The sequence below is a fragment of the Gasterosteus aculeatus genome, chromosome 11, assembly GCF_964276395.1.
Source record: "Gasterosteus aculeatus chromosome 11, fGasAcu3.hap1.1, whole genome shotgun sequence".
Taxonomy (NCBI): Eukaryota; Metazoa; Chordata; class Actinopteri; order Perciformes; family Gasterosteidae; genus Gasterosteus; species Gasterosteus aculeatus.
Genome location: NC_135699.1, coordinates 14378093 through 14515450, shown reverse-complemented (window position 1 = coordinate 14515450; position 137358 = coordinate 14378093). Strand labels below are relative to the sequence as shown.

Genomic DNA, 137358 nt, shown 5'->3' with positions numbered 1-137358 from the left:
CATCTGGCTCTCGCTCGCTCTCTCCCTCTCAGACGCAGACGCGTGCATTAATCTGTTGTGATGAAGCCGGCCTTTTTCAGCACTACTCCCTCGTCTGTGATGTCAGCTTGAGGTTCACGATATCGTTGGCGCCTCAGCTGCTGAACCGCGTAGCAGCGGTGTGCGGTGGGAGGAGACAGAGGCCGACAAACAACAAAGAGCGAGATGGGAACGCCTCAGAGCCGCAAAGTGGCCGGCCGGCGTCCCGTCGGCCTGCATTCAGAGATGGAGATTAGGCGCGATGGCGTGCACTTCTGCCACCAGACAGAGGCTCACATCAAAACTTTACCCCCACGTGCCCCGCGGTAAGACTGTCGAGGTCTGCCGTCTGCTTCCTCTCTGTTTGCTCCACAGATTGGCCAGTTGTGCTTTTTTAAAATCCCTAACGCAAGTGGTGACACAGCTCAATGCATTTCGAGCCCCGAGTTTCTGCTTCTCGCTGAGATTTAATTTTTTCATGTGACTAACTTGGTGCACGGATGTGATTTACTTCCTGCGCGGACTGTCAGCCAATGTGAGTTGTGATCCCCATATTGAAACGACGTGGTGCCCCTCCTCTGTGGAATCTGGCTGTTCTACACCTCGGAATGTGGCTGCTGGGAACAACTATAAAAACGGAATTCCCGAGTTGGCCGTCTCGACGGGGTCTTCAATTACTGGGAGTGATCTGCTTCAGGCCCTATGCCGGACTAACTGCTGACCCCCGTTAATGACACCGTGGCCGCCCTAAAGGGAGAGGTCATGAGCTGGAGGGCTCACATAGATTAAGCACAATCAGTAACTCTCCAGCACCAATCAGAGTCTCCATGACGAATGTTCTCTCGTTGACGTCTACTACAGCGCCTGCTTCCTCTTATGCAGATGACATCAGCGGGGCGTCTTGTCTCTTCTACCCCACATCATCATCTCATTGGCTCTATTTGGGACGTGTCGAAAATAAGCGTCAGTGTATTTGCTTTATTGTTTACTCTATTGAGATTGAGAGATAATAGTTTTTATTGATTTCTATCAATTTTTATCGACTTTTAATCGATTTAATCAAATTTTTTCAGTTTCATCGATTCGTTGTTACAGCCCTACTCTCGTTGTTCCTCCTGTATCGCTCTTTTCCGTCTTGTCTTGTTTTCCGTCATGTTGCAACAGAGTTACCTCTTGTTGTGAGCTGTACCCAGCATGCAGTTCAGCAGGGTCATTTTTATAAATTTACAATTATTAGTGTTACAAATTGTTTATGTGTCTGTTATTCATTGTTGTTATAAAGTTATAACCATGACTCAATCTCAACACACATAAGACAAGTAGCTCCAAACTCTTGGCGCTCCACGATGACGGGTAACAATTACGGCTGTCAACACGAATGCATTAATCTATGCGATTAATGTGGTCTAGATTAATGCAACAAAATATTTTAACGTCGGCAACGTTCGTTTGTTTACTTTCGTGAGTAAACCGGAAGCTCAGCGCGAAAAAGAAACGGCCGCTAGCTGCAGTCAGTTACATCAAGACGGAGAGAGCTTTTTGCATTGGAAGTAAAAGAAACAGTGGTGCGACATACAGCAGAGGATCATACAAAGGAATAACTCCACGTGTCAAACAGAAGGGGGGTGAGTGTCAAACGGACCGCTTAAAGTACTGCTATGTTAAGCTAGCTGCTAGGCTAAGTTAGCGGCTCTGCTACCTCCATCCCAACATTTAACGTTACCCTGCGCGGCACACAGTCTGCAGAGGACCAACACACTGTGTCCCTAAAAGACCCTGGTCTGAAAACGTCCTGGCTAAGTGTGGGGAGATTGTTGGCGCTTCAAACACAGCTGTTAAATTATGGAGAGTTGAGAGCAAAGTGCTCGAGGACAGCAGGAAGAGTCACTAGTTCCACCCGGTGGAATTCTGTCTCCAAGATGATCAAATGTGTGTAGTTTTGTATTTAAAATAACATGAAAAATTGAACAACAGTGTTTAAAATACACACTTAAGATTCAGTCTTTAGAAGAAAATTCATTATAAACAACAACAACATTCGTTAATCGCCATTAATCAAGACGAAAATGTGCGATTAATTAATATTTTTTTAATCTATTGACAGCCCTAGTAAAAATAAATTCTGCCGCCTGCTGAAGAGCAACGTACGTTGTTCGGTACCACCCAGCCCAAGTCAGAGCACCTCATTTACTGTACATGCTGTTGTATACTGTCCACTCAAACACCACTAACACGTTACATGGTGATCGTGCTCCAGGAGCAGGGATCCTCTCCAGTTACTTATCTTGCATCCCAAACTAGGGGTGGTGTTTAGCTGGGGATCCGGGGGAGGCTGGTGCAGTCGGACGTGGTGGGGAATTGGAATCGAGGGATTAGAAAGGGCTCTTTGCATTTGCCTACACAGAGACACACACACAAGCATTCAGATGGAAACTAGGCAAACCCCATTACGCTGCCAAGTTGTGTCCTCTGCCTTTTCTGGCCTTCCTCTCCAGAGCCTCTAAAGGTCATCAGAGAGCGATGGGAGGATTGAGGGGTTTAAGGCCCTCACCGTGAGATACGAGGGTAGGAGACCATTGTGAGGGAGAGCAAGGCGTGACCTCTGACAGATTAAAGTTGAAGGTCAGCATGGCTAAATTTTCTGCAACAAACTGCTCTGCGATGGCTAAGATATTTGAATCATTCGAGACAGTCTGAATTATCGGGATTCTAATACACTTCAAAGATTGATGTTTTCAGAAGAATTTAGTCTGAGTTTAAATGGTTCATGTTTCCCTGCTAGGTCATGCAACCATGCTTCAAAAAGGAATCAATGGCATTGATTTTGTGCTCCTCCTATGTTGAGATATTATAGTTTGACATATGGTGTTGATGCACTATATGTGTGTGTGTTTTATTTTCCTGTCTGTGTTTGCATGCTTACTTACATGTGTAACTTTGCAATAAACTTTATTAGCAGCTGCAGGCGGTCTACAATTGCATGCATAATGAATGTGACACACATGGATGCAGACACACACACACAGACATGCAGCACTGGCTCAGACTGAGCAGAGATAAGCCAGTAGATTAAAACAGCACAACATGTTTGATGTCGGAGACAGACAGTTGTGTAACACGGACAAATGCTGACCTGAAGGAGAGCAGCTTTCTGCGTGTGTTCTCCACCGTTTTTAATATTAAAACGCATATCGGTTCTTCTTATCAAGGTGATTTTTCCAAAACAAATCTGACTTTTTAAAGAAAAGATGGAACCCTTTAAAAGAACACAAGCAGAACTAAACTCTGGGTTATATTTGGATGTACCTTTCGCCTTTATGTACAGCTCTATGCGCATACAAATTTAATCAACCAGCCCTGCTCGCTTCTTTGCCGCCTGAATGCGCTGAATCCTTTACAGCAGTGTCATCTTTTAGCCCCCCCCTGCATTAGGATGTGCAGGAGGAACTCCACCCACGGGCTGCACGCGGAAAACAACAGCTCTTCTTCTCATTGCTATTCCGCTGCCGCAGCAGCACTGCTGGTTACTAGTTGCACGGTTATCGCAGTTTGACCTTGAGCTTCCAACTCCTCTCTGCGCGAAGATGTTTAGCTCGAAGACGGCAAAGTGTCCGTCCGTGGGGACGAGAGCGAGGCTCCTTTTCTGGTGGACTGCAGGGAGACGTGGGAGTAAAGAAAGCGACTTGAGAATGAGATGCAGAGGCAGAAATAAAGAAAAGATAAAGAAGACAAGAAGTGAGTCACGAGGATACGATTTGTTGGGAATCTAGATCTCTGAATGTGTTTGAGCATGACATAAACATTAATTCATGCTCAACTTTTCAAAGATATTTTAATCATATAAGTGTGATACCACCATCATTATGTATCTCAGGGACACTTTCCCCGTCTCCTTCCTCTTCGTTGTTACTAAGCAGCATCTTTTTCTGGGGCATTTATCACGCAAAGCTGCGTGAGCGAGCGTCTCTTCCTCCAGCTCTCCGCTCGAGTCAAAGGGAATTCCTGAGCGGCGCTCAACCCCGGCTCGCCCATCTCGTCTCCCACGCCGCCTCTCGGCCTCCCAGCTGCTCAGCGCTTTTTATTTGTTCAGTTTTCAGTTGGGGTTTTTCAAACAGGCATAGGAGTGTGTCTCTTTATTAAATCTGTGGCTATTAGAAGAGATTTGTTGAACGGCATCATGTCACACACGACTGGATTATCATGCGATGTCAGATCCTCTTCTTCAAATCTGCCGATTGGAGGTTTTTAAAACTACTGCAGTTTACACTGAAGCACACACACATCCAGCTACGGTCATCTTCTTTCAAGGAAAGGTTGGATATTTTGGGAAGTACAATTTCCATGTCCTTGAACAGGTCATATGGAAAGTATGACCTGCTGAATGTGGTTTTTGAAAATAACACTGAAAAAACGATGCTGTATAAATAACTTGATTTGAATTACGCTAAGCTAAGCTAAGCTCACCAGCTGCTACCTGGCAACGTGTCCACGTAGTTACACCACAATGAATGAATGAGATAAAGATATCGTCTAAATGTCTGCAAGAGAGTCCAGCTGTCGCATTTCAGCAAATGCAGCTCATGTTCTCCTTGAGGCATCTACTCTCCGTCTTGAGCTAACCAGGTGAATTGTAGTCACCCATAATCAATACTTAACTGAGCCGCGATGACAGCTTCCAAGTCAAAGGTCACTTTGATATTCATATCATGACATGTTTTGTTCTGTTAATATTTAAAATCTCCTTTGAACATGTGTAGCAGTAACACAGTTAATTTTACTCAGACACTCTGCAAGTCTAAATGCTAAATATTAGGATTCATCCTTTCCCTGCATACATTCTCTTGTGGTATATCAAAGCTGCAGAGACTCAGTCAAGCGATGACGCTCATAAAACCCTGACAGGTCGCGTGTGCAGCTGAGATAATGATCCTCTGGACGTTCACGTGGAGGCATTAACGCTAGAATATACAGCGTGCTCTGTATGTCTTACAGTAACCGTGTAACTCACAGGAGGCTCATCAGCGCTCGCGTTAGTTTATTCCTTTATTCTCATCGGGGTCACCATTTTCAGTAATGACACATAGAAATGTCCATTCCGCTAATGATCACTTTCTACATGGATTCCTTCATCTGCTCACTATATCCAGAGGTCCTCGTTGGCCTCCGGCGAGGTCGTTGCCTCTGGCTCGTTTACCAAGGACTCGTTCATCTTGTTGGGTAACAATCGGGAGGCATATAGATCATGTGAGAAGGCTCGCTAACCATCAGAGGCCGTAATGTTTGTGCGACTGTGGTCAATGTTGCAAATTAACAAACAGGGCCGCTCTGTCAGCCGATATCGGATTTTGCTTTTTTCACTTTTCTTTACGGTTAATCCGTTGTCACGGTAACTAATGCTGCATTTGACCTGACGCATTCACCTCGCCGGGGATTCAGGCCAGTGTCTCATATTCATCGGTTTAATACAACCTTCGTTCATTATCCGCCATCTGGGTCTCTGAAATGTGGCCGGTAGCGGATGACGGGTGGTCAAATATAACATAAGATGTAAATTACAGAAGTTAATTCTAGCATTTACATTCTTAGCAGCGCTCTGGTGTGCTGCGGAATAACACCTGAGGCTGCTTTCATTTTCTCAGGCACTTCTTTGACCCGAATGGAGCCACTGGTGACCGTCGGTTGTGAGCTCATCATTCTTGATGCCCGACTGTGTGTGGGCGCCGACACGGGGCAGAGCCGGCCTCCATAAGCGCCCAAACGCTGAAAAGGAATGACACATTTGCAGTCCTTTAGCAACGGAGGTTTAAGCGGCGCGGGCCTTTTCAGAGAGCGGCCCGAGTTCTTCTTCTGGTCCTCCACGAGGCCGCCCACCTGTTCACAAGCGCCCAACACGTATTAAAAATCAAAGCTCGCTGAGCGCTGCGCTGAACCGTGCAGGAATCCAGGGGCTGCTGTACTTCCTTGCTGTCGATACGTGCCTCGAATACGTTATGAGAGAGATGAATAAATAAGTGAACTTGGAGGTAAAAAAAAACACTGGAGCAGTTTTCATTCCATGTTCCTTGCATAAGGTTTGCTCATCCGTCTCCTCCCATGTACCACCTCTTCTCTCCGGCTGCCCCCGACCTCTTGTATGTATTTTTATAAAAATCGCCCCTTCGTTTCGAGTGCGTCAATGATTCACATGGAAGTTTTTAAAGAGCAGAAGATGATCTTTCAGCCTCGAGGAGCCAATGAAATGATCCCAGTTCTCGGATGCTTCCTCACACCAGCGTCAGGAAACGACACCTTGACTGGGAAGAGGCGACACACACACACGCACACACTCACACATTTGGATTCTGCAGCGGTTCGGTGAGTGAAACATGAACTATTCCTTACGGTGAAAGGAAACCTATCGGTTTGGGAACAAAGCTGCGGAGGCAGAACGTGCTCGGCACCGTGACGGGGAGATTCTGTGGCTCCTATCTGATACTTGCGCATCGTTCTCCTGCACTGTAAGCAGAGCCCGTTTCCCCCGAACCTTCTCGACGAATACATCAGTGTGGACAAGGACGGGCGTTTGTTCAAGCGTCCTTAGAGACAAAGGTTAATGAATCACCTGTCAAACACATCCAGGCGCCCAGTTCTATAAACTTCTGCTTCCTGTTCCTGGGATTGAAAAGGTCTTTGACCCGGATGGTCCTGGGGTGGGGGAGCTCAAGCAATGTTGATTATTTTTTTAAAGTGAACGTTTACCTCGCGATCACAATACAAAATGTGATCACGTTACAGTAATAAAACGGTGGCATTACGACCCACCAGCAGGCAGCGCTCGGACGTTTTGTGAGATACGGTGCATCTTTTCACTGCGTGTGTTTGCTGGTGTACTTCGTGCAGAGTTAGTCGTGGAGATCGATAGCACTCTCATACCTGTCTGTTAGATATAGAGCTGCAGGGATCATCGCCCCCAGAAGAAAACCACAGAACAAAATGTCAGTCGCATTTCAGGCCTCAAATCACAAACCCATAAACGGGTTATTTTCTTTTACTTGGAGACGAGGTGAGGGGGAAGTGCAACAATGCTGACTCATTGACTTTTCTTTTGGGACTCATTCCTGCGGCGCTCGCTCAGGCTAGCCTAGCGCTCGCCACAGAACTCGTAAGCACTTTGCCGCGTTGCATTTTGGGCGCTACGCAACTTCCTCAGCATCCGTTTTAGCAGCGGGCGGCCGCTCTACTGTCCGAGGCGCGCGACCGCGGCCGCGCTGCAGGCCTTCCTCGTGCGGCCGGTACGCGTGCGGCGGTGACGGGATGAGCGAGTAGAAGCGTGAGTACGACAACCCGGAAGGAACAGAAGGTGACGAACAACCATACAACAGTCTACTCTACGGCCGGCACGTTATCAATATTTATCCTCTTCCCACCCCCCCTCCCCCCTCCTGCGATGCTCCTCCTCCCGGTATGGAAATAAATGCCCCCGGTGTTACTGTATGTGTTCATGTATGAAATTGCTCGTACTGTAGGTTTGTACGCGCTGTGTTTCATAATAAGAGCCCTTGTATGTTCCTGTATTTCTAGTGTATATCAACTCCTGTCAAATTGACAAAAGGCACCTGCGGCTGATGTATCACATGAAAGCCTCAGGTTTTATTTCCTCGACAGAGAGAGAGCGAGGCGGAGGAGGAGGAGGAGGAGGAGGAGGAGGAGGAGGAGGGGTGAGAAATATGGAATTATAAATAAACTTCTCGGGTTCCACCACCCACCGTCTCCTCTGCCCTGCTCCTGCTTACACCCGCAATGAACCTGCGTATTTACCCTGTTGTTGTCCCATGCCCCCCCCCCCCCCCCCCCCACTCTCCTCTCCGGTCCTTCTGTTACACCGTCACCTCCGCCTCCTCCTCTCAGGACTCCTCTCTCCGTCCTCCTCCTCCTCCTGCTTCAGGGACGCTCAACGTCTGAATGATGCAGTTTAATTATGTCTCCTCACACCTGTCACTGCTTCTGTGACAGACGTTATCTGAACGTGCAGACTGCGGGGAAATGCGTTGGATCTTTTACGAGGGTCGAGGCAGATCGGATATTGTTGTTATCATGCATCGTTATTAATGCTGTGATCATTATTGTTGTAGGACGCTGTCCAAAAACCGCAGGTGCTCTGTTGGAAAGGCTCAGAATGTTAATTAGAACTTTTAATCAAATATTGCTGGAATATAAAATCTGAGGAGAATGATGCTTTTAAACCCTTTAGCATTGTGTAAAGGATTTAATGCTCCCTAATGCACTGAGGCCATTTCAACCCCTTTAGCACACAAAGCCTTCTTTAAATCAACTCTAATCCTAAAACTGCAACAACCGTCAGCTCAACAATAATGGTTTCCTTGGATACGGAAAAGTTGATCATCCGTTTGTTCCAATTTGAAGCCACCAATTTGTGAGTGTCTGCAGCTGCTAAATCCACATTTTCCTCTTTTCCTGTTTCACATGTTTAAAATGGAATGCATCATAATCTACGTGTTAACAAAGATGGAGGGTAACAAATCTAATTATCAAATCATTCTACTGGTCATGATTTTAAATAGGAGACTTCATTTTAACATTTGAGATTAACATTTGTACAATTGCTTGCTAATTATTCGGCAGCTTGTGATTGTGTTAAAGATATTACTGTGTTGCTTCCACTTTATATATATGAATCTGATTTGTAACATCACGTAGATGATTTGTAACCAACGTTAACCCAAGATAACGATAATGACTCTGTTATAATTCACATCAACAATCTTCATCAAAACATAATGAGTTTTTAGGATGGCTTGTACTTTACAGTAAAAAAAGAGGCCGCTCTGCTCTCTGTGTAATCCTAGAAACACCCTAATTATGGCTTTGAGTCCCGTCTCTTCGGGCTGTAGAGGATGTTGGCTGCTGAAGCAAACAGTATTCTTCATGCAGGAGGCTCAGACCGAAGCTCGGGACAATAATATAAGGAGTAAAATCTGAGTCCTGGACTCTCAGTCGGCTACGGTGAATTGAAGGAAGTGATGTGATGTGATGGAAGCTGTGAACTGGAGGCAGGGAACACAGCAGTTAGAAATAAACGCCAACAATATGCTTTTACCCTGCGGGGATAATATTGTTTTCAACATTCTAAGGGATCAAATTAAAACAACTCTGCATAAAACAATATAATTAAAGCATACAAATTATTGTAATTTGCAATTTGTAAGTGCTTTTGCCTTCAGCAAAATTCCAAAGTTCCAGTCATTATTTATCTATTTGAAGAGACACGTACACTAGTTTCCGTGGTCCCAAATTGAACAGGGTTAGTGAGTGTCGGTATTCTTGGCAGTGGCTGTGCACATGTGATGTGCCCAAACCAATAAGATATAGAATCTCACAGTAAGGAGCATTTCAACCAGGCGCACCTGTGTCATTACCTGAAGACTCACTCCTCAGTTTCTCCCTGTGCTGTAAGCTCCGTTTCCTGGAGGCCGAGGTGAGCTGTGCAGAAATATTGATACAGCTTTCTGTCGCGCTTACTTTTTAAATGACTGCTATCGATATATATGAAGAGGAAATAATCCTCTTTTAAATTGCATCCAGTCCCTGTTTGCACAACAACCTCTTCCTCTGCTCCTGTTGCAACATTAGGTTGCCTTACAAGCTGAGGCCAGTGACCTCCCGGTCACATTATCCGGCCCGAATCCCAGCGTGGAGTCCCACAAGCAAGCCTCCAAATACTACCTAAGAACTTCAATTCCCTTTACTTTACCTTACCAATGCTACACTATAATTAGCCGGTCTGAGTTTGGGGGCGGGACTTAGCGAAAGGTCATCTTAGCAACTGCTGTCCCTCTGCAAAGTGCTGCAGCTGTTGCACAATCCTGCGCCTTAAAGCTCCACCACTTGCTTTGGGAATGTGATGATTGCTATAAAATCAATGCCAATTCTTGGATTATGGTGTGTCCGAATACAAAGGCTCGCCGTAATGGTGCGGCACTAAAAGGCCATTATGCTTTTACACTGAGTGGCAATAATTTGTATCAACATTGTCTGCTGAATGTGATGCTTTCGGACTGTCGAGTTCGCTATATTATGCTATTTGTGTAAACGATGGGGTGCCATTAAACTACTGCAACCCTACTGCACGTCAAGTGTTTCAGGAACGCTGACATCGACATCCCCCTGATTATTTACCAGCTCCACGGCCGGAGCAAAGATGATCTCCAGCGCGCCGCTCTGGACTGATGGCTTTCTAATCTGCTTTCCGCCTGCCGTCAAGCCGGGTTCCAACATACAAACAGGGAAAAAAAAACCTATTTAGGGATTAATCCCTGTGTCATAAAACATATTTATGAGCCTGCCACGGTTGCCTGAACCATTTGGGACGTCCGGTCTGCCCGGGCTCTGCGAGCATTAGCCGATATTGCGCTCACACAGCAGTGCACATCCCATGCGCCACGTGACTTCGTCTCCTCCTCGCTTGGTCTGCTCACTAGAGCAGCCCGAGATCTCACAAACCTTCCACGTTAGACTTTTAAAGAGGAATTGTTATTGACTTACACCAATGCGTGGTTTATTTTATGTGTGCAGCCATGATCTGACTGAGTGAGGGAGCAAGGGAAAACTTTTTTTTTGCTCACTTAATTTGTTTTTCCTGCAAATGTATTCAGGACTTTTCTCCACCCGGAGCTGTTTACCCTGAAAAACTTTCATTAGTGGCAGTGGAGAGCTTTAGTGTCACACAATTACAGTTCTGGGGCAAAACCAGAATTGTATATTTATACATTTTTGGGCTTAAAATTAAAAAATGCACTTGTGTGTCATCTTTCAAAGCCCATATCAATTATCTTTATTCAATATTTAATGCTTCCCCTATCTCAACTCAAGCAGTCATCAGGATTCTCATTAGTTTTTTCTGCCTTTAGAAACTAATTCAGTGGGACTAATTGCTTTCTCTCTCGTTCTCCAGGACGTCTCTGAGCGACCGTTTCTCCGCTCGTGCTTTTTAATAACAAACCGATCTATAAGTAAAGATCGCAGGCGGCACGGCAGTGACCAATAAGCCTCGACAGCGTTATTGAGAGATATATTGTTTTCTGGGACGTTGGGACAATTTCATCCGGGGAGTCTTGTGAGTGGATCCCAGTGAGAACGCCATCGACACACAGAGTTATGAAGGCAACGTGCCGCTTTCTGAGGAGCACCTCTGGGTGTCCGAGGATATCGGAGGTCGACATGTGTCCCGATCCTTCTTTTTTTAATCTTCCTATCTTCTTCTTCTTTTTTTTGACTGTCGTCCACCATCGAAGGTTTGATTGACTCTGTATTCTGAGCACATCAACGTTTCTTTCGGGCCGGACTTGCTCTGGCATGACCAGGACTCCCGGGGGGGGGGGGGCGACGGTAGCAAACTATAAACAGATATTGCTGAGTAAGCGACATTACTGAGTCAGTTCTATGACTTGATGTCTCATCTCTGCAGTTTTGACTGTCCCGGGGTCCCGAGCATGCAAGAAGCATGTCTTATGTCAGTTAGGCCTGCTCGTCACAAACCTCCCAAACCAACTTTGGAAGAGTGTGGGCGCATTTATCGTCGTGTTTCAGGTCGGCTTGTTCAAGCATCTGCCTTTTCTCCTCTAAACGGCGCATTTTGAGTTGCACGTTATGAGCCTCTCTGCACCAGCAGAATATCTAAGCCCGGAGTCAGACACCATGACGCAGCGCGCTGGGTAGTTGCTGCATGATTGCCTGAAGTCTTTAAATATGGATTCTGATAGAATGAGTTTGGTTTTAATAATAAAATAAAGAATAGATGCAGTGGGGCTGATATGCATGGTGCAATACTGCATTAACACTAGAATGTGGCATTCGCTGGGGAAATAAAAAACAGCCCTTTCTGCATGTTTTATCTGTAATTTAACGGGAATCTATAAAAAATTCTGAAAATTTGCACCATCTCTCCGGTGGGCTGCGATAGCTGTGAATTAAGTTGATAATAGAAAAGTTAGACGGTGAAGTAAAAAGTTTCCAAAGCAAGACAGAAAGATAGTCTGAGCTCTGAATATGGAGGAAAACAGTGGTGCTGCCAGCTAATACATCAGGGCTGCTTTAGTTACAGTAAAACCACTCTGGCGTGTGATTATTTATCATTAATCATCAAAATATGCAGATGTGTTATGTGCTTCTGTGCAATCCCAAGTTAAAAGTCCTTAAAATGATGCATTAACTGCATTTAAATTAGCTGTAAGGAGATAAAGCTTTTAAAGTCTTTAATAATATATTATTATTTTCGTAATATTATTCCTCGAGCCGCAAATACAGATTCAGCATTTATAATGCCGATTTTCGTGGAACATTAAAGACTATTTGAGCAAAAGAAAAAATACTTTTCCCATTTCCTTTTTGCATCAAAAGAGTTTCATTGCTGTTGCATTTATTGAACCAGCGCTGCAGCCGAGTCCCATTTCGTACTTTGGACCCTCATTGGAGCTTTAGATCACACAGACAACAGGAGCAGTAAAAACGTCCTTTTTGAACAGCCGAGGGGAACAATTTCCCCTGATGCTTTTTCCAATTCACAGTGTTGCGGACGCCTGAAATAAATTTCCTCTTCCAGCTTTTTTACCTGAGCTGCATTTGTATTATTGAGACATTTTATCACTGTCATCTACAGACCACAAAGACATCACACCTTACACGGGGACACTCTCTGCTTGATAACATATCATTTTCCTCTTCTCTTCCTCACCTTTCCCACTTCGTTGATTCAGTCCTTGTGTGCAGGATCCGGCCTGCATGAGTATTTATAAGCAGCTGTCACACATTGGCTGCCTCATTAATTACTGTGTAAAGCCATTTGGGTCCTAATTCTGGGCGGGATCCAGCGTTGAGGTGACATGTGGCCACTTGCATGCCAATTATGTTGCCACACACTCATCTGCAGGGTTTGATGAATTCAGATGTTTAAACTGAAAATATTGATCTGAGCCATATTACTGTGATTACAGTAAACACTGGAATATTTATCTTATAACATATTATATATTACTTATCTGTATTTGAGTTCTTGCATTGATGCACTGAACTACATTTTTGTGAAAATTGCAATATTTAAGTGTCTTCCAGAAAGATGTTGTCACTCATACAAACAAGAACGTTGTGTCTTCTCATCATTTAGACCCTTTAGAACGCCCCCCCCCCCCACCGCCCCCCCTCACCCGCCCCCTTGAAACAGTGTTAACTGCTGTCATCTGTTATCATAAGCCTCTGCATCCCTTATTAATTATCTGATAATATTATAGTTGTTTGTGGCCTGACATTTAACACTTTACATTCGTATCCTTTGTCCTCTTGAGAGCAACACAAATGACTAGCTGTTTACTTGCCGTGAATAATTACAGTGGCCCTGTGAGCGTGTGCGTGCTTTATGTCATGTAGATTCACGCCTTTAGGTCTGCGTGCACAAACATGTGACGTGACGCGCAGCATCATTTCCTGTAGCACCATTTACCATTTTCAAAATGTACACATTTCTTCATCTCCGCACGCTGTAGAAGCTGTGAGTGTGTGTGTGTGTGTGTGTGTGTGTGTGTGTGAGTGTGTGTGCTGAGCATGATCCCTCATAAAACAAACCTAATAGGGCAAATTGTCATCAGCCGGCTGTAGACCTTTATGAGCTGCCACACACTCTCGAACCACAGCTCGCCGGTGCTTTATGAGAGCGCCACATACAAGACAGCAGAAAGGATTTGCAGGGGGGGGGGTAAAGCGGGGCGGGAGGTGGGGGGGGTTCCTGGCTAAGATTTAAGTTCTGGACTGTAGGCTGTCGTGAAGGTCCCGGGACGAGAGCTCTTGGCCCGTGAGACTCGTGTCCCCTGATGGAGAGGCAAGCCTGAGCTGGTCAAAGGGGAAACATGGAAACGGCATCGACTGACACTTCGCTAACGAGGCCGAGCAAACTGTGCGCCTGTGCACGTATGTAACGATGTGCAGTGGTTAGATGCTGAGGCTGCGCATTCGACCTCGGGTTCTACAATGGGGACTCTTCTGCTGGCTGGTAGTGATGCAGGTCGTCTGACCCGGATACCGTGCAGTCTGATTAATTATTTTGTCTCTGATCTTGGACTAATTCCAGCTGTACTGAGTGGAGTTGCAGCAGCAGCTAAAATGATGGCGTTATTTTCTGTGCTGGCCCCATCGGGGCTCGATGCCTTCTTCAGCTCGTGTGCTGCGCTGCGAGTTCATGTCCCCGCTGTCTGATATTTGGGAGATTAGAAATATTAGTTGCTCATGCACGTACACCTTTGTTATTTATCACCTGGGTACTTTTCATTGCTCTTTAGAGGGAGTTACTCATGCTAACATTTAAAACGCAGCTACATGCCTCCAATTTGCAGATCATTAGAGTGTTTGCTGCATATTGAATTGACTTTTCTTTTTTACTTCACTATACAGAAAAATAGGAGAAATTGAATAGAATTTTGCTGCACGTTGTTGTCTAATTACTTAGCTTTCTTCTACGTTATTGATCTAGTTCATTACGGTGAGATTCATCTATCGGCAAACCCCGTCTCCGAGGGTTACCGGTGCCGAGAGTTGTAGCGCTGCTGCCCCACCTCAGCAACGTGGATGCCAACATGTTGAGCTCCACCGCATCAGTAAGATGCCTGAAGGTTATTTAGCCCGGGCCGAGGCCACTCGAGCGAATGCTTTTGCGTGCCATAAAGAGGAAAACATAATGAGCGTATTTCTTTGTCTTCTTTCAAATACATAAATGCTCAATATTTCGTTTTTTGGGCCCAAAACTTTGAATCGCTCTCACTGCTCTCATCCACCTGGTTTACAGCCGCAGCAGACTGCTGTTTTCAATTAAAAAGCTGCTATAATCCAACTGTACTGTATCTGTCCTGCCCGGCACGAAATGGCACAGGGACAAAGTAAGAAGCCATCAGGTGAAGAAGGGAGCATTCAGCAGCTAAAGAGCCACATATTTCCCTCAGGGCTTAAACAGGATTAGAGATGAAAGGTGAGTGAATGCTGAATTTACACTCTTCAGATGGTCCAAAATCGGAAAAAAAAAGTACTGCATTTAGAAAAGGTCTCCCGCAGGAAAATGTCTCGGGCTTTACAGTAATAGACAGTTATAAAAGGGGGATGAAATGGAAATACTGTTAGCTGCTTGTCATGCACGGAGAGTCATTTCTGGATTTTCAGCGGTGGCGCACGTCGGAAAACCTTTGAAAGCGTCTAAAGGGCCCAAAGAACAGACCTGTGCCATTCATCAGCGCCTCCACGCGTGACGAGGAACGCTCCTCTTCAGGCGAGAATTCCACTCGCCCGTCGGCCGCTGTCACCTGACGCCGCCGTCTGCAGCTCCGTCTTGTCCGTGTCGACGGGACTCGCGGTGAACTCATTTTGAGCGGTGACCTTTATCCAGCTGACCGCTGTGCTCCCTCGCGACCGAGTCGTCCATCACAAAGAGCGGAGGTGCGGCTCGGGTGGATTTCTGCTTCGGTGGCGCTCATCAAATATCATTTAAGATGATAATCCCAGTGGTGGAGGCGTATCCGGGCTCTGAGGCCATTTGTCTCCTCATCCTGTGTGTGTGTGTGTGTGTGTGTGTGTGTGTGTGTGTGTGTGTGTGTGTGTGTGTGTGTGCGTGTGTCCGTGTCGTTGTCTCTTGACTCAGAGCAGCAGAGTTCATTCAGACACCCATTTGGTTGACGTTTATGACGTTTGACTTTTGCAACAGTTCAACTGATAATTCTCGCAGGATTAATTCAGGTTAGTTGAATACAATTAAAGTTTAACTGGGGTGCCTTTTACTTGTCATAGTTTTGCCCTTTGTGTTTTGTGTATTCAACACTTTTTCTTGCATTCTTGCCTGTAAGAGGATGATCAGTGAAGTATTTCATATTTTGAGTCACAAGTATTTCCCTGAATAGAATTTTTTTACTGATGAAAATAAAATATAATAATATAAGTTCATGAGCTATGACAGTTGTAAAAAGGACAAAATTGTAATGGCCAGATGCTCAACTACAGTCAAAAAACTACAGTCCACAAAGGACCATGTTGAAGCCTATTTACCAATAAAAGCATGAAATACACCTAAATGTAAGCATTTTCCTAGGAGGATTAAATTAATGTATTTTGAGCGCAAGACTAAAAGCTGCAGCAGGCTGGAAGGAATCCTGATGAACTGTGATATTTTACTTAATTCATCACACAATCATCGTGTTTTGTGGTCTTTTTATTGTCCGTACCGTTAGTCGCCACAGTCTCGCTAACTTCTTTAAGAGTTGAGGCGGCGTGAGAGACGCAGGAGGCCTCTGCAGCCGGGGGGGAGGGAGGGGGGGAGTGAAACCCGCAGGGAGTAAGACCTGGTAAGAGCAGCAGGTGAGCAGCAGCCAGACGGCCTGTAATCCACTGAGAGCAAGAGACGGGGATCGAAAAAGAACAAATCAGAGCCGGGGTGGACTTTTCCCATCGTGTCCCGTCTTCTCCCACCGATGGCCGTGTTGGGTGTGAGTTACTGCCTGCACCCCCCACCCCTCCCCCCCCGTCCCCCCCAGTGCACCGTACGTCAGCCGCAACACATGGCCGCAAGCACAGCGCCGAGTCCAGTAAACACTCATCAGCATGAAATGTGGCCCCCCCGTCTGTGAGCCCGGACAGGGGGGGGAAATCACTCACACGCGCGTCGGTTTTGTTCATGTGAATGAAATGAGAGGTTGCTGCTTGAGAGCAGAAGCCTCAAACTGGAGACGGACGTGTTGCAGCTGTGATTTCACGAGCTGCTTCCTGAAAAAAAAAGATGCCTTTGACAGGATGGAGTTCAGGTTCACGACTTGCTGCCATCAAACATGTTTGAGTTTTAGTTTTAGGAAAAAAAACGAGCAACGATCATCATCTCTGTCTGCTGTCAGGAACGCAGAGGCTCAACATTCTCTTCAAGGCTCAATAGATCTTCAATATCAACTGTGTTTCAAGCCAGAATTTGGAGGATTTGGAGGATAATCCTCGGCAGTGGGTACTGATTTGTGGCTTTTTAACCACATGGGGAAAGTTCACCTGGCAAACTAACATGCAGCCACTTTAAAAACGCATCACGTCGCAGTCTGACTTTAGCTGGCATCAATGTGAACCTCAATGCTGTCTTTCAGCCTTTTTATTAACATTTCACAGAGTGTCGTCATCCTCCGGCTGACGCTCACAAATCAGGTAACGCTTTGACCCCCAAAGCGATATGTAGCCAATTAAGATAAACACAACTTGTGTTTCCGAACAGAACAGAATACATTGATGCTTTGTGTGTACAGGCTTAAGAGGCGGAGATGATGGAGATTAACTTGAATTCCTGTATTTAACCGGCTCCTCTAATCCCCTGCCTGGTCATCAGCATCTGTCATCTAATCTCAGCCACCGCTGCCGCGCCCTCCCTCCCTTTATTACACGTTTCTCTGTGTCTTTCTCATTTTCAACCCCCCCATAAGTTGGCCTGCAGCAGACGCGGCCCGGTGGAGTATTTTAGACTGTGCAGCGAAAGCCGCTGGGGGGGGGAAGACAGAGTGCGCACACTTACCCCGGCATGGAGGGACTTGGGTAAATGTCAAACCCTCTGAGAGAAGTGCTGATCAGCCAACCAAGTAGCTCATTATTTCCCGCATTGGGTTTTAATTAACGAGGAACCGTATATATATATCACATCTGAAGTGGTAGATGATCGTCAAAGAAGCAGTTACTGTGATGCCGGAGTGATGATGTCGCATAAACGGATCTGACACCGGCTCTCTGTCACCTGCCCCGCGTGCAAGGGGGGGGGGGGGGAGACCTCAGCCTCGACTCCTCTCTTTTGCTCAAAGTGTACTCTTAATTTCTAACAATTAACTGCTCCCAAAGTGCAATAAATGTCTGAGCGTGTACTTCGACTGGAGGACCTGACAAATGTAAATGCAGTCAGACGCTTGTGTCGTCCATGCCTCATTTTATCTGCACCTCCGTGTAATGTGACGCTGCTTTGAGGCGGCTAAAACCAGAAAACACCCAAAACAACCGACCCGACGGGGGCCCCCGTGGCCGAGTGAATCCGGCCCGTCTGTGGCGCCTCTGCCGGTTGCCTGGTTACCACACGGTTGAGGCGCCTTCGCACAGCCGCGTTGAAGCTCTGCAAAGCCTGACGCTATCCGCCGATGTTCATGCAGCTACATTCAGCGGGTCGACTTCAGCCTTTCGTCACGTTTCTGACGTGCACCTTCACGCACACACACACACACACGTCGCCTGACGTTCGCCTGGAACAGCAGCTCAGGAATCTCTCGTTTGTTTTCTCGGCCGGCACCCGGCGGCTTTGAACTCGGCTCCTCTGGGATCTCCCTCGTCCTCCCGCTGAGGCGAGCGGACGCCTCGCCACTGTGAATTCACGCTGAATGACATTTCGGAGGCCCTCGGACGTATGAGATGGGATCTGACCGCCGTCTTGCCCGCGACCCTCCAGGACGGCGGAGGAACGCGCGGCTAAGAGGAGGAGAGGCAGCTGGGGCTGTGTGAAGATCAAAGGCGTCTGATCGGAGGAGCGGTGAATCCAGATCAGATGTTAGATGCAGGAGGTTGCCACTGCTGACTCTTCCGTTCCCGCAACCCATTCAGATGCCTCCCCACGCAACTGATTGTGAATATATTTGTGAACGTAGCCGAAGGCCACGGGGGGGGGTGTTTGCATAGCGACGGCACCGGGTGAAACTCTGAAGAGTCTGTTGTCAGCTGGCTCTGAAACACGCATCCATCATCTCCCCTGAGAGTGTCAAATTAGCGGCGAGCTAAACAGGGCACTTGCCAGCAGATGTCAAGGAGCCTGCAGGAGAGAGATTGAGGTCATGTTTGTTTAATCGCCTCTGGGGGTCAAGTACCAAGTGGATGTAAGTTGGTTTTCTTCTGGAGCCGGAGAAATAGTTAATTGGAGATTAAAGTTCTCTGCGAGGTTTCATAATACGGGGACTTTGAAACTGTACATCTGATTTGATTGGTCATTGGTTGCTTGGATTTTTGTGTGGCCATGTACTCAACATTTGCAAAACTGATAATACCCGTCATTTTCTGCAGGTTAATATTCACTGGGCCGCTTAGCATGCCGATGTTAGCATTCAGCTCCAGGCACCACTGAGCCTGTGAGAGCAGCGAGCTCTCCAGAGCCGTTCCCCCTGACGGAGAAGATGAGAAACAGACCACTGAAACGCAACACAAAGAGCTCATCCAGCCTCATCTTTCTCTAAAAAGAAAAAAAGTTATTCATTTCCCATCCGACAAAAGCTTCTGGGTATGTGAACCAAAGCTGTGGGTTGTAAATGTGCTCATAACATACTGTATATGTATGACGATGCTTCGTGTTGAAATCCTCTTCTTAGCATTAGTTTTATGCTAATAACTGAAGGAACTAAACCAGAATTTCCTGATCCATTATTGTACCACCATACAATATATCACATGCATATCAGATGTATTTCCTATCAAATGCCACTTTCCTGTGTTCTTGTAAAGGGCGGGATGGTTTTCCCTCGGCCCTACACGTGGTGCTGCGGTGGATGCAAACGCGGCGTCCAGAGGATATCGAGTAATGGCATTCTGCCGCTCCGAGGCTCATCTTTCCTGTTTGTCCCAGCGTGTAAATTGGATTCTGTAATCGCCTCAGTCAGCAAATGAGATGATTCAGGGAGTCATTTGTGGAAGACAACTTCGAGGTCAATTGCAGTTAGTTCTGTTTCTCTCTGGTGCCGAGTGAATATCTTCTTACATACCAGCTGACTTAAATACCTGCAGGGGCAACCGGTTCTCCCTCTGCTTCCCTTAAACTATGATTTTTCTTTTGATGTTAGACAGGTAACTTTTAGTACATCCACAGTTTCATCTTGCTTTTGTTACTTCAGCTCCAGAATATGTCACATCACAAAAATGCATCCCATACGCACACGTACAGTATCCCTCGTGGGAATGTTAAAGACGTAGTTTGACCCGTATTTGTTTTGGGTTTGATGAGAAGATTGATACCATTCTTCAACATGAAAGTGGTATTGATCTTCTTTTCCTAGTATCGGGTCGGAGTATCGATTTCCCAAAGCTCTAATCTGAGAAGGCTTTTATATAGATTATATTTCGTTTTAGTGTATATTTTTTAATATCTAGTTAGTTAGTGGTGAGATTGATTTCTATAAAACTGAAAACAACGAGCCAAATAACGTGATAATACATCAGCCAACGGACACGTCGTAACGCTGCTCAGTAGAATAAAAAGGTTATTTTCGACTTCGATCAGGAGGATCGGTTTCATTAGAGCGAGCGATGTTTGAGCTAGTTAACCAGGTCATCACACAATGACATCTTTCCAGCACGACTCCCTGCAGCCTTCTGCTCGCCATCGCAGACTGCAGACTATCACATTACATGTCCCTCAGGTTTATAGTCTTATGCTGAGTGATACTTACACTGAAGCCAAATCTGATCATTACAAACTAAGCTCGTAATTTGTATGATGAAAATGTATAAAACTATGTGAAAGCACATTTCTCCTCTTTTGAACTCTTCCTTCTTTCATGAACTAAAAGAGGTCAGATAAAGTATTTATAGTGAACTTCCAACGTGTGCTTTCCGTTGGCATCACTCAGCCGCGACGTTCCTCCTGACTCCCAAGGAAAAAAAGTGACTGGCTGTCATGACGCAATTTCAGCAGTTTGAGGCACCTTTTTTGTAATTGTCTTGTATCTGTTTGCACCACTTGGTTTGCCGCGTTGAGCTCCAGGCTTCCTCGCTTTCATCCACCCAGCATGCCTTGCACTTTCTGGAGAAACGCCGGTGGGACAAGTGGTGTCGTAAACAAGGATAATGTGAAAGTCGGTGCAGCAGAGCTCCTGCTTCAGCATCCCGCTCAACATAAAAAGCGATGTTTTCCGCGTCCTGTTTGATCAGTCCCACTACGGTTAATGACTGCGCTCCAAGATGAAATGCTGGACTTTATAGTTAAAGTGATTAAAGGATCTTTAAAACGTCACTGCTAGACTCTCTTATATACAGCGGTCATTACCAGAGAATGGGCCGGATGAAATAGCAAAACATTTACAACCATGTTCACCTTTCAGCCACGTAAGAATTGTGAATGTTTCTACTATTTTAATAATTCTGGCCGACCAATACCAGTTAATCTAACATGAGAGTCGAGCATTCGTTCAATGAGCTTCTAACTCTAGTTTCAATTCATTGATTTGGTTTCATTTCTAAAGAAATCTGTATATGTTTTTAACAACATATGAATTAGATAAAATATATTTTTTAAAGGCTGGTTTACGAGATAATATTAAGTTATGTGTGAAATTGCTCTAAAAGCTTCAGGATTGTTCATTTTGGCACAAATCCACTCCCATCGTAAGATAAAGTCTGATGTGAATCTGATTATGATGGTCGTCATTTTTTTAAGTGGTCTTCAGAGAACACTGAATACAGTATTCACATTTGATATTTGATCCTAAACGCAACACCGTTTCCTCTATTCACGATTCTTCGCATGTTGAATTAGAGCAGAAAGGTTCTTAAGGGCTCTCGGTGGGATTCAGACGTGAAGATACGAGCTGAGGATCCCTGATTGGGATTATCGAGCTGTCGGAGGTTTCCCCTCTGTTTTGTTGTGGAGAAGAAGAACAGAGCAGAGGTTTTTTCTGCTGGCGCGGCATTATTGGATGTGGGAAGCCATGATGAGTCAGATCCATCTCCCATCCCAAGGACACGTGCGCGTTCAAAGGCCCTCCGTTCACTCCCCCGGGCCCACGCGCTGTGTCCACGCTGCAGCCACGAGGTGCCTGTGCAGCCGCCGTCGGCTGTTGAAAGGAAGCCCGCGGGGGAAACTTCATTCTTTGAGCCTTGAAAACACAAGGAGGAGAAAGTGGAGAGAGTTTCCTGTGCCATCGATCCTTCGTGGATCCTTCCGACTTTGTTGTTATGAAACAAATGCATTCCTTGAGGAGTCTCCAAGCCGCCTACGTCCACGGTTACAGACGCCCGAAAACCGAAGGCAGGGCCTCGCGTGGCCTCGGATGAGTGTGGAAGAGACCAGAACAAACCGCATCTTGATTTAAATTTGTACATCGCCTGTAACAGCGCTTATTCATCTGAAAACGTTTATTGTTGAGCTCGGCGGGTTTGCAGCTGCTACTAACGGTGACTCATCTTATTCCAGGCGAGAGCGCCACCACATTATGTTGATGAGCAGCGGTTCGGCTTAATGTGTGATCAGCGTGTGAGTACATGCGTCGTTGTTATCTTTCCAGGGTGAACCATGTATGTTTATAAAGTGATGTTACAAAGACGACCTCATCACCGGACCTCCCTCCTGATCAGCACTACACACCATCTCAGGGTCAGGGGTCAGGGGTCAGGGTTAGGGTTCGGGTTCGGGGTTAACCCAGAGCGTTACTGGCAGATTACAATGAAGTAATGAGATAACTTGTCAATGCCGGCAAAATGAATTTTTTTAATTGATAGTTGGAACCTTCCACATTCAAGAAGATTTAACGGAAGCTCGACTTTCTCGTGCGAGGGTTGATTGTCCTGCGAGTCATCAAAATAGAATCCAATCTTCTAATTTCCCCGTCAGTTCCTGTTTGGTGGATTGCTGTCCTTTCACTGAGCTCCCTCAGGCCTCTGACCTCACACATGACCTCAGTGGATCAGAGCGAGTGGGGCAGGGAGGGGGGAAGAAGAGGGGAGATTGGGTCTTCCTCCAGGGTTTGCACTCCCATATCGCACCTGTGGGGGACGTCTCTGCCGCTTCCGAGTTGAAACGGCGAGAAAGGGAGCGAAGAGTTCTGTGTACCTGAAGATGTGACGACGCAAAGGCAGCTTGTTTACTATCGGGGAAACGAGAGAACCTTGTACACGTGTGTGTGTGTGTGTGTGTGTGTGTGTGTGTGTGTGTGTGTGTGTGTGTGTGTGTGTGTGTGTGTGTGTGTGTGTGTGTGTGTGTTGAGGTGAAGCTCACGCGTTCAATGCGAGACTTGTGGGATTCTTCCTCGCGTGTTTCAGCAAATACCTTTTTAATTCCTGCACGGTTGTTTTATTTCCCTCGGCCTTTCCTGACTGTTTTGGACCGAACACAGGAAAGAGGCAAAGCTCTTCTTCTTCTTCTCTAGAAGGGTTGTTGTTTTGGTTCAACAACTAAAATAGTACAAAGACAGAAACAACAAAGCCCGAAAAACTCGATGCGTGGCGCCGGATTGGAGTCCCGTCAGGGTGTCCCAGCGGAAGGAGCGCGCCGGGACGAGGCTTCCGCGCCTGCCTGCACCGGACTGACAAAGGGAAGGTCTGCGCCTCGCAAAGCCTCCTCCAGTACGTGACAGAACACTCTGTTGCCTTGTGAAATCACACCTGAGCCGCTGCCAGCGGGGTCCCGCCTGCTGTCGATGGAGTCGGCCGCTTCTCATTTCTGTTGCCGGCTGGAGTCGAGCTCTCCAGGTGAGGGAATAAAAAAATGGAGTAAAGAAGAAGAAAAAAAACGCCTTGATCCTCGTTTCACATTGCCTGGTTCGCCCGTGTGCATTTAAAGTTTGGGATCGGAGGGGGGGGGGACACAGGGCTGTTTACTGAATTCGCTCACATACTTAAGTAAATCCTCCTCTTCAAAGTAAAGGGGAATTATCACTGACGGCTCACACCGCCACTTAAATCTGTTAGGAGGAAAGTTAGAAATCATTTCAGTGTAGCTGCCAAAAGACTTCAGAGTTTGGAAGACTTTCCAAGGAGATGATGATAATATTAGAGTTATTACATTTTTAACACTCCCCGCAAACCACATGCAGATTGAAAAGAAAGAAATGCACCGTTCTATGTTGGAACAAAGTAAACTCAATTTCCTTAGAAAAGAAACAAAGAGTTTATGAATACCTGCTGCTCGGTAGTACATTATGCAGTATATTTCACAGTGATACTTCAAATGAGATGAATCGTCAGGAGAAGCAAAGTCGGCACTGAAGATGCCGCTTTCAAGTGTTTCACATTCTTCTTTTACTGGGGTTTGTGTGCGACTGATCGGAACCTCTTTGTGCCGCTCAACTCGTGATAAGCTGCTGTAGTTTAAGATTCCAACAAACTAGAACTCAAACTGGGTTTTTTTTTCTCATCTTAGTCAAAAGAGACCAGTGCGAGGTCCATTCGGCCGCGCTGCAGAAACCACCGAGCCGTCTACTAGAACCCCTGTGAAACAAATAAGTGTTGCGTCACTTCAACCCAACTGAAGCTGCCTTTCAATCCCGAAGCATCGCAACCAGCCCGGTCGACGTACGCTGGAACCCTTTTGAGCTCCCACCAGGATGGATCCGGTTCCCATTGACTGAACAAAGTAGTACAGTTATGAATGTACGGAGCCCCGGAAGCTCAGAGAACTCGCTGCTGGGCGCCGACACGCCGGGTTCTGGGAGAAAAGCACTTATGGTTAATAATTCAGCACAGGAGCCACTTCATTATCTGATGCTTTGTCCTCTCGGTCGGCCGGAGCGTCGGGAGCGAGGAGCTGCAGGCAAAGTTGTAGCGGGTGTCAGTCAGTTCATTAACACTCTTTTTCCACATAATGAAGTCCTCTCTGCTGTATGTGAACCCTTATCAACTCTTTGTATCCATTCAATGAATTCCAAAGAAAAGGTGTCCCTCTCTCCCCATTTCATACGCTTTTAAGGGCTCTGCTATTTTTACTGACGACGGGCTGCAATGTATTTGCATTGTACGCTCAATAAAAGGGCATTTTTTTGGGCCGTCGTTAGGCTCAGGTTGTTATGTTATAGACTGTGTAGCAACATCATGGACTGAAAAATATGTCCCACATCTGATGCGGGCGTTTGACTTCATTTAACCGTTAACATGCATGTCTCACCATCTCCACCAGTATCCACATGAGCCTGCAGAAGCAAAGCGGACGAGACAACCATGACCTGAAACAAGGGGACCTGTTGTTTCTGCCTACTTCACCTGCCTCAAACAGGACATGCATTTGGCCCGATACAACAGCAGGCCGTTGCTCTAATTAAATCCCATAACTGAAGCCTGAGGAATTATAAATTTGTTCTCTGCTGTAACCGCCGTGCGCCGCTATACGTCACCCGTGTGAGTACGGGTGCTCTTTTTTGTTGGCGGGAGCCCCCGGGTGGGGGGGGCTTTGAGCCGCGTACAGTAGCTCGCGCTGTAATAACCGGCCGCTTTGACCTCTTCTCGCGTCCTGGAAATACCCGAGTCAGCCTGCCTCCTCTCAGCTGGTTGAATCGAGCTCTTTCCGCACAATCTCCTTTTCTGTTTTTCCATCTTTACTCTCTCACAAAACGCTGCAGTCTGACGAACAATAAGTCTTTGTGGAAACGGCCTCCGAAGCCCTATTGAGATATTGAGTGCGGATGAGTGCGCGGCAGTTTTTATCCGGGTTATTATGATGTCGCATCAGTCTGGGAGCCGTTTTCTCCACCCAAAGAGCCTTCTCAGCCGGCAGTCATCAAAGCAGCTCCGCCACTGTCTGTGGCAGATGTGCCCTCTGCTCACACAGACGCACGCCTACATGCAGCTGTTTATTGTTCCTGTCAGGTCGGGGGGGTGGGGGTGGGGGGGGCAGGTAAGTAGACGTTAGTTGTGTGTTCCCTCAGCTCTGCATACTGATTGTTTTCCATCAAGCATTGAGAAACATAACGTGATGACCACCGTCTGCCCCCGCGTGCTTCCTGCCGACCTTCTTCGTGGCCCACAACGCCTTACCCATTATGCCTTATGTGTGTGTGTGTGTGTGTGTGTGTGTGTGTGTGTGTGTGCGCGTGCGGGTGTGCTCGTCGTGTTGAAGAGCTCTCACACCGGATTAATTAGAAGCAGGGGATGTCATCTTTGCTAAAGGGAACCTAAAGCCAGGAGTTTAAAGAAGTCCACTCCGGAGAGTCCCCAACGCATCAACAGAGCTTTCACCTGGCTGCTCACACACACACACACACACACACACACACACACACACACACACACACACACCGCCAGCTGCTCCAGCAGCCCGGCGGATGGAGTTTACTGGGGGGGGGGCGAGCGGGATGAGTTGGGTTTGAGCTGATAGGCGTTTCTCGGCTCCTACGCCGGAAATGTTTCCTCCTCCGTCTCGTAGTCGCTGCCAATGATTAGCGCGAGCGACGGGATCGGTGCGATGGAACGCTGGAATGTGGTTGCCTGCCTCCTAAAAAGCAGTCAGGCTTCTTTTTCTGGCTCTTAAAAGCTAAATTTAGATGCATCCCGGAGAGCAGCACAGAGAGGATTATACTCACTTTGGTCTCTTCTCACCTCAGCTCCTGCATAGTGTTGTCTACATACCTTTATCTTTAAGAGGTGAAACTAAGAACATCTCTAACATCTCTTTGATGGCTGTGTGTTAGAGGTGCTTTCTACTTGGAGATATCTGTGTGCATCTCTGTGAGTTAAAAACCTGACATCCAAACAGAATCCCCCTGATTGCTTCTTTACCCCCGAAAATGTAGAGACAGAAGCATTTATCACCTAGTGTATGCTAAGTATCTTTAAGTCTTAATAGTTTGCAGTTTGTTGTGTATTAACTCATACTTTTCTAAACAATCCTCTAATCAAATTGTGCAGTATTACACAGTTACCATGCTATAAATCATTTCGTTGATAATCTATTTTTCTAAATGCCTACAAGTGTTACCGATGTCAAGGTAAAAGATGTAGGATCTACGTGCTGATGCCATTGAACTATTTTCATTTTACAGCCTCTCCCTTAATGAGGCTCAACAACTACTCACATTTCGTCTTTTAAAGGTTCAGATGAGTCATTTTATGATCATTTGATGAGTATTACACACACACACACACACACACACGTATCTAACATGAAAAGGGTTGGATGAAGCCCTAATGTGAGTGGGGGGTGCCTCAGGGACGCGTTGGGGGGGATGTCAATGATTTAAAATGACGAGATGTTTTCCAGTTAATTGGAAGCCGACGCAGCGTGGCCCTGCCTCGTTCTGCCTCGTTCTGCCTCGCTCGCGGTCTCCTGCGGCACGCGGCCGCTTTGTGGGGCCACGTGCGAAGGTCTCCCAGCTTTGCTGCGGTTAAAAAAGCCCTGAAGTGAAGGCCCCCCCTCGCCCCAGTCCCCCAGGCAGGTCAGCTTTCACGTTCAGTGTATACGTGCACCGATTCCATCGCTGTCTTTGTGAACCCGCCAGGGTTGTGTACTTTAAAAGGCTCTAATGGGACATTCACAAGGACTCGTTTGTGTATTTATATTTACAAATGTGTGCATGCGATTAATGTGGCCGAGATTAATCTGACAAAACAGTGGTGGTTTGTTACCACCACTGTGTCCCTAAAAGACGGTGGAGCTGTGCCTCCAAGATGATGACATTTTTGTAGTTTTGTGTTTAAAATAACATTAACAATCAAACAACACTGTCTAAAATACAAGCTTTCTAAAGTTATTACTCATTGCTTGAAATATTTAGTCTTTAGGAGAAAAACAAACATTTATTAACGACAATATTCATTAATCGCCATTAATGGCGATTAAGGGGTTTCAAAATGTGCGATTAATTAATTAATCAGCCTAATCTATATTTACATTACACATCCCTTTAGAAAACATAGTTTTTGATTTATTGATCTCAGGTGATTGGCTATGATTCACACCAGACACTGTCTGTCTGTCGCACACTTGCGTTTGTTTGTGAGGCGATGAGGCACTTTGACTACACTTTAATGAACTGTCCATTTAATTAAGAGGTTATTTTGATGTTTGGAGGTAACAAGAAACAAAGACGATCAGAGGATGTAGAAATGTTTATATTCTCTATGAACGTGCAGAGAGAACCTCTGAAAGTTTAGTTTCCATGTTTAAAGGTGGGCTTAACGACATCAACTCCGTACTACCCGAACGCCGCGCCTGACTCCGCGAATCTATCCGAGCTTCATGCTTTTTCCAGCGCTCGGCCCCATTAAACCGGTGAGATCGGAGGAATTTTCTCCCCTCTTTTCAGCCTGCCGTTGTTCGCACTCAACAACGGTGGAAAGACCTCCTGACTATTCTCACTATTGGCAGACTCGTTGCTATGGCTACCTCTTCGTTACACTCTTCAACAAACACGACGGACATTCATCCAACACCGCGCTGGGAGACGCCGCTCCAAGGTCACTTTGCACACACTGCGTCGCCCGCTGCAGACGTTCCTGCAGAGAGCAGAAGAATAGTCGTCACTGTCGTCACATCTCAATGGCTGCAGTAAAGTTTCACCCACAGCAGACGCAACATGTTTTATGCTGCCGAAGCTCTGAGCATCCTGGTTTTCTAACATTCCGATATTAGTTTTGGGGTGTTGGTAGTCAGGGAAGAAAAAGAAATGTGCTCGTTAAGCCATGCGTTACCTTTCATACGCTTTCTTCCAGCGCTCCTCGTTCCTCAGCCGTCCGATTCCTCTGCATCCCCCCTGCTGGGTCTCATTTCCATGTCGGGGCTGAGAGACATTCACCTCCACTTAACACCCTAATCAGTCTCCTCCGGCTGAACACTCCAGTGCTGCAGTTCATGTGCTCTCCCTCTGCCTCTCACCTTCTCCTTTCCTTCCTTCCTCTTCCATTTATTCCTTTCTCATAGTCAAGGAGCCTTTGTCGTTATTGATAAAAGAGCAGGCATTTTGAATAATTTCCCCATTTGAGTTTGGTGCATTGATTATTGTACATGAATGTAGAAATGTATGTGGAAAAAAAAGGAACCGAGAGGAGGGTCCGAGATGAAACACACAGGGGAAAATGCCGGGGAGGGTTTTTAATTAACTTCTGGAGGCACATTAATTGGATTGAAAATTGTATTTACATTCATTAATAACTGAATTAAGATATAGATTTGTGTGTGTGTGTGTGTGCGTGTGTGTGGTATGATGAGCCTCCGAGTAGAGCACATCTACACGCTTTTTGAAACAGATGATGAAATGAAAAGTAAGGATTATGAAATGGAACACATTTCCCCACACAGGTATCCAGAGAAATATATGAGTGTTCAATCAAATGTTATTCATGGAAGGGCTTTGCAAAGGGCTTTGTCAAGAAAAGAAAAAGCTGCCTAAGTGATGGAGACCATCCATGGAAACAGTAACAATGGCTCTTGGTCATTTTGGTTTTTACTTGTTGAGATCCTCGATACATCCTGAAAGCCATTAATACATTAAATGATCCAACAAAAAGAACAAAGAATGAAATCTGTCGGGATCAGCACTGACATTCCCTCACGCTGAATGTGATGATTGGAGTCTTCCTCCAGCTGCCGGCCGAACAATAGTCGTCTTCCTTCCCTGCGTTCAGTGAATCATTTTGGGAGACGGATGTAAAGTCTAACGATGGAGAAAAGTGAACAACTGCCTGCCAAAAAGAAGCAAACAACTCATGTTTTGCCACCACGCTTCATGCCTCCAGGGTTTTGTTTTAACAAATGGCTTTAAAAAAAACATAACAACAACTCCATCAACCATAGGATGTTTGCAGATCTGTTAAGAGTTTGATCATCGATGGCGCTGCAGTCACCGCTGATTGTTGGCAGTGAATCCGACTTTTTGTTGTCCCTCGCTTTCCTCCATCGCAGAAGCTTGAAAATGGTTGTTCAGCATTTAGTTTGCTAACGGAGGAGTCAGAGGGCAACCCAAAGCCCGGATATCATCCATTTCAACTTGATTTCACCCAACGATTCGTCCAGCTAATAGGGGTTCCTCTCCGGGTTATGCAGCGCGCTGCGCTCCCTCACTGTTATAAATGTCTTCAACCCACCTTTAGTTAGACACCTTCCTGCAACTACTCCTCTCCTGTGTGCTGGTATTTTGCTTCCTAAAATGGGTTTTTATTGACATTTGCTGAGAGAATAAGCAATCATCCAAGCATTGTACTTCTGAATGAATTCATGTATGCATTTGTCAGTTTTGTGTTTCAAAAGTAAACAAAATAAAAGAAAGCTTCAATGTGTCAAACGTGGAAAGAATTTGAGTTCGAAGGATTTAAAAAATGGAATGAATCAGGTACCAACACCTCTTTGTTCTTCTGGCCACATCTTACACACACTCATTCTTCACATTTGCAACCTGAACATTTTTAGCATTCTTTGTGCAAGTGGAAAGCACACACACACACACACACACACACACACACACACACACACGCACAGACCTGTTTACAGTTTCTGTGACTAAGTGAGCCCTTAGTAGAGCCGATGAATAATGCCCGTATTGATTGTGAGTGGGTTCCTCTGAAGGCCTTTACTCTGAGAAAAGACCACATGATTCTAAGAGAAGCTCGGAGGTTAAATGCAGGCCTTAACGAGGAACATCCCGATTAGCTGAGCCCTGCGTTCTATCGGGACTTCACACTGCAGCGATCGGTAGTCACACACACACACAACGCTGGAGGCTGAAAGCCGGCCTCGTGTGGGCATCTGCGGTCGAGCGGGGACATCGGACCTGCGTGACGGGTCATCACGCTCCTCTCCGCCCCCCCTCTACGCGGACTCCTCTGGACTTTAGCGTGTCAGCACTTTGCTTTGAAGAGGAACCAGCGTCCATCCCTTAGAGAGCCTGTGTTCAGAGGAGGCTATTTAGAGCCTTTAGTTCCTCCGCCGATGCTCAAACCACTGAGGATCCTCCTCGGCTGATTCCACCTCAGCCTCTAAAGCTTTAGGTCAAACGAAAATAACATGAATGACAGAAATGTCATGTTTGCCTCAGATTATCCGCGTGGTTTACCACTGTCTGAGATTTGAGTGATGCTCTTTTAATTACATCATGGTGCTTTCTTCCATGATTTAATGAGACTGCAAAGGCGAATTAGCATTACAGGTTATTTATCTTGATGCAGACATCTCATCATATTCATATAACTGGTGTGGATGGGGTTGCACATTAAGTAGCTTTTGCTTTTGCAGATATTCGGGATACTTTCATTTGTAAGAAAACACGTCTATAGTTTCAGGCCGCAGCCTCTGAAGCCCAAACACAAATGAGAGGAAAGTTAAGCTGTTTCTGAAGGCCTGATTGATTCAGGGGGCAATTAGTTTTTTTTTGTGGAATAGATTTTGGAGAATCTTACAGAGGTGATCCTCTCTGGCTCGCTGTGTCTCACCCGGGTTCGTACCGGGACTGCACCCCCCCGGAGTGACCTGCTCAAGGACACTTCAGCAGGGCGGCTCTAACAGGGGTCTCGGGATGAAAATACGGAATTAGTCTCGTATCTAAACCAGCATGTGTGCAGCGGAGGCCTTGGATCCAGCTCCTTGTGGGGAGAGAGCAAACAGCAGGCGTCTCAGGGCAATCGCCCCCTGTGGACTCTCAAATGGAGCCGCCCGCCTACCGCCATGGATACACGCACGCATCCAGGAGGTCTGAAGCACACTTCTGTGAGAGCTCGCCGCTAATGACCTGCAGCACGGAACAATGAGCGCGACTTTCTTTCTTCTGGTTCCTTGTGCTACTGTACAGCAGCTGCTGCTGTACCAGGACCCGGTCCTCCACAGGAAAAGCGAGAGGGTCGATGCAGAGAGGCCGTCACCGCCAGGCCTTTGTAGATCATTTATTATTGATTCAGCGGATATGAGGTGGGTGGAGCGAGGAGGGCGGAGAGCGAGAGAAAGTCGGTAATAAGACTTATTTACAAAGTGGGAAGAGGGCGATGGGAATTTAAAGTCCCTCGGCTAAATTGGTAAAACGGATCAGCGATGTTGAACAGATAGTTAGTGATGGACTGATGGCGTCGAGGTCGGGCTCGAGGTCGCGTGGGACTCGTAGCTCCGGGTATTCGACTTGTAGCAACACGCTTCCTGCAGACTGCTTTGCCCGCGGCGGAAACATCTCCGCGTCGTCCTCCACCCACAGTGTTTCCAGTCGCCGAGCCTCGATGAGCGGCGGAGAAACTCTTCGGGGACGCGACGCTGTCACAGCGCACTGTGCCAGGGAGGAGAAGGTGGAGGGTGGCTCAGTGAGCTCAGTGAGCTCAGTGAGCACAGCAGCAGCCAATGGGACGGATCTGCACACAGCAAATCTTCAATACATCTGATTTGATTCCAATTTTAAATGTGCACATCGGAAAAAAACTAAAGCAAATGCAAACAGACATCCAAGGGTGGCCAATGATGTCAAAATACATTTCTTACAGTAGGATGTCTTTTGTCATTTGCAAAAGACATCACAGAATACTCGTCCCTCATCGTCTCTGCAGAGGCGACGTTGCTCGCGTTGATATGCGTTCGCATTGGGATGGTTGAACCTCCAAACGATGGGATCCACACCACAGAATGCAGCAGAGCCAGAACCTGCTCGGCACTGGAGAGAGAGAGAGAAGTGCCGCCAGGACGGAAGCCCGGGGAGAAGACATCCATCAAACCGCCGCCCCGCACCCAACGAGAACCGACGGTGTCAACGGCACCACCGTGGCCTCCATCAATCTCCCTCTTCAATGCAACACTCTCGTTACAGTCATGAAAGTACAGTAAAAGCGTGAGTGGAATATCGCTCAGCGAAATGAGTCAGTGGAAGAAGTGGGCTGCATTACTGAAGGGGGAGAAATAAAGCTGATATGTCAAGAAGACAAAATGATTGTAGATTACAGTGTCAAGTTATCACATCAGTACCACTGTGCAGCGCTCACAACCTCCAAACCAGCCTTCAGGGAAACTGGGTTTATTTATAATATTAAGCAAATGTAAGAGAAGTTCGTCAAAGTAATGTGTACACAGAACTATACCTAGAATAGAATACCTAATACCTGTCTGCTAGCCTGTTGGCTCACTTTGAATGAATATCCAACCTAAACCGAGCAGTGCTTTTCGAACATTTTCGAAGGGTGCCCGAGTGCATATCCTCACTGTGTTTTTAAAAGGTTTAATAGAAAGCTGAGTGAACTCTGATCAACAGCAGGACGGACCGATGTGTGTGTGTGTGTGTGTGTGTGGAACAAGCACAAGCCGGAGCATCTCTGTGCGGAGGCTGACTGGTCGCGTTCATGCCGTGATTACAGCACAAGTCGGAAAGGACAGTTTGTGTGGGAATAACACGGCTGTCTCCCATCAAGGTCACATCTGCAGCAGCTCTGTGGAGATACAGATGTACTTCTGCACACCCTAAAGATGCATTTTGTTTGTAGAATGTAGCATAACTGAAAGCGACTGGGATCAGGCTCCAGACATGAGCAAATCTTTGTCCTGTTGGTCTTCAGCAGCTCTTAGTGGTCACGGTTAAGAACTGCAGGATGCTGCACAGAGTTGCATACTTACATCTGCAATTTATATACAAATGCAACCGCATTTGCAGTATTAAAATCTGTGTGCTTCTGTGACAACAAAAGCTCATATTCCCATCGCGGTCTGTGATGTTGATATTGTGCATAATGCATGTAATATGGTGGGAAATCTACTTTATTGAGCGGCGTCCTAAAATCAGCCTGAGGCTTGTAATTGGACGATGAAAGATATTCACCACGATTACGATAGTGATTATGAGATAAATCCACGTCTTCTCAGGTCTCTCAAGTATCTCAAGCTGTAGCCAAAATTAACCGGACTTTCCCAAACGTTGTGAATTTCACCCCAAATTGCGCAAACACACGTACAGATGAACTGTACCCGCCCTGCAGTTACTAAAAATGTGAGTTTGTGCCCTATAAATGATTTACGCAGCATCGAACGAGATGAATGAGTGTGGGGTGCAAGGCGGTAGATGGTGTTTTGAAAACACTGAATATCTGATATGTCTAATTAGAGATGCGACCGCGACTCAAGAGGAAGACACCTGCGGTAAGAGGTCAGAGTGGAGCCTTTAGGTTCCTGCAGAATGCCCCTTGTGTTTGGACTGCTGTTCTCTGGATACATAAAACAACAATCTTTCATGCTTGTCATCTAAATCAATCTGTTTAATTGAGTGGGAAACATCCAAACCGGGGGGGGCATCAGTCTTGAATTTCCCTTTGACGCACACGAATCGAGAGACGTTAAACGCTAGATTCCTGAGGAAGTAAGAGTCATTTCCTGGTCCCTCAAGCAGCACAAGGAGAGTGTGTGGTAACACAAGCCCCCCCCCCCTCACACACACACACACACACACACTAATGCCGAAATGCCGGTTTGTCCTCCTCACACTCCACCTCTCCCTTCCTGCGGCCCTCCCTGATCCTTGTGGCTGCCCGTCCGGCCTCCGTCTCGTGGGCCCTGGAGCTGCATTAGAAGCCTCACAGCAGCGAACCTCCGTCACTCAGGATGGAGTCCGGACCCCCCAGCCTGCCGCTGCTGCTGCTCCTCACCTGCCTGCTGCACTGCTGTAAGGAGCCGCCGCGCCGCCAGGGTTCGAGGACGTTCCTTCAGTCGAACCCAGTCTCCAGACTCTGACTTTTGTTTGTCTTTTCCCCTCCAAACGCAGGGCAGGGTGGCCGAGGACAGCCGTGTGAGTACAACCGCGCTGTGTGCGACTCGATGGGAACGAATGTAGTGTCGCGTCTCAGATTAAGAAAGCTATTTTTACCTCGCGCGGTTTATTTTCTGCGAGTTGGGCATCGCATCGCGCTCTCCTGGCCTCCTTGATATCTGAAAGTCTTCAGTGAGATTCATTGAAGATATTTTTAGGTGCACAGACGACTCTGAGGTGATCTGTCAACTCGGTTTGAATAAACCTGCCAAATTTTGAATAGCTTTGAAATAGCTTGTGTTTGGATGCAAATGCCTGTGGGTTTTGTTTTTTTTGTGCACACAAACGCGACCTTTAGCGCCCGAATGAGATGCACCGGGCTTTCCAACGACTACAAAGTACCACATCCTCTTTATTATTATCCACCTTCAAAATGTTCCGGGAGTGTGGAGCGAAACCCTTATGGTGGGTGTGAGCGATGGTTCGAACCAACAGAAGACTTTACGTTCTGCTTCAGTTTCCATAGTTCTTTTCACCGCATAAATCAACACACCTCCCCCGCCCCCCCCCCCTCCCCGTGGGGGTTGCAGGGGGTTCAGATGCCGTTTGTTGAAGCCTTTTCCTTCCTCCAGCACCTCCCTCAGACTGGAGGCCCGGGCAGCGCCAACACACCCTGACTGGTGCATTGTGGCGCTCGCTCCGTCCCCTGCTGTTGGTTTTGCTGTTCATCTCTCACGCATGTCTGTATGTGCATGTGTGTGTTTGTTTTGTGCGACGTGTGCCGCCCTACAGCGTACACCATAGACACCGTTGACCTCACGATCCTCCCCAGCGGCGCGGTTCAGAGCGGCACCCCGGTGACCGTGCGCTGCCGCGTCAGAGTCAGCCACGACAACATCCCCCACCTGCAGCACGACTTCCAGCTCAGGCTGGACGACGTGCCCGTCCACTCCTCCACCACCGAGGACGACTCCATCGCGTACCAACTGCCCCGGGCGCGGGCCGCCGACTCCGGCAGCTACGAGTGTCGAGTCACCGTCCGGGACAAGAGCAAAGCCAGCTTCGGCAGAAAGCTCCACGTGGCAGGTGAAGCTGCGCGTTGGCACTGTGGATTTCTCATAACCGGGGGTTCATTTGTTTTTACTCAGATGCCATTGTTCATGTCTGACAGGACACTACGGCGTCAAAGAATGCAATTTTATTGCTGGAATTCTGCTGCGTATCAGCGCATTTGGGGGCGGAAAATCAACATAAACCCGTTGGACAAAACCAGTGTTTGTTTTGTGCTGTTTTCAGTTGATGAATAATTCACAATACTGTCAGCTATTTTCCACAGCACGACAGATTTAAGACTGAGGTTCCGTCTTCTGCAGTTTAACGAAAACATTCCCTGACTTTCTTCAGTTAAATATCAATCACAGCAAACATTCTGGCTGCGTCGTTGTTTTGTGAGAAGTTATGCCACAACTCGTAAACAACGTCCTTGGTGAGGACGTCTGAAAAGGACAAAGGACAAGCAAACATACCATAGATGCAGGGAAAACATCTATTGTTGTTTTCTTGCATTCCATTGCAGCTGCTGGCATTAATTTATAACTAACTTATAAATTGTAAAGAATGGCTATTAACGGGTTCGGGAAAGTTCTGACTCTGAAGACTTTTCACACCTCATTCGCAGGCAGCTCAATCATGTGTAATATTTCCTCTGAACAAACACTGACGGCTTTACTTCCTTTTGGTTTGCGCTCTCAGGCCTGCAGACCCCCGTTCTGTATTTGAGCAATACTTCACCCTATGAGAGCGAGGAGTTCACAGCCACCTGCAGTGCGCCGGAGGAGAAGGGACCCCTCGTCTTCAGGTTTTACCAGATGTCTCTGCCCGGAGACTCGAAGAAGATAAAGCAGCCGCCCCCCTCTGGGGTCTCATCGGAGACCACGCTGGTCCTGAGGAGCGTTGGAGACAGCACCCTGTACTGTGACTACGAGGTCAATCTGGTTTCTGGGGCCAGACGCTCAAACCGCAGCAACGAGATTCCGGTGATCGTCAAAGGTGATTAGTTCAGAAGCTCGCGCGTCTCCAAGGGAATGTCCGAATGCTCGAAGAGGCTCGTGGGATTGACTCTCCCGAGTTGTGTCTTGCAGCACTCTACATCTCCCCGACCATGAATGTGCTGCCCTTTTTGGACGTCTTCGAGGGCGACGTAATGGAGGTGGTCTGTAAAGTGGTGAATCCACCGAAGAACATTGAAGTATTCCTGACGAAGGACAGGAGGGTCCTCAAGAAAGCCCCAGTCAGCCTCAGCCACCTGTTCACTGCTCGCGAAGGCGACTCTGGGACGCTGGTGTGCAAGGCCGAGTGGGGCAACGTGCAGAAGGAAACCAATAAAACGCTCACAGTCAAAGGCAAGAGCTGGATAACTTTGCCATAAAGTGTCTAATATCAAATCATCATCGTCTTGTTTTCATTATTAAACAGTACGCCACATATCCGCTGTATAATACTTGATTCCTTCACTCCTCCAGAGCTGTTTTCAAAGCCACAGCTGACTCTGCAGCCCAAAGACTTATTCGAGGGGGATCGCCTCAAAATGACCTGCTCCGTCTCCATCTACGCTTCTGAGCGGATCGGCAACGAAAGCATGCGGTTCTCCATCTACAAAGACGGCGCCAAGCTCACCGACGCGCGCACGTACAACACTACGGCGGAACCCCCTACAAACGGCAACTACACCTGCAGAGCCGAGGCTACGTCGCTATCGTACACCGACGTGGCCAAAGAAAGCCAAGCGCTTGTTGTCAAAGCCAAAGGCGAGTCGTGCGCGCGAGCATTTAGCCCCCAGTGCACAGACTCTTGTTTATCTCCATCGTTGTGTCCGCTGCAAATGACTAAGCGGCTAATTATCTGATCCCCAGTTCCTGTTTCCGAGCCCGTGCTGAGTGTGGTGGGGGGCACGCTGGTGTTGGGAAAGCGCTTCCAGCTGCTGTGTCGCAGCGACAACGGCACCCTGCCCATCGACTACACGCTGAGCAGCCCCGGGAGGCCGGCAGAGACCATCGTGGTGAGCAAGCCCGGGGAGGAGGCCATCTTTAACTCCTCGGCCATCCGCCAGACGTCAGACTTAAGCGACTTCCTGTGCCGCGCGGCTAACGGCGAGAACCGGCGCTCCATGCCGGTGACGGGGCGACGGCTGCAGCGTTTGAGCATCATAGGTGTGTTGGTCGACGGTTTGTACGTGGTTAACGTGTCGAACCCTCCGGTCTGAAGTGCGTTTGACTCCGCGCAGAGCCGGTCTCCGTGCCGGTGCTGACGGTGTTCCCCGGCGCGGGAGACGTCTCCGGGGGGCAGAACGTGACTCTCTCCTGCTCGGTGCAGCGAGGCAGCCTCCCCATCAGCTTCACCTGGTTCCACACCGAGACGGAGGGCCCCCTCTTCTTCCGGCTCTCCCAGAAGCGGGAGGAGTCCTACAGCATCAGCAGCATCAGGAGGGAGCAGGCGGGGGAATACTACTGTGTGGGCGACAACCCGGCCAACGAGACCAAACGAAGCCTCCGCGTCGTCATCGGAGGTGCGTCCCGTCTTCAGCTAACGGTTAACATGTCATGTCAGGTCATGTCTGCCCACCTTTGACCGGAGCAAGTACACTTTTAGAAAATGAGGAGTCTAAATGTGTTTTGGGTTGTTTTATATTATTTTTTTAAATGTATTCTTTGAAATTGAATGAGTTTCATGGAGTATGAAGTATAGGCCTTGTGGCTATTATTACATACAAATGATTGCATAAGATACCACATAGAAACTGTATGAAATGATGAAAGTTAAAGACAAACTGTGTTTTGTAATCAGATTATAACATAATTCATCTGTGTATTCCATTTCAATGTGTTTTGCAGTGAAGATGGCCGGTTGGAAGAAAGGTTTCATCGCTGTTTTTGTCCTCTGCATCCTGCTCATACTGGCGATGATCCTGATCCTGGCCTTAAAAAGACGCCTCCTTCAATTCAAGAGGAGGAGAACTGGCGAGCTGTCGGTGTAAGTGACATTGCTGACGTTCTTCTCAAACATCTGTATTTTGAAGGTAAAGCGAAATTCAGTAGCGAGTGCAGACAGTGTGGTGACGCCGGGGCCGCTTCCTGTTTTAAAAAAGCTGACTGTGTGTTTTGTGTCGGCCTCTTGTCAGGAAGTCAGCCAGCACCAAGGCGGAGCGGCTGAGCCTCACACAGGCAGAGGTCAACGAGGCCGCCAATGGTACGGTCTCTCATGCTGATGTAAATGTATCCTAATGTGTCTTTGTTTGCTGTTTTTGTGAAAGTAGCGGTGTCGATTTGACTGATTGAAAGACTGTCTCTTCTCCTTTCTGTGTAGTCACTCCAGGCATGATTGGGAAGAGTGTTTGGAGTGAACATCCATCGGGCTCGGGTGAGTAGTGTGAAGACCGTGTTTTAACTTGTGAACCAATCCCACAAAAAAGAAGCAAACTAACAATGTGTTGGGCTGTTGTCAATCATTTCTGCACATGTATCTTTAATGATATTAATTAAACAACCTAAAAAATCAAGAAATATTAGACTGAAAAATGTTTTGAAAGAAACTAAAAAAATGGCCAAAAGTTATATAGGTCAAAAAATGTCATTGAAAAATGTTGAGAAATATTAGGTTGAAAAAAGTAGTCAAACATAATAGGTGGAAAAAGATGTTTTAAAATATATATATGTATATATATATTTTTTTTTTTTCTAGAAATATTAGGTAAAAAAAAAATTTCAAAAGAAAAATAGGTCAAAAAAAATATGTTAGGAAGTAAAGGAAAGACAGTCAAAAACATTAGGCCAAAACAAGTTTTGAAAAGAAAACTAAAAATATGTGGGGTTGAAAAACTTGGAACATGGAAACAGAAATATTTCCTGTAACAGCTGGTCACTGTGGTGTTAAACCAACATTACTTAAAGAGGAGTAAATAACTATTTTCAGCTGTGTATTAATACACATGTGGTGCATTGGAGTATTTTTAGCTGCAGGTCAAGGTGTTTGGGATTAACTCCAGGTGTCAGTGTCTATGTAATAAATGAACATACCAGCCAGTGCAACAGTGTGGCTCATTGGTGTCTAAATTATTTAAATTGTTCCTACTTTGAGTACTGTACTGTTTAATTTGAAATGACATGAAATGCTATTAGGTTTAACTTCAGCCCCCGTACTCGGTTGTACTGCAGACTCCGAAGACCAGAATAGTGTGACCGCTCCAGAAAAGCCAGCGGAACCTCAATACGCTGAGGTGCAGATCCGACAGGCCGATTCCAACCCAGGTCAGACTGACCCTATTTATTAGCTTAATCCTTTTGAAATTAAAAAAAAACAAGGTGTCAAATATGTGTCATTTTGTTGTCGACAGTCGCGGAGACACCGGAGACGGAGTCCAGCGAGGTGCGGCCCTCCAAGCAAGGTACGACCCACATCCCGCCCCGCGCTCAAATCCCACTCACGTTACGCGGCGAGAGAAAATCGGGGGCCGCTGACGTTTGAAAAAGAAAAGCGCCAGGAAACAGGAATCAGCTCCGACTGTAAACATCTGCATTGTTCAGTGAAAGAATGTCCCGTTGAAACAGAAGGCCCCCGTCGCCAGGTGTCCACTTCCTGCTATCGTAAGAGACCACTTCCTGTTCTAACAATCGGAGCCAAACAGTACGAACATCCGTTGAGACTAAGTGAGCAACACGCCATTGTTTCACGCCGGTGGGTCGAACTCTCGCCCATTGTTCGGTCATCGTCGTCGTTCGGTCACCTCCTAATAACTCCCGGCGGCTTAAATGTCAGCTGTGGTGACGCAAAACCGCGCGTTAGAGGGGAGCAACATGTGACACGCATGTTTTTTTGCTCTTTGTTCAGAAGAGACTTGCTCGCCGACAAAGACTTGTGAGCATGTGAGCGCGAATGTGCGCGGCGTGATCAGCGGTTCCTGAACTTGTCGAATCCTGAGTTTGTCCTTTGTTTTTGCAGGCGTTCCAGAGCCGGCCGACGCTGTAAGTAGAGACACGCCTCAATTCGCAGTCGGTCAACCGGGCGTTCAGAGATGCGTCTACAGGAACTAGTGTACTGGTCCTCAGTGTCGTGGATGTTAGCATTCATCTCACAGCGTCACTGTGCTCCGTCCTCTATCATGACGGAAGACATTATTTGTAATAATGTTAAGTTAACTCCTAGAAATGACAAAATATTAAATAGATCTAATAGAAATAGATATTAAATAGAGTAAATAGACATTTTTGGGCTTAAGTTTGAGGCTGTATCTGTTGTAGTTAGGATTAATATTCACAATATACGATATTCAATGCTGTAGTTACTTCTGTGCAGGAGGAATTACTCGCCATCCAACACACAAATGAATTAACATTGGATACAGGCGTGAATGTCACGCTGTAAGCTTTCAGCCCGTATTAGTCTCATTCTTTCTTTGGGTGTTTTGTTGCTTCTCAGCAGGGCTCAGTGGAGTATGCACAGCTGAATCATGATCCGGATCCCCACAGTGACCACGGTAACCATGGTGACCACAGTGTCCAGGATGACTACATAGATGAGATTGATATTGACAGTGTTCACATCGACACCGTTGACCACGGGAAATGAAAACACCAAGAAGAATATTTATTCCTAGATTCATCCGGCTCGTTAATGCAGCTGGAGTCTTCGCGTTCTCCTGAATGACCTTAAAACGGCTCTGAGCATTTATGTACTTTTGTTTTTCCTGTAACGCTTCGCGAGGAACCCATCGCACTGTAGATTCACTGATTTTGTCTTTGAAGGGCAAATAAAATGTTTTTGTCAATCGAAGTGTTCCCCTTTCCTCCTCTGGTGGTGTTGTTGGCCGAGCGCTGAGGGAGGATGTGTGTCGAAGCCTGAAGGAAAAGACACTGAAGTCTACATCCTTCCACTCGCGTCGGTGGTGACAGAGAGCTCTTTGAAGTGAGCAGTGATACTGCAGCTTCAGTGCAGAGCCTGGGACCGCTTTCATTGACTACCGGTGTGTGTGTGTGTGTGTGTGTGTGTGTGTGTGTGTGTGTGTGTGTGTGTGTGTGTGTGTGTGTGTGTGTGTGTGTGTGTGTGTGTGTGTGTGTGTGTGTGTGTGTGTGTGTGAACAACGACTGCACGGGAATCTGGTGCCACCTGCCTGTGAGCCGCCTCACAAACACCTTCCACTGGAACTCACATTGGTTTAACTGTAAATAGACGGTTGTTGCAGTCGGTCAGAGCTCCTCGTTGACTTGTCCAACAACGTTATCAATTCAGTCGTGTCTTGCTTTTGCATTAAAAATGACTTAACTGTTGCTGATTTATTTCCCACTTCTCAGTGAGTTTAAAGCACCTAAATAATCTCTCTTCACGCCCATTATTTTTCATATGGTTTAAAAACGTATCTGACCTTTTTCAAAGCCTCGTGGGAGACAAGAGGCTCCTTCTGACATTGTGCGCCTGTCAGCCGGTGAGGTGGGGCGGGCGCAGCGCGCTGCAAAGGGCCCGGATTGGAGGCCAATGCGTCGGGTTTGCTCAGTTCGCGGCAACTGCTTGTCGACAGTCTGGATTACGGGGATCTCGCGTTTTGACAGGAAGCTCTCAGGAGCACCGAGCGGCAAACCCATGTGGGAAACTGTGACACCCGACACCCGACGGCCTGCCACGGGCTCTCACGCTTTCATCTCCATTCTTAGCGCCGACGAACATCTCTGTCTGTTCTTCTTCATTATCCGCCTGCCTGCAGTCTGGGTGCGCGCTTGTGTGTGTGTGTGTGTGTGTGTGTCTGTGTGTGTTGCACCACGTGTGGGGGGGGGGTTGGTTCCATGCCCCCCCCCCCCCCCCCCCCCCCCCGAGGCAGGAGGACAGGGGTCTGCTGCTCGTCCTCAGAGGCATCTGTGAATGGATTCCACTTCACATCCGTGTGCCAAAAGGAAAAGCAGACGGCCTCCGCTTGTGTTTAATTAATCACATTACTTAACCTTTAGGCCTCGGCGGGAAGAAACGGCGTCTTCTGTGGCCCACGGGAACCGACGCTGAGACAGGAGAGCGCGGCCTAAACTGGTTTCATTTTGGGACGCATTTGCCACATGACACCCATGCGAACCACATGAATATGGGCCCGACTGGTGTGTTTGCAAGCGTTACACAACCCCGTGTGCGGCTGCCAGCGGCGTAGAGGCGCTTTGAGGGCCCCGTCGTCTCTGCCCAAGCATGGTGCTGTTCTGCCTTCAGGTCATAACTGTCACGGGGTCAAATGATGGATTTACTGCTGTACCCAAAGCTTCGCTGCGGGAGGTCACGTGACCTGGCACACCGTTACGGTTCCTCTCCCCGCCTGAGTAACTCTGGATCAATGCTTGTGCGGTAACAGAGGGGAGCGTCCTGGGTTTTTTGGTGGTTTCGTCCCGTTGTTGAGAGCGGTAAAAAGAAAGAGTCTAGCAGGCCGTCTCCTTTTCGTGGACGCGCGCGTGCTGTCCGTGTCTCCGCTGCGTAACCCGACCCAGCCTCCGCCCGTATCTGGAGCACAACTCCTCAACTGCCATTGGCTGCTCTGCTAAAATTAGCATATTGACCCCTGGGAAATGCATTCTGGGAATATCGTGCCTTTGAATTGGCCTTATGGGGCCGGGACTGTTGGTCTTCAGATGCAGCGATGAGGTCATCGCGTCGACGTCCCGTCTCTTGCTCCTGCAGAGGAAACTTTATGCTACAGAGACGTTCTCAGCCTCCATGTCATAAGTTTATCTATTTATATATTCAACACGAGCATCAAGTCTTCACTTCGTTCCTGATATTCTCGTCCTTTGCTGCATTATATTATGCACACATGTTCTTCTATTTTCGTATTCCAGCGAGCAGTGATTGTAACAGGAGTAAGGACAGTGAATGCCACATCACTGTATGCACGGCCCGTGTGTATGAACTTGTGACTGTGTACAACTGACTTTGTTGGACAGTTTGTGATGGCACCACATTGATTCAAATAGACGTACAATTAATAATAAAAAGCAACATCTGCACTGACTGAAGACAGCCTGTGCAGCCATATTTCTTGATTCCCAGATAAGTGTCGCGGCAAAAGAGAGCAGAGGATGGAGACATATGAGTCGAGATGTACTCAGTCCAATGTTTTATTACAGCCATTTTTATTCAGATTTTCACTTGATGAACGGTTGTAAGTCAAACTAGTCATGATTGTTTCTGATCTTCACAATTTATGAGGTAATATTTGCTTTAAACTGTGAAATGGTAGATGTATTATGCAAATGACGACCTCCACTCAATGTCAAGCCTTCCCAATTACTTTCACTGAAATTAATTGGGAATCCACCGATGTATTAATCATAAGGCTGATATTTCACGGCTCGTTTGTCTCCATACACACCACTCACTGGTAGGAGGCTCATTAAACAGTGCCGGGGTGTTAAAGACGAGTGCCCGCTGTAGTGAACAGTGTCTGAAACCTATTAAATGGATTAAATGACATAACTGAAGAATTATATTATATAAATTATATTAGTCAGGTGTTTGTTTAACGCTGCATTTGATGCGGGAGCTTTTCTGGCGGGTTTTACCTGAAGCTCAAATAAGTGGCGCTTTGAAGCTGGTGTCACTTCGGGAGTCTCAACACGTGTTTCGTTGCCGCGTGTCACGGCGCCGCAGGCTGCAAAGGCAGCGCCGGCTCGCCATGATGCCGAACGCTCTTTTGTCCTTCGTATGAGGAGTAAAGGTTACATTTAGTAAGTCCCCCTGCTCGATGTCCTCCTCCTTTAATAGCTTAAGCTCTCAAACATCCAGGACATTAATTAGTCACAACCTTGTGCCACCACTTCCTGATTGACCCCCCCGGGCTGAAACGCCGTTATGCAATCCAGCATCAACACATCGGCCGCACGTATGCACGACTTTTCCATAAATGCAGCCTTCCGCTAAGGAAACCCGATCCTCACACCAACAGACGGCCTCCCCCCTTCTCCCCCCCTGTGTGAAGTTGGAGTCCCAGCGCTCTCCCACAGTCCCCGGACAGCTGCTGCGCCTGTTTACGGCCTCTTACCCCTGAGCAAGGCAGCGCTCTTCATGCTCAATGTCAGCAGCAGTGTCACCCGCTTCTTTGCCCCCCACGTCCACTCGATGGTTTGTAATAGTGACGGTCCATAAAAGCTCCCAGCGTTTATTCAGAGTCGGACTGGAAGCCTTTTTTTAGTTCTAAAAGTAAAGTGTTTATGAGGGGATCCGTAAGGTCGAGGGGTGCGTTGGGTTCAAGCGCTCTGCCCTCCCGAGATAAATTGATCAGAGGTCTACGTTTAATTTAATATCACATGTATAATGGAATGCAATCATATCTTGCTCCGAGCTAATAATGTGGCTACCCTGAAAAAAACAACAGTAGTGAACATTCCCATGAAAGTATGTGCTGGTGCCTCGAGGGGGTCAAGAGGTTTCAGTCTGCAGGCTTGGGAACCACCAGTGGGACCAGGAGTTGGACTGTTCTCTTTTGGCCGGCGTGTGTCACGCGCTCGCTTTGCTCCGTGTGGGGACTCGTACACGAGAGGATCCACTGCGAACACATTGCTCAATGAAAAGGCCTTTGCTCTGTTAACCGCTCTTTTATTCGTATTTGCTTTCCCCCGCTGTCGGTTATGTCATATTGATATTAAAATAATTGTGCTACTTATTTAAATAAGATTATTATTGCCATTTCCATTTTGTTGCTGTCGTATCAGTTTGAAATTAAACTATTTACTAAACAGAATGCCATTACAAATATGAATAATAAGTCCCAGCTTGGTCTCATAATGTTAAACTATATTTACTCCTTGAGGTGGAGAAGTTAAAGAGATCCTCTATTAAAGATCTGTGACGAATCTAAATCTAATCAAATACAACCAATCAATACAACCTATGAAAAAAATGCATATGTAAATAATATAACAAAACAACCGCAAAATAGTATAGTATAGAAATAGTAAAATATAATACAAGTCACGGTATTTTAACCCATTAAAGCAGCAAAGAAATAAGCAGCAGAGGAGCGAAGAGTTTTCATGTGTCTAAAATGTGACCCTCTTCAACGTGTCTGTCATTGAGTACGATGATGTCCTCTCTATTTCTCACTTTATTCTCAGGGAATGTCAGGTTTCTAGAAGCCTGTGGGGGGGTCAGGGTGGAGGGGGGGGGTTACATTCGGCCATTAAAAATTAACGCTTGGTGGTTTTTTTATGAGCTGATTGCTGCACTTTCTGGTCTCAGGGAACTTAAATCTGACTTGTTTCAGTCCCACCGGAAATACATAGAGACTCTGATCCGCTGCAGTCTAAAGAGTGCTCAGTAACGCAACCTGAATATTTTAGATTTAGATGTTAGGAATTAAACCGAGTGCATAACTACCGTAACAACGAGGAAGCGTGTGTCTGAGCCCAAGCCGTTAACAGAGCAGACATCCTTGAAAGCCGGACTCGAGAACTTGTTTACGGCCTCAAAAAGTCACATTGAGAAAGCTGTTGACACCGCGTGGACGTGCGCCTTCGTTCCCCCCGTGGTGTCAATCATCGTCTCGGCTAATATTGTCTTTGGCGACGCTCCTCACACCTGAGTTGATGTTTTCAACTTTGGCTTCTTGGTAATTTGACGGATCATAACATGCGGGGCGGCCTGGGACTATGTATAGCGAGAAGCTGGAGACCTCGCACTGGCATTTGTCCAAGAGAGGGCAACGACAAACATTTGCCACATGCGGAGGTTCTCTTTCGCCCTGGTGAGAAGGTCCGGAGAACCTGAGGAGTGAAGGGAACCCGGAGGAAGTATCTCATCGGCAGCCCCGCCATCCCTTATAAGAGACTTTGAAACCTGATAGCTGTCGCTAAAGGTCTCTTGCTCCAGCTGAGAACATTCAAACACTCTCACTTCAGAGTCATTTGTAAAATAAATAAGTGCTGTGGAATATTCTTCAGGATGTGCTGTGGAGAAAAAGGTCCCATCTTAAGTTGCTGGCGGTTGTTGTCAGAAACGCGAACCTGAAGATGGCAGCTAAGTTATTTCCTCTGTGACATTGGCAGCATCTGTGAAATGCCCAAGAACTCTTTCAAAGGATTAGTGAACCAGTTCCAACCGGCTCGCCCCTGTCGCAGAATTCCGTCCGGTTGAGGGACAGCTGGAGCCACCGGGCCCCCGACGTTACACGGCACCATTGAGAGAAACAACAACTGTGTTACTCCACATCTTCAATCTTCAATTTGCGACATCAGAAGAGCAATGGGATTCATGTTGAGGAGAAATGCAGCATTCAGCTCCGTCTGCGTCAACGTTCTTCAGGCAGCCCAAAGTTCAGCGTCGTAAATAGCTGCGTTTCTGGAGACCTTGTGACTTCTCAGCAGCATCTGAAGGGAGAGGTTACATGTAGGGGGCTCCCATGCATAGCGTCCTCAGTGGGGGGACGTCTATGGGGTCTCTGGTTATGGTGCGAAGGCCAACCATGAAATGTCACATGACGGACCCGCTGGTCAAAAGAGAACACAAAAAAAACACAGGAAAATGTTTTTTTCAAATCTTCTAACCACTGTGGTCTACTTAGTTTACGTCAGCAGACAAATCAACAACACACACCTAAAATAACAACACGCCGCCGCTGTTTGCTGTCGTTTACATGTTCTGCAAAACATGTCTAAGAATAATTAAGCCAAAACCATGTGATTCGCTGAAAGTTGCCGTGCGTCGCTGCCCCACAATGACTCAAATGAAGTGGATATCTGGGCTCCGAGCATCCTGTGCATGTGAGTTATAGTACCCCTCTTTAGCATCAAGATGAATCATAATTGTTTATTTGGGAAGATGTAGGTCTCAAGCAAGACTCAAAGGGAACATTGTGGTTGTCAACATTTTTTACGAGGGGCGTGCGCAGTGTCAGTGTGCATGTGACTGCACGCCGGGTGGAGCCGATCAGCGGCCACTCATTTCTGAGCTGAAGTCACTGGATATCAGGCCCAAAAATAGCCATGCAGAGGGTATAAAGGGGTCCTCCTCTACGCTCCCCATCAGACGACGGTTCTTTGCAAACAGCAAACGCGCTGTGCATGAGATCAACTAGGATTCAGACAAGTTCACAGCAGGCGAGAAAAAGAGGATCGTAGGAGCTAAAGGATTTGAGAAGTGTTCGTACTGTGCAACAAACACAGGGTGACGCTCCGGTCCCGGGAACCCAAGGGACAGTACGCGGGCGAGGAGAGGACAAAGAGCTCACGGGGCGACGGATACTGCTCTTTCCTTTTGGATTGATTGTGTTTGGCTCTCGGGTTTTCTCGCTTCGCTCCTCCCGGGCTGACGGCAGAGGGGGGGAGAGGAGGCCGAGTCGCCGCAGGGATGAAGTACAACTACCACGTTCCGGTGTCGACGTACACCCGCAGCTCGCAGTACACGCCGACGTACCACACCCCTACCTATTACACAGCCTCCCATTACACCCCGACCACGGCGCTCTACGCGTCCGCTTACACCTCTCCGACAAAGTACACCCCGACGCAGTACAGCGCGCCGTCGCAATACACGTCCACCTACAGGCCGGCATCCACGTACACGCCCTCGTACAGCAAGGGGTCACGGTACAGTTCAACGCGCCGCACAGCAGCGCAGGAAAGCCCTGCGCCAGTGATACCCGTCGCACCTGCAAAGAGAACGGTGCACTTCCCGAATGACATCATCTTCCAGGACATTGTGAGACGAGGAGATCTGGAGCAGATCGGTCGCTTCATGCGAGCGAGGAAGGTTCGGGTGGACGCACTCTTCCACTCGGGTACGTCTGCACAACCTTTTCCTTTCGCGTTGCATTGTCGGGCCATTTCTTTGGGTCGAGTTTGAGATTATAAATACTCACAGCGACCGGGCTGCTGCAGAGGGCGGACTGACGGAGTCTTGTGTGCAGGTATGGCAGCGCTCCATGAAGCCGTGCTGACAGGAAACCTGGAGGTGGTGAAGTTGCTGGTGAAATATGGCGCTGACGTTCACCAGAGAGACGAGGACGGCTGGACGCCGCTCCACATGGCCTGCAGCGACGGATACCCGGAGATTGCTAGGTGACCTTTAAACCTTTTTCCGTCCTGGCTGCCTGTCGCTTCCCCTTTTTTTAGCAAACTGACCGCACGCAATAAAACATGAGCGACTTCTTTATGTGCTGCAGATTTAGATTGGCATTTAAAAGTATGGAAATTTGGCACATTTGCTATCTCGTTAGAATGCTTCAAATATTCCTTTTAAGATTAAGGCACATGATTACAATTACCTTGCTGAGACAAAGGTTTCTATGGATTTGACGGCTCTGAACAGGGAATGAAAAAACAAACGAAACAGATACATAATTCATGACAATACACATATCAATCGTACTCCAAATTAAGCAAAACCTGTGCTAATTCAACAGAAACGTCAATCGTTGTGATCAGCTGCGGTAATAATGAACTGTGTTGTGTTTTCTATATATATAAAATCTTCTGGTTAGTAACGCTGTGCGTCATCCTTCGCTCAGGTATCTGCTGTCGATAGGCGCCAGCACAGAGGCGGAGAACGAAAGCGGAGAAAAGCCCGCAGGCCTCATCGACCCGGACTGCAAAGAGCTGGTCAAACTGTTTGAGGCCGGTTGTGTGTGATCGGGCACCGGAGGGACCCAAGACAGAGGAGCAACCAAGACAGAAGGCTCAGCAGCCACTTGGAGAATAAGGAAATGTATTTAACAATTCTACACAGTGCAATACCAAAGAAACTCGTAACAGGGTGGAAGTACTGAGTCCGAGGTTCACTGACCCTGTGATGCAAGATGGCGGTTCTGTGTTTAAGTTTAAAAGATGTTTTTTTAAGATGCCGCACAAAAGCTATACTTTATGGGGCTTCTATTTTTTTGTGGTTATTTTGATTAACTTCGTTTTGCATATTTGTCGTTTATTGCAGGTTTCTATGTAGCAAATGTAAATGTGTTTTTTTTCCGTCTTCACTCTCAGTGCCTTTAACACAACACTAAAAATATGTCACTGCGGGACTAAATACCTACTGATTTCTAAAGGGCATAAGATGAATCTATATCTTCTTGCCATTTTGGTTTCATTATTTTAGGTCGCTGGTAGCACCCTGCGGTGTTTATTTTCCAAACTATTGTTGTATATATACAATATATAATTACAATGAATTTACAATACAGAATTTGGGCCGGATATGTTTGTGTTTATAGACTGAGTTATCTATTCTCGCTGCTGGGCAGAAAGAGGATCAGCCAAATAAATAATTGATAACTCATTGATGGTCAGAAATAAAACAAAAACATAATTTTAAAAACCTTAAGTTTATGCCGTGTTAGCGCTTTTACTGCTGTAGTATTTCCCCGGGTGTAATGCTTTTGTATTCTGTAGTAGAAATACAAATGTTAGCAAAGAAAGTCTTATTGTTTTCTCCTCAATAACTATTTTTGTACCTTTTCATAAATAAAAACACATTTTGTAAATTTTGTTGAGTTCCTGTTGTCTAGCCTCTTTAAGAAAAAGAATAATCTATCAGAAGAACTAAAGAGAACGTCTTCAGGTTTTATCTTTCGTCCATGCTCTTTGTGTAAAGCATCTTCACTATAGAATTAAAGCATGGTAAGATTGTCCTCAACATTCGACATTCTGCTTTGAAATAGTAAATGGTTGCAAAATGTATGCTACTGTTTAACGTATGACAATCTAACGTGAATTAAAAATGGACAAGTACACTAGTAACAATGAAAATGTATTGTATTTGTATAAAAGAAATGGAGAAAAGTAAGTGGAAAAATAGACAGAACAAATTGAAAGAAATCACCAAATTAAGCCTAAATGTAATTTAGCACATATATTGTATTTTGTTGAAAGAGATACCGAACAACATTAGATAGGGACTGTGTTCTGTTTGTTATCGTCGTTATAATTCATATTATTACTATTATTGTTGTTGCTGATGTTTGTCCGTCGTCGTTTTTAAAACCCGTTCACTTCCGTTTTGTTTTCCCGGAAATGATTGGTTGGCATTGGCAACGTTTTAGGCAGGTCTAACGTCGTACACGGTCCCTGAATAAAGAAACCGAAAGGAAGGGTTGTAAAAAGGTTTGTTGACTATCTTAAAGCGGTGTCCATTACTGTTCATGTTGAAAATGTCATAAGTGCGTCAGTACATTTATAATAAATATTTTGGACCGGGCAACGCCAGACAAATACTAGCTGATGAAGCTAAAGTGACGACAAGACAATGTAACGTTATCGTCAAGCTAGCAAGCAGGCTAGCAGGCTAAAGTTAGCTGGGATGAATGTGTCAGCACATCTGTAGTTAGCGGTCCACGACACCTCGGTAGGGGGACACGATTAACAATAAACCGAAACGATCTCAGCGGCAATACACATGTTTGAATGTGGCTAGCGGTTAACGTGCGTTTGGCTCTGTTAGCATGGAGCTAGCACCGCTGAAGCTACTGAGTCAGAACGTAAACAAAGGCTCCTGGTTTGCTATGGTCGCTGCTTCTTTTTCTTTCAATCCGCACAGATTATCATAGCTGTACAAAAAACACGTATTATTAGAAAATGTGAGGTCACAACTCTTGGATTGTATCTTTAAAAAAAAAGATTGATCTGTATTATTTCAGTTCGAAACAGCGTGGTTGGATGATGTAGAAATGCTCTCTCTGCCACTGTTAGAATCCAGCTGAGGACCTGTAAACCCTTTTTATTCCTCACATCCACTCACCACAGAGGAGCAAGGAGCGAGTGCAGACTGCAAAACAGAATGACCAGGTTGGGAACAAGTTATGACACTGAAGTACAAAGAGACCAATGTTATTAATGTTTATGTAAAGGTAACAACACTTGATGTTAAGTAACTTGTGTACTGTTTTGTGCTCGAGAAAATGCAGAATATTATGTTGAAGTGTAGTTTAAAGACTTTAAAGGAAAAAGAATGTCCATTTATGCTGCTAATTTAGCTGTTTTTAATTTCGTGAAGCTCATCTGCTCCCAGGATGGTGAACAGTTACAAGCGGACTTCAAGCCCCCGATCCCCGACAAACAGCGGGGAGCTTTTCACTCCAGCACATGAGGAAAATGTGCGCTTTATTCATGATAGTAAGTACATCTTTTAATATCGATTAGTTGAATTGAAATTTAATTTTACCACTTTGAGGGATTGCAGCTGACTTGTCTCTTTGTGTTCCAACATTACAAAGAGACAATACGTTAGAATTAAAGCTCAGCAATAAACCAATAACAACATAAAGAGTTCAAAGAGTTAAATGCATTTGCCGCCTCAAAAAACAGTTGACTGATGTGTAGGTTTTTTACTACAACACACCTATAGATCAGTCGACTGTTTGGGCACTCACAGGATAAACAAAACAGGGACCGACTCATAGGAAAACCCTTCATAATGCCGCTATAGTTTAAAAATTCCTGGGTGGTGTCAAAGAGTCTCTGAGTACAAGTACTGGCGATGAAACACTTGTGTACTGTGGAGAATTTGTTTAACACCTGTACTAAGTTCAGTCAATCTTGTGTTGTCAACAGCAACAAGTTTGCGTGGTATTATTTCCTAAACGTAACAAAAGCTTTGTTGTCTTTACTCTTCCCCAGCTTGGCAGTGTGTTCTCCGAGACATCAGATCAACACAAAATAGTGAACGTAACGACCGCGGACCACAGGAGTACGTGGAGAAGAACCCAAACCCTAACCTACATTGTAAGTCGGGTTGCAGAGTAGTGAAGTGGAATTGATTTAGTATGTCACACTAAAGCTTAGAGTTCATGAAGGAGAGGCCACTTAACAACTTGTTACTGTCTGCTCTTGCAGCTTTCACACCAGTGGACCTAAGCGACCTCAAGAAACGCAACACACAGGACTCCAAAAAGTCCTAGTCTTTCCCACGATGGTCCAGTCGCTTCTTTCCACCCATTATCCTCGAGAACTTTTCCTCCCTCAGCCCGAAAGTCAGCCCTGTTGGCCAGTCTACCAACAGAATGCCAATCTCGTTTCTCAAGTCTGGACCATTGCAATGCCTGTCTCTTTGCTTCCCCTCAACAACTGACAACGGAGAAAATAACGGGATTCCAAGGAGCAAAAATCCTCTCGCCTCTTGGTTCATGTTTTTTCAAGTCACGCAATTTTCATATGTACATTCTTTATGTGGATGAGACTGATGCAGACTTTCATCAAAATTTGCTGACATCTGATGCTGAGGTACACACTTTCAACACTCCACAGGACACAAAAGACTGCAGTCTTAAAAATAAACCTTTTCTTTACTACTGCTACTTACATGACTTTGGAGAAAAATGTGAATGGGCTGACTTCTTTTTTTGTTTTGAAAGATAGTATGATCAGTGAATCTTAGAAGTAATGGAATCTTCACATTGAGTACATGCTTTATGGGAAGGTTTTGGAAGCCAAATGCAATGTAGAAGGCCAACGTTTTTATTATATATTTTCTTGCCCTAAAATGGACTTTACTAAGTAGAGACCTCCCCGAGTTTGCTGTCCCTGGTTTACCCCCCCTCCCAGCCTTGAAACAAAATGTTGAATAAAGGACTTTTACAGTACTTTTACTTTTTTGAGCATTGATCCTGCATAAACACTGACCACATAAAAGGTGTAACTTACCCTACATGTTATATTAGAGGGGATTTCTTAGGCATGTATTTTAGGAGAAGAGATTATGCTAAATCATGGTGATATTGAGCTAATGATCAGTTATTTAGATTAATTGACTACAACAAGCAATTTATTACAACTATATTTGAAGTGAAGTTTGTCTGACGTATAGTTTAAGGTCAAAGACAGCTGAGAAAGCCATAAAGTTGGAAACGGGTGAATGATTAGGTTTAAAATAATACTTTAATGATTAATCAATGAACACAGCAGTCAGAGAATCGCCGGTAATTGATGATAATTGATCAGTAAATGCATGAATGGATAAATGGTGTGTGGCATCACGTGTTACGTGATGACGTCGTCTTTACGTGCAGACCACCTCGTCTATATACAGCCGACGCCACGGCTCTGTTGTGTATTCTCATCGGAGCGTTGAGCTGTGAAAGGACGAAGAGCAGAACCAGTCGAGTCTAGGGTGTACTTTTTATCGTTGACAGTTTAGCTTTATTGGAGCAGCATTATGGCCGATAAAATGGATATGTCTTTAGACGACATTATCAAGCAGAACAGGCAGCAGAGAGGTGGAGGCCGAGGCGGAAGAGGCCGAGGCCGCGGAGCCTCCGGTGGCGGACGAGGAGGCCCTGGGCGTCTTGGAGTCAGCGGCGGCGGATTTGGAGGCCGAGGCGGCGGAACCGGCCCCATGAGGAGCCGGTCGAACCTGAGCCGCGCTAGAGGCAGACCGACGCCTTACAATAGGGTATGAGAAAATTAGCGGAATGGGCAGAAAAGGAGAAAACCGTCGGCAGACCTGAAAATGCCTGGTTAACGTCCTTCTATTCTCCAGTAGGCTTGCAAGCTAACGTCTAGCCAGCTTGCTAATCAAGCGAATAAAAGGTTCGCTGTGACCGCCGAGTTTCCCTCGCGGAGGCTCTATGATTTGCGGTTAAAAAAAAATAATGGAAGTTGTATGCGTCGTGTGTCCCTTCTCCCACCACCCATTTGTGTTTCATCATTTTTTTTTCTTCAAGAGGAGGCATTTTGGAGGAGCGCGCATGTTAGCCACATGCTAACTAGCTCAGGCTGGATCGTGACGGCCTCGACGGCGCCATTTCGAGTCCGACACCTTTTTTTTTTTTTAAATTAGCGCTAGTCGTCCAGGGTCTGTAACGGCTTTCCAACACAGCTGTCAGAATGGCGGTGAAAGGAAACCACTTCATCGACAAAATTCACCCACATTTTTTTTCTTTCCACACCACTTTTGGAGCGTAGTTTTTGTCTTCGTACCTACGCAGCGTCCTGGCGGCTTTTGTTCGAAGGTGGCTGCGTCTCACGACAAGGCCTCTTTGTTGGCTTCTCAACCAGCGTGGCCGTTACTTGTGGATGGATCGGTGGACTTCTACCCCCCCCCCCCCCCCGATAGTGTTCACCCGAGGCACAACCTTCACTCCTTAAGTGTGAATGAGTTTAGACGAGCCCAACAAAGCCCCAATCAAAATGGCGTGGTCTCAAAATGGACGCACAGATAATCCACGCTCTCGTACAGGGGATAGCTGGCCCTTATCTGGTTGCTTTTCCTGACCACCCCCTCATCTTATGGACCCCCCCCCCCCATCCTTCGTGATAGCCCGTTTCGTGGCTTGGTAAAGAACTTTTGGTCGTGCCAGGAATCGCGGTGCAGCGCTGGAGGCAACGCTGCTTCAGATGGCGACGCCCTGCGTACCCGAGGATCACATCTGGAGAGCCTTTGGTGGAGGCGCAGATGGCAAGAGAACAATGGGCAACACTGGTAGCTAGCCGGGGGGGGGGGGGGCAAGCTGTGCAGGGGTTAGCATAGACCTTTTTGGGGTGGGTTATTGAGTAAATAATACATTCTCAGCAAATGCCATAGGTCTTAAATTGACTTTTTTTTATGTGTAGATTATAAAAGTGATTTAAAATGTATTCCTTTGCTGTTTTTTTTTTCTGTAAAAGTCCTCTGTCTGAACTGATTCACTTGCTTGTAGTGATGGGGTGGGCAGGGAATATTTGGGAATCCTCTTTGGGGGGGGAACTGAGCGCCCTGTCGGAAGTGGAGCCCCTGCTTGCCCCAACACCCAGCCTCGTGGACTCTGTGATTGACAGAGGCAGGGGGATCCTGAAGTCAGCAGGTGCGTTCTCTTTCGTCTGTTGCAGCCCAAACAGCTTCCAGATAAGTGGCAGCATGACATGTTTGACAACGGCTTCAGCGGATTCAGTGGCCCTGTTGGAGGCGGCGGAGGAGCTGGCGTGGAAACTGGAGGGAAGCTCCTCGTCTCCAATCTGGATTTTGGGGTGTCCGATGCAGACATTCAGGTACTTTGCCTTTTTTGTTTTTGGAACAGGTTTTGCCAGATATGTTTAATGTGTGAAACTGCTGGACAAAGGGATCAGTGCTAATGATGACATGTTTTTTTCTCCAGGAACTTTTTGCAGAGTTTGGAACACTGAAAAAAGCTGCAGTACATTACGACCGATCAGGAAGAAGCCTGGGAACCGCAGATGTCCACTTTGAAAGGCGAACAGATGCCCACAAGGCCATGAAACAGTACAATGGCATCCCGCTTGATGGTATGCCTCAATCTTGAAACATATGCGGTTTCTCTTTGCTTTATATTGTGACTGAACAAGTCTTTTCACTACTGTAAACCTACACTTTTAATTTTGGGGCATATGTCCACTTTGACTGTCTGCAGTACTTCCTTGCTTACATTCTGAGGGCCGTGATGTCTTTGTCACTTTAGGAAGGCCGATGAACATACAGCTAGTCACATCGCAGATTGACACACAGAGGCGACCTATGCAGGGGTGAGTGCGGTCGTCTGTTATTCCACCGACCTTGAATGTGAAACGTGGTGGGCAGCCTGTGATGAGCCCTGTGGTCTTCAGCCTGAACAGAGGTGGCGGAGGCGCTATGAACAGAGGCCGGGGCGGTGGCTTCAGAGGCATGCAGAGAGGACGCGGAGGACGCGGCGCGGCCGGCGGCAGAGGTCGGGGTGGTCGTGGCGGTGCAAGCAAACAGCAGCTGTCAGCAGAGGAACTTGATGCTCAGTTAGATGCCTACAACGCCAGGGTAGGTTCAGCAGTCAAACACTACAATTTAATAAAATGCACCCAGTCAATAAACCCTGTTAAATGTATTTCCTTTTTTTTTTTTTTTTTTTTTCTCCCCCAGATGGACACCAGCTAAGGAATGAAGCTCTTATGGTTTTGTTATCCCTTCCTGTCTGCACAGAAGGGCCATCGTTACAAATGTGCAGAATATTTTACACATGGTTGTCTTCTGATGTGATTTGAAATTGTTGTCCCAACCGCTTCTTTTAAATGCCCAGTATTTTTTACCAGTTTTTTTTTTCCTGACTAAAATGGTTTTGGCTCTGTAGGTTCATGTGAATTGGGCTTATGCCAGTTCTTTCTACCATGTAGTTAATGACTCTTGTAATAAAACCTACAGTGCATATTAACCAAAAACAGTGTCTTCCATCTGTCCATTGTTTTTGAAATCCTGTTAAATTTTGTTTTGGCTTTTTCTTTCTGATCTGTCCTACACAGAATTCACTTTAACTATTCAATGTGATATTGGTAACCACGTGCATGAAGTCCGTCTTTATATTTCATATCAGGCATTGCCTCAATGTGAACGTCAGTTTATTTATTCTGATCCTGAAATGCACATTTCGACATCCATAATTCTCAATGGGACATGTTTTTATGAAACTAGTACCTTAAATGTATTTTTGACCCAACACACCAAATGAAATATTAAAGCAATAACTTTTAAAGCAATCGTTTTGAAGTCTATTGCTTCGCATTAAAGGGATATTTACTACAGCTGAGCATTTTCATAATCTCTGCCCGTTTTAACCCATTAATGCTCCATCAACTGCTCTACTGCACCCCGGCCACTAGATGTCATGCTGTCAAACCTAACGTCTACTTTTAAATGCAATAAAGCGTAGCACGCCTATGATCACTAACTCATTTTGTATATCTGCTCGTTGGCTAAATAACTTGTGCAGTTGCACAATGACTCAAGTGACGGTCGGCTGAAGGGATGAGGTGGAAGTCTACGTCTGTTAGTGTATGTGCAGCATACCTCTGCATGCCCACGCGTGTCTCAATCCGGAGGGGTTTCTTTAGGCACCCCGGTTTAAATCAATGAATACTCTTTCCGGTACTCCGGATTATTTTTTTGAGCGGACATAATCAGTTGATTGTACTAATGTAAATGTTTTAATTACGTCTGCCTAACGTTGCAGTGACGTCAGCTACGGGTGAGTGGACACAATAACCGGGACACCTGACATTCGCCCTTTTTTTTCTAATTGTAAAGTATTACGATCTTAATTCTATCGAGAGTAACACTCAAATATACAGTTAAAAAAACTACGTTAACGATCTCCACGCCAAATACAGGGAAGGAATAAGCTTTTATTTTGAAGGCCACCCACCGGATGCCGTCCGCTGAGAGCGGGACGTCGGATGAAAGTTTCTTCCGCCGCTTCACTTCACTCCCTCACGCCACCGTCGACAGGAGGCTCCGCGCTAGTACCTGCGATATAACGGTAAGAATTGTCCAGACACTCGCAAAACTCGTCGGATATCTTGTTTGAGCCGAATGGACGCGTTTTTAGACGATACGAGTGAAAGTCCGAGTTGCTTTCGCGTAGTTAGAAAGTCGCTCGGCCCCTGTTGAGGAAGTACCGTTAGCAGCAAACTCACGTTACCCCTTGAATTTCACTAACGTCTCCAGATAGTTTATGTAGCTCCGCGTTGTTAAGCCCGCGCCCCGTCAATCTACGTTTTTTGTATTATTAACAGTTGCATTTGACGCAAAGGATCCGTAATCCTGTAACTACATTGCCGAGCCATCAGAAGTTATTCGGCGGCAGCAGTCGCTCGTTTCCGGGTGTCGAGCCGCCAGGTTTGGACCGTCGGACAACGACCGACGATGCGTTTAAATGTTCACACTACTCAACGCGGCGAGTGGATGCAGGGGACAGTGGACCAAACATCCACGCGGACGAGTATTTTACTTCTACTTTGACTGTGTGTGTGTGTGTGTGTGTGTGTGTGCGCGTGCATGTGTACGTGCGCGTGCGTGAGTGAGTGCGCGCGCGCCGGCACGTCAGGAACATTCTCCGCCACTTCCTGGAACTGGTGCTCACTCGGGTCATCTGCATCGTCCTGCAGGGCTCACACACCTTAAAGGAGCCTTTCCATTAGTCTGCCTTTTATTTAAGGCTTCCATAGAAACATGCAGGTAAATTACAAGTTCCCGTCTCAGAGATCACAAGCCGTGAGTCCTTCCTGTGTGTGACAAATGGTCAGGAAGTTTTTTTTTTTTAAACTTTTATCTCCCTTTAAGAATTTCTGATAACACATTTCCGTAACAGTCGTCTCCTCCACCCCCCTTACTTCCTGTCTACCTGGGAATGTGTGCAGTGGGGGCCGGATGTCCCATGTGGCACCGCTGTTCTTCTGGTTGGACCTGATTGATCTGCAGTAGCCCCGACCAGATAGAATCGATCACTAAACAGTGTAGATTTTTAACTGTATCTATTCCCATTATAAAAAGCTCCCGTACGTTCAAAAGTGACTTATAAAATGGTGATTATTAACGTGGAAATCAAAAGTGTGTACATCCCGTCCGTGATACTTACCGCCTCCAAAACACCACTATTTATTTTCTTGTTTTATTTGATCTTATTCTGGGCTGCCATGGGGACCGATGTCCTCTTCAGCCCGAGCAGCAGCTCTCGGGGGCCACATCCTGTCCGTGATGGACTGCGTTGCGGTACAAAGTTGGCAGCCAGATTTTTCTGTGGGTCGGCGCCACCTGTAGTATTGCAGGGAACCGTCCCGGCGCCGTGGCTCTACGTCGTGTCGCCTCCCCCCCCTCTCTGGGATTAAGCCCTGACCTTTCAGCTGGCACCTTGGCCGCCCCCATCATCCACTGGTGCTTCCTGCTGCCGCACACAGGGATTTCTCATCGGCTATTTATAAAGCTTCCTATTTGTTCTGGTTCTTCGGCTCTTTGGCTGATGGCTTTTCACCTTTTTCAATAATCACAAGCTCATAAAAAGCTTTCTGTATTGTTCTGCATCTTATCTGCATTGCTTTTACCTCCTCCTCCCCTCCCTCGTCGATGTCTGTTGAGCTTGATTTCCTCTCGTGGTGAATCACTTCCTCAAAGCTTCTGTAACACTTTGCACTGCACCCATGACTTGCCACCAGCCAGCTTCATTCAAACTACTGACAAAACATTTACACAGTGCTCCTTTTAACCCGTTTTAATTGTATTGGGCCCAGTTAGTCACTCGGGTTAGAGGAGCAGCGCTACAGAAGCATTGGGGTTAATTTTTGTTAACGGTGCGGTTGTTGCACACAAAAGGATATGAAGCCGCCGTCTCGACTGAAAAATAAACTGTGCAGTCTCTTCTCTGCAGACCGGCCTGCTGACGTAAACACTTGATTGTGATTTAAAGAGCTGCTGCTGCTGGTGGGCAGCGGTTTTTACCTGTAATGGATCAGCTTTTGTTCAAGCAGCCTGATGAGAACACGCTGGAGCTGTGGGGAACCAAAGGGGCCGACGCAAAGGTCCCTGGTGCATGAAAGAGACGAAACGAGATGAAAGTGGCCGTGGATCTGTGAGGGACTTCTTCAATCGGGATGACGGGTCAAAAACTGAAGGTCACTTCACAACGGTCGCCGGCTGCGTTACTTTTTATTGGTGCAATGTGCCTTTTGAAGTCACTGGTGTAGATGTTTAGTAGAGTATTAATGGTGGCTCTGCTACAGAGCTCCTGTCGGGGTTCCTGTTTTCTGACGTGTGGCGACCTGCCGCGTCATCGCCTTTTGGTCCACTCCATGCATTCCTCTCTGTGACGAGGCTGGACAGTAGCGTCCCCTGTCTGATCCCCCCCCCCCCCCGTCTCCCCCACGCCATCAGACCACGGTCATGCATCGAAAACGGTCTTCTCAGATTTTAATCTCCCGTTTATTGCCAGTGAAACATGTTTTTAAACAGTTTTCCCACTTCGTGTGCATTTTACACCGTGTATTGGCCAATGAGGGGTTATTTTGAGAATATTGGATTATATTTGTAGCGTTGGACCCCTTTGCAGACTTTATTTCGACGACATGCTGTTTTGGTTTTGATCTGTCACAACTAATTTGTAGACCTCCAAAATGCACCCACACTGATATACTGTGTGTTTCTGCGTGCTCCTGTCAGGTTAATCCCGACATCTGACACACACACACACCTCCCCTCTTCACAGGGCTGGTTCATCCCTCAGGGATTCCCTGGTCCTCATTGAGCTCGTTGATCTTCAGTCACGTTTGATGAACCTAATGAATCCTCTTGGTGTGACACCTCCCAACCACCTCCCGTCCCCGAATGCCTCATTAGCCGTAATCCCACTTTCTCTAATCTCCCAGCTCAGCGGCGTTGCTAAGGAACCGTTCTAATCTGAAGCCCTGTGCTCATGGTCCTGTAGGAGCGAGGGACGGAGAGGACACCGAGGATGAGACGTTTGCTTGCATGATCTCATGACCCGTGTTGTTTCCCAGCTGACTAAACATTTTCGCACGTAGCCAGTCAGCCAGAAGGAATGTTAAGAGCAGCGTAGTGTCAGCGTTGTCTAAACCAGTCCCCTTACTGAGTGAGAGGGTCTCTTTCATAGTCCTGTCAACATGTAACCTGTAATAAACCAACTCTTCTTCATTGTGTGGTGTTTATGTTTAATATGTCGACGGTGACGGACTGAAGGGAAGCTGCTCTGGTTCACGCACACTAAGCACTGACGTATAAGACGAATACGGAGATGTAGAATTGGAGTGGTGTACATTCTTTTGCGGAAACCCGTTGCTGTGCTCCAGTGGTTTGATCTACAAAACTTGTCACAATTTTTCTAACGTATTGTGTGACCCTATTTTATCAGAAGAATGAGCATCTCCGAACATCTTGAGTCACGGCAGATTTAAACTACAATATAGAATCTCGTGTGTCATTCGTTCTGACCGTAAAAAGAAGCGACCAGGGGTCTGAATCCGAGCTTCCTGTTTGAACTCCGTCTCCCTGATAAGTTTAAGACTTAAAGATGTCTATCGCCTCACCGTGCTTATTTCCTCTGACCAGAAACACTCACGCGAGAAGGAATTTGTGATTTAGTTTAGTTTGTTTTTCGGAGGCCCTGTTTGTCTCGGCGCCGCTGCGTTCTCACTTCCTGCCTGGCGATTTCCCAACAGCACTCTGCTCATTGTGCTTCGGATGAGAAACTTTTCTTCTCTAGTGCCACTGATCAGTATGTAAAGACTGTATTTACATTTTTCTGATTTGTTAGCTTGTCTGTGTTGATTTATGACGACCGTCAACTTGCAGGTCAACATTGATTTGCAACCGCAAACAAAATGAAGCCAACAAATCCGAAGCGGTTACTTCTGCTATTAAGCAGTCGGGTTTAATTACTTTCCTGCAGAAGCAGTTTATCTCTGACATTAAAGCATCAACCTTCATGGCTGTTTTTCTTATTGTCCCTTTTAAGTTGTGTTAAAGGATAAAACAATGACATTTAGTGCATTAATATAGAAGCAAATATTATTCATGTTTTTTAAATTTATATATAAAAATAATCTAATGCGCGGCGGCCCTCCCTTCTTGCTCCACTCTTGTAGCTTGCACCATTTTAAGGATATCTCTTTTTTTCAAATGCTTTTCTACAGTTCGTCGGCTGTTTCCTGCTCAGTAACTCACTCAAATACAGGAAGTTCTTTCGAAACGCGACTGTCGAAAGCGCACGGCTGCCTACGTCAAGAAATAAAAACCCTGACTTTATCGGCGAGCAGCACATATTTAGCTCCAAAAATATATAAATGCCTCTTTATTGCTATTTATGAGCAGCATTGGGTATTTGTGTCACTTGTACGTTCACAGCGAAATGAAGATGATGTCATTTGTTGCTGCTCAGGATCAGCCTCCGCTCTGCTAATCCGCAGCCACGTCCTGGTGGAGACGTCCACATTAGCGCGGACAGGAGCTGTGATCATCGTCCGCTTTATGCGGCCAAGAACCCCCGAGAGGAGGACGTGTGTACTTTGACATCTCCGCATACACTACTGGACTGAGATTTTGTTATTTTTAAAAACCTGCCTCGTCTCGCGCGGTGAATCACACAAGGCGTGTTGTTGGGATCACTTTCTTTTCCTCCTGCCTGCTATCTGCGTCCCGGCCCGGCGCCAGAGAGGGAACTTGTTGTCGTCTTAAACCGTCTCCCTCTGTGGAAAAAGCAGCTCAAATGTTTGACCCTTGCCAAGCGAATTCCTTTTGCACCACGGGTAAATAGCTGGTGACAGGAAACGGCGCGTTTAACCGAAAAATAACACCATGTATAGACTAAGAGCAATGCGATCTTTTCGGTTTGATTCTTTGCATTGCTTGAGTCCAGGGGCTCTTCCTCTAGATAAGTAATGCGTTTTCATCATCTAGCAGCCGGATGTGTGGTGGCGCGCTGCAGAGTGAAGAGTCCCGTTTCCTCCTCCTCTAACCTCTCTGCCGTCTGTGGTTAGCTCACCATGGCAGAACAGGAACCCACACCGGAGCAGCTGGAGGAGCTCGCCGCCGCCAACCGAGAGGGCGAGAACGCGGTGAACTACAAACCTCCGGCCCAGAAGAGCTTACAGGAGATCCAGCAGCTGGACGAGCAGGACGAAAGCCTCCGCAAGTACAAGGAGGCCCTGCTGGGCAAGGTGGCCACCGTCGCAGGTCAGTGGTGCCTGCAGAGTCCCGCCGAGGATCCTTCTAGAACTGAACGGAACTCCACTGGCACACACAGTGCTGTGAACTGCTGGTTGGTCTGATGCTCCTAATTTTCTCTCCCCTTTTCAGATCCCAGCGTCCCAAACGTCCAGGTGATGCGAATGACTCTGGTGTGTGACTCTGCTCCGCAGCCCTTGGTGCTGAACCTGCAGGGTGAGTAGAGCTCGCTCGCCCCTTTGGCAGCGGGAGGGATGATTTATCGCCGGCCACATTCTGGCAGTGGAATAATTAGCTGGCCGTAGCGGTAATCGCTCCCATGTTTGTGTACAACGTCGGACTAAAGGGCCCGCTGGCTCATTAGTCCGCCGATTAGAAATGACAAGACGCCCTCGTTAGTGGCTTAATGTGCTGTTTCCTAATGCACTTTGCCTCCCGGTGGTCACTATGATCACTACAGGCTGCACAACACAACCAGCCTCTGAGTGGAGTGCTTCTTTTATACGCTCGAGCCCTAAATGCTTTCATGTTGATTTCCCTTCCAGACTTGGACAAATTAAAGAAGAACCCGTTTGTGATGAAGGAGGGAATCGAGTACAGAATAAAGATCACCTTCAAGGTGGGAGAGTGTGGCCTTCTTGTCTGTCGGGGTCATGATGCTGTTGGCCGAGCTCTCGTTGCCGCGGGAAACTGTTGAGCAGGATGTGACGCGTGTCTCCGTTCACAGGTCAACAAGGACATCGTGTCGGGCCTGAAGTACACCCAGCAAACGTTCAGGAAAGGAATTAAACGTAAGGCTTCCCCCGATCATTTCGTTCAGCCTCTGACGTGGTTCATGCAGAGGAATAATTTAACGTTATATGAGCTTACCAGCGTGCTGTCCATGTATTAATGTCTGCACAGTAAACGTGGAGCTTAATAAACCGGCTTCCCTGCCGCTGGAGTCTTCCCCTGTTCTCAGTGACCTCGTCCCTTCTGTGCAGTTGACAAGTCGGACTACATGGTCGGCAGCTACGGGCCCAAAGCGGACGAGGAGTACGAGTTCCTCACCACCGTGGAGGAGTCCCCCAAAGGCCTGCTGGCCCGCGGCACCTACAACATCAAGTCCAAGTTCACCGACGACGACGAGCACGACCACCTCTCCTGGGAATGGAGCCTCACCATCAAGAAGGACTGGACAAACTGATGCCTCCCCCCGGGCCCCCCCGGCTTCGTCCTCTCTTCTTCCTGCTGTCATTCCATTGATCCTGTCTGGGTTCTCTCCGTTTTTAAGCCTTTGCTCTCTCCGTCCACCCACAACCCTCTTTTCTTTTTTCTCTCCCCCCTTTTCCTGATTTCACTTCGTCATTCTTCCCCATTGTGGCGCTTTCGTCTGTTCGCACCCGCCCTTCTTGTTCAGTATCGAATCTTTAAAAATGGAGAAAGTAATAATGTGCACAATCCAGATTTTGCGGTTATGGTTTTCTTATGAAAGAAAAAAATAAGTTAAAAAAAAATAGTCTAACTGCTTTAGGAAGTGGTCCAATGTGGGATCCACGCCTTTTCTTTTCTTTCCCTCTTTCATTGTTTTTGTACAATTACCGCGATCCGCCTTGAGAGAGCGTTGTGCAGGACGCCCCCCTGAAGCCTTTGAGCAGATTATTAGTACCCGGCTCTTTATTTGGAGTGGAGACCACCTCTACTTCAAACAATTTAGCCGAGAGAACGGGGGTTACCTAAATGACCTCTGACCCCTAGCTGTAGGTGTGGCTGTTCCTCTTCTGATCAAGTATGCTGGCACGTTTCTTTTTTTTTTTTCTATTTTATTTTTAGCAGCCATGTGGCCTTAACAAAACCCCACAGGGAGAAATAACCTGATTGAGTCCTCTGCCTTCCAGACATCATGTGAGCGTCACCATACTTACAACATCTAGTACTTATCGTTCTTAATTATGGATTTGAATGAACATCTGTAGATGACTGTAAAAGTGCAGGTGTCCCATCGAGTCCAGGGACTCTCACCTCGTATTACTAAACGTAACCATTAGCAACGCTGTCTGTGCCTCCGGTCTCTTACAGCCCCCGCTGACTCAGCGAGGTGAAATATCGTCTGTAATTGACTTCTTATAAAGTATATAGACGTCGGTGCCCAACCAGACACGTCGGGGTTCCTTCTTATACACTCCAGTTGGCGAGTCGGCTTCCACGGCGTCGCGCCGACGTTCTTCTCGTTGGGTCCACTGAATGTTTCCACTTGTATCTCCTGTGTTCACATTAAAGTGTTCAGACTGGGCCCCTCACGTGTCCCGCTGCTTCATTGTGCCTCGGCATCACGTTTTGACACTCGTCACCACGACGTGTGAACCGTTCACTGTTGGATTTGTTGCTTCGCTCAGAATAAAAGACGATTTGATACGTTTGTCATTTTAATCATCAGCAAACATAGATGGCATCTTACAAGAAAGTGAGCGCACGTCTGGAATGATCGAACGAATCCCTGAATCACCCTGCTGAACACACTGCCCCCCCCGGATCAGTGATGAGCCGACGGTAAACATCGGCAGCTTTCTGCCGTCCCAACAAATTCTAAATACAGAATTTGGCACTCGGTCAAATGTTAAAGCCGGTCTTCTAAAGACTTCTGTAGCACTTAGTGTTTGTCAGTCAGAAAAATGCTTCAAGTTTAAGAAACAAAGGCTGCTTTTTTAAAATTGTATTATTTGGCTTAATTGTCAATAAATAAAACTGCAATAAATCACATCCGCATCAGTTAAGTTCAATTACAAATACTATGTCACACACGACACTGCTCTAATTAGCTTTAGTCTCCCCAAAAATTCTCCATTTAATGACCCCCCCCCCCCCCCCCCCCCCCCTCACTTGTGGCCCTTCTTGCTCTTGGCGTTCACGTCGCTCTTGGTCTTCTGCAGGCGGGAGAAGATCTCCTTGAAGAGCGCCTTGTACTCCGGCGTGTTCTGGCTCAGCCGTTTGTCCACCTGCTCCACCTGCCTGCTGATCCCCTCCAGGGCCTCCGGGGTGGAGGGTGCCTGAGGCGGGGGGGCAGCCGCCGCTCCTCCGGCCCCGGAAGGCCCGGCGCACACCGCGCCGTAGTCCTTCACGGAGGGGTCCCTGGAGACGGGCCGCGACGTCTGCACCCCGGCGTGGCACAGGCTCTCCTCGTGCCGCCGGCACTTCCCCAGCAGCCCCTCGTACTTCTCCAGCAGCGCGTGGTACTGCTCGTCCACCTCGCGCAGGATGGACATGCCCCGCTTGCGCACGCCGTTGGCGTGGATGGCGTAGCTGCCCTGGCGCCTGCCGGAGGCGTCCCGCGCCGAGATGGCGTTCAGAGCCGTGTCGCTGCAGCTCTTCCTCACCTGCTGCCCAGCGGCCCCCTGCTCGGAGTCGTCCCCCTCCTCCGGGCCCAGGCCCTCCTCCGGCGTGTCCGTCTCGGGGCCGTTGCCGAGCAGCGTCTCCAGGCCGTCCTCCATGCCCCCCATCAGGCACGCGCGGGACCTCCTCAGCTGCTGCATCTCCTGCAGCTCGGCCTCCAGCTCTTGGACCCGCAGCTGGCAGCCCTCGGCCCCCAGGAGCCGCTGCTCCAGGCGCTCGAACTCCTGCAGCACGGCGGAGCACTCCCGCTCGGCGCCCTCCCGCTGGGAGCGCTCGGCGGCCATGGCGGCGCGCAGCGAGGACACGATGCCTCGGAGCCGCTCGTTCTCCTCGTCCGCCGGTCGCTCCTCGGCCAGGTCCACGCTGCCCGGGTTGGCCAACAGGAAGCCGTCCTCGTACCTGATGGTGGTGCGAGAATCGTGTAACCAAAGTGGTGCATCGACATTTTCAGAGAGGCCCCCCTCTGAGGATAGAGCGTGCACGCACACAAACACACACACACACACACACACCTCGGGGCCGTGCACAGCTCTTTGATGCAGGGGAAGGAGTGCACCGTCTTACGGCGCTCCGTCTTCTCTCTGCGGACCCTCAGCTCCTCCAGAGTCCGGAGCTCCTCCACCCGCACCGTCAGGCTGTCCACCTGACCGTGCAAGGTGTCCATGGTGCCAGTCAACCTGGACGGACACACGCGTCACTGCTGAGCTCACTGCTGAGCTAAAGCTACAGTGAGCCTCTGTTGCAACATAAACAATGTGAAGGAGCAGCCATTGGAATCTTTAGCGGCCTTAACAAAGAACTTTGACCTCGTGATTACGATTAATGCGACAAAGAAATGTTAAGCCCTGTAGTTGTTGTTGTTGTTGGGAAACGGCTTTCGGTACTATGCGACCGGCCTGAGGCGTCACGTGACGACGCCATCGCCCTCACCGGTCGATCTTCTGCTGCGAGGCCTTGCTCTCCAGCACCAGCTTCTCGTTGGTGATCTCCAGCTCTCGGGCCGTCACGTCCAGCTGCTCGTACACCTTGGCGTGCTGCTCGTTCATCTCCCGCAGGAGCTCCAGCTGCTTGGACAGGTACTGCAGGGAGACGCACGGAGGGTTCACGCCCGTTGGACGTGAAGTGTCCCGAGAACTACACATTTTATATCTGAGGTGGAATGTAATGCTCTCCAACTCCCATGTGATCCCCAACGTTTGCATTTCACAATTACTTTTGATCATAAATATATTTTACGTTTCTATAAGGAAAGTTCCGTTTCAGTTTTTAAAGACCTTCCTTTTTGGTGATGCAAGACTGACATTTTTAGTGCATACTATAATATATCTTTATATAATTAAATCAAAGCTTTGATGACGGCGTGCCAGTGAAAGGTGGAAGTATGTGGTTGAAGGCTGCAGAGGAAAAGTTCACACATAAATCATATCATTAAACACATCAGACGTCATGGCAGAACGTTACCGAGCCACTAGTTGCCATGCAACCGATCTCCCTAACCGGACAGAGGCTTGTTAAAGAGAGCTGCTGGACGCAGTTGCTGAGTAATGCGTTCAATTTTAGTTACTAGTTCAATTTCACAAAATAACGTATGACGGCAAAAACAAAGAAAAAGAGACTTATGAGAAGCGAAGAGAGCGATTCAGGAATTTTGCACATCCTTTAACGTCGAAAAAAAACCACATTACACTAATATATTCGGGTTCAAGCGCACCTCAATCTCCTGCACTTGCTCCTCGTTGTCGATGTACATCTGTTGCAGGGAGTCCTCCAGCTCCTTGTTGCGTTCCAGGAGGGTCTTGCCGAGCTCGGCTGCCAGGTGCAGGTCTGAAGAGAAACCAGAGAAGAAGAAGAAGAAGGAGGAGAAGAAGAAGGAGCGTGAACGGCTGCGACTGGATGAGGAGCACAGGGCCTCATGGGGAAGCGTCTCACCCAGTTTCTCTTATTCGCTTTTGTTCATGAAAGCTAAGACGGCTCGAAGCAGAACATGATTCCTTATTGCATCTCTCACACACACACACACACACACACACACACACACACACAGTGTGTGGGGAGAGGGAGCAGCGAGAACGTCTTAGTTATGTAATGTCAGTGTTGTGCGACAGGGATGAGAGGAACAGGCCGGGCTGAAGGACTTCTCACCTCTGGACACTAAAGGGAGCAGGGTTGGTGTCTATGGCTGCCCTCACGCTCAATCCACAGCCCCCCCCCAGGTGGCACAAACATGACCATCACCACCTCGTATGTTTGCCAGATCATCATGAACACAGTGGGAAGTTGCATAACAGCAGCGATTCTGGGGCAGAAATCAGGCCCGACTGAGGACGTGAGCCTGAATCTCTGATCCCGACTCAGGAGGTCCAGTCTGGGTTTCCCTAATCAGATCAGCCGGGGGCTTATTGACTCGACATGCCGAATAACGAGGAGACGAGACGGCGACACACCGGCCCGACTGCTCTCTGAAGCTGCTTTAGCACACGGCGGGTCAGCGGGTAATTAGGTGATGGGGGCGAGGGGAGGGGGGCGGTTTCAGGGGCTCCTGAAACGCTCTGTGGATGAAAGTGCACCCACTTACACACAGCATCACTTTACTCATCAGCAAAAGGCACTTTGGATCGATTTACTGCCTTTGCTTTGGGCATTTACGCCCCCCCCTTCTCTCCTCCCCCCTCTCTCCTCCTCTCCCTCACACAATCAGGCCACAGATGATCTGTTCTGTCCCTCTACAACACAGCAGAGTGATCACAGTTCAGACGCAGTGTGATGGATCAGAGGAGACAAAACGAGGAAGAGGATCGAGTGGTGCGATGAGGGGAGGGGGGAGGGGGGGGCTGGAGGAGAGAATTGAAACAAATAACATCCACGCAGACAGACAGACAGACAGGCAGATAGACAGACAGGCAGCAGGACTATTTTGGGACACATCACTGACAAGATCAAAATAATTGGCAGAGGAAGACAGCAGAGATGCAGCTCTGGTCTCGAGCTGCACGGACATACATACATACGTGTTATACAGCGAATGCCTGCCCCCCCCTCCCTCCCCGTCCTTCATCCTAAAAAGCAGTGGTTGTGTGTGGCGGCATTGTTGCCCCCCCGCGGTGTCTCACCTTGCTCCAGGTCCCGCTGGTCGTACCACGGCTCCTCTTCCTCGGTGATGAACTCCTCCATCCCTCCCGCGCGCAGCATCGAAGCCGACCGACTTCTCGTTCTCGATCCGCTAACTCACGCGCGGCTCGAGCGGAAGTGACAACGAGCCGCGGCGGCGCAGCCTCCACGCGCGTGTCACCCTTTGAGGGACGAACACACAAAAAGAAAACAGCCGGCCGGCGGCGCACCTGATCCTGGTGCCATCCACAGATGGGGGAGAGAACCACGTGATCGGGGCCGCGCACACCTGCACAGAAACGGTCAGCGGCTCTGTGCTCCTTCTGTTCTCATCAGGGCGCGATCGTGCAGCGCGGCGGCGCGCAGCTCGGGCGGATGAACGCTGCGGCGTTCAGGGGCCGTCGGAAAAGCTGATTTCAACGGTAGCGCGTTCGCTCTTTACCCTGCTGCCGCCGTTTTAAGAGGTTATGTTGGTGCGTTTGTATACTAGGTTGACTCCATCTTTAACGATGAGTAAGGGTATTAGACATGAAGTTTTAAATGTGACAAGTTATATATTTTTTAATTGATATCACTATAGGCCTAACATGCAATTGTTTATAAGCTCCAAAACTAGATGCGTATTTTCCACTGAGGGTTAAATCAATAAATTAGAAGATTATTTAAATGGAGAAGCGAATCCACTCTATTTAAATAATCTTTGAGTCCATCTATTTGTTAAAGGTGCATGTTTTCAACACATTTTCAATTTAATCAGTGAAATCCAATTGAAACAAAGCATGGAGCTTGACATGTTGTCCCTTCAGGACAGATGAACATCATTGCAGGCAATATTAAATACATGTAAATCTCCCTTTAAATGAGAAATATTTTTAATAATAATTTTCTTTAAGCGTAAGCGTCTCTTCCTATTTATAACCCTCTTTTCATATCCTATGTAGGAAAGTTGAGAGTCCGAAATTACAAGGAACACTGAAGGCAGCAGCACTGGAGGTGACGTCACCACCTATTTGACAGCGTCCCCAGCACGGACGTCTCCCCCCCCCCTCTTGTCCCCCAGAGCTCCAATTGAAGACATTTGTGTTGTGTTGAGTGCGGCGTAGTTTATTCACTGTAGACGTTTAGGAGCAGAGAACATCTCCCTTTGCCGAGACACGGAACGTGAACATAAAAATGAATCTAGCTAATCTTTACGGTGGAAAAAAACCCCACAAACCGGACAGTTTCACTTCAAACAGCATCTCATTGTTGTACATTTCCTTTGTTTGGCCCCCGAGCAAAGACGGAACACCACCAACCGGCGTTGGTGTACGTTTCAGCAAACCACTTCCACGGCGCGTTTGCTGACATTTGTGGATGAAAACGTCCGTTGGCGTGCGTGTCGGCCATTTGCTCACACTGGATGGTTTCCATGGGGACGAACCCTATTAACGATCCCCCGTCCGTTTCAGCTGTACTTTGTGGTCGGTGCTAATTAGCAAATAGCCACGGAGCTGCGAGCGCGGCTTTAGACCCGTTTATTTAGGCCTTTGCTTCCATCCGTTTCCCCTCTGTATAAAGATCGACCTGCAGAGAAAACGTTTCACTAAAGAGTAAAGTGCGCGTTGCCTTGAAGAAAGGAGAGTGCACTACAACAAAAGTACAAACAAATAAAAAAAATTTAAAAAAACATACGCACAACCCTGATCCCACTGGTACGCACACAGATGTACCTTTGCTCCCTTGAACTGGGACAGCTCACGTGTTATTACTTTATTATCGACATGACCTGCAGCAGCAGCAGCAACGAGCCTGAGAAAAGCAGAACTCCAGCAGCAGATCCACCATCGAGCTGTCCGGCAGCCTGAGATCCCCGGAGCCAGAGAAAAGCACGGCTCCTGACGGACGGCGGAGACGTCGAGGACGTTCCAACCTCATCTTCATTCCTTGTGGATCTCCGAGGTTTTGCAGCTTTGCGGCCTTTTGAGGTGCTTCCAGTCGGCCTCGCTCTCGCAGCGCTCCACGCCGCTGAAGAACGTCTTGATGAGCGCTTTGGCCTCTGCTTTAACTGGACACAGAGAGAGAGTCTCATTGTTTTTCCCACTCCTTTCCCATAGTCTTTCTTCCCCCCGCACCTCCCGCTTACCTTGGCCCTTCCCCTGACTCCGCCCCTCCGCGAGCAGGTGAGATAAGTGGCGGGCGAACGACTTGAACAGCTCCTGCGGCGCAAGAAAAACAAAAAACAAACAAGAGCTGAGACCTCCTCGCAAGCGGGGGCCTCTGCTGCGAACGCGAAGCGGTCTTGGGAGTGACTCGCTCACCTTGGTGGCGAACTTGCCCTTGGTGTAGAAGGGGTCCAGGCAGCGGACCACGATGTCGGCCGCCTCCCTCAGCGTGGCGGGCGCGGGGGGCTCGGCGGCGTGCAGCGGGGCCCTCTGCTGCACGGTGGGGTTGAAGGTCACCCTCCGGTCGGCGGGGCGGCGGCGCTTGGCCGGAGGAGACGAGCGCCGCTCGGCTTTCGCGCCCTCTGTCCACTGGAGACAGAGACACAGAGACGGTCACCGTCAGTCACCGGCGGAGGGGGCGGGGCATCAAAGGCTTGGACAGGAGACCTCACCTCTCCTCTTAGAGACGGTCTCGCTTCTTCTTCTGCTTTCTTTGGCCTGTGTGAGAAACACTTTTAGACACTCTTCCACGTCAGTATTTTAAAGGGCGCATCGAGGGCGCCGCTTACTCTGCGGCGGCCGGGATGTCCTCCTCAGGAGCCGCCTCCCGAAGCCGCGACGACGTCTCCGTTTCGTGCGCGTCCCCTTCATCGCCCTCCTCATCGCGTAGAACTATGACTTCCCTCTTACTTCCTTCTTGGATCCCGTCCACCACTCGACTCGTCTCCGCGTCTTCCACGGCTTCCTCGTTTTCATCGAGAGCGACGTCCGCGGGCGACGTTGCGTCCGGCGCCTTCTGCGGCTCCGCCTCCTCGCGGCTTTTCTCCGTCTTATCTTTCTTCGCGAAATACTGGGAGATGTCGCGGGAGCTCTTGGCCGCTTCCGCTAGTTTCTGCTGCTTCCTGCTGGCGGCTCTGCCGGCCTTCGGCGGGCTGCTCAGGGAGACGACGGCGGCGGCGGCGGTGTTCGCTCTGGTCCCCACGGACGACGTCACAGCCGAAGGCGCCTCGGCGCCGGTCTCTCCGGAGCCTGCTGAGCCGTCGCCGGGGAGCTTCAGCAGCTCCCTGGCGGTCAGGAAGGGGTCGGAGGATCCTCTCAGACCGGCTCCGACTCGCTTACGCTTCATCTGGAGGAGTAATGATGCGAAAGGATGAATAACCGCTCATATCCGACAGCCGCGTGGCGTGAAGGGAAAACTCACGGAGTAGATCTCGGATGCAGATGTGAACCCTCGCAGCTCCTCAGAGAAGGAGGACGAAGAGGACAGGGGCTCTTCCTCCTTGACTTTGGAGCCGTTTTCACTGCCGCCGTCAGACTGGACACCTTGTCCTTGTCCTCCAGACGACGACTTCTTAATCTGCGAGACCTTTTAAGAGAAGATGCGCGTCGGGAACGTGAGTCACCCAAAGCCAACCCGCGGCGGAGCAGTCAGAAGTCAAGTCACCTTCTTCAGGACCGCAGCTTTGTACAAGTTGGAGGACTTGGAGCTCTTGAAGACCTCGTGTTCGGCGTCGACGGCCGCCGACAGACTGTCGCTGGAAGAGACGCGAGAGTCGACGCGGCGCCAAGAGTTTAAAATGCTTCTGACTGGTTGGATGTAGGTGTCTGAATAATTACCTGAATGCGTCTTCTGACCTCTGGTGGCCATATAAAGCCTCCTTCAAGAGGCACAGGCAGTGTTCTCGGGCCTGAATCACAACGGTGGGTTCATGACATTAAAACTAAAAGTATAAAAATCGAGGTGAGCTATAAAATATCCGTAAATCTCTTTGAAAGACACATTGTAAAGAAATGTTTGCAGGATGGATACTCCGGTGTCACACCAGCGCCCCCCCCCCCCCCCCCGTTCACGCCGACGTGTCAGCGGGCGCCGTGAGGAGTGGGTTCAGGTACCTTCACGGTGAGTTTGGGGATCCTCTGGCTGCCGGCCTCTCTGAGCGGGCAGTCGGCGTCTGCACAGCAACACACGCGGCGGTTACACGGCAGCAGACGCGGGGAGGGCGGGACTTACGGCCGCTGTTATTTTTTACTCATAGTTACCCGGGGGAACAAAGGCTTCCCTCTGACGATCCGTCACCTGGAGAAACATGAACGGAGACGCGGGATCGATTCTCAGGCGTTCACTAAAACAAAACCACTTATGGTTTTATTTCGCTTTCTTTCTCTCATTTTCCGATCGTGGCGCCAAATTCCACTGAACACGTGGGAGCGATTTAGCACCTTCCTGCCAACAGCTGGCGCACAAGTTTGTGTTTCTCGTTACATGGAATAAAGTTGCGTTTGTTTCACCGACTCACCACCTTCCGCATGTTCATCTGCTGCTTGAAGAGGTCTGAAAACTCCTTCTTCCTCAGCGAGCCGTCCTCCTCGCCGCTACCGGCGTCCCCCTCGTCGAACCTGCAACGCGGGACGTCAGCGTCAGCCCAAAAGGGTCACAGCCACCTTAGCGACCCTCCACCCCCCCGCCTCCTTGAAGGTGTCCTGCCTTTCGAAGCCGTAGCCCTTCCTCCCCCCTTCGTAGAGGCCTCGCTGGAAGCCGAAGGGCCCCGCGGCCCCCGCGCCCTGCGCTGCGGTCGTGGTGCTGAGCACGGCCGCCCTCTCCAGCTGGGCGCGCACGGCTTTGGGGTCGCGGCAGAAGTCGCAGGAGCCGGCGCAGTCCGGCGTCTTGTCCCCGAAGAACTTGGAGATGGTGGCGTGGCGACAGCTGGGGGGGGGGGGGGGGGAAGAGCCGGAGGGAGACGCCGTTAAATCAACAAAAGCAACCAGGCATTTATTTACACGGCAGCACGTGGCGCAAAGCTCGGTGGTTTTAAAGGATTCTTCATCAGTTGAATCGGTCTGTGCATTGGTTTGGTGAAAACCTTTTACCCCAACAGTCGAAAAGCAGTGACTGGCCCCCCCGAGGCGGAGACCTGGGGGCCAAAGTCAGTGCATTCATTCAGACATTGGATTGTCTGCAGCTACGAGCTCGAGCCTGATGATAGTTTTGATCTCGCCATCACTCACAGAGCATCTGGTGCTAAATTGATCCAGTAGCGTTTATGTAACTGTCATTAGGATCAATATTTCTGTTCAAATACACATTTCAGGAGGTTTGGAAAACCAAAATAATATTATTTGTTGCAGTAAAAGTTTTGGGGTGAAAAAGGACACAGGTGTTACGTAAGAGTCAATGTTTCCACGCGCACACAGACACACACACACACACACACACACACACACACACACACAGCGTCGATGGGAAACGCTGGAAATAGGAAGCCATGAAAGGGAGCGGAGCAGCTCCACCAGAGGAGGGAGGGAGGGAGGGAGGAGGGAGGCAAACAAAGGGAGGACTGCCAGAGAGAACACAGCCTCAGACGGCGAAACATAAAAGTAAGGAGACAACTGCTCCGCAACCAAAGGCCGAGAGCGACGAACCCTCAGGACCCCCGAAAAGAATCATTAAGAGTACGTGTCAATCAACTCCTTCACTCAGAGTCATCAGTTCGCGAGGAATCCGTCCTCCCTGAGAGGAGACGAGTTCCCGCTCATCAGCCGGAAAAAAAGGACGACGGGAACCTCCACAGGTACGTGCTCCTGCAGAGGAAAACTCCACGTCGAGGGGAATGTGAGGAATGTGTTCAGATGTACGGACGACTTTCAAAAAGTTACTCCAATAACAAAGGCATTCCGACAGCCGGGTGTAGAGAAGCAGGCACTCGGTATATTTCGGTGAAACACAGCTAAACAAATGCTTAGATGGTCGAGTTGCATCATTAGAAGAGGAATCGGAAAACACCGGCGCACCGACCACATGACTTTCTAAAGTGGCAGCAGCCTCCGCTTTGATATCTGCGTGTACTTAAAACTCTAAAAACTACACTTCAAAACCATCAAATTCCGCTGCTCTGAAATGAGCACAAAGTGGATGCTGCACAGCTCAAAACAGCAGCGGGAGTATTTGGGATGCAGTCGCGAAGGTGATTCACATCACACTTTGCATTCAGCTTCGTGGCCCTTTGCTGACGGGTGCTATGAGAATGGAGACAGTAAATCAAGCCGAGTCGTGCATGTGGGAACAAATAACTTGCGGACTGGAAACAGACCAACTATGTGTGGAGGCCACAGGACGCGTCTACCAGCAACATCAGATCAATACACGCACGCGGTTTGTTTAATCAGCACGCAAACTGACGGCTTTACGTGTACATGTCATTCCTCGTTGTTCTCCGTTCCCCAACAGAGCGCTTGTGTTTCTTACGTATTGTGTTGTGTAACGCGCTGCCATTCATCAGACCCCGCCGAGCCCACAGAATGTCACCTATTTCATTTACTTACTGACACGCCACACGTTAAGGCGACTGCACACGCAAGACGCATGTAAACACAAAGCAAGGAGAGCCTTCTGTGCCAACTGACACGTCCTTCCTTTGCGATGAACCGGTTAGTCAGAACGTGGTTAGAAGAGCCGTGCTGGACATCGGCGCACTGCTCAGGAGGCAAAACTTTTAACACGCCCACTTTCTCTCCGGAAGGGAACTTCTGGATTGAGAAAACGCGACACGGGATTTCAACATGATGGCAGGATAAATAAGCCTGAACGCACGCAAACAAATGACTCGCTCTCTAAACCAAATTCAAGGGGCGACCTTCTCCACTGTAACCCTCGTTAGGATGGACGCCAGAGAGGAGACGCTGAACCTCCTGAGCAACATATGGGTCAAGCTGCGGGGGCTTCCCGACGCCAACCACGTGGAGCTGGGGGCTTTCTTTGTCGTCTTGACCTTCATCTGTGAGCCGATTACCTCTCCTTCTTGTATCTCTCTTCTTTTATTGCTATTTCCTGGTTTATATTTGCTCTCCTGCTGCAGTGGTGGTCCTGCTCATGACAGTGCTGACGTGTGTGAGCTGCTGCTGCTGCCGCCGCCGCCGAGAGACAAAGGTGAAGGTGTCCAACGTTTGAGCCAATGGTCCTCACAAGAGGGGGGACGGGTGCAAAAGGCTTTTCTCCGAGGCTCGGTTCCAACGCCCCGGCAGACGTTGGAGCGAGCGCCCGGAGGCAGCAGATGACCAGCAAAACTGGTCGGTGCGGTTTATTTTGACTGACGGTGAAGCTGTCAAATCAAACGCTGGTCTGCTTGTAAAGCCAACTCGGCGGTTAGTCGTTAGATGTGAGAGCCGATGAACATGACAGCATTTTTAGAATTGCAGGTATGTGATTTTAAAAACCTGCTGATCAATTCTGTCTGTTTTATTGATCTGTATGAGGCCATGTATATAACCTGTTCATGTAAACCACTGGCACAAACTCACTGAGTTTCGTGTAAATAATTTCATGCAGACTCCTCTTGATTTAATTGTAAAAAAGCTGAAATATTATAAGATTTTTTTCCTTCAGGTCAGACATCATAGCCGAGCTACAGGTGATCCTTGACATACTTCACAACAAAGCCTAAACCACAGACCAAGTCTGCCCTCTGCTGTGCACAAACTGAAATACAGGTTTTATTTGAAAAGCACACTATGCGTGCATGTAAGAACAGTTATGTTTTCATGTTTTTTTTTATTATTTCATCATTTAATACTTTCACTTCTCTTTTTTTCTGCATCTAAATCCTGTAAATGTCCCAACTAACTAAATAAAAAATAAAAAAGATCATCCTTTTTTTATTTATCTTATAAACAAAAAAGGGACCTGCATGCTGCTGTGCACTGAATGCTTCACTTACGCTTCTTGAGCACAGAACGACACCATGGCATCAAAGTCCGTGATGGCCGATTTGTCCGTCTCCTTTGCACACCCTCGTTTCTCCTGTACACAAGTTCACAAAATGTGCACAAACTCCAGAGTGTCATACGAGCTTTGAGCTCCCTATTATTGTGCTAACCTGTCTGCGGGCCACCTCCTTCCGGATGAGGAAGTTCAATTGCTCCTTGTCTCTCGGGGAGTAGTACGTGCGACAGGAGGAGGGAAGCCCGTCCCTCCCAGCTCGCCCAGACTCTTGGTAGTAACTCGCCAGCGACTTGGCGAAATTCCAGTGAGCTACAAACCTGCAGGGTCGATGGAAGCGTGAGAGCGTGCAAACCCAAATCCTGTGGCCGACGCATGAAAACCTCATGGCCTCACCTGACGTTCGCCTTGTCGACTCCCATCCCGAAGCTGATGGTGGCTACGATGACCAGCACCTTCCCTTGCATCCACTCATTCTGGACCTCTGTGCGATCTCCTGCTCTCAGGCCTGCGGGAGCGAAAGCAGTGAAAGAAGTTGAGCCCTTTGAGACCAAATATTTCTAATTCTTCAACCTCGTGGAGGAAAAAAAAAAAAAAAAGCAGTCTAACCTGCATGGTACGGTTTGGCCAAGACTCCGAGCTTGGTCAGCTGGTGAGCCACTGTTTCACAGCCTTCCCTGGTCCGACAGTACACAATCCCACAGCCCTGTTGACCCACATCACATGCAGTGTGTTAAAGAAACCGCCGCTCTTATCGTTAGGCCCAAGTGGAAACGGTCAGCTAATAACGGCGTCATCGCGGCTTACAAGACAGGTTCTGTTGCTATTTGAGGTTCGAATGATATATTAACACAAACATTCATTTTTTAAATCTTTGTCGGCTGTGACAAAGCATTAATGGTATTACCACACACTAGTGTGTCATATGTGACAATTGAGAAGAACTGTTTTTCATTATTTTATCAGCCAAAACAAGGATTTTTAGGAAATTACTGCATTTAAGCCTTAATTTAAATGTTTTCCTCACAGCAGAACCCTAAAAGAAATAGTGAGAAGTGGATGCAAATCAGTTTATGTTCTGTCCAATGAGCTCTTCCTTCTATGCGTCTTATCTTGTCTTCTCATCTACCCAAAGACGTTTATGTTCCACCAGATTCCAAACGTAAAGCGTCTGTGTAAATAAAGCAAAACATCTTTGTGAACTGATGAAATGGGGCTTGTGATCTTTCACTCCCGACCTGCTGATTGGAGCCGCTGTCCAGCGCCAGCGCCTCCTGAACGAAGGCGTGCAGGTGGACGTAAGGGTTCGGCAGCAGCTCCCTGAAGATCACGTCGTAGTGCAGGTTGCTGCGGAACACGGGTGTCACGAAGGTCTGCGGCGAGCGCAGCCCCAGGGACTGAACAATGTCCTCCTGTACGTTCTTGGGCGCTGTTGCCGTGAGGGCCAAGCAGGGAACCCCCCGCAGGCGCCCGCGCAGCTCTCCCAGTTTCAGGTAGTCCGGCCTGAAGTCGTGGCCCCACTGGGAGACGCAGTGAGCCTCGTCCACAGCCAGGTAAGACAGCAGGCCGCGGGAGCACAGGCCGCTCAGGCAGGGCTGGAACGAGGGAGAGGCCACCATCTCGGGGGTGATGTACAGCAGCTTCAGCTTGGGGCTGCTGCTCCCGAGGTCGGCCAGGATCAGACGGCGCTCGGCCGCTGGCAGCTTGGAGTTGATGGAGCAGGCGGGGATGTTCAGGTTCCTCAGGTGGTCCACCTGGTCCTGAGGAGACACAGCGGGATGGGATTAACACACGGAGACCCAGTGAGACAGCACGGTGCATTGGAGCGGGCCCATCGGCGCACGGGGACTGACCTGGATGAGGGCGATCAGCGGGGATATAACCAGAGTAATACCCTCGGCCATGACAGCAGGCAGCTGGTAACAGAGGGACTTTCCTGCTCCAGTGGGCATGCACACAAACACATCCCTGTCACCTGCAGGGAGACAACACCGGGTCACACACATCTCACGCGTGAATTTCTCCCTGGCGACCCAAACGTACGAGATGGAATACAAACCGGGCCGCATATTCAAGAGTGAACAAAGGCGTCGGTCAGGTTGCTGTTGCTGCGAGCCGGCTAACGTCGGCTAATTAGCACAGAGATAAACTGAGACAGCAGATAAAAGCAGTGGGTTCGCTGACTTACCTTTAACTACTACTTTAACGACATCCTCCTGCACTTTAGATCGGAAGTTGTCGAACCCAAAGTGGGTTTTTAAAGCTTGTTTTAGAGTTGTTGTCATCGTTTATCGCTCTTTAAAGAACTCATGTAATAAACCTACTATGGTGTCGTCGCACGCCAATGACGTCATTGCAGTCGCGAAGAATCGTCGACAGAGATTTAAGTTGTTTTGAAATTCTGTATTTAGTGCTTCCATGGTATCTATTCATCTAATCATTTTTTTTGTTTTGTTTTAAGTGTATTATTTTGTTTGGAAACTGTTTTTCTTGGTTGGAGCTCTCTGATTGGTCGATAACACGTGGTGTGGTACTGTGTGCTCACATGTTGTTAATCCAGTATTGTCTTGTGAAAATCATCTTGTAGGACGCCTGTCCCCTTATTATGTTTTTGGTTTTTTATGTTTCAACTCTTAATTGCAGCTCAACAACTCTCAGACTGATATTGTTAATCAGTATTACACTACATGTCATTTAGCTGACGCTTTTATCCAAAGCAACTTAAAATTACTGCTTTTCAACCGTGAGGATAGAATCCCAGAAGGACAATAAAGTGCAATTTCATCAAATGAGCCAATTTACAACTTGCTATATATAAGAGCCATTATAAGTACAATTAAAGTCCTACAATTTCTTGTTTTTTAGTTAGTACACCTTTCCCTCAACATCAGCTTGACATATTTGAAAACTCCATTTTAAACACTTCAACGTAAACCCAGTTCACGTCAACTGGGTTTAGGTGCTGTTTCTATCCGACTCTGCTCCTCTGCGTGGTCTATTTCATTGTACCTCTTTAGAGGATGTAAAATAACCTCAACAGGAACTGAGAGAAATCATGCAGAGGGAGAAACAAGAGAAGAGGCTGATATCTGGTCTGACTGTGAACCAACTGGAATCCAGCTCCCCAGGTCAGATTATTTCTACACTGGTAATATACCAATAAACAGACCAAAGACTAAGACTTAGATTTGGTTTATTGATCATTCACAGACAGTAATGCCTTTTCACTGCTGGGTTAATATTGCACAACAGGTTATATTGATACGGTTTGTTTTCAAAAATACATACGATACATGTGAGCAAAGACGAGCGCTGTAACTCTATAGTGAGGAAGTGGTTGCGACAATCACATTAAAGCAGCAGCAGCAGCAGCATAGAGAGGGGTCACATAGTGGAACTATTCAATAGCACAATGATGGCACATCCGGATCTCTGATTTCTCCCAGTGATTATTACATATCCATTTGTTGTACTTTATTATGATATCTAATGGAGTTTAAAGGAAGAGGTGACGGGAGTAGACTCAACCCCAGAGGCAGGGAGACGGGCAGACACACCCGCTCCTGACCGCTGGAGACTTGATCACCAGATCCTTGATGATCTCCACCGTACCAAACAAGGGGAACAGCTTCTCGTCGAAGCTCTCGTTGTAGGTGTAAATGTGCAAGTGTTTGTCGGCGTCGTAGAAGGACAGCTGGCCGCAGTCGTAGTCGACGTAGACGCCCACCCTGCGGGGGATGAGGCCGGGCGGCAGGGCGGTGAACGGCACCGTCAGGGCCTTCAGCTCGGTGCCCCTCTCCAGACGCAAGCTCAGGTAGCCCGTATCTGTGTTCAGGGACTTGAAGCCCTTCCTCAGGGCCGACTCTTTGGCCACGCCCAGCCTCCAGTCGCGCTCGCCCACCTCCACCTCCCAGTAGTGGCGGCCGGAGCTGAAGCCCTCCAGCCCGACGGCGCACCACCAGCCGTCGAAGCGTTGGTGGTAGTTGGGAATGTCCTTCCTCTCGAAGCCGCAGCGCATGCGCCTCTCGTCCGTGATGAGCAGGTCGGGGTTCGCTGTGTCCGCATCCAGAGTCACCTCCACTAGAAAGAAAAGGGACGTGGGTTTAAATACCAGACGGGTTCAACAAGCGGGTTCTGCACATCTTGATAAAGTCATTGATTGATGCTCTACCGGCTGCATCTGAGATCCAGTTCCACACTGTAAAAAAAGAAACATTGGGCTTTAGTCTTAGCAGATGTTTGTCAAACATAATGAATCAGTAGATCAAGACTGTAAAACTGGTATTAAAGGAACAAACAGTGGATATTGGGATGGTGATTATGTTGAAGGGAAGAAGAGGTTGTCTGTCCTGACATTTGCAATCTCATTTTTCTTTATATGCTTTTCTCCTTTTTTGGTGCAAAACTACACAACAAAACCAGTCAGTCAGAATGTGACTTGACAGCAGCGCAGACATGTTGCACGCTAATATAAAGTGCATCAATCACCTGATTGAGGAATGTAGGATATGGCACCTGGGTGGAGACAGCAAGAGGCTCATCAGGAACTGAACGTCTCCAGATTAATAACAAAATTCGGATTTTTCATTTACGAACCAATCGTCTGAGTCTTCTGCTTCCACGTGAGCCACTGCTGCGGTATGGTATCCTGCAAGAACGCACCAAAAGAGCTTTGTGTTGCACCTGCACAATAAACACAACGGGTGAAGTGGACGCTGCGGATTGCGGCAGGGATTTTCTACCTTATCCGGGCGTTGCACCATTAAAGTCCAAAAAACCAGCTCCATAGCAGCCAGCAGATTGGGTGCGCGGCCCCAACGCCAGGCGGACTGCAGGTCCTCCAGGGCCTTTGCCACCGGTTCCCCGGGCCACACGCTTTGCTGCAAGTTAACAATAATGCCGAGCTTTATTCATACAGCTCCTTTCATAATATAAATTGCAGCTCAAGGTGCTAATAGAACAGCTCACCTCGGGCTGAGCTCTCAGGTCCTTGATCCAGTTGAGGATCACAGTTTTGGCCTGCAGCAGGTCCTGCTCATTAATCATATCAGGTTGGACCTGTTCCACCTCTGGCCAGCCGTCCGTCTGCAGCGGCCTCTTCTGCACACACAAACGCAGAAACATTTAGTGTGTAAAACCCTCAGGAAGTATAGGCGTGCTTCGTCCCTACGCTCACCTTGCTCTCCAACATGGAGGCCCACTGCAGGATGAAGACCTTGCAGAGGGAGGTGGGCCAGGTGTCATCAAGGTTCCAGATGAGCTCCAGGACTGAGGACCTCTGCGCAGGAAAAAAACGAGAGAAAAGAATAGAATAGTCAAGACGTGGTCGCTGTTCGACGTGAACTTTTATTTTGAAAAATTCATCTCTGTAATCAAGGATTTCAAAGAACTGCTGATCCTAAATGTTTACCGGATCTTAGAGTTTACCAGAAGTGAACGTAGAGGAAAGAGTTGGTGGTGATGGATTAGAGAGGTGAAGACAAACCCTCATAGAAGACATCGTTACCTGGCACACGCGGCTTAGATCTCTAGCTAGATCCACAACGAACAGCTGGTCCTCATCCAGAGGCTCCCGCTTCTCGTTCGTCGCCCTCTTGTGCGATTCCTGCAGTGGATTAAAAATGTAGGGATTCTCTGTGGGGATTAAGGGTTCGGAAGGGGAGGAGTTCTCCGCACAAACATAAGGACGTTTGGAGGACATTAGTGCTGCTTTACAAGAGCCTGAGTCAGAGTGGAAAGGAGGAGGTCGCTCGGCCTGATCAAAATGCACATGGTGCCTCTGGGTCCCGAAAAGACAGCCCCTCCCTTCCAGACCCTCACAGACGCCCTCTTGTTGAAATAAACCGCGCAGCCGGGACGGATGAAAGACGGTTGTCATGTCAACTGTCTGCACTGGTGTCAAGGTGCACCGTGAACGTGCCTCACCTTTATCTTGGCCGTAAAGTTTTTGGCCGGCTCCACCATGAAGTGAAAACACTGCATCATGTTGGCTGGTCTGTCAAAGGAGTCCTACAGGGAATAAACACAAATACCTGTTTACCATAAAAAACATTCTCACTCTCATTCAATGCACTCTTCCTTAGTGTTTTCATAATTAATATTCTTCCACTACACTATATCTATACTTGAATCTTATAGTTACTTGTTTCATAATATTCGATGCAGTGCTGCATACTGTTTACTACCAATCTATCCAGTACAACATTGAGATGCTCTTATGTTAATTATCTGGTAATACAAACAAAATCTATTCTATGATAATTAACACTTGAATGCAGCAAATCATGAGTATCATATTTAAATTATATTTTGCCGATATGTCTGTATTTAAGTAAAAAAATGTATTCAGGAGTTTTACTTGTAACGGTGAAACTGTTTTTTTCCCTTTTTACTTAAGTAAAGGATCTGAGTACTTATCCACCACTGACATCACAAAGTGTTTTGTAAAATCCGGTCACTGCCGTTTAATAATCAGCCGACTATTTCAGGGTCAAATCTTGACTTTGAAGCCCAAACCCTAATTTTTATTTATTTTTTTATTTTGGAAAGGAGGCCTGTCGTTTCCTGGCTTCAGCAGCTTTAACTTTAACGTGTCAAATTAATTAGTCAGATATTAGGTCCAACGGGAAGTCTTTCGGGGCCCCGGTATCGGAGGCCAGAACCCATCAATGAATCATTAGCTGGAGCAGGATGGAGCACCGGCTGCAGGCGGTCTGAAACGTGACTCTGGTCTGCCCTTGGTGAGTCTCTCTCTTTCCTCCTCACTCACTTTCTCTCCGTCTCTCTGCAGAAAAATGCACCAGCTCAGTCCGTGTCTGGCCCTGAAGCCGCTGGGATGACCAGTTTAAACTGGTTTTCATGCCCAGACTGAGGGAAATGTGGGTGAATGCACTGGCGAAAGCAAAGTTTGACCCTTCATCCATTTTATTATAAGGAACTAATGTTAATCACCAATTTCATTTATAGAAAGGCTGGTTTGTTTAATAATTAAGTTTTTCAGGTTGATTAATAAAACATTTAATGTTTGCAGCACATCAAGCTCCACAAAGCTGCAGCACTGAAGCATCTGTACGTATTCTTATGCAATATATGCAGTACTTATAATTCATAGTAAGCTGGAGACGAAAATATTATTATCATAAAATTAAATAACACGTTTGCATAAAACGATGAAAAACATTTTAATTTCAGGGAGTGAAGTGGCGCTACGCAGCGAATGGAAACGCAAACACTCCTTCTGGCTCGTGAATGTCGTGGGAAAACATGACCATGCAGTTTCCGTGGGAGCGACCCAGCTCGAGGCCGCCTGATGACTGCGTGACTTTGCGGCAGATTTCTGTCACGGCCGCAGTCACTAAGGGGATTTATCTGCACGCGCGTAACGTGTAAAAGGCCATCGTTTATACATGCATGTCACAAATGTCACATAACTGCAGTGCGGGGCGCGCACAACAACAGGAACAGCGCGCGGGTTATAAAACGCGCACGTGAGGCACGAGCCTACCTTTCTCCTCGGGGCGGGGGGGGGGGGGGTGTTAATAAGTTCTTCTGGTCTTCCTTCACCAGCGAGCGGCCGTCCCGGGTCCGGAGGAAGAGCTCGGGCTGTGTGCTGCAGTGTCTGACCTTGTTTACATGGCAGACTGGCGCTCGGCTGCTCGGGCGGCTTCGGTTTTCTCCGTCGGTGACGAACGAGGTTCTCCAGCGGACGACGCGCGCAGCCCCGTTTCTAAGGTGACGCCTTATGACGCGGGTGGTGACGTGCGGTTACGTTTGCTTCACTCTAGATTAAACTAAATATGTTGATGGCTCCACTGCATCAAAACTTGTACTGTGATGTTGTACATGTTCATACAAGCTCCTTTTCCCGCTAGATGCAACATTAACATGTCTTACGTGTAATCTATCATAGTATTGTATTCATCCCTACTACCCATCCCGTAATATAATATTATAACATTCTACGGCAAACACAATAATAGTAGTAATTGCTAGTGATAGTAATTAGTAATAAGTAATCATTTACATTATGGGTTTTTGTTTGAATTGTGGAGTTTTTCCCTTTTGTATCTCTACTCACTTGCAGTGATGTAAACGTAGATTGCTGCCCCCTTCTGACTCAATGATCAGCTGATGTGAGAAAGAGTATTGTTGGTATGTTGCTTTTTCTGATAAAAATGTTGGCCTGCTCATGTGACTGAATGTGACGAAACAATGAAAAGTATTACGATTTTAATTCAAGATAAAGAAACATTTGACCAGAGGGGAAATTTGTCAGTTAGTCAGTGTGACATTAGAGTTTCACAAACAGAGATATCTTTGTCTTTTTTATTGAAAGGGGTCAACTGGTGGCACTATTCTGCCTGCAGGCTCCCGGTCATGACCTCTTTTGGGCTTTTTACTGACTTACCGATTCAGACATTAACACAGTATTAACACAGTACGGTCCAATGTTCTTAAAACATAAAAACATACGGCCTAAAACTGGCTTTTCTTGATCGAATGAGAAACCCAATACACATCCTTAAAATTGAATATTATTCAATATTCCCAAACGTTTCTCATGAATATGTTTGCACACTTTTAATCTTTTTTTAAACATTTTTTTATTTTTTTTCTTAATGGCAGTTCATGAGCTGGAGAAACAAATTCTAAAAACATTTGCAGGGCTTCAATTTCCACCAGGCAATACTAATTATTACATTACATAACAGGTCATTTAGCTGACGCTTTTTACATTTTTGCTCGGGGAGCAATTAGGGGTTAGGTGTCCTGTTCAGGGACACTTCAACTTGGGACAAGGGGCCGGGACTCTTTGCAGTTCCCAGCGCACCCTCTCTACCCCTGCGCCGACAACCCGTTTTCTGTAAATATGGTTAAGAAGAATGAAAGCAAAGGGTGTAGATGGCCTACATAGTCTTTGAAATATAACTGCACTGCAAACGACAGCCACACTGTGTTTGGATCTTTATATTGCTATTAAATATAATGTGCTATTGCTCTGTAATTACAATACTCTGGTATCATCGATGACAACAAAGGATTTATTTTAAATGGTTTCAGAAATATTATTGTGGAGTCGCCATGATCTCCTCAATAAATGCGGTACAAGCGTTGAGTGTTTGTGCATGATGGGTTGAAAAAAAATAAAAAGCAACTCAAGCTTGATGTTTTCTTCCACCTGAAAGGACGATCCCAGTTGCTCCCAGTGAAACATACAGCAGTTTGAAACACCACAGACCTCAGATCAGTAGTCTGTATCCAATGACAACCAAAACCCCAGTGTTGGACTCGTGCATCTTCACAAGGGCCTTGTTACTGTATTTATTTTACAATCACTCCCCTTCACGCTGCTCCTCGTCGCCTTTCAGAGAACAGAACAAATCAATGCACCTGTGGCTATAAATAAGTCAGAAAGAATCAACAATACCATCTTCCTGGAAAAAAAACACAAGCTCTGTAAAAAAAAAAAGAGGCAAAAGTGGTAAAAACAACAACAACAACAACATGTGTCTCATAATAGCTTCACAAAGGCACTCTCATCAGCACCTTTTCCTAACGCATCGCGGCTCGGCCTCGGACTAATGGGTGTCTGATAACATTACCAACCTGACAATGAGGCTTCTGGCTCAGGAGCAGCACCATAAAAGAGTGGAAAGCTCTTCACTGACACTTTAATCAACAGAGTAAACAGTGGTTCCCTTTTTGGGTTCATGAAGTACACGACTCTCCTCTTCAAGGTGTTCCAGCCACCTCGGTAAGTACGAATACCCGCTGATGGAAATTCATCAGCGTGGTAGAGCACAGTACCCGTCGCTCTCCTTCCCCCGATGCTCCTCTTTGGTTCTCCGTCCTCCGTCTCTCAGCGTGTCCTCTGGCCTCGAGTCCGGAGCTAAACGAATCGGCTCGCGCGAGGCCTCCAGCCGAGATCCCGTCCTCTACGAGTCGTGTGTGTGTGTGTGTGTGTGTGTGGTTTTCTTTTGGTGACTTCCTCACTATACAAAGCTGCCTGGAGCAGCTTGCTACACAGGTAGAACAGTGCTGCTGGTGCAGACACTCCGAGGAAGGGAGACGTCCCGGATGGATGGCAGGATGTCGCACGGCAGCTCCACAGAGTGGCGGAGGCTCTCTTCGTATGTGGGTGGAGGCTGCAGCAGAGGAGTAAGATGGGGACGGATTTTAGGAAAGCGAGTCTGAAAGAAGGACGCTTTGTTAGCCTCACCTGAGCGGCGGAGCGCAGGACTCTGGTGGGATATTTTAAGATGTAGGCCGTTGTTATCTGCCCTGAGTTGTTTTTGGTGCTTCTGTTTAGGTTTCTCTCGAAAGATGCACCACTTTTTTTGTTTTTGTTTATTCATGCGCGTCGCGTTTCAGAAACAGTACCACCACTTAAGGTGACAACTGCAAAACTATTCAGGAGAGACGGAAAATGGAGAGCAACCCGAGGACGGATCTCCCTCCCTGAGAATAAGTGGATCATGTTTGTGTTTACAATTAATCTCCACGTCAGCCTGCTGCAAAAAAAATAAAATCTCCATCGCATTATCTTTCTGATCACATCTGACAGATTCTCTCTCCCCCGACTGGATTTTCTTATCTTTTAATTGCTCGGGGAGCCTCGGGGGACAGGAGGAACCCCAAAAACCTGCCCTCTGTGTGATACACAAATCACACGCACACACATGCACACAAAAACCAGGTCGTTAAGTTTACTACCATCCTGCCTCGGTCCGCAGATATTAAGGGGCCATCAGTTGACCTTTCAGGGACGTGTTGACTGGAAAGTACCCTGTGTGTGTGTGTGCGTGTGCGTGTGTGTGTGTGTGTGTGTGTGTGTGTAGGAGATGGGCAGCCATGCTAAGGATCGTTTAATTAAGGAAAAAAGGGAAGGTCAAAGCAGAAAGAAAGCAGTGGAATGCGCCTCTTACTCATTAGCTTGTTTGCTCGAGCGCAGCGCCAGTTAAAAGCTCGGCGAAAGATCAACGCGGTAAAACCTTGAAACGCGGACGCCAGCGCGACGAGATGAGCTGATAGTGAATCCCCTTTGCTGCACCGCGACTGCAGTCTAATCTTTGAACAAGCTCTTGTACCAATATTGTATGACAGCGCGGTCATATCACAAAGGGCCCGCTCCTCATCGTCGCCATTCATCGTGACAATAATCGGGGGAGTTTATGTGACATCAAGCTTTCCTCAAACTGTAACAGGAGCACAAACTCCTCTCTGTTCCCAGGCGGAACAACAGCACCTGAACACAGCATTTGTGACTGTATCATGCGCCGTGACACATTCCTAATCCCTGATTTAACTGACCTCGGTCACAATGGGTCCATTGAGGCCGAAGCGGTCCGCGATCATCATGTGGATCTGCCTCTGGCGGTCCTTCTTTCGGACGCTCTCGTAGGAGGGGAGCCTCGGCAGGGGGGCTTCCAGCGCGGGCAGGCTGTAGCTGGAGGGCAGGCCGACGTAGAACAGCTGACCCGCCTGCTGAGACACACACGCACAGGGGGACACTCATGAGGGACAGGAAACAGACGCTTGGGGTGGATACTGTCTGATGGTCCCGGAAATATATATATATTCATGTCTGGCTCGCTCACCTGAGTCCTGTCATCCACGGTGTGAGTGGGCTCAAGACAAGGGGATCCCACCAGCGTCTGTCTGCTGCTGTAATACTGCGGAGGAGCGTCCTGCAAAACAAGCAGTTGTAAATGAAACAAGTGTGTCCCACAAAGCCGAGCGCTGTGAGTTCTGCCGCTGCAATTAGTCAAAAGATTGTCTCCTTTCAGCCCCCCATTTACTAATGTTCATGCCTTGTTTAATCACTGTGGACACTGGCTGGTTTAGCAGTGCCATAAATTGTTTAATCAATGAGGAGACCACCCTCTAATTTCCAAGCCTCCTCCCAGTCCCACCCATTCTAAGACAGGACCTGTCGGGGTCTCACGTATGAAGCGAAATAAAAGAAGAAAAAAACACAGGAAAACGCAGTAATTGCCCGCAGTCCAAACGAGTGTCCTTTGTGGGGGAGAACAATGTGATGTCCTACTGTGGCATCGGGGTCCCTCGGCAACAAGCCCCACCGTGTGGTCCTTTCAGTGTCTGTCTCTTGGCCTGGTAGCTGCAGCAGGTATACCTCTTAACGAGCACACGGTGCACATTACGGCCTCGTGTGTCGATGCAACAAAGTCAATATGTCGCCTGACGCGGATTTAAACCCAGTGTTGAGTGTTTGTTATTGCCGGGGCCAAATGTGGCTGTTGTTATTGAGGAGATCTCCTCTGCGGAAGCAACTAAGGTCTATGTGGTGGTATAAAAAGATTTATCGTTTTCCCAGGCCGGGTTAATACAAACAATGACATCACTCACACTCGGAGTGACGCAAGCTAACGACCTTTGCCTTAATCCCCACATCGTCACGGAGGGACTGACAACACCCCCAAAGAAGTGATGTCAGAGGTCACTTTCCCCTCACTGGTTTGTACTTTTAAGAAGCCAAGTCCTCAAGGAGGAGGAGAAGTAAAAAAAAAAAAAAAGGAGACTTGGCCTTTTGTCTCCTTCCACTTATTCAGCCAGTGTGAAAAAGCACAACCGTGTAAAATCAGTGTTGAAGTCGGGGGAGGAGCCCAGCGGCAGCGTGCCTTTTCCACCGCCGCAACCTAAAGGAGGTCCATTGTCCCCCTTGTGTCCCCGACACCCACAGTGGGGTCGGCCCACTATTCATGGTGCAAAATGAAGCAGGGAAAGGTATGTGACGATGAAGTTAAAGACATGAAAATGTCCCACAGGAGCACAAAGCGAGGCTCTGTGTGTGCGTGTGTGTCCCTTTCTGCCTCCTCATCATAAAAAACAACACAGAGCCTTTTGGGTTTTAGGGAAAAGTTGCAGTGTATTAATTAGCATTTATCTCATGCCCCGCTGTTTGCAGTGTGTCACGATGTACTGAACTGACGCAATGTCTTCCTATCACCTGTGGACACGTACAGCTGTAACTAAGGGCCATCGTGTCCCAGTGAAACACTCTGTTAGTTCCCTAAACGAGACCACACGACTCCTCCGTTAAAAAGCACAGTTTGGACTGAGCTTCCTGTCTGTTGAAGGGTGGAGGCCCGAGTTTACGCCTCTGCAACCCAAAGATAACACTCAAACTTCCCCCCTGGGACTGAAGACAGGAAGAGGAAGCAGGGCGACTGCGCCTCCAATGAGAAGTCACCTACATTTACACAACCATCGCCTCCAGCACCATTCAGCGTCGAGAGAAGCGAGGTGTTTGAGGTGTGAAAATACATAATGAAATAAAAGGCCTGACACTCTCTTAAACACCTTAAGGATTAAGTTGTTTTGCCTCACCCGCTATGCCGATGTCAGCATCTCAAAATCTGATTTGCACTGATTGAATTACTCTGGCGCTGAAGTCGCATCAATATGCGGCGGTCAGTGCTAATTCTGTCCAATTCCATTAGAGTTGCCGTGGCAGATATTTCTGGAGGGCAGCTAATTCCACTGAGGAAAATCCACCGCCTGACAATGATCTTATCAGGTTCATTGTAGTCCTTTTGCCACTGACGTGCAAATTGAATCTGACACTGTGTGATGGCGCGACGCTGAGTGCACATGGTGTCTTTGAGTCCTCTCTCTCTCTCTCGCTCGCTCTCTTCAGTGGGACGTGGACAACTCTGCTAGATCAGCATCACAACTGAACATACGTGCCACTTTTTTTTTTTAAAACAGCACAAAAGGCAGTTTCTCCTCTTTGTGTGTGGTTTTTCTTACCATATCTGCACGTGGCCCCCGATGGGAGCAGAGTTTGCAGCACTGAAGATCGTTGCGGTAAAGAATGGACAGCAGCACCACGATGACCACAAAGAACACCAGGGACGAAACTGTTTGAAAAGCAGGAGAAAGGGAAATGTTTGTTAAACAGACCGTTTCCTTTTCTTTTCTCGCAGTTATAACAGTTATATCCATTTTAGCAGTTCCAAACATTTAGCGAGAGGAATCACTTTCAGTTTGAAATTTGAAAACTTAAGAAGCTTTGACTTCTCTCTGTCTATTAAAAAAAATGACAACTGAAAAATAATAGACGGTATGAATTATAGTTGAAATCTTTGAGTAAATATGAGACAATCAAATGTGCTAAAAGGCAATGATCCAGTAGAACCCCTATCACAATGCTGCAAGAGTAAGTGCAAAAATCCAAGAGGCAGAACTATTAAAATCACTCTCCAGAAACAGAACCTCCTCTAACAAAATATTCTCTCTATCATAATAATGACAAGACTGAACTTACACGACGCGGCGACCACAGTGAGCTGATCCGAGGTCAGCTGTGAGGAGGGGATGGTTGGACTTGCGGTTGTGGACATTTCTTCCGTGTAAACTGTCAAAGTCCCATTATTGAGAAGCCCTCCTGAACTGGTGAGGCTCAGCACGAAGCCCCTCATCTCCTCCCCGCCATCGCCCGCCCGCTCGCGGACAGTGCGCGTGACGCTCTCCATGCGCGTCTCTGCGAGTGGGAGCTCCCACTCTCCGCTCCGCGAACACGTCACACGGCGGGCGCGCGCGTGTGTGCGTGTGTGTGTGTGCGCGCGCATGTGTGTGTGTGTGTGTGTGTGTGTGTGGAGCTGCTCGTGAAAAAGGCGCACCGACCCCGTGACGTCACCCCGGCTCCTCCGTTGAGCCACCAGATTTATTGCAAAAGTTCCACCCGGAGCAGCGATGCAACAAGCCGATTACACGGAGTGCAAAAAGATGTCGGAGAGGGTCGCCCTCACGCTGCGTCCTTCCTCCGTAATGCCCCCCAACACCACAGTAGATTAACACACCGGATGCCTGAGCTGGAGTCCCGTTACCCGGGAGACTGTTGGGGGTCTGTGGGGGTCCCGTTCTGAGATGATTTCTATGCAGACAAAGAGAACTAATGTCGTGTTAGTATTCATGGACGGGAAGCGTCTTTAACAACGGAATGTATTTCAAATAATTATGACAGATGCCTGTCAAGAGGAAATTACACAAACAATTATGATAATGAAAAAAACATTTTTTTAATTGTCTATTCATGGTGATCGCTCAGGATTTATTGGACGGATTTACCTCATATGACCCCGGCTAACTAACTGCTATCTAACTAATCCTTTGATTGAGCTTTTCTGGAATTGATCAATAGGCCACGTTATATTATGGACCAAAGGCAGCAGGGAGAAGGAAGCCAGAGGTAACTTGAGCCTTTAAAGAGGATGTAGGCCAACCAAATGAGCTTTAGGGTCAGATGACGTATTTTATAAACCTAAAAGTTTTCGTTTGTGTAGGTCTCTGTTTAATGTAAAATAAAAACAGTGCTGCCGCAGACTTGCGACAATAAATAGAAGCTTAAACATAAACACGGGGCACAAACTTTACGGCAACCTGAGGATTCCGAGCGCCATGCCGTGCGCGCGCCATTCAGAATGCAGCGTGCACGCGCTCGTCGTCGACCGGGAGTCGAAAAAATGGTGGCCAGCGACCGAGTACAGAAGCTGCTCCGGCGATACAAACTCGCCATTGCCGCCGCACTGACCATCCTGCTGGTCCAGGGGCTCGTGGTGTGGAGCCTGAGGAGTCTGGAAGAGGGCGAGGCCGAGGTGGGTGATGTTCCCTCGGACCGTCGGTGACACGGCGGTGTTTCTCGGGGGGGGGCTTTAATCCTGGAGCTAACGGGGGAGCCTAGCGCTTAGCCTAGCTTCCCGTGTGTTATGATGCGGTAACGGCTAGCCGATGCTAGCCCGGTTAGCGGCTGTTGAACAGCGCCACTCCGGAACATTTGGGTAACGTTACAACCGGACCAGCACTGCCCGTCCGTCCGTGTGCTCCAGCCCGCTACGGCACGCAGCGCCGCACGGTTACACACGTGGAACGAGCGGGTTTGACCGTGTTGGGGTGACGTTAGTCGGGGGGGGGGGGGGGGGGGGGGGAACTTGCCGTCGAGGCGGAGCAGTGGACTTTTGGGGAGAGTCGCTAACGTGAATGTGTGTGTACATGTTAAATCCGGTGCAGCTGGTTGTGTAGAGAAAACGCGGTGATGGGCAAACGGACGGAACCAGAACCGGGCACACACACTCACGCACACGCACGCACGTCACTGGGGCGTCTGTGCAGTGATGCAACTTTTTAGCAACATGTGAAAGGAATCCGTTATGATTCATCGACCATGAACCGTCCATCGCCATGAGCCAAGACCACTGAGCAGCTGCTAGACATTCAAACATCTGCTCTACTGTTTGTGTTTACATCCGCCAGAGGGCTGTGACCTTCAATACGCTTTGAATCTTTACCAAAACACCCTTAGAGGGAGCGTGACCCAGGGATAGGGGGGCTGAGGGGAGGGGGGTGATCCTGAAACAATTCCTTTTTAACATGATCCTGGTTGCAGCGTGGGAAGTTCATCTTGGAGTCTCCCACCCACCCGGAGGCAGCCGATGTTCCGGGTCTCCCCTCCCAACAAGTTGCAGGGAGTTTGTGAGCAGGAGTGGGACACGTGGAGGGGCTGCATGCGCCCCGGGGCTCACAGGAATGCACGCTGAAACCTCACCTGAGTTGGGAACCGGTGCTGAACCCCTAACCTAACACGGGACCGTGCATCGGGCTGTTTCTCAGTCACTATACGAGTGACGCGTGTTCCCAGCTTGGATGATGTAATCCGTTTCCTCCGCACTGACTTAAGCGTGACATTGTGACATGTCCCGGATCATATTGCAGAACCTTTTGAATTCCACCACCTGTTTGCATTATGAGCCTGTGGGCTTTGTGTTACCTGATGAGCGGCATTCAGGCTTAAACATGCTTCAGCAGATGTTCAGAGAAGAATGGGTCTGTGGTGAACTGTAAATCCTGTAGGACCGTAAAGGGGGAGACGGGCCCCACCTTTAAAATCCCATCGAGTATTTGCTGTCCAGTGCTTCAAGTATTCTTCCCGAGCTTCTTTTTAAATGAACAATTTCAGGTTGAAAACAGCTGTCACTCATTATTTGTGTATTTTAGGCTGCGTAATGTGACACTGCTGCTCAGTGCACATGTCAGCCTGACATGCAACTATGTTGGCAGTCGTCCACACAAATGTCAAACGACTGGAGGAAAAAAATGCAGAATCAAGTTTGGGTCTTAAGAAAGCATATTAATCCTTGCAGGTGAACAGTCGGGGAGGCTGATTTCTCAGAGCGCTGTGCATGTGTGAGCACAGCCACCTTGGTTTATATTTAAAGCCCTCGGAGGGGAGGTGAGGACCGAAGGAGAGGAAGAAGCAGACCGCCATCCTCGTGTCGCCCTCCGCTTGTCTGAGCTCTCCTGCGGAGCCGAGCGCTCGCTGCCGCTTCGCGCTTCAGCAGATGGCGACACTGATACGGTTTCACTCCTCTTTAATTGGAAAATTGTAAAGTAAAGCGGCTGCACGGCTCGCCTTTGAATCAATGCATTTTTTTTTTTTACACGATGGTGTTAATTAAAAGCTGTGAAAACGAGCGATAAGGAAAATGGAAACATTGCCCCCCCCGCTGTGCGCTTGTATGAGAACATTTTCTCTTGCAGCCGAAACTATCTGTCCGTGTCAGCTGGAGGAAGATGTTCCCGGTGGTGTTTTTATTAATGCATCAGCGATAGAAACACAACGTACCGTCACTGATGGAAACAATGTGAGACAATTGGTCAATTTAAACCGGCTGAAGCCCGTACTGCCGTGACTGGAATGCACCTGGGCGTCTCACTGTGACGGGTCTGAGGGCCCGCACACACACACACACACACACACACACACACACAGTAGCTGTGTGACAAGGATTATCTGTATCACCTCCTTAAAGTCTGAGCTTGCTAGCATGCTTGGTTTCTGTGTTCGTGTCTGCAACACGAGATGTGCGTTCATGTCGTTCTGCCAGAGGGAGCTGAAACAGGTTGGTCGAGGTCTCTACAGTTAATCACGGGATCCAATGTGTTTGTGTCTTTGTGTGTGTGTGTGTCTGTGTGTGTGTGTGTGTGTGGGGCAATCTCAGAACTGTGCTTTTTGCAGATTAGCTTCACAAAAAGCAAGAGGCTCTGCTAAAAATAGTCCAGATCAGAGGCGCGAGACAAAGACTACACAAGTAAACACTTCCGCTGCTTCAGGGCTCCTGCAGCTGTTGTCTTAGCGGTGGTCTTCGTTTACCTTCTGCTGTTTAACTCTGGATCTCCTTCTTCTCTCCACAGAGAAAAACCCGCCGGTCTAAGCTGCCGGACCCCAACAGCCAGGACCTCAAAAGAGACTCCTCAGTTTGGGAGAAACCAAACGCGTTGCCGGGGAGGAACCGCGGGAGGTGGAGCGGCCGGTCGGAGAGGACGGGGGGCACGGCGGCCAGCGCGCTGAGGAGAGGGTCCAGCCGCAAAGTCGAAAAGCCCGGCGTCCGGCTGAAGTCCACCCTGGGTCTGGTGCAGGACGGCGCCGTCCTCCACGATCCGTCCAGCAGCCGGAACTTCAGCGACACCCGAGGGGGAGCCGACGGCGCGGCCAAGCCGCTGACCGGCGGCGCGCCGGGGGAGACGGGCAGCGTGGACGGGGCGCACCAAGCCCCCAGCAGCGGCTTCGTGCCTAAATGCAACATCGGCGGCAAGGACGCGCTGTCGGCCATCCATCGCGCCGGGTCGCAGCAGTGCCGACAGGAGATCGCCAACATCGTGTGTCAGCATCAGGCCGGGAAGCTCATGCCGGGCGCGCTCCCCCAGTTCTGCCCACAGCTCGGTGAGAATCCTGCACATCTTCTGTAACCTCCTCCATTCATCGTTCATCCAGAGAACAGCTGTCTGCTCTCAACAGCTGGCCCATGAGTTTCATTCTTTGATTCCGTCCAGCCGTATCGAATCAGGCGCAGGCCTTCGGCGAGCTGGACAACAGCCTGACCAAAGTGAAGAACCCGGTCCGAGTGGCTTTCGTCCTGATGGTCCATGGCCGAGCTGTGCGGCAGCTCAAGCGGCTCATCAAAGCCATATACCACCGTGACCACTACTACTACATCCACGTGGACCAGGTGAGCCACGAATAGAGGATCGCGTCACATGCACACAGACGGCACGAGGAACACAATTCTTTCTTTGCTTTGGTCGTGGTTTTGGTTCTGCTGGAGCTCGTGGTTTATTTATGGTTATGCTGAACATTTGGCTCCCTGCTTGGTTCTGGCTTCAGTCAGCTCCCAAATGCTTTTACCGGTTAGGGCTTCTTGCATCATGAAGGTTAAATACATCCCGTGGGTTCCTTAGTGTGCTAAAGGGGATTAGCCCGGATAGAGTAAAGTGTGGGTTATTCTTAGCGGCTGGATTTAGTGGAAGAAAAGTCCGCTATCGCGTGCAGCTCAAGAAGACAAATGACTTTGGCGGACTGGAGGTCCCGAGGCGGAGACCTCCGACGTGTTCTGCTGCAGAGGGGCAGCGGGGAGGAGTAGGTGGGACAGACGCCATCTCACACTCTTGGTGGTTGTCACTGAGGCAGAAGCCCGTTCTGATGGACGAGTGTGGGAAAGAGGTCGGGTTGTTCCTGAGTGAGTCCGCCAGCAACCTCTGCTCTGCTTTTATGAGCACCACCGGGACAAGCACCGGTTGTTTTGAATGTCTGAAGAAGACTTGTCCACAGATGTCCACTCTTAATTTAACGCGGGACAGAGTCAGTAGCACACAGTTTGTGCTTCACGTAACAAAACAATGGCACTTCGTGTCCCTGAACAAAGTGTCTTTCTCTGTTAAGCAGCCTATTTATTGTCTTTTTATTAGCCACCTTCATTTGTAAATAATAAATATGACGTATGATAATAAATTGGTAGTTGAATTGAAGAAAAGGTTTGAAGCAACAGATTTTGTGCTTCTTGCTATCGTCAGACTCACGGTTAAATCTTCTAACGTCTAAAGCTCGGCAGCAGCTTGGCTCTTTGACTTCCTTCATCTCGTATTTTATTCCCACAAATTTAATCCCCGCCTGAGGTTTTACAGAGTGATTTCCTATAAGCTCAGTTTGCTGCTGCTCGGCTTTTCACCTCCTGCCAGCTGGAGAAGGAAAGAAAATTTTCCCACTTTCTCCATCATCGCGATGACCCACAATGCAAAGCACCATGGGGCTGTTTGTTCTGCTCGGATCAGATTCTCTTTCAACTCCAGCCAGATTTGTGTGGCCGTGTCGGCTCAGCGGCAGCCGCAGATCCGTGGGAACTCGGCTACCTTTGTGAGGCCCGAACTCAGGTTTCGCCCATTTAAACAGTCGCACCTTCTGCTTCCGAAATCCTCCAGCGGTCCGGCTACCTGCACCGGGAGGTCCTGCAGATAGCCCAGCAGTACCCGAACATACGAGCCACGCCCTGGCGGATGGTCACCATCTGGGGAGGGGCCAGCCTCCTGAAGGCCTACCTACGCAGCATGCAGGACCTGCTCTCCATGCTGGACTGGAAGTGGGACTTTTTCATCAATCTCAGCGCCACAGACTTCCCCACGAGGTCAGCGGAATAACATCACCGTTAAAAACATTTCTGTGTGATTGGTTAGATGCACGCCGAGGTCTCTCGTGGATATTAGCAGGGAGCGCCACACTTCGAAACACCAAAGAACCTTCTGGAAATTTCTTTGCGGTGCCACGTCTTTTCTGTCCTTTCTCACCTTCTCGCCTTCCCGCAGGACCAACAATGAACTGGTGTCGTTCCTGTCGCAGCAAAGAGACAAGAACTTCCTGAAGTCCCACGGGAGAGAAAACGCCCGGTCAGTGTCTGACATTTTCCCACTTGACATATTTTGACTTTTGACTTATTCATCTATGACGTTTTTCTAACATATATTTATGTCAGAATATTGGTTTCAAACCCTTTTTCAAAATAACGTATTTTTCATCTGTCTGTTTAAGGTTTATTAAGAAGCAAGGCCTCGACCGCCTCTTCCACGAGTGCGACAACCACATGTGGCGTCTCGGCGAGCGCAGCATCCCCGAAGGCCTCGACGTCTCCGGCGGCTCCGATTGGTTCGCGCTCACCCGCCGCTTCGTGGAGTACGTCATCGGCTCCCAGGATCCCCTGGTGTCGGGGCTGAAGCAGTTCTATTCCTACGCGCTGCTCCCCGCCGAGGTGAGACAAGATGTTGATTTGATGTACGAGTGTGTCGCGGGCTCGTCCTCCCCCCCCCGCCGAGCCAGAGGAGCCCGGCGGCGGAGATACCGTAATACTTTAAGCTCTCTCCGGCTCAGCGCCGCAGAGGTACCGTCTGGGTTTATCTGACAGGTGTGGTTTAAAGCGCTTTGTTCCCTGCGGTTCGTGGCGGCGGACGCGAAGCGTTCCTCCTCGTCTTCGAGCGCAGCCTCGGTCCCGCAGTGCGCGGCGCTAACGGCGTCTCTGCTCGCGCCTCTTTCGCAGTCCTTCTTCCACACGGTGCTCGGGAACAGTCACATGTGTGACACGCTGGTGGACAACAACCTGCGAGTCACCAACTGGAACCGCAAGCTGGGCTGTAAATGCCAGTACAAGCACATCGTGGACTGGTGCGGCTGCTCCCCCAACGACTTCAAACCACAAGACCTCATCCGGATCCAGGTGAGCAACAGCTGCTTCCCTCTGCCTCCTGTTTTTATTGCCTTTTGGGTTCAGTGTTTGTTTTAATCTCTTGGTTATTCTGTTCTTCCAACAGCAATTGACCCGTCCGACATTCTTTGCACGCAAGTTTGAGTCGGCAGTGAACCAGGAGGCCATAGACATTCTGGACACTCACCTGTACGGCCAGTACGCCCCGGGCACCGTCGCCGTCAAGGCGTACTGGGAGAGTCTGTTCGAGAGGTCGGATGGCGTCGGCTCGCTCGCCGACGCGGCGCTCACCGCGTACAGCGCTTTCTCTCGTCTGGGCTTGAGGAATCTGGAAAGCACGCAGAGCGGCGTGGAGGCCTGCAGGTCCGTGGACACTTCTGGGGATCAGTGAAGGATAAAACGGGCTTCTTTCTAATAATAAATATGTCATTTTGCTCCCTGCAGGTTTGAACCAGTCGGCCACCCTCTATCAGTGCACGTTTACTTTTATGACGACCGTTTCCAAGGATATCTGGTGCGTCAGGAAGTCCAGGCTGTCGGTTCAAAGGTCAAGGAGACGCTGGAGATGTGGGCAGTGCCCCAAGCCACGCTGGTCCTCGAGACAAACCTGAAGGAGTTTGAGAGGCTCAAGAACCTGGAAGTAAGCAGCCTCCTCGTCTGAAGAAGAGGATTCTCCATTATGGTGGTGCACACCTTTTAATATCAAAGGGAAAACTGCTTCACAGAAGATTTTCTCCCTGATATGGAAACTTGGCTGTTTTTAATCAATCTAACCAAAGCTGAACTTTGAAGTTAATTAGTTTTTCCTTTTTATTAATACGTTGGGAGGAGAGCTACGGCAGGAAGTGCTTACACCTTCTCTCTGCTTGTCCTCAGATGAAGCATGAAAGTCAAAGACGCGGGAGGCCTCGTGTTGCTCCATCGTGTCACATAATCCAACGCTACTCGACAGATTCCTTTTTGTCTTCCTCCCCGGCAGATCGGCACGGAGTGGGACCCCAAAGAGAGAATCTTCCGGAACTTCGGCGGCGTGATCGGCCCTCTGAGCGAACCCCTGGCGGTCCAGAAGTGGGCGCGCGGTCCCAACCTCACAGCCACCGTTGTGTGGATCGACCCGGCTCTCGTGGTGGCCGCCTCCTACGACATCGCGGTGGACGTGGACGCCGAGTACACCCAGTACAAGCCCGCCCTGCAGCACCCCCTGCGGCCCGGCACCTGGACGGTCCGGGTGCTGAAGCAGTGGCAGCGCGTGGCGGAGGTCCGCTTCCTCGTCATGCCCTTAACCTTCCGAGATAAGGAGCCGCTGCGCAGAGGTGAGCCGTGGACACACAGCTGTTGACTATCCTCTGCGTCAGTCTGCAGGAGGAAGATCCTTCTTATTGACAACAATTCCAACCATGGGATTTAAAGATTAGATTAGATTAGATTCAACTTTATTGTCATTGCACAGGGTACAAGTACTGAGGCAACGAAATGCAGTTTAACATCCAACCAGAAGTGCAAAATAGCAAAAAGTGCAGAGTATGTGCATATGTAAAGTGTAATAATTGAATAAATAGATGAACAGTAAGAAATAGTTGTGCAATATGAACAGCACTACTGCTGTCTGAGACGCTCGGGATTGGGCCCGTTTAATGGAAGGGAATCATCTTGAAAAAGGGGCACATGGATAGAATTGATCCAAATTAAGCTCCACCGCGTGTGTTAATGGTAATGATCCAGAACATGTCACTGGTGTTATTTTATTTGCTTCTGGACAACAACAGAGAAATAAACTACAGGCGTTGTTCTTTTGATGGAAATGTTGATGCAGAATATCACTGAACTAATTGAAGGTTAAGTTTGAAAGTTTTCTATTTGGATCCTTTTAAATACTTACCCCCCCCCCCCCTTCCCCCTCCTTTGCTTTCTCTTTGTTGCGTGACCCCAAATGTCCCGTCCAGAAGAGGACAGCTGGCTCCATGCGGGTCCTACAAAGAACTTGTACCTGGAGCAGAACTTCCAGCAGCTGAGCGCCGTCCTGAAGCTGCCCCCCCCCGAGTCGGCCATGCAGGAGGCCCAGCGGAGAGCCCAGCTGGTGGGTCGGCCCCTTGAAGCCTGGGTGGACAGCAGCGTTGGGGCCTTCTGGGTCACAGGCGGCCTGTGTGCCACGGAGTCCTCGTCCTGCCCGGCCGTGGGACCCTGCCGCGAGACCTCCTGGAGCTCCCTGTCCCCGGACCCCAAGTCGGAACTGGGCCCGGTCAAAAGCGACGGGCGGATCAGGTAGCCCCGACAGGAGGAGAGACTGTGGACTGAGAGGGGAGCCGGCGCGCTCCAACAGAACCTGTGTCAGATCGAGGGCACATGAACAGGCTGGTGTTCCTGCACCGGGGGGGGCGGGACGTCCTCAGTGAAGTGGTAATCCAGACAGGCAGGGCGGCACTGCTGGAAATTTGCACATAAAACGGTGGGATTGTTCGATGAAATGGTCCCGACCATGTATAGTTTTTTTTCCCCCTGTCAAACAGTTTGCCGGGCTGGAGGGGGGGGAGGGGACCTCTGTTCACAGTTTTCACATTTCCCTCCACTTTGAAAGAATCGGGAAGCGTTTGCCAACACTCCACAGGAGGCTCTTCTTCATTTCAAGGCGGAGCGGAACCTCTGGATGATGATGATGTCGTCGTGCTTGTTTTGAAGCCTTATCGTCATGTGAGCATGAGGAGCAGACGGATGAAGTGCACTTTACTGTCGGGCTGTGATATTAAACAAAAGGGGGGGGGGCAGAAGTTAAAGAGTCACGGATGAGGTCACTTCACTTTCAAACCACACACACACACACACACAAGAGAGTGTAGAGAGTATTTAATGTGTAGTTCTGTTTACTGTGACATATCATCGAACATGTTTGTTGTATGTATTTGTTTAGTCTGTTAAGTTGTCTTTGAGCTCCATCGCTGCAAAAACACACACATAGTTGTTATTTTTTAAACGTTACGTGTGGGTAAGGAGCCCTGAAGATGAGATTCTTCTGTCATTTTCCAAGTTCTGTTTCCTGTGAATTTGATCAGTGAGCTTTTTGGTTTCCAGACTTCTTTTAGTTTTAAAGGAATAGTTTAGTTTGCGTTCTTGCCCTGAGTTAAGTGAGAACATCGATAGTTTAGTAACTACGATGCAGAAGGAGTAGAAAAGGCTGTCCTGATATCCGAAGGCAACTCGATCAGCCGCCCAGTAACTCAAGTATCCAAAGCTGTCTTTTGTTTGACGTGTGAAAAGCCTCGTTGTGCTAATCGGTCTCTTTCATCCACGTTTACTCGACAAGACGCTGAATGCGTCGATTTCCCAAAATGTTGAACTTTTCTTTTAGGTTCAAGACTTTTAAATCGGACAAAAGGTGAAAGTTCCCGTGCACCACTTCATGTTTGCCGTTGGTGTCGTGTCCTCACGTTGGTTGTTGTCCTCATTTCATCTACTGAACCCAAATGTTAAACGGTACACCGCCTGTCTTGTGTTTTAATGATGGAGGGAATCTAAGCTGCCTTCACTTAGTGAGAAGAAATGTTTACTAAAGGATTATAGCTTCCAGAGACGTGCAATGAATGCCTTTCCAGTTAGACAGTGACCCCCCCTCCCGTCTCACATCTGTCTTGGTCCTCTTTTTTTTTTTTTTTTTTAAACCTTATTTTAAACGTTCTTAAACAATAGTTGGCCACTACATGGGTTTTCAAGTGACCTTGTTTAACTTGCACATTACAGCCGCTTCAGTGAAGCCCCAGTTTTTTTGATGAGAGCGATCGGCGGATCAGATGTTATTTTTCTACGCTGTGTGTTTGTTGTCCGTTCATCTCCACTGCTAACTGTTAACGACTGCTGTCTAATGAGGCGGTTCTCAAGACGCTCGCCCTCGTGTGAAGCAGACCAGGTGTTTTTTGTTTTTTTGGGGGGGGGGGGTAGGTCTCTGACGGCGAGTCCCGCTGAGCTCTGTGGCTCTAATCCGCGAGGGCGACTTGAGGCCTTTGGGGAAGCTCATCTGCATTCTGACTGATGAATAAAAACAAACACTTTTCTAAAGCTGTTTTCTTGTGATTTTTCACAACCCCAAAATCCATCCGCCTGAATCAGGTGGCCCGTGAATGGTAATTCTTTTATTTCTCATGTTTCCACTCTATTTTAAGTGTTTTTCCTCGTAAAGCAGCGGAGGAAGTGGGACGAGGAGCTCTCCAGGGTGCTGAACGCTTCCTTGTTGTCACGTCATGGATTTCGCTTCATAAAATACTGTAAACTACACCTGTCACATAAACATCGAGTGAGTGCACTGCCTTTTTGCCCCGGATGTAACCCTGCAGAAGGGGGGGGGGGTCGGAGGTGACGGCCGAGGGAGAGGAGCTTTGAAGCTCAATTTGTTTGCAGAAGCTCGTCTGCTTCGCTCTCGTTTTTTCTTCCAATATAACGATGGTTTTACGATGATGTAATCATTGTAAAAAGGAAACCTGACATGTTCCTAATAATATTATAACCAATTATTCAGTTTCTAATATTTCTATATTTTTATTTAAAAAACATGCCTCTTTTAAATGTTTATTTTGTATTGTAATTTTTTTTACCCATCAGTCAAATGTATCTGAAACCCTCCACTGGAGCCTCACCGCTGTGATCCATCAGCTGTAAAGCGTAAATCATTAGTATTCATGTGTAAAATCGAGTTAATCATCCGTGTGTGATCGCATGCAGCGAATCAGCAGCAGACTCCCTCATTTGGACACAAACACACACACACACACACACACAGATCTAACACTGTAAAGCTGTCAAGAGGTCAATCCTGTTCTGTTTTCTCACAGTAAAAACAACATAAACAGGGTATAGTTACCACGACTAACGTAGTAACGCGCTATGTTAAATATGTTTCTGTCAGATACTTTTTTGCTTTAAAGTTGAAGATATTTCCATGATTATATTTCTTCACCAGCTTCCTGGTGGTCAATAACTGTTCGATGCGTGCGGCAGGCTGTGAACAAACTCCTTCTCGCTGGCTCGTACCGTTACATTTGCTGTTTTGCCGAGTCACAGGCTCCCAGGAACCAGCCGGCATACTAACGACAGATGGCTCAACTCTCAACTCCCAAATGTGTGCAGAACTGCTAATTGAGTGACAGGAAGGGACTCCACACACATGAAGGGAGGAGGTTTTCTTTTTGGTTCCTAATGTGAAATTATCTTATATAGTTAATTATAATTTTAAATAACTATATTAAGACATCCGCTGAATAGACAGAATAGACTTTACACAGCGCTGCACACATTTCAACAGTAGCCTGGCTTCTTCAATTATAATATAACTATATATATATATATATATATATATATATATATATATATAATTATAATTTGATATAGTGTTAGTCATGATGTCATCCCTGAGATGAAATGCTCCTGATTAAAGAGGACCGGTCTGCACTTTAACTGTCTCGTTACGGAACATCTCGGCAGCGCGCTGTCGATGAACCCAAACAACTCCGACCAGTCTGGCGTTGCCATGGAGACCGATATGCTTCCCGGAGACAAACGGCTTTTGTCGCGAGAACGTTTACATGCCGCCATCAAAAGCTGACGTAGGAGACACGAAATAGTCTCCGGCGTTGGCGCTCCGGGGCCAAATCAGTGCTCGTAACCCGTCACGCCGCGCGTGTCCTCGTGATGCCTTGTTGTCTAAAAGGGAGCAAATGGTTAAAAAGCTTGTTTGCCACTCTGATGAATTTCTGGAGCTTTTATGTGTCGCCTACTTAAAAACTGTCAATCGCTCTGCAGCGGCCACACGTCTCCAATGAGCGCTGACAGCGTTCACTTTAAAGCTCGTGTTGTATTTCTGCCCAAACTGTCTCAGTCAAGACGGATGTGCAGAAATTGTGGATGTCGGCGATTTAACGCGGACGCACTGCGAGCGCCATGTGGGCTCTTTGAAACTGCAGATAAGAGGCAGCAAAGATGAGGGAGAGGAGGAAGAGGAAGAGGGGGGGGGGGGGGGGGGGGGTGATCAATGTCCACAAAAGCAAGCATCTGCAACTAAGGACCGCCAGCCTAGAACCCCCCCCCCCCGAGCTATATGCCCCAAAAGAGACGACAACCGCGGCGACAAGGCCGATGCAGCCGCGAGAAGCGTGTAAAGTTTGATTTGCGTGGCGGTCAAAAAGGTCCTCAGGTCTTAGAACTACACAGAAACACTTGGTGTTAGTGGCAGAACAAGAGAAATGCACACAAACGGATGCATGACACCGTGACAGTTCAGACACACACACACACACACACACACACACACACACATCCTCCAGCAGCTCCCACAGTTAACCGCTGCACGTTGCCCTTCCCTCTAGAAAGCACCGAGCCGTCACGTTGCCCCCCTCCCCCCCCCCATGTTGTTGACTTCACACGAGTGATGAGAAGGACTTGTCGCTGCGGTGTGTGTGTGTGTGTGTGTGTGTGTGTGTGTGTGTGTGTGTGTGCGCGTGCTGAAGTCATTGAAGTGACAGTGAAGCTAATCGCCCCCCCCCCCCTTCCTCCCTCCGCTGCCATTGAAGTGCTGCATGAATCAGTGGTGTCCTCCGGTGTGGGACGTGGCATCTTCTCACTGCATTCATCAGGACCGCGAACACTTGTTGTTGTTGTTGTTGTTTGTGCTATATGATCACGTCAGCGTGAAGACGCAGCGTTGCTGATGGATTCCATGACGACAGGTTGTTTGTTGTCGTTTTGACGGAGCTGTTTTATATCAATGATGTGAGAAGGTGTAAAATTAGCTTTGCTATTTAGCATTAGCATAATATTGAGGCGCTGTGTGATTCAACCTCCAAAAGGGGCCTTCGGGGAAATCCAGAGAAACACAATATAATCGCTGAGCTGCAGCTGCACATCTGGATTACAGATCTGGATCGTTTTGGGGTGTTTATTTAAAAGGTGCCCTGTGCGGTACCTTAAATGCACACGTCATTTTGGAACATGTTGTTATTCTAACTTCCCTTTGCATTTAAAGCTTTCTCAGCCTCCTGTTTAGAATCACGTCTCTCCACCAATTCCTCATAAAGTACCATCGATGACAGCAGTGACTTCCAGTCAGACACGAGCGACATTCAGTAAACCTGCCAACTTCTAATAAACACCAGATCAACCATCCAAACTGCTTCATCTTTAAAATAGTAAAGTCACTCTTCATGTCTGAGGGGTGAGCAGAGAGATGCTCTATGTTCACATGGTAGATGTTACTTGTCAGTGACATAAATCACATCTGATCATTAGTCCCTTGGAGAGGGACTTCGCTTGAACACTGGGGGGAGACAAACACTGCAGGATTAGATTCATTGTCTCACCGAAACCTTCTGTTTTATTGCTTGCATGCATGCTAATAAAATGAGATTTATAGTCGTTAGTGTTATTGGCAAGAAGAGCCGAGCATTTCTCGGCTGCTGTTGGGCCAATGGGTTAAGGAGAAAACGGCTTCTGTAATTATAATAGACAGGCGCTACTTTAATAGCTGAGATATTGTTTATAATATAAAAACATCGCCTCGAGGCTTCTGGACGAGGTTTCTGCGCCATTTTACGCACCGAGAACAGCTGCTCTGTATTTATAAGAAATTACACATCTGGCATATTTTCACTAACAGCTCCCAGGTCAGCCTGTGTCCCCCCCCCTCTGACCCGCTCCCTGGTCGAGCTCCACCTGTGACGGGTGAGTCAACCACCCGTGCGCGTTCCTTACTGGGGGACAATGTCAAACACAAGCGGCTTCTTTCACCCGTAAGAATCCTCCTTCCTCCATCTGAACGACTGCGGATTGTTTGTCAAGTTTCTGACCGCGTCGCTTCCGCCTTTTCACTGCGCGATTTAAAAGGTGTGACTTTCTCCTTCTTCTCCTTCTCCTTCTCCTTCTCCTCCACCTCCTCTTCCTCCTCCTCCTCCTCCTCCTCCTCCGCTTCCTCTGGAAGCGCCCGGTGATCGTTTTGTGGCCACGCGGAGTAATGCCCGCGAGGAGGAGCAGGAGGCGGACAGCGCGCGCCTTTTCTTGGACACATTTCGGAGACGAACCGAGAGGGGGTAGGAGGGTCGAGAGGGGAGGAAGGGGGGGAGGAGGAGGAGGAGGAGGAGGTCGGGCTTCTGTCAGCATTGCGCTCCCTTCTTGCCATTGCGATGTCCACGAGAAAGACATCGTTGGCGGAGCAGCAGGCTAAAAACGGAACGTCCAAATACGTGTTGGAGAGATGCGCCTCCGTTAACGAGTATTATGACATCGCGTTCAAGGTGCGTATTTCCGCCCGCTCTCGTGCGCTGTTTTATTTTTCTTTTGATTTGTTGTTGTTTGTGGTGCAAACAGGTGTCCGTACGTGCTGTAGGTTTGCACGGAAATCGCCGGATGTGCACGTTGCCTCCGCATACCGAGTGAGACCTTTTTTTTTTTTTTTTAACTCTTAGCGTGTCCGTCTGCGTGCGTTCTCCCCGATAAACAGGCCTCGTTCCCCGCTGGTTCGATTCCCTTAACAAGTGGCTCTCTGAGCGTCTCCATCTGTCCAGCTGTGGCTTCGTCCGCCCTCGCTGCAAATATTTGCCGAGGGTGCACCTGTTGCTCCCTCCTATAAAACATGCATGAAAGCGGCTGTTTGATTGATGGAGAGCCACCGGCGAAAGGAAACAAAAAGTTTCAAGTTTAATTGTATACTGCTGTGCACACTGCATGTTTGTGCGGCTCTGCCTCGATGCCGGATGTCTCATTGCGCATCCTGTTCCTGCTCGTAATTATATCGATTAGTTTTTGGGTTGAAACAAAATGAGAGTTTGGAGAAAATCCGAGTTGGCTCGAACCTCTCGAGTCTCCACAGCGTCGCTGTAGTTGTTCTGTCCGCTCAGGCACGCGGTGAATCACAACACCGTACAGTTTAAATATTCCGTGTAACGTTCACGCGTTTTTTTTTGTGTGACATTGCACAACATCCTCGTCGCGACGCAAACGCTCCCGATTGCGACACATTTCTCCTCGCTCGGTTGAAAGATGAAACCGTGCGCTTCAATTTCCTCTTCAGTGGAGGTTTTGTAATTGTTCGTCGTGCCATCACGTGTGAGCTCGTGTTTTTGTTTTCTTGTTTACCCCCCTCGTTTGCTGTGCAGGTGATGCTGCTCGGAGACTCGTCCGTGGGGAAGACGTGCATCTTGGTGCGCTTTAAGGACGGGGCATTTCTGGGAGGCAACTTTATAGCCACCGTTGGAATAGACTTCAGGGTGAGAGAATGGCTCATTAGTGACGTTCACCATGTCTTTTTTTTGTTTGTCATTTTCCTGTTTGTAACGCGATGAATTTAACATTTACCATCTGACAAAATCATCATCGGGGATCCGCTTGTTTCAGTCAGCGTGACCCAATTATCACCTTCTTTCCCTCCCGGAACACTTCCGTCACATTCCGGCGACGGCACCAAATGTACAAATCCTCTCGCCAATCTGTCTGGGATCACAGGGCCACTTGTGCTGCGAGGCGCCGCGGGCGGCTCCATGAACGTCTCGGCAGATGCCGGCCCACGTGTCCGTCTCTCCATCGGTCCTGGAGGAGTCGCAGTGGTGCCGACAGACGAGCTGCTCCCCGCTCACATGCGCACACGCACAAGCAGCTTTGTGGCAGCTGTCTGCCGCACATCTCGCTGTGCAGGGATGAACATGCAAATAGGCTGTTTGACCCCCCCCCCCCCCTCCTCCTCCAGTGCAGGCAAAACACTCACACTAATGGCAAGTCGAGGAGGGGCTCTTTGAGGAGGAAATTGTGTTTCATTATTCAGAGCCGGGTTTTTGTCTTCTTAGACATAACAGGACGTTACGGATTTCAAGCCGGAGCTTTAAGGACGTTCAGCATCAACATTGCATCTCGCCGCTACTCAAGCTAAGAAAACAAACACAAAAAAGCTACAAGTATATTCCAGCACTCCATTCGTACACCGTAACCGGATTCAGTGGCACACCATCCGTTCCGAAGGTCGCCTCTTAAGGTCGCCGGCGACCGTCTCCTGGCTCGTGTCTGTGGAAAAAGCTGCTCGGAGGCCGTTGAGTCAATGTGCCGAGGTTGTCCTCTGTGCATGGACAGCCAGGCAGGCTGTTGTGGCAGCTTGCAACATGGCCGGTCTATTTTCGGCATGCCTCCTTGCAGCAGTTACTCAGCATGCAGACGCCTCTCACGTCATAATTGAGGGGGGTAATAATGGAAACCCATGGCAACTAATGCAGGGGTTGAACCATGTCCAAGGCGCAGGATTCGGCAGGTGGCAGCTTTCGCTGTGCGAATGCAGCAGAGGTTTTCTTTACGTCAGCGCATATTTCCATCTGCCTTTTTGAAAAGGCACCAGGCTTTTTTCTTGTGATGACCTCTCGGCGGCACGCACTGATCAAGTGATCGAGGAAGTGCTGCAGAGTAATTTGTAGTCGCACTTCCTCCTTCGCTCTTTGGTGGTTTTCGCACTGCAGGGCTAAAAATGTGGTTGTGGCCGTGATGTAGGAGGTCATGGGTAATGGAAACAACAGCCCCCCCCCCCCCCCCCCCCAACCTTCATCAACTCCCCCAATGAAACCGAACCTGGTGAAACCTGTGTTTTGCACTGGCATGTTGGAGAAGGATGAAAATCGACAGCACGTTATCTTACCCATTATTTCCACCCATTCATCGGTGGAAACATTTAGCTTTTCTAAGCGGGGTGCCAGACCTATTTTAAGCCAATCTTTTCTTCTCAGGAAGAACCCCCCCACCCCTACGGGGCTGCAGGAAATTAACGGGGGAGTCAGTTGTCACGCTGCCAGTCGTCTTCCTCGCTGTTGTGTAATTAAGTCTAATCCCAGGACCTTGTTGTCGTGTGGGTGTTGCAAATTACTTTCTCTGCCAGCGTTCGGGGCCACTTCTAGTTGTCTCGTTTCTTCATCTGTTTCCGAGATGCTGGTCATTCATGTCTGTGCCGCTTTCACAGCACTGCGGCCTTTGAGGCGTATGGTGGGCTCGCAGTGCCTCACAGCTTCTCTCATGTTTGCAGAACAAAGTGGTGGACGTCGACAACCTGAAAGTCAAACTGCAGGTGAGAGCGTGCTCTTTTTCCCCTCCGGACCTCTGGCTGCATCGTACCACCCGTCTGGCAGCTACTGACCTAAATAAGGACTCCTCTGGTAGATTCATGCAGCATCAAAGATAATCTGTGCCGTAACTTCCAAAATAATAATTGACCTGAATATGGCTGATTGATAATTTAGTAGGCGATGTGGAACAGCGGCAGGCACGCACCCGTCCATCATCGTAACCGGATAACGCCACACCGAGTGGGGTGCGCCAAAATTAGATTCTTCTGCCTGCTCGAGTAAATCATTTGATTTTCTTTTATTGCGTTGTCCTTGAACAAGAGAAATCCTGTTATTCATTTCAAAATAGACTACAACCATGCTGCTGATCCATACAATTGAATTGAAGCTAAAGGGACAGAAAACAGTTTACGTTTTACGGTGGAAGATTAACAGTTTTACAACCAATTATAGGACCTACAACTGCCACCAGGCCTTTAGGCAACTAGCAGGGAATTTGAGGAAAACATAGTAACAGCAAATTATATGTAATCCTTCATCTTTCAATTTCCTTGACATCATTTATTAATCTAATTCAATACATTTAAATATGGTTTTCCAAGCACAACCACATGAAATTGTGAACTCCATTAAAGTCAAATGAAAAGCTCCAAAGTGGGTTTCTTAATTAAATCCTACGTTCATGCACAAGTACATCCACGTGCTCATGCATGAGCATGGACAGTTTTATCAGTAAAGGGGGCTCATCACGCTTATTGCACATACTGATCGCACCTCTGAACACAATGAAGACATCTTCCAAATGTCTTAGTTATTTCTTTACTAGCAGACACGCTAGTAAAACTAAACACAGGGTATTTGTTTGTGTTCCTGGACAAAACTGTACGATCTTTGCTATTTTGCTAAGCTAGGCACGTTAGCCTACATTTTAGCATGACCAGCTCTTGTTACCTTATTTATGTCCCAGTTTATGGTTGACAAGCTGAACTGAGATTTTATTTCATTAATAATTCAGGTAATTAATTTACAGGCTAAGCTTTAGGGGCCGCCTGTGCCAACTTAGCAGACGAGCTTGAACTAGCTAAATTTGCTAATATTGCTTCAACGTTTGGTTTTGAGACATTTGAAATTTTTGTTTTGTAAAAAAAAAACAACTCCGATTTTGGTCTTAACCCCTTTGGACTAAATACGTAGTGACCGGATCTGGACCTTGTGTGTCGGCAGAATAGTTGGCTCTGTTTCCGCGTCGCGTGAGTTGCTGGCTGTGAAGGATTTGGGGCGAGGATGTTCAATTTTCCCCCGTTAGCTGTTGTGTAATCATGTGGTTTGTTTCACGCAGATATGGGACACTGCCGGACAAGAGAGATTCCGCAGTGTAACACACGCCTACTACAGAGATGCTCAGGGTAACCTCTCCTCTTTATATCGCACCTCCTCCCGCTCTGTGTGTGTGTGTGTGTGTGTGTGTGTGGTGCCGGTAAGGGTGAATTCTGGCTGAGATGTACACATATTTTATTAGTGTGCATAGACGTTGTGAGTAGGTGTCCATGTGTGCCCTGCTTTATAATAAAGATGTTCTATTGTCTTTTACAGCGTTACTCCTGCTTTATGATACCACCAGCAAGCTGTCGTTTGACAACATCAGGGTAAGCGTCATCAAATTGCTTTTCCCTCCCACTCCCTCTCGCTCTCTCTCTTCCGTCTCGCCCTTCCTTTTCTCCCGCTCAACCTTCTCAAGCTCAGCGCTTCATTCTGTCCGTTCACATGCAAGATACTGTGAGGACCTCCATCCTTTTCTCACACCCCTCTTTGGAAACGAAACGATGTTATCGTTCGCTACACAGATCACAGTTTCGGTAATGAAAAGCAATAAAAGTGTTCAAGGGTAAGAGTGAGTCCCAGCAGGATTGATTGGAGGATGGTAGAATGTTACACAGCTCAAGGAGGAGAGTGAAAATGCAAAATTCCAGTGGTGGTATTCGTTTTGTTTATAGACCAATCCCTCTTTTTTCCCTTCCCCTCCTGTATCCGTCTGTCTTTTACACTTTCAAAGGCTTGGCTGACCGAAATACACGAGTATGCCCAGAAGGATGTGGTCATCATGTTGCTCGGCAACAAGGTGAGCGAAGCTTCCTGTTTTGCCGTTACACGTAGCAGATTAGGAGGATAACCGGTCTCTTAGCACAACACCCAACACCCTCTTAATGCCCTCGGACAGACATGAGAAGGCTTGAAAGCAGGGGATGTCTCCGCCAAGCAGCACACCGGCAAACACCAACTCTCACCAAACACCCACAAAGTGAAACCCGGGCTTGTGGGTCTTCAACGGTTTACGTTTGGAATTTCCCCGAGGAAACCCTCCACATCGACCCACCCGATTCCTCCCCGTCCACCCGATGTTGTTCATCGTGGTGACGGGACAAGGACAACAATCCTATACGAGACGTATCGCTGGCTCGGAGCTCCCCTGCCGGTGACCAGTGTGCAGTCGCTGCTGATCTGTTTCTGAGCTCCCTCTGGAGGCTCAGAGAGGACTCGCCGGTCTCCCTGGGACGTAGATGTCGCGCAGCAGCAGCAGCTCAGATCAGATTGCTGCAGGAGCGGGCGGGAGGGCCTCCATCAGTCTGTGGGAGCGCTGCTCCTCTCCGCTCGAGGGTTGAGACACTTGACGTCTCCATCAGTCTGAGAGAGCTCCGGCTCGGCAGTTGGCGGCAGATAAAAGGATGATACGACGGTGCGCAGCTGAAGCTAACGGCATGGGCGATGTGTGACCCTTCACCGCGGCTTTGATGACTCATTTTTTTCTCCCCCGCTGCTGTCTTACAGGCGGACATGGCCGCGGAGAGGGTGGTGAAGACGGAGGACGGGGAGAAGCTGGCGAAGGTAATGTACGCCGGCGCCACGCGGCCGTCTTCTCAACGGCGGGCGCATCCACCTGCCTTCTCTGACGGTTTTTCCATTGCAGGAATACGGCGTTCCTTTCATGGAGACCAGCGCGAAGACGGGGGTCAATGTGGAGCTGGCCTTCCTCGCCATAGCCAAGTGAGTCTTGAAGCCGCACCGGTAGTTATTTTACACCGTCAGGTGAGGAAAGCAAAAGGTGTAGCAGAGAACCACCAGCTGACTCTGCAGCGGGACAGGACATTTCTTTAGGCTGTTTGTTTTGGTTTTACGGCCCAAACCTTTACAGCTTGTGTTCATTCTCACTAGAACGTTTCACTCGTAGGTAAAAAGAAAAGGCCAAACTAGGTGAAGTTCCGTCTCAGTTCAGTCACGCTTCTTGAGTAGTAAATACTGATGTTCCACATAAAGGGTTTGTATTTAAATCTGCTTCTTCTCACGCTGAGTTCGCTCGGGTCTCCTCTGACTCCCTCTGACTCCTGCAACTCATCCTCTAGCTGTCGTCTGGTTTGTTCCTGTTGACTTGTAATAATTGGATCGCTCCCTGTGGATGCAGCATTTTACCAGATGACTTTGTGGGAGAATGTGATGTTGGGCATTTGCTATCTTCCTCTGTGCTTTCAGCGCAAGTCAGGTGAAATGATTCAAGCCAGAGGCATTTTGATTAAGAGTCAGAACACATTGATTTTGGTCTCGCTAGCTTCCTCTCTCTTTTTCTCTCTTCCTTTCTCATTTTTTTCTAGATTTACTCACCCTGTATATGTGCTCCATCCCACGCATCCACCCCTTCTGTTTCCAACTTGTGGTGTCTCTCTCTCTCTCTCTCTCTCCGTCAGGGAGCTGAAGCACAGAGCGACGCAGCAGCAGAATGAGCCCAAGTTCCAGATACACGACTACATCGAGTCTCAGAAGCACAAGTCGGGCTGCTGTGGCCACATGTAGCCGATCCGTCTCCAGCGCTGAGCTTTCAGCTCGGACGCTCGGAGTGAATCTGGATTGGCCACCGTCCCTTCTCTGAAATGTGAATTTTAAATGTCATGCGTAGAAAATGTTTGTGGTCTTTGTGGTGACAGTTGTATCAAACTACAAGTCAGGAGTTGCAATTTGAAATGCAACATCCATTTGCAGGGACAAAAACGGAAAACATGCCCATTTTATTCTACATCGCTGCAAAGAGAAATTTGTTGGTTTTGGATGAAATATTTGGAGCCATGTGAATTGTGTGTAGATCCTTGGAGTCTGTTAGTTTGGTCTATGAGGTGTCTGCCTGGTCAGACGCGTTGCACAAAAGGTTAACCACACGTCAGATTCTTCTTGAAAATCTAATAGATGACCCATCTTTTGTGTTTACTGGAGCTGAGGGGAAACCGATCTGGCTCGTTTCACCGTGTCTTGGCATTTGCTAATGCTAGCACTTCTAGCAGGGGCTAGCATTTGAGGACGTTTTAGGCTAATTATATTTGTTTAAGTTTAGCTTAAATACTCTGACAGTATTCAACTTGTGTTTTACAGGAGTCTGCACCTCAGAAAGCCATGCAGTGTTATGTTTGCTAGTGCCTTAGCTAATTACAGTAACTCGCTAACACATAGCTAACATTATCCCGCTAACAGCAAACTTCTCCCATTCCATCAGCATTTGAGTCATGAGCTGCACTCCAGGTAGACACCACAGAGATGAGGTCATAAGTTATCCTTTGAAGGTCAGCTAGCTGACCTTTGTTAGCTGTTCAGCCTTTGGCTGCACGTTGGGCCGCTGATTGTCCTGCTAACTAGCGGTTTTCACCACGTTAACGTCCCTTTAGCCCTCTGAGTCCATTTCGTCGTGCTCGCGAAGGGGCCAGAGAATTCGGCCGAACCAAACTTCCAAATCCAAGAAGAGAGATACAGAAATATTACCATCCAACCCCGGTCTCGTACGAAATGAATTCAAGAATTAACATTTAAAAGGCTTCAAACACCTTGATGATCACAACAAAACCCCAAACTGCTCAGTTAGGTTTATTCAATTCCATCAGAATCGGCTTAAAATAACTATGAAATTTAACCCAAATGCATTCAAGTAAACGTAATCCGCCTGTAAAAAAACGTTTTTCCCTGGAAACAGATCTCACAATGCTGTTTCTTTGTGGGCGAGCGTACGTTTCCACGGACTGCGCTGTAATATCTTATGCCAACCAGAGTATTTGTGAATATGTATACTGCACATATAAAATATTTTATATGTAGTTCAGCTTGACTTCATGCTTGTAATGAAAGTATTTTTGGTTGCTGTTAAACTGTGCTTCAGTATCTTGATCTCGTCCAACGTGAGCTCAACTCTTTGAACCTTGGTTCAAACTGATCTCGGAACTGTCACCTTTTTCCTCCCGCGGTCCTCAGTTTTATATAAACAATCAGCAGGACCGTTGGTGAAGAAATAGCATTTGTGCCCTGCAGCTCTTAGTTCGCTTCCATCGCTGTTTTACCAGACTGTGAACTTAATCCCTTTTGGCCTTACAGTCATCATCATTATATTCAACTCAGCGTGTTTGAGAAGTGGACTTCAGTCCGATTGTAGCCAAATGATCCCGTCTGTTCACATCTGTACTGCTGTTAGATAGAATAAAGCCATCTTTTTGAAGGTGATCTCCCGCTGTGTGTTTGTCTGTACAGTCAATTCAGGGCCAGTGAAACTTCTTTACTGTTTAGTGCCGCGTCCGCTCTGACGATGGATGCTGTTTGTCTAGACTGTTGCAAAGCTTTATTTGTTCACACGCTGCGTCGTATAACTCGTGTTTTTGTAAACGTAAAAGTCAAACTGGCTTGATGTCCCATTTGTCCCTCTTCTGAGGTGATCACAAATTCCACGAAAAAGCCCTTTTTTATCACATTATATATAGATAAGTATAAAAAGTACATATTTTTTAATGTATGTGGTGTTGTTTTATTGAAGTCAGTCTCATCTGTGTGTGCGTGTGTCTTGTGTGTGCTTGTGATTGTGTGTTTGGAGGGAATAAGTTACAGGATGTGTTGAGGTTAATGAGCCACTGTGTGGCAGCAGCCACACTGTTTATTGTCTCGTATGTTGCACTGTTAAAAACACATGTTCAGACGGGCTGAGCGCTTGATTCGGTACTGCAGAGACTATTTTATGCCATTTTAAAGGTTGAATGTGTTTTGGATCATGATGTTTTTGTTAGTGGTTGTATTAATATGTCTGGGGAGGTTAGTGTTCATATATAAATATGAATATAAACTGAATTATCCTAATGACTTCCCATTCACTCAACTAAGAGCTGACCTTAAACATGCTGCCGTTATCTGTGCTGATTCTGCAGTGGCTTTAAATCCCCAGGTAGGAGACCGCCGACAGATCCTGTCTCTGTTCTCTTATCTCTGTTCTCAGGTCTGGAAACGTTCTCAGCAGAAAAGTCAAATCCTCCCCGAGGTTTAAAATTCAGGCGCTTCCTGCCGGGTGCTATTTTTACTATTGTGTCAGTCATTTCTCTGCAGGCCCAGAGCTGCTTTTGGTTGAGCGGCTTTAAAACACGGTGAACTTTACAAATGATGTTTGTTAAGAAGGCCACATGTTATTTATGATTACAGCTGTATACAACAATACCACTGAGATTAAATATGTTGTACCACAGGAGGAAATTACACAAATTCAATGTTAGCGAATATCACAGCATAATCCCTGTAGAATATGACAGACAGATATCAAATCACCATAACACACATTAATAGCTGGATGCATAATTTGTTATTTATCGTCTCAAATCCACTATAATTTGTATTATTTAGTTATTTTAATATGATGAGTTAAATAGAACAAATAGAACCACATTTTTCCACAGTTTCATTCATCTGAGTAAAGGTTGTAAAGGGAAAAGATGGCAGCAATGATGATGTAATGTGCGATGTAAAAATTGTTAAAATAAGGCAAAACGTGGTAAGAAAACATAATCAACAAAAAGTAAATCTATGAAGAAAATAAAGTTTTGAACATATAAAAGTGTGCGGGGGGGCAACCTCTTTTTTTCCAACCATTACCCGGTCCTTTGATGCTCATCCTCAGCCAGTCTCGGTCTTCACGCCTCCGGTCGTCCCTACTTTGCATGAGGCCCGTCAGCTGGGCCGGTCCGTGAACGCACCTCCCTCTTCCTGAGCGCCCTCCCTCCCTCCCCCCCCGTGAGAGGGAGCAGTGAGTCTGAGCGCAGCGGGCTCAGTCCTCAGGTCAGGACCCCACCACCGAACCATGCCGAGCAAAAGCCAGCGTCTGCGCCCGCGGCTGTGCACGCTGGAGAAGGGGGACAACGGCTACGGCTTCCACCTGCACGGGGAGAAAGGCAAGACGGGGCAGTTCGTCCGGCTGGTGGAGCCCGACAGCCCGGCGGAGGCGTCCGGGCTCCACGCCGGAGACCGGCTGGTGTTCGTCAACCGGGAGGACGTGGAGAACGAGAGCCACCAGCAGGTCGTGTCCCGGATACGAGCCACCGTGGGCCGCCTGGAGCTGGTGGTGGTGGACCCGGACACCGAGCAGCTGCTGAAGAGACACAACGTCAAGTGTCTGAGGGAGTATGTGTCCGACGGTGTCCCGCTGCCCTTCGAGGAGGAGGAGGAAGAGGGGGAGGAGGAGGAGGAGGAGGAGGAGGAGAGGGTGGACGGGACGGTTAACGGGGATGAGGTGATGGAGGAGAAGGTGATGGAGGAGGAGGTGATGGAGGAGGAGGTGATGGAGGAAGAGGTGGAGGAGGAGGAGGAGGAGGAGCGCGTGGGGACACCGAGAGACTCCACGCCAGTCCCGGACAGGAACGGGGAAATCTACGCGCGCGTCGAGAAGAAGCTGAGCGTCGAGTCTGAGAAGGTGAGTGAAAGTTCAAAACAACGGGTGGTGCGCACCGTCACCCCTCGCGACCTCCACCTGTGCCACACGCTTCGCAGCATAACGGCATTCTATGGTGCGACGTTAAGGCCCCTGAACGCATCACTCCAGGGGCCACACACGAACACACAACGCTTCTCTGGCCCCGCTCAACAACCAACAACGAGAAATACTGTCTTTTCCTTTTTTCTGAATCCCAGTAAATGCATTTTTTCTCCACCTATGTAAAACATTATGGGATAATTTTCACCCCACGGAGGTGATGGTGTCGGTGGGGGTGGGGGGGCACTTATTGTTTTATTTTTTCTGGAACATCCTGGACGTCTCCACCCGAGGCGGTTGGTGTACGTGTCCAGCTCTGTCCTGTAGGGTGGAGCTGGGGAGGAGGTTATTGTTGAATACAACACTGTTAGTAATCTTAGTGGCATCGTAACCGGGATGTTTGGTGTAGGTTTTGATGACCTCTGAAGCTGACGGAGCCCTCAGAGAGGTGAAAAGGGTGGGGGGACACTTTGAGCCGGATGGAAAGGGAACGATGGGGAGTCAGTTTGGGAAACAGACGGAAGGGATTTCTGTCGTGAGATTAATCTCAGTGTGGTATTTTGGTTTATGTAACATTATCTCACAACTCGAATATTGGTCTTTAGTGTTAATAATTTAACCGTTCATTTGCTTTCCTCGTGCCTTAGATGAGAAGATTGATATCGCTCTATGATTGTTTTCCCTGTTTTGTTTTTCTTCAGAATAAATGAACAACTTACATGATGAGCGCGATGAACATAATTTGTTAATAAATTACCGAGGTTCAGATGTGCTGATGGAGTTTTCTACCTTCGGACGGAGTCAGCAGCTGTTTGTCAATGTGTGAGAGTGTAAATTGGACTCGAGGGATTCCGGTCGGAACGTTCCGCGTCTCTACGTTACAGTTGCATCCACCCAAAGGGGGGGGTCTTTGCAGGGACTCCACTCTTTCTGGAGTTTTCTCCCAACATCCTGTCCAGCATTCCTGTGCCTGAGCCCTGTGGCCCGGCCAATGGCACACACACACACACACACACACACACACACACACACACACACACACACAGAGTGTTGGTTCAGCAGTCGCACTGACGTCCGCACTCCGGCCGCCTGGCCTCGGTTTTTAAAGCAACACAAAAGAGGGTTCGAAGGGCTCCCTGCTCATGGTCGCCATGGTTACACTGATGTTGTTTGCGCGTGTAAACGCGCGCGCGTGTGTGTGTGTGTGTGTGTGTGTGTGTGTGTGTGTGTGTGTGTGTGTGTGTGTGTGTGTGTGTGTGTGTGAGAGCGTGGAGGAGGGCGAAAGTGAGACAGTGCAGAGGAGGTGCGAAAAAAACAAGCAGCGAGGCTCGGGAAGAAAATAGACACACACACACACACACACACACACAAATACACGCGCACACACAGAAAAAACACATCAGCGGTCCAAAGGTCAGCGTTTTGTTTACCGGGCAGTAAAATCTTTACTCTGCTATTGTTGAGGGCAGTGAAGCACTCGTACTCCAAAGATCTAGATCCATGAGCCGACCCAGAAGACTCTTGTTTGCATTTGTGACTGAGATGACGTCCGTCTTTATTACCACGATTACCATGAAGATGATTAGTTCCACCCAGTGGGGTCATAAATCGTGGCACGTTATCTTTCTCAAGCGCGTTATGATGAGGTCTTCTTAAGGGCGGTTAAATCGCTACGACTTTATTCATGTGCACCTGCCTTGTTGTTGAAACGGGCATTTAATCCGTCAACAACTGGTACCGTCAATCCATTGTTGAGCCTTTCAGATGTCTGTTAGAATTATGTAAAAGAGGAGACATCTTAAATTGGGTTATTGTGTCCTAGCGACGGTCCAAAACCCAAAGCTGTCCACTTAACGATGGCGATACCACACTGAACTTCACAGGATTTTAATCGATAATCAACCAATTGTTTCAGCAGTTACAAATTATCCAACTAGATTTGTCAACGGTTAAATTGATGACATTAACTCAATGAAGCGTGATGTTAATCTGCAAAGAGCCGTTTTGCAGTCGGAGTCGGAGACTTTGTTGTCTTCCACTGAGCCGCTCGTTGCTGTTCCTCCAGTGACTCATTGAGATTCTAGGGAGTGTGTGAGGGTGAGAGGTGTTTTTTGGGTGAGTCTTCCTGAATGGCTGCCGGCTGCTTACACAACTCCGGTCTTTGAACGCTAATGACAGGAGATGAAATGCACTGCGGCTCGTTGAGTGTGTGTGTGAGTGTGTGTGTAACGGCGCTGCCTGGAGCCCTGCGAGGAGACGAGGAGGCGAGGAGGCGTCACGTCCCTCCTATAATCTGCACATCCACATGAAAGACCCTCCGCCGCTCCGGGGCGGGCATGCTCGGCCCGGCTCGGGGCCTTTAACTGCGCGGCCACGTGTTTGTTTTCACTAAAACAAATCACGGCGAATCCATACTCGTGTTGCGTTCAGTGCAACGTGACGGCCGTGGTTTTTTTTCTCAGCTGTCTGTGCTGGGCGGCCCGAAACAATCCGGCCTGGTCACTTGTTTGTCGGCACGCCTTTGGGTCGCCGCTGGGAGCCGGGGAGGGGCAGCGCTGGGTTTCCAACCGTCGGCCTGTGCACAGACCCCAGGACGCTGGAGCTGGTTTCCTGTCATTGTTGTTGGGGGAAGATGCCGCCCCCCCCCACCCCTCCCCCCGTCCTCCCTTCCCCCGTTGTCTTGGTCCTTCCACTGCCAACTTTTAAAGTCATCTGCTAGGACTCGGCCTTTGTTCCACCAATGTGTTTGTCATTTTCATTCACCTGGTAATTCGAGTGTTCAAGACGCTGCGTCGGCCTGATGATGAAACCGTGTGTGTGTGTGTGTGTGTGTGTGTGTGTGTGTGTTGTACTCTGTGGTATAATTATCCGTGTGGACCAGCGTCCGGATCATCTGCTTTCAATCACTTTGCACATTTGTTGACGACTTTGTTACCTCTTGTTACATCATTCGCTCTGAAACCGATCTCGGAAACCTCGGTACACACGTCTCATTCTGCCCCCGAGTGTAACAAATGTATTCATTGAGAGGGGCAGGTTACGGCACTGATGGCGACCAAAGGCCAAGAATGTGCTGCCAATGCAAGCAGCTAAACGTCTGCAATGAAAACAGGATGCATAATAAATCAGATTCCCATCGGTTGAATAGCGAGCTGTGTTTGTTGCTCTGCCGATGATTGAAGCCATTGTGTCACAGCCAGGTGTGCGTCAGACAAAGCAGAGCCTGATATTGTGTTTGTCTGCGCAGAATCTCTCCTTGATTCTTCCCCACCTGCCGACCGCAGCCGCTTGACGTTTGCTCATATTTTGTGTGCGTGTTTTTACGTTGATGTGTGTGTGTGCGTGTGTGAGAATGTTGCAGAGTCATCTTACTGATGCAGATCAATCATGGAAATACAGCATTAACCCAAAGGCTATTTTGGGGATTTACATGATATCATAATGTAAAAATGCAACTCCATAATGAGCGCTATCAGTCACACTTTATTGATCATGTTTATGTATAAATAGCAGTTAAATATACATAAATGCTATTAAAAAATGACCCAAACCACACCCTCCTGTTTGAAGAAGCACTTTGTGTGCGTGTGTTATGGGCAGTAACTCATGACTCAAAACCCACACAAAAGGTCTCTTGAGAAAACGAAAGTATCACCGGCTGTTTCTGCAACACATTCACGTGACGACATCGTCCCACCAAAGACGTCGTAACTGCGCGTCTCAGGAAGCCTTCGAGGGAAGAGCGGCGAGCGAGGACAACAGAGGTCGGCTTCTCAAACCCGCCGAGTTCAACAGTGCAATCGTCGAAATGTCACGAGCCTCCAGGACGCAGAATGAGAACACGGCCATCGCCGGTGACTCGGTTCCCACCCCCCCCCTTCTGCTCGATTGATCAGGGAGCAACACGCCATCACTCATACGCCGCCTGTGAAACGTCTCAGTGACGTCAGTCCAAACAACAGCACCACTGTGGCCCAGGTCAGGGGTGGAACCTGAACCCTGTGTGTGTCTGTGTGTGTGTGTGTGTGTGTGTGATTTTGGACGGCACATTCCTGTTCCTACTCCATTCTGCTGAAGGTTCACCACCCCGGCCAGACAATGAGCCGGAGGGCCGCGCCCTCCCGGGGGGGTACGGAGGGGGGGGTGTTGTGTGGTGTTCAGTCGGGAAGTCACTGGCTGCTCGCCCTGAAATAGACTCAGACCCCCCCAACCCCTCGGCCCCCCCTCCCCTTGCCGTACACCGCCTACCTTCCCACCGTACGATGCCAATGAATGGACGTAATAATGAGAAAATGTGGAGCAGCTCAGCCCCAAAACACGTAACTAGTGGCAACAGGCAAATGTTGGGATTTGGTATCTTAGATATTTAATATCTCCGTTTGTGACAACTCTGAATGGAGGCATAATTGAGGGCGTGTCCTCTTTGAGTGAGCGGGTGTCGTCTCGGGTTGCTGCTCTGCGGTTTCATCAATATTGTTCCTCTTTCTATTCCCTTTTGCCCCTCATCGGTTTTCATCCTGTCAACGCGGGGAAGAACAACGAATAAGGAGAATCCATCAAAGCAGGGAACCGACGAGACGGACGGGCCCCAGAATGCAACGCGGCCGCGAGGCCCGCTGTGATTAAAGGGCCCGGCCTCCTCTCGAGCGCTCACCTTCATTTCGGCCGGACGGAGCAAGTGTCTGAGGCTGTGGAGGGACATTTAGGGGAATGTAGAATGTAGTGAAGCCGAACAGAAGAAGAGCTGCATGACTGACGTGCGTCCCCCCCACCGAGGTACATTCTTCAATAAAAAGAGTGTAACGTCTCAGCTCAACGGCAACGACGAGGTGCTCAGATATTTCTACGTCTACTGTTGCTCGCCTCTATCTTTTCAGTTGAAAGAGAGTCGTGTCCGAGGACGCCTTCAGGTCTGCGAGGGCGGCGGGTCGGGGACAGGAAGACTGGCCGAGGAGATAAAATTTGTTGACTGTGACAGGCCGTCAGTCCGGCAGGGCTGAAGCAATAGGGGTTTAAAAGAAAAGAAAAGCCCTGCTTGCTCTATTTCCAGAGACCCCCCCCCCCCCCATTGGGTCCTATCATTTGACTCTTCTATTATCTGAGCTTCCCCCTCACGGGTCCATTGTAACGGGAACCTTTAGGCAGAACCTCTCTCTGGGAGTCAGCTTGTCCCCCACAAACGGCAGGGGGGGACAGTAGGGTGCTTTGTCCCCCCCCCCTCCCGTCTCTGCCTGCCTCGCAGCTGGTTCAACGGCCCAGCTTGAAATCCAACACCCCCGCCCCGACTGAGAGAGAGCAGCGCGCCCCGTACGCCCCCGAAGGCTTTAAAGACTTCTGCTGTTTTAACGGGAACCAGGTTTTACATCCTCGACGCTGTTCTGTCAGTCTGCCTCCTCAAAACAGAGGACGAAAGCTTTGTCGCGGCGGTTACTGAGTAACCGCAGCCCGATGGCACACGGGTGCGCCTTCAAGTCATCGCCGTCCTACGTGCATTCTCCTTTGTGCAGGGCTGGCACAGCAGTGGCTGAGCGTGGGGAGAATATGAAGCATCTGGCATGCTGAGTGGCAGAGCTGCAGCCTCTGGCGTCGCACACACACACACACACACACACACACTGGCTGCATGCTTGTCGGGGAGAATCAGCAGGAGAGCCTGGCGGAGGCTGAGTCGAGGGTGATAAACATGATGGATGGGTATTAAGGAGGTAGTCGGCTAGTCGGTAGACGGCTCCGTGCTCTGGAAGCACGTAAATACTGACATTTGCTGTCTTCCGGCAAGGTGAAGATATCTACAAAGTGATCTTATCCCCTGTTCTTTGACCCATTTGCTTTGTCTCATTTCTGAATTCATGAATGTATTAAATATTCCTATTTGGGGTGTTTTGATCATTTTAGACTCAGACACGTCAGGGCGCCGGCAGGTTGAACTCTGTATCTTATCTATTCATTATATCAGCTGAGGAAAGCCAGAACCAAGCCTAAAACCGGTTCCCATCAGCCTCTGAACTTTGGGCCTGGTTTTGTTTTGGACTGTTTCGGCTTCTTTTGGAGCCACCAAATCCTCCCAAATCCCGCGTATGGCGGCGATAGAAGCTACACTCACGCGGTAGCTGCACGGATAGCAGCCAACCATTAGCGTGAAGCACAAAGGACGTCCGTCTGTTTCTACCTGACGGGAGTGTGCGCGCCGTTAAGTTCCCAGGTCGGCGTCAACGGGGGCCTCTCTGTTTACATCTGTTTACGCCGGACGCTAAGCAACGCAGCATCAGCTCGGTTGTAAAAACTCAGCTGACGATACGTTCAAAACAAATAGTTTACATCGTGTGAGAAAAACAACGGTGTCGCGATACAAAGTGCACATGTGCGCCGACACAATACATCACAATCAGAGGCGACACAATGAGATAAAACGCACTTGGAACGCACGCGCACTGAGCCGATATCTGAACTGTAAACAACCACAACATGTTTTTGGGGGGGGGGGGGAATCTGTCAGAGAGCAGCTTCATGGCTCAATGATTCACATCCTCTCATCTGTGTTCACTGAGCTGAAGATCTCTTTTAAAAAGAGAAGTTCAGGTTTTGGGCAAATACCCCTTTTTATTGTTGTAGGGTGTTTTGTACATAAAAGACAAAGCTTAGCTTAGCTTAGCTTTGCATGGAGGGAAGTGACGTGATTTAAGCTTAGACGTCTGATCGTATGAGACAATGACCCCACTTTTCATGTGATTTATTGATCGTAAACTTGAGCTCATGGTCTACGTCTTTAGTTTCAAGGGTCCTTCAGCGCAGGACGATGTTCTTTGGGTAAATGATGGGAGCTTAAAGCAGGATTTGGCTTCACAGGCTTCTATCGTCCTTGTTGTACAATTGTAACCCTTTCACGGTGTCTTATCAGCTCATGAAAGTTAACGGTAACATTATGGTCCCATGAAAACGTCTTACTCAGCATTCCTTCCTCTCCTCGGAAAAACCCCCAAAACAAGGTAGTGACGGAGAAAATGCCAAAGTCAGGGCTCCAAAGCTAAAGTACACACACTTCATTCTCTGAACTCTTTGCTGCCATCGTTTCTCCTCCGTGGCAGGACGTTGTGCTCACACGGAAGCATATTGAGGGAAACTTTCTCAACAGTTCCTGTTGGGACACTTCCGCCCTCAGAGGAAAGTTTGTGTCACTGAGAGAGAGTGAACCGCTGGCCGCCCGTAACCTTTCACACAACTGACTTCATATTTTTTCATATATCAGTTTGACGCTGAGTTGAAATGATGGTCAGAAGCCCTTTCTTGCTGTTTGGAGAATTTAAAGTTGGAATGTTTTGTTTTTTTCTGTGATACCGAGGCGAGAGTGGACTGTTGAACGGGTGAGATGATGTTGTACTAAATGTTTTACATTTTCACTGCATTGTCGTCGGTTAACAACAAACGCAAACTGAATCTGGGGAAGCAGCACGAGCAGTAAAATGCATCTCTGTCTTCTTCAGCCTGTCTGAAAGAAACGCTGCGTGAATAAAAACAACACATATTTGTGTGACGTGCGTTAGCAGATAAGACCCGTCCAGAGTGAGTGAGGGGGATAAATGAACCCTCAGTTTGTAATTCACAGGACGTCCCATAAATGTCTCAGAGGCCACATCAGCCATGTTCCCAATGTAGCCAGCAGCCGACTTCATCAGATTTCTGTCGTAACGCCACACACACACACACACACACACACACACACACACACACACAAGGCGTCCTGGCTTGTGTGTGTTCAGCAGATTCCCCAGATTTCAGAGCCGCGTGGAGATCCTCCGTCCCTCCTCTCGCCTGCGATACAACGGCCCTCTGTTGTTGCTGCCGGAGCGTCTCAGGCTCTCCTCTGCTTTCAGAGCCGTAGAGAGAGAGCGCTTCGCTGCAACGGGATCCTCAAGGCCTCCACGCGCCGTCGCACAGGTAGCGTCTTGTTTTTAGGCCTTCAGGAGGGGCGAAGGTTGGTAACAAGAACAAGCGTCCCTAATGAAGGAAGGTGTAATCAGTTACCATCACGATGAGGCTGCAGGGCTCTTATCACGAGTCCAACGAGGCAGCGGAGCGTCGACCAATCACGTGGTTTCGTTTCACCCCTTTTTCAGTCCGATCTATAAAAAAAAATATGGAGGCAGCCGGTTGTCAGCGCTGCTTAAAGTCCACGACTTGGGCCACAATGCGCCCGGCTGCCTTGTTAATTCTGTCGCATGCAGTGTGTGTGTGTGTGTGTGTCACTGTGTAGTAATAATCTCCTCTTCTCAAAGCCTCTCTTTTTAATGCTGCTCTCTTTAAAAGCCTGTGAGGGAGCCGCCCGTCTCTAACTAAAGAGTAAAGAGGGAACCGGCAGACAAGCGGACGTGTGCACTTTGCTGCTGTTGCATCTCATGAGTACAAAGTTTACAACGCCTGTTTTTCTGTTCATGGTGCTTAACTGAGCGTTTCCTTCTGGGCGTCGCCTCAGAACAATCGCGTTACACAACGCAGTGAGGTGACAATTCCTCATCGCCTGTGTCCAGTCGGTTAGAACAACGTCGGCAGTTCATTTATGATGTTGCTGAAGTAGCTTTTTAATCAATCAGCCAGTATATTCTGTAGAAAGTGAGTCAGGCGTATTTATAGAAGGGGTCCATTGTCTTAGAAAGTGTGCAGTTGACAGGAGGCGGCAGCACACAGCCGCTCTGATGGGGAGGAAGCGTCAGCTCAGATTCGGTCACGCTGACAGAGATTATCCCGACCAGCGTCTCCACTATTTCTTATTTCCTCTTTTGCGGCGAAGCTATTAAAGCCGCCTCTCCTAAATAAAGAACCCAGTTCTTCCGCTCAGCGGAAGGGAGGTTCTGGAGTCGGGCTGCCGGGTTTTTTTTTTTTTTTCCTGGAGGGCCGCGCAGCTCGAGCTCTTCCTGCTGTCCCCCGAGTGGGACGGGACAGGGGGGGAGAAGAGGGGAGTGGAGGCGGTCAGAGGTCGGCTCCCGGCCCCCATTGTCCTCCGCGGAGCCCGGTCCCCAGCAGGGGAGCGGGCCGCGCCGGAACCGGCCCCTTTCCTCGAGGCCAGAGCAGCGCCTCCCCTCGAGAGACGCTCCACGAACCTTCCCAGCAGGCCTCCAATCAGAAGCCTGCTGGGACCCTCTTCCTTCCTGGCGAGCGGTCCGGAGTCACGTGGGGTCCGACGGCGCCTTCGGTTTGCACATGACATTTAAAAACACACCTCAGACCAGCGGCCACCTGCATGTTCAACCTGGGCTTCATATTCATGGTCAACGACTCACTGGAGCTCTCCGTCATCTTCGTGCCTCTCGTCCTTCCTGAGCCCATGGGGGAGGTATTCTTTTTTCAGCCTCGTCTGCAAAGTCGTCTGTGTCACATGTCAGTGTATTAACGCGCCGCGCCTGTCTTCCAGGAGGCGCCGTGCCCGGAGCTGAGGCCCCGTCTCTGCGTGATCCAGCGAGGGCCCAACGGATTTGGCTTCAACCTGCACAGCCAGCGGGCGCGGCCGGGCCAGTACATCCGAGCGGTGGACGAGGCCTCTCCGGCAGAGAGGGCGGGTCTGCTGTCCCAGGACAGGATAGTGCAGGTACTCTGACGAATGAATGACGCTCACTCAAACGACAGGTCATTAGAGGTCACGACACTTCACACTTTTGGGAACCAGTGTGGAACACGTACAAAAAGGTTGCGTTTAAATAGGGAGGTACTCTGCAGTAGCATCGGGGTTCAGCTCATTACCCAGAATTCACTGTGTTCAGACTCTTAAATCAGACATCGAGCGAGTGATGAAAATGTTCAGTCATTATAATAGAACATTATGTAAAAGCTTTAAAAAAGAGCAGTTGATGTATGAGAGTCAGAGTTTGTGCTGTTTTTACTTTACGTTTGAGTTCCCTGCGACTTTTTATTGGGCGTTTTAAAGGAAAAGGGGAACTGTGACCAAACCCTCCGGGAGGCTTTGAAGTTTTATGCAGAATCACAACTTCGTGGTCCGTCACAGACGCCTTTTTTTCCCCCACTTACTCTGGGAATAAGACGTCTGCAACTCGGCGGATGATGTTTTTAAAGTTAAAACTACCTCCCAGTACGAACACTCGACACTTATTTAAACCGTGTGAGCGGAAAAGGAGCACAGAGAGAGGACCGAGGGATTAAAAGTCCCCCAGAGTCTGGGGGTCTGGGGCCGGTATGAGAGTCCCCCAGAGGGCCCCAGACGGACTCCCCACCCGCCGAGGAGCGCAGCGGACGGCCATTGTTTCTGCTGGTACTGGCCGAGCAGCTATTGTCCAGCTTCCTCTGTGGGACTGGCTCAGACGTGCAGGTCCACCCTATGACCTAAACACACACACACACACACACAGACATTTCTCACATGCTTTCCCATGGCGATTTAATCCCTGAACGTGGGCGTGAGCCACCTGACATGTTGCGTTACTGTACAGCTTATAGTGTCACATGGTCAGGTACACCACGATGCACCGCTGATCCAACTGTGTGTTATTGAGGGACACTGTGATGGTTGTTTGTTAGGGGGAAGGAATGTGTGTGTGTGTGTGTGTGTGTGTGTGTGTAGACACACAGGATTTCCTGCCCCGGAGACTCTGGCAGACAAAGTGATAATATTGCGAAAGAAATCCCTGGCAGTGATAAAACACTTCTCTTTGGGAGCAAAGACAAGAAGTAATTCTTATTGTTTTTAGTTTGAAGGATTTCTTTCTGTGTCAGAGACGCAAAACTAAAACACAGTTTCTCTCCTCAGGTGAACGGCCAGGCGGTAGAAGGGAAGACGCATTCGGATGTCGTGGCCGCCATTAAAGCCGGCGGGCCGGAGGTCCGTCTGCTGGTGGTGGACCCCGACACGGACGCCTTCTTCAAGAGGTGCCGAGTGGCCCCCGACGCGGACCACCTCTCTGGTGAGGCGACCTGAGGACTAAAGTTAAAGTAGAAAGTTCCACTGGCAGTCACGGTTAGCGACGAGGCGTAGAAGCGTAGAGACGGAGGCGCTGAGCCACTTCCCCCCTCCCGCCTCAGGGAGAAGCCCTGTGGAGAAAGTTAATCTTTCCCACATAAATAGATCAGATCAGACGGATTAGACCAGAGTGGGATTGCACACAGTAGTTTGAAAAGTTTAAAGGCTTAAATGCAGCTCTCAAATGCCACTTTGCAACACTCAGCTGCCTCTTGTGGCCTTCGGCATTATATCAGAGCTTGCTCAGTTGTCATAGAGACCAAAGTCGGAGATTTCATTTCTGTGACAGTGAAGGCAACGAGGCCAAAACCCCCAGAAAAAAGTCGAGATATAGCAACCATTTCCTGGACTATTTCAAAAGGACAATTAATAAATTCACAATTGATTCAGAGGATTCTCTTTTTGTGGCCTTCTCTCGCTAGAAAGGTCTGAGATTCACTGCCTTGCTCAAAGGCGCTTTGACTAGACACAGGTCCTGCTGTACCTGCCACGGCCCCCAGGGAGAGCCCAAGTATCACGAGTGTGAAATGGTTTCTGTGTTTGAGGCTTGTCCCTCTGCAGAAAGAGACCCGCAAGCAGGTGGTGTGTGTGTGTGTGTGTGTGTGTGTGTGTGATGATGTACTGGGACAAACGTCTGAGTGCCACTCTGCATCTTGAGACCCTTCACTTAAACATGCTGCTGCCAGCTGTCGGCATGGCAACCGACTGTGAACGCGTTTGCCGAAGAACAAAGGAAATGGATTTCTTATATCGTAGTTATTAGTTAATGTTTTGAGAGCGTTCCCAGTGCACCCGGTTGATTATTAATACATTAATCTATGTAATGTAAAAGAATGTGGGTGGCGCGGCCTGCGTTGTGTACTCTAGTGCAAGATGTTTCATTGTTTCCTGAACTCTTAAAAGCCTTCAGTGTTTCAGTCCAGGATTAAAGATTAAATTTAAAAAAAAGCCCCGCAGGGTGGCGGATTCCAGCGGGGTGTTTCCCAGGTAACTGGCCGTCCTCCATACGCCGCCCACTCAGAGGGCACCTGCCGCCAGTCAACAGGCTCACACGGCCTCTACGAGGCAGCAGCTTTGTTCGGTTTCCAAGGCGCTCGCTCCGAGTGGCCTCTCAGCCCCCCGGAGCCAGGCCGCCGTTGGCACTCGGAGAGGCTCCTCTCAGAGTCGGGGACACGCGGCAAAGGACTCCCGCCTCAGATTAGTTCCAGAGGGAGTTTTTTGCCATCTCCAGCGGTGGTCATCGTTAGATAGAGACCCGTCCGGGTGGAGGTGCGGGGCGATGGAAGGTAAGGGTTGTCCGTCATGATGTCTGTCAGAAGTTAGCGCCTCTCAAGCGTGACCTTCGGGCTCACACGTGGCCGCAGGTCAATCCCTTTTTAAGGAAGGACAAAAAAAAATCCACAGAAACTCTCTGACCTGTAGAGGCTGCGTGGAGCGAGGAGGAGGACCAGGGTGAGCGCCAGCTCGCACAAGATGAACCATGTATAATGTGAATAATAGATGGTCCGCTCATACCTGCCCCGTGTAACAGAGTAAGTCTCGCTGGGATGAAAGTTGAGCTCCAGCAGAGTGGAGCCGACCTCGCACGCCTCGCCCAGTCACGTCAGCGCCGGGCCGAGTCGTATTTTTGGGAGTCAGGTGACTGATTCTCGTTGTGTTCTCATGCCTACAGGTGCTCTGCCTGAGCCGGTCCTTAATGGAGGAATGGAGGAGAAGGTAAGAGGAAGCCGGCGGTTTGGTTCGGGGGTCGCGCTTTAGAGCGAAGCCAAAAGCGTGATTTGAACTTGGTAATCGGAAAGTGGCTTCGTCCTCATCAGAGAACTGAAGTCAGTTGTTAATTACAGAGACACGTACCCAACGGACCTTCCTGTGATTGTGTAGAACGTCTGAGTGGAAAAACCCCACCCAGCCACGACTCCAGTACCTTTGAATCATTTGAAAGCCTTTGACCAAGGACGGATTTTGTACTCTAAACAAAAGTTGTCCTAGTATTGTATAAGAGGTGTATAAGAAGTAGAGGCTTCTCTTTTGAGAGGATGCATGAAGAATGCAGCAGCTTCCCGTTTATACCGCTCAAGTATTTGGGCGTAATCCCGATGAGACGCGCCGGGAGCCCGACGGAGAGCGACATTTTAGGAAAATAAACCCTCGTTTATTAATCAAAATTCCAATGTGGCTTCCTGCAATCTTTCAAGTTGCAATATTTGTAGAAGGAGAGACGTGACGTATTTAATACTATATTACATATACATCTATACTTCAATAGCATATAGTCAATATGAGAATTGCAATTCAAATTTAAGTCTTTGTGCTAAGCTAAGTAGCTTCATCTTATTTAACATATACTATACTCATAGTATGAGTGGTTTCAAGTTCAACCTTTAAAATAAATGAGAAATAAAATACGCCAAACGTTTTGCTTGGACATCCTTTAGTGTCTAGTTTCCAGATGTGAGTGTGTGTGTGTGTGCGTTTCTAACCGCACAACACTGCTTTTACATGGTTGCGTTCTGGTGCCAGGTGGACACACTACAGATAAAAGATAAAGACAATCCAGACGTGTATGAAGACCCCAGAATAAAAAGGCTGTTTGGGCGGATTCGCAGAGCGAGGCCTGGACCGGGACAGGAAGTGCTGCAGTGAAGTTAACTGTTCCTCGTATTGTTGCGTAACAGACTCTCGTTAAAGGGGTTGTAGCGCTGAGAGGGACGAGTGGTGCGAGAGGGCAAAGACAAGTTGTCTTTGAGGTAAAGATTAAACCCTCGAGGGCGACAAACTGATAATTATGCTGAGGCTGCAGAAAAGCAAATGCATCATCCCTGTGACCTTTGCGACTCATTTAGAAGGGTTTCTAGAATCTTAACAGTCTCACAAAACGGTGTAATCTGAAGAAAGACACGACACATGATCCCCAGATCACAAAATTAGCAGAAACTTCAACTCCTCTTGATAACTTTTACTACAAATAAAAAAACAAAAAGAACCAAGGTCGCCTCCCTGTGGTACGGGCCGGTACTGCACCACCAACGACGCAGTGTGGCAGTGAGGGGGATGCTGATGCGGAGTGTTTGTGTTCCCAGGTGAACGGCCGAGGGGCCAAAGAGGCAGCGAGGGACTCCACGCTGTCAGTCAGCCCTTCTCCATCCAACACCTCGTCCAACACCTCGCTCATAGCCCAGCCCACTGACACCCCACCGGAGGTAACCTCAGGAAATGTCCCGCGGCGAGACATCCTCTGAGGATTTCGTCCCTTAAAGCTAACGATGTACACATTTGACTTTTTTTTCATCCAGGGTTTCATGGCGGACGCCATCCCGGCGCTCAATCTGTCCCTGCAGCAGGTGAAGGAGCTGGCGCACCAGAAGCGCTCCAACAAGAGGGCGCCGCCGATGGACTGGACCAAGAAGAACGAGCTGTTCAGCAACCTATAGGAGAGACACTCACACGCATCGCCCCAGTTAACTGTTGGCATCAGACAAATCAAAGGCGTTCCGTAAAGTGTAGTGTTCTTGCTTATTACTCTTCATGCCATTATATAATCCAGATATTATATATATATATATTTATATATATATATGCATAATAATATGTAGTATGTGATACTAACAATAAGAGATGCATATGCCAATGAAAGAGAACTGGACCATGTTGAAAATGTGTGTGTGTGTGTGTGTGTGTGTGTGTGTGTGTGTGTGTGTGGACCCTGACAGTCCCTGCTGGCCGGTGTCTGTGGAAACAAGGAGGAGTTGATGGTTGTGTTTCATTTGCTGACCTTCCTCCTACTCCTCCTCCTCCTCCGTCCGCGTATCGGTCTGTTAAAGGTTTCTAACATTTCAAACATCATATTATTAGTTAAACCAGCGCGACAATCACTTTGTTAGTTTGTTGGTTGGAACATCTGTCTGAACACTAAATGTTTTATTGTAGAATGAGGTTCACATGCTGATGCCTGTTTGTTATAATAAATAATCATTTCTTCGATCATATAATTCCAAACATGAACTGGTTTTTACCGGAAAATGACTTTCTTGTATTGTATGTAATATAAATATGAATACAGTATATATCATTTGTAATGGACATTTAAAATTTTGACATGAATTCCACTCTGAACTAAAAGTTTCATCCAGAAAAAAGCAATATCCTGTTTTATTAAATGTGAGCGACAGACCATAACGAGTAATATCGGATAATGTCCTCTCTGCCATCATCTCTGCTGTGAACAGTTCACATTTAAAGCTTCTGTAATATTTTTATTGCTCTCGTGCGAAATGAGATTTTTACACATTTCTATCAATGTTAAAAACAATAATTATGTAACTTTGAGATGATTTATTTGTAGAAGAACGTCGGTGCATCACGAGATTTGAATGCATTTGTTTCTGTCATTGGTGATGATTAAAAAAATGGATGATTTCATTGTATAAAGAGTAAGCGATTTCTATATTGTAATAAATGCGTCATCACAACATGAGTTGTTTTTTATTCATTTATGCATTGAAAAATTCAAACCTCTGGTTATGCATAGAAGCTCGGAACAAGACTGTGTGTGTGTGTGTGTGTGTGTGTGTGTGTGTGTGTGTGTGTGTGTGTGTGTGTGTGTGTGTGTGTGTGTGTCGTACTGCTGGTTAATATGAGAACAATACGACTTTGGCTCAATAATTCAAAAGAAAAGAGAAAAACCATGAAGAGAAGATCTGAATATGAATGAAGCAATATGTTGTTGTCCTACACAGTTCATCTCACTATTTATTATACAGTGTCAACTTTTTTTTAATCTATATATAATGACTGCACACAGCATTACATACATGTTTTATAATACTATTCACAGGGACAGCATTGTATTGACATATTTGTCTGCACATTAACCGGAGCAAGAATACACTGTTTAGTCTTTAAATAATCCAAACATTTAACCTTCATAAGAAAATATCCACAGCAACAAGTCGTACTGTGAGTAGTATGTGTGTTAAATGATATGAATACTTGTACATCAGGCATTTGACCTGTTGTAATGATGAAACCACAGAGAATTCTGTTGTTTCTGCTGCTCCCTGGTGGCCAAATATTTGAATTATTGCAGGTTTAAAGTGTCAACGTAGAGCTTTGGACCCATCTGTCAAAGTAAAATAAAACTGATCCGTGATCAGAGATGCAATAAGCAGCGGTTTAAGCCCTCATGTCTGTCTTCACACAACAAAAGCCATCCTTTGCATTTAATGCAGAAACCATTTAGACCAAGAGGCCTTGTAATTTCACGAATGTCATAATATGTGATCTTTACATCTTTACATAACCCTCCTTGCAGTCTCCTTTAAGCGGAGTAGTTTGAAAGCATCAGCCCCCCTGTGGAGCCTTCACCCACGGACGCGTTGTGTGTTCCTGTCACATTTCTTGAAGTGTGGTTCTAACTGTCCTCCAGCACGTCAGTCTGTCTCCAGCAGCTGTCTCCTGCTAATGGCCTCGACCTTTCTGCTCCTCCACTCTCCTTCTGGTTCTGCCATCGCGGTCACAGCTCGCTGTCGCACTCTGCGTCTCACTGGGGTCATTTGCATGATTGGACCGTACGACTTTGGCCGACGTCGGGGTTAAATGGGATAAAATGGTGACTCGGTGTGGAAAGATAATGATGATGGTTGTTATAATTGGACTATTGAGAGAAACCAAGGAAGGACTCTTGTGATTATGATTATAATGGTAAGGATGAAAGGTGTGAGGTTAATAATAACTTCAAAGCTGACCGTACAGACAGCGGTGATAACAGCATTGGATTAAAGGGCCAATGTGTTGCAACTTTGAGGGTGTATTGGCAGAAATGCAATTGTTAATTTCACAACTCAGCCCATGAGTATGTAATCACCTTTAACTATGAATTAGCTTAGAATGAGGCCTTCCCAGCTGTGGAGAGGGCGCCATGCTGCATCTTCTCCATAGTAGCCCAAAACCGACCAACAAAACACTCCTTCTAGTGACAGAAGGACATTTTTTTCACAGCAAAAAAAAAACCTATTAACTTTTTGTTATTTCAACACACTTGTATGATGTTGGTGCTCATTGTCTCATTAACAGATGGCGTTGAATCGCTACCATACGTTATCGTGGACTGTCAATCGGCGGCTCATGCTGAGCGGAGAGTTGTTCAGTTAGTTGCGATCTGCAACCGCACCACTAGACGCCATGGAAGCCTACACACTGGTCCTTCGTCGGGGAAATACAGGCAAAGAATGTACAAAAAGCAGCCCGTTTGCTTAGCCTAGCTTAGCATAAAGACGGGAAACGAGGGAATTAGCTAGTATAGCGTCATTACATATTTAACAAATGAGACATAACGTGTTAAATAGTAAGCAAGAAGCCCTGGTTTTCTTATTACTGGTGCTAAGCTAAGCCAACAGCGCGCTAGCAGTACATGTAGCGTCATGCTAAATGGTGACGACCTAACCATGATGTACTGTTCTGAAGCATTTCCTGGCTGACTAGGCGAGGATAAAACGTGATGGTAAATTGTGATTGTGTTTCTTCCATCTTATAGCTGACATGGGATTTTCATTACAGACCCAGAAATAACCTACGACGCCTCACAACAACCGCGCACAACAGACTTCTCATCGTTTAGCCGCATTAGCACATCGAACCACCGTCGGAAGGGTGATGATATGAAGGAGGACGACGTGGATAATTAAGATGATGGAGGGGCAGGTGCGGGTCGGACCTTCACAGCTTAGGTGCAAACACAGCCGGGTTGCCGGGCAACGGTGTCCGCCGGGGGGCCCTTGTAAGGCCTGGAGCCCGGGTGAGAAGAGGGGTCGACACAACTCTACCTTCAAACCCCACAGCACGCTCAAAATAGCCCTGGTGTGTGTGTGTGTGTGTGTGTGTGTGTCTAGAAAGCACTGTGGAGAAAATGACAGACAAAAACAGAAGTACATGGAATAAGTGACATTGAGTGTACGGAGAAGGATGGAGGCTTGTGGAAGGTGCTACAAGCCAGCGGGCAAAGTATGACGCATTAGCCGAGCGGCGCGTAAGTCCGCTGTAACACGAGCTCCTTTCTGTCCGTCTTCTCCGAGAAAACTTCATCCCCTCCTGCCTTACTTTCCTAATGCACACACTTACGCACTCACACACCATCTCCTTTTATAAAAATACCCAAGGACAATCCTCTATTAATAGGAAGTGTTGTCAACTGGCTTTGGAGAAATGAGACCTTCTGTCTCGCTAACTATTTATGCGGCTCTTTGTAGCCGTGACCCCTCAATTATTATCCATTTTCCAGACTATTACAACTGGTTTCATTCATACCACACAGAGAAAATATCTATTTAATCAATTAAATCCTAAATCTTTGTTTAAAAAAGAAAATTACCAACAACAACAAAAAGTTTTCTTTGCCTGCATTCAAAAAACAAAAAAACCTTTTCTGCTCCGAGGGCCCATCTTTGAGACTCACTGTTATGTTATTCACTTGGCCCCTCTTTCAGCACTGGGCTTTCAGTTTACATCCTGTAGCCCCCCAGCTACACGTACAGACATCTGCGCCTGGTGCTTGACCGCCGTGAGACGCCGTGAGACGCCGTGAGACGCCGTGAGACGCCGTGAGACGCCGTGAGACGCCGCTACGGTCGTCAGCCACATCGGACTTTGGACCGTGTGTCTCTCAAAGATAATTTGTCAAGATCACTTTGCTGAACAAAAATGTGTTAAGTATCATAAAGTTTTATTTACCAAAGCTTATTTTCTGCAATAATACAAAATACAGTGGAAGAATATCGATGCTTCTCTCTGGTTAGCCAAGAAACATACGTCAGCCCTGTGTGTGTGTTACCAAAAAAACTCACTCCTATTAATATTTACTCAAATTCTCAACAGGAACAATTAATGCATCCTGCTATTGATGATTACCGCTGTGGTCTGTGTGACGGTGTGCATGTGTGTGTGTGTGTGTTTCTGCGTATACCCCAGGAATAGGGCTTGGTTTGAAACCGCACTTAAAGCTTAGCACCATTCCGGCTAAACACCTGTCACACACAAAAACACACTAACACACACTTGGCTGCACATACACATGCAGACACACAGACACACACACACACACCTGTCTGATGCATGCCATTCACTCTGTCTGTCGCACACTCACACTTGAATGCATTGTGACATGTTCAGAAATGTTGACGCGTGTGTCTGCAAGGTCACATTTATATTCCCTCTCACGTGGCTTCTTGTTTTTCTGATTCAGTCTTCATCCAAACTGGCATCAGGTTCTGTCCTCACAGACAATGAGAGGGTTGGGGGGTGGAGGGGGGGGGGGGTTGATAAAAGCCACACATCTGATGCAGCTGGAGCAACTTTTCCGCCATAAAACCGCCGGCGAGGCCAAACAGCTCTCTGCCACAGCTACCAGAGAGCGGGTGAAACTCTCACTCGTCCTTCACGACGTCCACGTCTCTCTCTCGCTCTCTCTCTCGCTCTCTCTCTCGCTCTCTCTCTCGCTCTCTTTTCCCTCAGCTTCTCCGCGGCACTGATCCATCCTCCTTTCGCCGCCGCAGCCTCCCCGGCCCATGTGTACCCAGTCATTCCCGTATATGGCGGGGCCATCCGGCAGGGGAGCCACAGGGTTAAATATACTCTGAAGCGCCGAGAATGCCAAACGCCTCCGGCCAACCTGCCAGAGGTTAGTTAACACACACACACACACACACGATGGGCACATGTGCTCATTGTCTCATTAGCGTAAGCATTTTGTGCTAGCATTCTTATAAAGCAAAGTCCCATCTATCAGGTGCATTGAGGAATGTGTTTGGTTGGTTGAGGGGGGGCA

At 48.1% G+C, this 137358-nt stretch overlaps 12 protein-coding genes and 1 long non-coding RNA gene across 18 annotated transcripts; 9 read left to right on the top strand and 4 right to left on the bottom strand.

The window, feature by feature from the left end:
* Positions 1-34041: 34041 nt before the first annotated feature.
* Positions 34042-41244, top strand: pecam1a (platelet and endothelial cell adhesion molecule 1a). Of its 2 annotated transcripts, none has more exons than XM_040191581.2 (15): positions 34042-34340; positions 34440-34463; positions 35217-35510; positions 36177-36473; positions 36566-36826; positions 36947-37231; positions 37337-37633; positions 37708-37989; positions 38315-38453; positions 38602-38669; positions 38787-38840; positions 39635-39727; positions 39814-39864; positions 40419-40441; positions 40899-41244. In XM_040191581.2, exons 1-15 carry the CDS (start codon positions 34280-34282, stop codon positions 41043-41045), a joined length of 2376 nt encoding a protein of 791 aa, XP_040047515.2. In that variant the 5' UTR covers positions 34042-34279; the 3' UTR covers positions 41046-41244. The 2 variants fall into 2 exon arrangements, with proteins under 2 accessions (XP_040047515.2, XP_040047514.2); XM_040191580.2 differs by having other exon boundaries at positions 40896-41244.
* Positions 41245-47391: 6147 nt separating this feature from the next.
* Positions 47392-49914, top strand: ppp1r27a (protein phosphatase 1, regulatory subunit 27a). Its single transcript, XM_040191937.2, has 3 exons — positions 47392-48216; positions 48346-48496; positions 48946-49914. Exons 1-3 carry the CDS (start codon positions 47787-47789, stop codon positions 49064-49066), a joined length of 702 nt encoding a protein of 233 aa, XP_040047871.2. The 5' UTR covers positions 47392-47786; the 3' UTR covers positions 49067-49914.
* Positions 49915-50392: 478 nt separating this feature from the next.
* Positions 50393-53004, top strand: mcrip1 (MAPK regulated corepressor interacting protein 1). The gene is made up of 5 exons (XM_040191895.2): positions 50393-50530; positions 51116-51211; positions 51420-51538; positions 52043-52147; positions 52259-53004. Exons 2-5 carry the CDS (start codon positions 51204-51206, stop codon positions 52321-52323), a joined length of 297 nt encoding a protein of 98 aa, XP_040047829.1. The 5' UTR covers positions 50393-50530; positions 51116-51203; the 3' UTR covers positions 52324-53004.
* Positions 53005-53326: 322 nt separating this feature from the next.
* Positions 53327-56542, top strand: alyref (Aly/REF export factor). Its single transcript, XM_040191893.2, has 6 exons — positions 53327-53813; positions 55229-55387; positions 55495-55642; positions 55816-55879; positions 55961-56144; positions 56247-56542. The coding sequence occupies exons 1-6, from the start codon at positions 53577-53579 to the stop codon at positions 56259-56261; spliced, it is 807 nt and encodes a 268-aa protein (XP_040047827.1). The 5' UTR covers positions 53327-53576; the 3' UTR covers positions 56262-56542.
* A 310-nt stretch (positions 56543-56852) lies between these two features.
* arhgdia (Rho GDP dissociation inhibitor (GDI) alpha) lies at positions 56853-65100 on the top strand. The gene is made up of 6 exons (XM_040191894.2): positions 56853-57636; positions 62642-62837; positions 62961-63044; positions 63374-63447; positions 63556-63619; positions 63812-65100. Exons 1-6 carry the CDS (start codon positions 57526-57528, stop codon positions 64012-64014), a joined length of 732 nt encoding a protein of 243 aa, XP_040047828.1. The 5' UTR covers positions 56853-57525; the 3' UTR covers positions 64015-65100.
* cdr2l (cerebellar degeneration-related protein 2-like) lies at positions 64610-69726 on the bottom strand. Its single transcript, XM_078083983.1, has 5 exons — positions 69308-69726; positions 67909-68021; positions 67128-67276; positions 66710-66874; positions 64610-66596 (listed from the first exon to the last, which is right to left on the bottom strand). Exons 1-5 carry the CDS (start codon positions 69384-69386, stop codon positions 65684-65686), a joined length of 1419 nt encoding a protein of 472 aa, XP_077940109.1. The 5' UTR covers positions 69387-69726; the 3' UTR covers positions 64610-65683.
* Positions 69727-70381: 655 nt separating this feature from the next.
* On the bottom strand, positions 70382-79645 carry recql5 (RecQ helicase-like 5). Its single transcript, XM_040191889.2, has 19 exons — positions 79351-79645; positions 79016-79137; positions 78401-78922; positions 77772-77868; positions 77559-77670; positions 77320-77482; positions 77161-77243; positions 73935-74153; positions 73747-73846; positions 73490-73526; positions 73343-73401; positions 73067-73137; positions 72894-72984; positions 72651-72815; positions 72019-72575; positions 71902-71947; positions 71606-71818; positions 71431-71503; positions 70382-71352 (listed from the first exon to the last, which is right to left on the bottom strand). The coding sequence occupies exons 1-19, from the start codon at positions 79445-79447 to the stop codon at positions 71225-71227; spliced, it is 2955 nt and encodes a 984-aa protein (XP_040047823.2). The 5' UTR covers positions 79448-79645; the 3' UTR covers positions 70382-71224.
* LOC120828360 (uncharacterized) lies at positions 74801-76991 on the top strand. Its single transcript, XR_005713505.2, has 3 exons — positions 74801-75018; positions 76105-76223; positions 76303-76991. It is a non-coding gene; the product is annotated as an uncharacterized LOC120828360 (long non-coding RNA).
* Positions 79646-80338: 693 nt separating the features above from the next.
* LOC120827587 (butyrophilin subfamily 3 member A3) lies at positions 80339-84905 on the bottom strand. 3 transcript variants are annotated; one of them, XM_040190604.2, is made up of 10 exons: positions 84667-84905; positions 83088-83171; positions 82669-82767; positions 82339-82440; positions 82131-82262; positions 81905-82042; positions 81759-81810; positions 81651-81677; positions 81334-81360; positions 80339-81242 (listed from the first exon to the last, which is right to left on the bottom strand). In XM_040190604.2, the coding sequence occupies exons 2-10, from the start codon at positions 83145-83147 to the stop codon at positions 80686-80688; spliced, it is 1194 nt and encodes a 397-aa protein (XP_040046538.1). In that variant the 5' UTR covers positions 83148-83171; positions 84667-84905; the 3' UTR covers positions 80339-80685. The 3 variants fall into 3 exon arrangements, with proteins under 3 accessions (XP_040046538.1, XP_077940110.1, XP_077940111.1); XM_078083984.1 differs by lacking the exon at positions 84667-84905 and adding an exon at positions 83845-83870 and having other exon boundaries at positions 83088-83173; XM_078083985.1 differs by lacking the exon at positions 84667-84905 and having other exon boundaries at positions 83088-83173.
* A 568-nt stretch (positions 84906-85473) lies between these two features.
* LOC120827588 (uncharacterized) lies at positions 85474-92147 on the bottom strand. Of its 2 annotated transcripts, none has more exons than XM_078083986.1 (5): positions 91450-92147; positions 90933-91042; positions 88760-88849; positions 88473-88646; positions 85474-87307 (listed from the first exon to the last, which is right to left on the bottom strand). In XM_078083986.1, exons 1-5 carry the CDS (start codon positions 91751-91753, stop codon positions 87182-87184), a joined length of 804 nt encoding a protein of 267 aa, XP_077940112.1. In that variant the 5' UTR covers positions 91754-92147; the 3' UTR covers positions 85474-87181. The 2 variants fall into 2 exon arrangements, with proteins under 2 accessions (XP_077940112.1, XP_040046539.2); XM_040190605.2 differs by having other exon boundaries at positions 88473-88643.
* Positions 92148-92455: 308 nt separating this feature from the next.
* On the top strand, positions 92456-102751 carry xylt2 (xylosyltransferase II). Of its 2 annotated transcripts, none has more exons than XM_040190603.2 (11): positions 92456-92779; positions 95373-95901; positions 96012-96187; positions 97434-97636; positions 97815-97895; positions 98038-98254; positions 98540-98716; positions 98811-99067; positions 99149-99344; positions 99684-100017; positions 100651-102751. In XM_040190603.2, the coding sequence occupies exons 1-11, from the start codon at positions 92606-92608 to the stop codon at positions 100968-100970; spliced, it is 2664 nt and encodes an 887-aa protein (XP_040046537.2). In that variant the 5' UTR covers positions 92456-92605; the 3' UTR covers positions 100971-102751. The 2 variants fall into 2 exon arrangements, with proteins under 2 accessions (XP_040046537.2, XP_040046536.2); XM_040190602.2 differs by having other exon boundaries at positions 100648-102751.
* Positions 102752-106533: 3782 nt separating this feature from the next.
* On the top strand, positions 106534-115296 carry LOC120827210 (ras-related protein Rab-37). The gene is made up of 9 exons (XM_040189905.2): positions 106534-106971; positions 107833-107943; positions 109731-109772; positions 111110-111176; positions 111364-111416; positions 111824-111889; positions 112597-112653; positions 112736-112812; positions 113508-115296. The coding sequence occupies exons 1-9, from the start codon at positions 106861-106863 to the stop codon at positions 113611-113613; spliced, it is 690 nt and encodes a 229-aa protein (XP_040045839.2). The 5' UTR covers positions 106534-106860; the 3' UTR covers positions 113614-115296.
* A 392-nt stretch (positions 115297-115688) lies between these two features.
* On the top strand, positions 115689-133009 carry nherf1b (NHERF family PDZ scaffold protein 1b). Its single transcript, XM_040189904.2, has 6 exons — positions 115689-117517; positions 126984-127157; positions 128331-128484; positions 130213-130256; positions 131621-131740; positions 131834-133009. Exons 1-6 carry the CDS (start codon positions 116909-116911, stop codon positions 131969-131971), a joined length of 1239 nt encoding a protein of 412 aa, XP_040045838.2. The 5' UTR covers positions 115689-116908; the 3' UTR covers positions 131972-133009.
* Positions 133010-137358: the final 4349 nt, after the last annotated feature.

Excerpts from the sequence above, each read along its gene's own strand:
- pecam1a (XM_040191580.2), top strand. The coding sequence starts at position 34,280 with ATGGAGTCCGGACCCCCCAGCCTGCCGCTGCTGCTGCTCCTCACCTGC. Across the intron at positions 35,511-36,176 it reads CAGAAAGCTCCACGTGGCAG|GCCTGCAGACCCCCGTTCTG; the intron begins GTGAAGCTGCGC and ends TTGCGCTCTCAG. Across the intron at positions 38,454-38,601 it reads AGAACTGGCGAGCTGTCGGT|GAAGTCAGCCAGCACCAAGG; the intron begins GTAAGTGACATT and ends GCCTCTTGTCAG.
- ppp1r27a (XM_040191937.2), top strand. The coding sequence starts at position 47,787 with ATGAAGTACAACTACCACGTTCCGGTGTCGACGTACACCCGCAGCTCG. Across the intron at positions 48,217-48,345 it reads GGACGCACTCTTCCACTCGG|GTATGGCAGCGCTCCATGAA; the intron begins GTACGTCTGCAC and ends TCTTGTGTGCAG. Across the intron at positions 48,497-48,945 it reads GGATACCCGGAGATTGCTAG|GTATCTGCTGTCGATAGGCG; the intron begins GTGACCTTTAAA and ends TCCTTCGCTCAG.
- mcrip1 (XM_040191895.2), top strand. Across the intron at positions 51,539-52,042 it reads TGTGCGCTTTATTCATGATA|CTTGGCAGTGTGTTCTCCGA; the intron begins GTAAGTACATCT and ends ACTCTTCCCCAG. Across the intron at positions 52,148-52,258 it reads CCCAAACCCTAACCTACATT|CTTTCACACCAGTGGACCTA; the intron begins GTAAGTCGGGTT and ends CTGCTCTTGCAG.
- alyref (XM_040191893.2), top strand. The coding sequence starts at position 53,577 with ATGGCCGATAAAATGGATATGTCTTTAGACGACATTATCAAGCAGAAC. Across the intron at positions 53,814-55,228 it reads GACCGACGCCTTACAATAGG|CCCAAACAGCTTCCAGATAA; the intron begins GTATGAGAAAAT and ends CGTCTGTTGCAG. Across the intron at positions 55,388-55,494 it reads TGTCCGATGCAGACATTCAG|GAACTTTTTGCAGAGTTTGG; the intron begins GTACTTTGCCTT and ends TTTTTTCTCCAG.
- arhgdia (XM_040191894.2), top strand. The coding sequence starts at position 57,526 with ATGCCGTCCGCTGAGAGCGGGACGTCGGATGAAAGTTTCTTCCGCCGC. Across the intron at positions 63,045-63,373 it reads CTTGGTGCTGAACCTGCAGG|ACTTGGACAAATTAAAGAAG; the intron begins GTGAGTAGAGCT and ends TTTCCCTTCCAG. Across the intron at positions 63,448-63,555 it reads GAATAAAGATCACCTTCAAG|GTCAACAAGGACATCGTGTC; the intron begins GTGGGAGAGTGT and ends CTCCGTTCACAG.
- cdr2l (XM_078083983.1), bottom strand. The coding sequence starts at position 69,386 with ATGCTGCGCGCGGGAGGGATGGAGGAGTTCATCACCGAGGAAGAGGAG. Across the intron at positions 67,277-67,908 it reads AGCAAGTGCAGGAGATTGAG|TACCTGTCCAAGCAGCTGGA; the intron begins GTGCGCTTGAAC and ends GTCTCCCTGCAG. Across the intron at positions 66,875-67,127 it reads TCGCAGCAGAAGATCGACCG|GTTGACTGGCACCATGGACA; the intron begins GTGAGGGCGATG and ends GTGTCCGTCCAG.
- recql5 (XM_040191889.2), bottom strand. The coding sequence starts at position 79,447 with ATGACAACAACTCTAAAACAAGCTTTAAAAACCCACTTTGGGTTCGAC. Across the intron at positions 77,244-77,319 it reads AGGAGGTGGCCCGCAGACAG|GAGAAACGAGGGTGTGCAAA; the intron begins GTTAGCACAATA and ends ACTTGTGTACAG. Across the intron at positions 72,816-72,893 it reads AAGCTGCGGTCCTGAAGAAG|GTCTCGCAGATTAAGAAGTC; the intron begins GTGACTTGACTT and ends TTCTCTTAAAAG.
- LOC120827587 (XM_040190604.2), bottom strand. The coding sequence starts at position 83,147 with ATGATGCAGTGTTTTCACTTCATGGTGGAGCCGGCCAAAAACTTTACG. Across the intron at positions 82,043-82,130 it reads ACCTGAGAGCTCAGCCCGAG|CAAAGCGTGTGGCCCGGGGA; the intron begins GTGAGCTGTTCT and ends GTTAACTTGCAG. Across the intron at positions 81,678-81,758 it reads GCAGAAGACTCAGACGATTG|GTGCCATATCCTACATTCCT; the intron begins GTTCGTAAATGA and ends GTCTCCACCCAG.
- LOC120827588 (XM_078083986.1), bottom strand. The coding sequence starts at position 91,753 with ATGCGCGCGCACACACACACACGCACACACGCGCGCGCCCGCCGTGTG. Across the intron at positions 91,043-91,449 it reads CACTGTGGTCGCCGCGTCGT|TTTCGTCCCTGGTGTTCTTT; the intron begins GTAAGTTCAGTC and ends CTTTTCAAACAG. Across the intron at positions 88,850-90,932 it reads GGGGGCCACGTGCAGATATG|GACGCTCCTCCGCAGTATTA; the intron begins GTAAGAAAAACC and ends CTTGTTTTGCAG.
- xylt2 (XM_040190602.2), top strand. The coding sequence starts at position 92,606 with ATGCAGCGTGCACGCGCTCGTCGTCGACCGGGAGTCGAAAAAATGGTG. Across the intron at positions 99,345-99,683 it reads AGAGGCTCAAGAACCTGGAA|ATCGGCACGGAGTGGGACCC; the intron begins GTAAGCAGCCTC and ends CCTCCCCGGCAG. Across the intron at positions 100,018-100,647 it reads TAAGGAGCCGCTGCGCAGAG|AAGAGGACAGCTGGCTCCAT; the intron begins GTGAGCCGTGGA and ends TGTCCCGTCCAG.
- LOC120827210 (XM_040189905.2), top strand. The coding sequence starts at position 106,861 with ATGTCCACGAGAAAGACATCGTTGGCGGAGCAGCAGGCTAAAAACGGA. Across the intron at positions 106,972-107,832 it reads ATTATGACATCGCGTTCAAG|GTGATGCTGCTCGGAGACTC; the intron begins GTGCGTATTTCC and ends TTTGCTGTGCAG. Across the intron at positions 111,417-111,823 it reads TGTCGTTTGACAACATCAGG|GCTTGGCTGACCGAAATACA; the intron begins GTAAGCGTCATC and ends ACACTTTCAAAG.
- nherf1b (XM_040189904.2), top strand. The coding sequence starts at position 116,909 with ATGCCGAGCAAAAGCCAGCGTCTGCGCCCGCGGCTGTGCACGCTGGAG. Across the intron at positions 117,518-126,983 it reads TGAGCGTCGAGTCTGAGAAG|GAGGCGCCGTGCCCGGAGCT; the intron begins GTGAGTGAAAGT and ends CCTGTCTTCCAG. Across the intron at positions 128,485-130,212 it reads CGACGCGGACCACCTCTCTG|GTGCTCTGCCTGAGCCGGTC; the intron begins GTGAGGCGACCT and ends TCATGCCTACAG.